Source organism: Mya arenaria, chromosome 5 (assembly GCF_026914265.1).
Source record: "Mya arenaria isolate MELC-2E11 chromosome 5, ASM2691426v1".
Taxonomy (NCBI): domain Eukaryota; kingdom Metazoa; phylum Mollusca; class Bivalvia; order Myida; family Myidae; genus Mya; species Mya arenaria.
In genome coordinates this window covers 32,343,096-32,484,948 of record NC_069126.1, presented here as the reverse complement: position 1 = coordinate 32,484,948, position 141,853 = coordinate 32,343,096, and the positions used below count along the sequence as shown (strand labels likewise).

General features: G+C 38.6%; 7 protein-coding genes across 15 annotated transcripts; 4 read left to right on the top strand and 3 right to left on the bottom strand.

Moving 5' to 3' along the window:
* Positions 1-8,812: 8,812 nt before the first annotated feature.
* On the top strand, positions 8,813-31,612 carry LOC128235386 (uncharacterized). 4 transcript variants are annotated; one of them, XM_052950197.1, is made up of 9 exons: positions 8,813-8,888; positions 9,577-9,660; positions 24,527-24,698; positions 25,018-25,186; positions 26,028-26,095; positions 27,648-27,720; positions 28,785-28,808; positions 30,868-31,050; positions 31,329-31,612. In XM_052950197.1, exons 1-9 carry the CDS (start codon positions 8,836-8,838, stop codon positions 31,412-31,414), a joined length of 912 nt encoding a protein of 303 aa, XP_052806157.1. In that variant the 5' UTR covers positions 8,813-8,835; the 3' UTR covers positions 31,415-31,612. The 4 variants fall into 4 exon arrangements, with proteins under 4 accessions (XP_052806157.1, XP_052806155.1, XP_052806156.1 ...); XM_052950195.1 differs by lacking the exons at positions 8,813-8,888; positions 9,577-9,660 and adding an exon at positions 12,510-13,107; XM_052950198.1 differs by lacking the exons at positions 8,813-8,888; positions 9,577-9,660 and adding an exon at positions 18,870-19,004.
* A 559-nt stretch (positions 31,613-32,171) lies between these two features.
* On the bottom strand, positions 32,172-35,848 carry LOC128236179 (homeobox protein MOX-2-like). Its single transcript, XM_052951069.1, has 3 exons — positions 34,977-35,848; positions 33,988-34,151; positions 32,172-32,497 (listed from the first exon to the last, which is right to left on the bottom strand). Exons 1-3 carry the CDS (start codon positions 35,461-35,463, stop codon positions 32,288-32,290), a joined length of 861 nt encoding a protein of 286 aa, XP_052807029.1. The 5' UTR covers positions 35,464-35,848; the 3' UTR covers positions 32,172-32,287.
* Positions 35,849-46,026: 10,178 nt separating this feature from the next.
* On the bottom strand, positions 46,027-62,187 carry LOC128235328 (homeobox protein MOX-2-like). Its single transcript, XM_052950142.1, has 3 exons — positions 61,408-62,187; positions 47,843-48,012; positions 46,027-47,036 (listed from the first exon to the last, which is right to left on the bottom strand). Exons 1-3 carry the CDS (start codon positions 61,991-61,993, stop codon positions 46,863-46,865), a joined length of 930 nt encoding a protein of 309 aa, XP_052806102.1. The 5' UTR covers positions 61,994-62,187; the 3' UTR covers positions 46,027-46,862.
* A 9,271-nt stretch (positions 62,188-71,458) lies between these two features.
* LOC128234414 (uncharacterized) lies at positions 71,459-87,746 on the bottom strand. 6 transcript variants are annotated; one of them, XM_052948646.1, is made up of 9 exons: positions 87,616-87,721; positions 82,498-82,689; positions 78,204-79,504; positions 77,766-77,891; positions 76,013-76,138; positions 75,781-75,882; positions 74,861-75,073; positions 74,133-74,298; positions 71,459-72,781 (listed from the first exon to the last, which is right to left on the bottom strand). In XM_052948646.1, exons 3-9 carry the CDS (start codon positions 79,477-79,479, stop codon positions 72,628-72,630), a joined length of 2,163 nt encoding a protein of 720 aa, XP_052804606.1. In that variant the 5' UTR covers positions 79,480-79,504; positions 82,498-82,689; positions 87,616-87,721; the 3' UTR covers positions 71,459-72,627. The 6 variants fall into 6 exon arrangements, with proteins under 6 accessions (XP_052804606.1, XP_052804603.1, XP_052804607.1 ...); XM_052948643.1 differs by having other exon boundaries at positions 82,498-82,670; positions 87,616-87,715; XM_052948647.1 differs by having other exon boundaries at positions 87,625-87,700.
* Positions 84,181-86,525, top strand: LOC128235622 (uncharacterized). The gene is made up of 3 exons (XM_052950428.1): positions 84,181-85,711; positions 86,294-86,408; positions 86,516-86,525. The coding sequence occupies exons 1-3, from the start codon at positions 84,181-84,183 to the stop codon at positions 86,523-86,525; spliced, it is 1,656 nt and encodes a 551-aa protein (XP_052806388.1).
* LOC128235621 (axoneme-associated protein mst101(2)-like) lies at positions 86,651-105,778 on the top strand. Its single transcript, XM_052950427.1, is given in 7 exon segments — positions 86,651-87,118; positions 95,745-96,082; positions 96,120-96,425; positions 96,456-101,207; positions 101,544-101,802; positions 104,062-104,130; positions 105,708-105,778. Coding segments are annotated over 6 exon segments (6,108 nt in total). The 5' UTR covers positions 86,651-86,667; the 3' UTR covers positions 104,064-104,130; positions 105,708-105,778.
* Positions 105,779-125,372: 19,594 nt separating this feature from the next.
* LOC128235620 (uncharacterized) lies at positions 125,373-134,440 on the top strand. Its single transcript, XM_052950426.1, has 5 exons — positions 125,373-125,471; positions 125,675-126,010; positions 132,507-132,842; positions 133,033-133,428; positions 134,312-134,440. Exons 1-5 carry the CDS (start codon positions 125,418-125,420, stop codon positions 134,438-134,440), a joined length of 1,251 nt encoding a protein of 416 aa, XP_052806386.1. The 5' UTR covers positions 125,373-125,417.
* Positions 134,441-141,853: the final 7,413 nt, after the last annotated feature.

The window sequence follows — 141,853 nt, the reverse complement described above, 5'->3', positions numbered from 1 at the left end:
CGCTACGCTTACTCCGCCCTTTCTTAATCATTAATATTTTACTTCATTTTTATCTTACCATTACATGACCAAATGCGGGGCTATGTAAGCTTACGGAGCCCCGCCTTCGGTCTTTTACTAGAGTTTGATTGAGAGTTCAGTTTCTTAAAACACTTCGGCACACCTTTTCACAATACGCCGTCTGACGGAGCACTGTCAAAACATTATTTTGGTCGAAGTGTTTAATGAAACTAATCACCTTATCAAAACCAGGTAATAAAACGAAGGTAGGGCTCTTTATTAAAGCGGCATAGAATGTCCATTGTTTCATTTAAAATGGTGAAGTAAAACAAAAGTAATCTTTGTTTTAGTGTTAATTTTAAGCAAAATGTTGCCTTACTGTGTAGCATACTTGACGTAATTTATCACGTGGTATACACACTGATACAAAAAAGATGCAATGACTAGAAAATCGATCGGCAAATATCTGACTTCTTAACAACTTGCACATATCTATAATTAAAATCAGTGCCAATTTTAATTATAAATGCGGTGTCAATTAATTTCAATAACCCCTTCAGGGTAAGTTTGTACATTCAAGCATCGTGGCCGTTATACATAAAGGAGTGTATCAAGCGTTATTCGAGATTATTATGTTTATAATTGTATTATATCAAATAATGTTTATGCAAAGAAATGGAAATACATTAAGAATTATAATTTAAAGATATAGTTATTTTAAATATATTTTTCAAGAAAAACTATACAGCGTGGATAGTGTTGCATGTATCACTGTGGTCTCAATCGAACCGGTTCGGAATGTCTTCTGCTTCCGATTGATCAATATCAGAATGTATTTAATATAAGTTACACAGTTCGACAAGCCGAATATGCCACAAAAAGACAAACACTTCCGCCCAGTATCAACTATGTGTATTTCGAAAAAGAAGTATGCATACATAGCTGGTCCGATATGTGTCACTGTGTTGTTGTTGATCACAGTCGGGTGGATGAATGGATTTAAAGAGAACACCCGAGTAGCAGACGTGTACCGCCGGGAGTTAAACCATTTCAAGTCTCTCGTATCTGAAGAGAATATACGACAAAATATAGTTAACACATGGCAAAACGTATCACGTGATGGCAATATGTTCGTTTATTCCGCGTACTTTGAACACGTTCCACAAACCAATGATAAATCTGTGGTTCGAATGCTTGGCCAATATGCAGATCCATGTGTCAAACCTAATAGCTGTCCACAGCGTAGTGACATCAAATGCTTGTTTTGGCGCAAAAAGGAAGTTGTAAAAGCTGTCATGGCAACGGATTTCATCATCAACCCAGATCATCATTGGACAAGGTTGTGCAACTTTAATTTATATTCATGTTTATTTTGCTAGAAAAAAACAAGTTATCTATTTCCGTTACTACCTTTTTTTAAGCAGTTTCCATGCGCGTAGCTGCCTATACGCGAGTACGCGGCTGAATCCACATGATTCATAAAAAAATAGCAATCTGCCGAGTTAAGGGTTTATTTGTTGATAAATGATCCTAAAACTGACATTTTTCAGTACTAAATAAAGCACCATAGAACGCCCAGAATACACCAGATTGAACCATTTTTTTTTCAAAAAAAATTCAGGGGGGGGGGCTGCCCCAGAACCCCCTACCACAATTATGATTCCACATGAATAGAGGCGTAGATACGCCCCTGGTTTCATTATTAATGGCTTTCCTTGTCGTTTATACAATCCCTTTTTATAAATTGACAACACAAAAGAGCATTATAACAGTAGCTACTGACCCTCGGACGTTGGCCATTGGTGCATCAAAGTATTTGTGTTCATAGATATATTCTGTTTCTTGAAGAAATCACGATATTTTCAATGATTTAAAGTCATTAACAGTCTTATAAAGTAAACAACATGCTTTAATCAATTCAAGAGGCAAAGAATATACGGTTATATTATTTATTACTCATGACAAATACATTGACAAACGCAGATGAAAATCTAAAATAATATTAATTGTTGATCCAAACCACTTAATTACTTCACCCATTTTACTACAATTATTTCGATTTATTATTTTACTTCTTTTGATAAATTTCAATCCGTTTCAATCTTTTCGAAGCTGAATAACTATTTAGCGCGAAATCGTTCCAGTGTAAAATGAAATAGCACGCCTGATTCTGGACATTACATCGAATCATGGAAAAAAAAATAAACGTAGAAGATTAGAGTTTCTAAAATTGATTATACTTCGAAGACATTCGTTGTGAAACCATCTGACACTAGATATAACTTAGGTTAAAATAGTAGCTTTATGCACCCTTAATTCTTTTCAGATACAAACCAGTCATAGTAACATGCCCATTGCTTGAAAAAGAATACCCTCGCGCCGTTTCATTGGTCAGTGTGAAGCAGTCGGAGTTGCCGCCCTTGAATCACGTGGTAATCTCGTACAACAGTTTACGTTCAAAACCAACAAGAAATTTTACCGCGTGCTTATCTCCCCTGTATGGAAAACAATCTCCCGAAGATTTGGTGCAATATTTTGAACTCAATATCCTTCTAGGTGCGGAATATTTCCACGTTTATAATTTCAACACGAACAATCCAGGGTTTGTTCTGATGGTTGATCACTATAGGAAGAAAGGTCTAGTTGAACTCATAGACTGGGCACTTCCTTCTGCGATGGTGGGTGACCATGCAGTTTGGTTATCTGCACAACTTACGATGCTGAACGATTGCATTTACAGAAACAGGGGAATCTCGAGGTTTGTAATTACTACCGATCTGGACGAGTTTCTCGTGCCACGAGTTGCCTCAACGTGGCATGATTTCCTATCACCATTTCCACGTGCGTGTGAATACCAAGTGCGAAGTGTGGTTATGACAGACGTGAATGCGACTTTTCTTCGTTCCAATGCCAATCAAATCAAGGAAAAAACCCTTTATGACCTTTCAGCGCTAAAGTATAGAATGCGAAAAGATTTTGTATTTCCGTATGAGAAAAGGACGAAATACATCGTACGACCAGAATGTATTCAAACAGCTGGTGTTCATTTTAGCTTTTCCATCAAGAAAACAGACAACGCAATTCTGGAACGAGTTTTTGTACCATTAAATATGTGCTTAGTAAATCACTATGTGAATGGAAACAGACAACTAGCAAAACTAGGCAAAAGCATTAACGACAAGAGTATTGAGCCATACGAAGAAAGGCTTTGGTTGAGAGCAAAAAAAGCACTGAGTTCCTTCAACTCGAGTTCACAGCTTGCAATTTAAATCATTTAAAATCGTAATTCAAAGTTAATCTGAATGCTGTAAGAATGTCAGGAATATAATTATGTAACTAGTGTGCTTACATTTAACGCATACTAATAATTTATATTCAATGATGAAAATATAGTATACGTTTTTGCAAATTGAAATGTTAGTCGAAATGACTTATTTATGACAAGAAATCAGTTCCATTCATTTTTATATTTATGACATTTCCCTGAACCATTTGACAAATTCCTGTACCTGTGAACTATTATGATTGGTTATATATATATTTGTTTTTATATATTTGCAAATGCAATCTCGGGTCCCTAAACATATTGTCTACATTTTGTTATTCTTGTTTATTTTCAATATAAAATCGCCGTTTTAACGGTTGTTGTAGTTGAAGATGGTGTAGTTGTTGATGATGATGATGATGATGATGATGATGATGATGATGATGGTGACGATGAAGATGTTGCTGTTGTTGTTGGTGGTGTTGTTGAAGTTGCTGATTTTTTTCCATTTTAAGTAATACTAGATTAACTTTAAGTATCATAGATTTCAGGTATAACGTCATACATTAAATTGTGTAGTCCATGGTCATTATTGTATCCATCATTTCTACTTAATTATTCATGAATTAGTATATACATGTATGCATCTGATTACAATTTCAATAAAGGCGTTTTCTCTCCTGTCTAGAAGCGTTTAACGATTTAACATCCACACCCATACACTCATGCAATAAATTATTCAAACAATAATGTTAGTATTCATATTAAATCTGAACTTATTGATACAACATTAAATTAGTCTTATCTGATTTTCATTTTCCTCATGTGAGTTCCTCGTGTTGTTTCCTAGATAAAGGACGCCAAGGTGAATAAATAAATAATTACCGTATGAAGAGTTATGGTTCTTGTTCACTGCACGTCTACTTAATATGATATATCTGTGGGATTCGATGTCAATATCGTAATTATTTTTTCAGTAATGCTCAGAAAATTAATTATGAAAATGAACAAACTCCAAAAATATCGCAGACAAAGTTAACCGTATGTAGCGATTGCATTCGATACCACATAGAATTTTGGTGTTACAATTCGGACAAAAAATAAGAATTGAAATGAACAAAGGGTGTTAACAAAGTGAAAAACAAAGTAGTCAAATTTATTGGGAGTTTTAACTGCAATTTCCTCTTTGTTGTCTAAATCGCTATGTCGACCTCTGTTATCTGAAGTCCTGGTTTTGTCGAACGTTTTTTTTTAAATAGGCAGTTTTACTGTATCTGTATTTTGAAGTAATTTTTAAATATCTCAAAATCTTTTGGAGTAATGCTCCGAACAAATTTGCGTGAAAAGCACGCAAATACGCACCCACATACACGCGCATAAACGCCTACCATACAAGGGTAGTGTATAGAATAGAATTTAAATTATACAATCAATATATGTTCGCGTAAAAGTTCTCCATAAAATGCTTTTAAGTAGAAGGTGTTTTTTTATATCTTAAAAACGAATTCTGATACTACTTCTACTACTTCTACTTCTACTACTACTGCTGCTGCTGCTGCTACTACTACTACTACTTCTACCACAACTATAACTACTTCTACTGCTACTGCTACTGCTACTACTGCTACTGCTACTGCTATTGCTACTACTACTGCTACTGCTGCTGCTGCTGCTGCTGCTGCTGCTACTGCTGCTACTACTGCTGCTGCTGCTGCTGCTGCTGCTGCTGCTGCTGCTACTACTACTACTACTACTACTACTACTACTACTACTACTACTACTATTACTACTACTATCACAACTTAGTAACTTGTGGCCACAACTTATTAAATCGTGGCCGCAACTGATTAACTTGTGGCCACTACTTAGTTTATCCAATCAAAACAGCTGTCTCATCTCTGACTCTTAATGCTTTTATCGGTGATAGTACGGTACTACGTATAGTTCGCCTGTACAAATAGGCCTTATTTATTCCTGATGGAAGCAATAGGAAGAAGAAAGAGGTTGGAATGATGTCGTGGTGGCGAGTCATGGCTATTGACATAGATGATAAACTCAAATTTAACGCTCAATTTATTCACCAAGCATCGTTGTCGCATAATTCTGTAACCATGGTTACGTGCAGCATGATCGATCACGTTGTCAACAAAGTCACAAATAGAACAAGAGTCACTGTACCCTCTTCGTCTTAACGTCAGCGATCCCAGTACTCTGTGCAAAGGACGTAAACTTATTTGAATTACTAGTATATGACTGTTCCTCAAAATGGTTACAATATTAGCTTAAGGAAGGTCTTCCTGATATAAGACTTTCCCTGTCTTCAATATTATACTTTTGCTGAGTACAAATAACGTTTTAGTACCAGGGGTGCTTACTGTGTTAAAAGCATAAAGCGACAAAGATTAAACGGCTGTTTTGATTGGCTAAACTAAGTTGTAGCCTCAAGTTACTAGGTTGGAGCCTCAAGTTACTAAGTGGTGGCCCCAAGTTACTAAGTCGTGGCCACAATTTACTAAGTCGAGGCCTCAAGTTACTAAGTGGTGGCCCCAAGTTACTAAGTCGTGGCCACAATTTACTAAGTCGTGGCCTCAAGTTAATAAGTCGTGGTCTCAAGTTACTAAGTCGTGGCCATAATTTACTAAGTCGTGGCCTGAAGTTACTAAGTCGTGGCCTCAAGTTAATAAGTTGTGGCCTCAAGTTATTAAGTCGTGGCCACAATTTACTAAGTGGTGGCCCCAAGTTACTAAGTCGTGGCCACAATTTACTAAGTCTAGGCCTCAAGTTAATAAGTCGTGATCTCAAGTTACTAGGTCGCGGCCTCAAGTTATTAAGTCGTGGTCACAATTTACTAAGTCGTGGCCTCAAGTTACTAAGTCGTGGCCACAATTTACTAAGTCGTGGCCACAATTTACTAAGTCTTGGCCACAATTTACTAAGTCGTGGCCTCAAGTTACTAAGTGGTGGCCCCAAGTTACTAAGTCGTGGCCTCAAGTTAATAAGTCGTGGCCTCAAGTTAATAAGTCGTGGCCTTAAGTTAATAAGTCGTAACCTCAAGTTAATAAGTCGTGGCCTCAAGTTACTAAGTCGTGGTCTCAAGTTAATAAGTCGTGGTCTAAAGTTACGAAGTCGTGGCCTCAAGTTAATAAGTCGTGGCCTCAAGTTACTAAGTCGTGGCCTCAAGTTAATAAGTCGTGGCATCAAGTTACTAAGTCGTGGTCTCAAGTTAATAAGTCGTGGTCTCAAGTTACGAAGTCGTGGCCTAAAGTTAATAAATCGTGGTCTCAAGTTACTATGTCGTGGCCTCAAGTTACAAAGTCGTGGCCTCAAGTTAATAAGTCGTGGCCTCAAGTTACAAAGTCGTGGCCTCAAGTTAATAAGTCGTGGCCTCAAGTTACTAATTCGTGGCCTCAAGTTAATAAGTCGTGGTCTCAAGTTAATAAGTCGTGGTCACAATTTACTAAGTCGTGGCCTGAAGTTACTAAGTCGTGGCCACAATTTACTAAGTCGTGGCCTCAAGTAAATAAGTCGTGGTCTCAAGTTATTAAGTCGCGGCCTCAAGTTACTAAGTCGTGGTCACAATTTACTAAGTCGTGGCCACAATTTACTAAGTGGTGGCCCCAAGTTACTAAGTCGTGGCCACAATTTACTAAGTCGTGGCCTCAAGTTAATAAGTCGTGGTCTCAAGTTATTAAGTCGCGGCCTCAAGTTACTAAGTCGTGGTCACAATTTACTAAGTCGTGGCCTCAAGTTACTAAGTCGTGGCCACAATTTACTAAGTCGTGGCCACAATTTACTAAGTCTTGGCCACAATTTATTAAGTCGTGGCCACAATTTACTAAGTCGTGGCCACAATATAAATAAGTTCCGGATGTCACCTCTATGCCACAGTAAAAAAGTCATGAAACGCAAGTATTAGCTTTATTGTAGGGCGTCAATATAGAGTTCTTGAGAACTTTGTTTAGACTATAATGATCGACCTTGAAGGTAATAAGCCAGTTTGCTTGTGGCTTGCAACTAAACACTACTTAAAATATAACAAATATCAACATTTGTAAAATATCATTATAAAAGTAATGTATAACAAACAAAAAGGACATAATGAAACATAAAATAACTCTTCATAATACTTTCATTCCACTAGTCAAAATTTCCTTCTTTATCTTTATAGTCAGCAATTGGTCACAAGTATCCCTAAATTCCTATATCGTCAGCTTATTTGTCGGCACTTTAGAATTGTGAATTTCACAGAAAGTCAGGCGGAAATCATTTTCAATGAAATTGATCGGTCGGACGAAGTGAACCACTGCCGAAGTGAACCAGGTCTTAGTGAACCATTTAGTCGGACGAAGTGAACCATCTATAAATTATATAGGGAATGTTAACATATTAATAATGTTTATTTTCCAGTTTGTCATTTCCTTCATTCACACTTGTTTAATAAGTGTAATTCACACCCTATTAAAGAAGTGCCCCTCTATACAATGTGTAGGTGGTTCACTTGGGTAAACAAATGGTTCACTTAAGCAGTGGTTCACTTGGGTGATGGTTCACTTCGTCCTGCCCCCGATGATATGCATGCGTTTATCTCATGTCCATTCCTTTGTTGCTCGACGGTGCCAATGCCACGGTGCTAAGTGATATATTGTAGAACCTGTATGTATTACCTATCGTTCAAAGTTGGAATTTTGATATGGAATATATCACAAGCGTTCGTAGCGAAATATAACGATAACAAACTTACAGTTTGAGCTATTTTTGACAACTTTAGATATTCGAATATATGTATAGATGGCATTCGCAACTCTCGATTCTTATGCTCTGAGTTACATTTACAACAATCGGGACATTGAAAACCATCGCGACAGTCGCGCCATTTTTCAACATCCACGACCTTCGAAACATTTGCGACAATCTAGGCATTTACGTCACTTGCAGCATTTATGAAATGTACAACATCCGAGATATTCCTGACATTTTCGTCAGTCGCAACATTCGCAACTTCCACGACAATCTCAACATCCCAAACAGTCGCAACATTAATGAAATTCACCATAGTCGCGACTTTCACGTATTTTGCAACATTTGCGACATTCCTGAAATTCACAGCATTCGCGACATTCACAAAGTTTCAATACTTACTATATTTATGACATTTGCGACATTCGCAACATTTTGCAATATTTAAGACTTTCGCAAAATTATCGGCATTCATTTAATTCACATATTAAATGATTTTCACGACATTTGCAATATTATCGTTATTTATGAAATTCTGAACATTGGCAACATTCTAAGCATTTTTATAACATTCGCAAAATTTATGAAATACACAACATTCGCAACATTAACGAATTTGCAAAATTGACCAGATTCGCAACCTTTACGTCATTGTCGATATTATCACCTCAATAGGAAGTTACTTCACTTCGGTTTAAATAACGTTATGTGACGTCATAATGTTCAGGACGTCAACGTCAAGACAACGGGCAGTGTAATATTCTTATCAGCTTACCAAACAACTTTTAATTACATTGGAACATTTAAAAAAGAAAATGTAATGCTGAAATAAGATGTACAATATTCCGCAAAACCCCACCGTGTATCCATTCACGGAAATGGCGGCGTAAGTAATCAATTCTTAAATGAATTGTATGTACATTTAAAGCAGTTTAAACTTTTTCACTTTTGAACGATTGCGAAGTTATTATAACATTACAGAAATCATTACAATTGACTAAGATACATCTTCCTTGCCTCGTTAAACCTTTATCAATTCAAAATATCATAAGTTTATGAATATTCAAAATATATTTTAATGTTTGCATTTTTGCCGAATTTCATGACCTATGCTTGACTGTTGGAAGTTTGACTTTAAAGTATTATCTTTTCTTTATTTCTTATTTCAAAAGTTGTTAATATATTTGTTATAATTATACGTATGTTTTTGCCACTATTAGGTTGTTTATCGTCAGAAAGTAGAGAGAATAAATAGATACGTCGGTCTATCAATCAATTAATCAATCTCTTCATCAATCAATCAATATTATTTTCACGGAAATATGCTCTTATAATCTTTCACAAAAAGGGAAACAACTGCTGTATAAAGTATGAAAAATACTATACGTGGTTGTTGTTAGTTTCAGTGCTGCGCGGAACAACGGACGCGCCATGATGATGGAACTTCTGTATTAAGTATGCGATCGACTTTATGTACTTCTCTTAAGTTTCAGAGCAACCATTGACGCGTCATGAGCATGGAACTGCTGTATGAAGTATGAGGAGGAATATAATAAACTTGTAGTTATTTTCAGCGCTGCACGGTGCTACGGAAGCGCCAGAAAGAAAAAGCTTTTGCAGAAGTATTCTGGCATCAACTTCAGTAAGGACTACTGCAGGTTAGTTCGGAGTTGTTGTTGTTTTTGTTGTTTTTGTTGTTTTTGTTGTTGTTGTTGTTGTTGTTTGATAGATTGGAGGGTCATAACGCTAAGGAAGCCAGTAGGTCCATTACATCAAACTTCCTAGAAGCGATTTTGTACCCACGAGGAATAATAAGCAGGAGTATTGCTTTAGTATTTCCTATGTGGACAATCGTTTCTAAGATTATTCATAAAATAGAAGTGGTGGGCAAATAATCGATTAATTATCGCCGCGAACTAAAAGTCAGCGATCGGCGACGACATTTTACCGGTAAGGACTAATCGAATCACTGGTGCCGTGAACTTTTAAGGCCGAATCTGCGTTCGTTAATTTCCGTTTATTATATTTTCTCTTTCCGCTCAAATAAGATTGCAATTTATATCAAAGTACATATGACTTAAGACAGGTACTTATCAAATTTAGGCAATATCATTTTATTCAGCACGTCAGATGTTTACTTCTTTGAAAGAATATTCTTAAGCCATGCAAAAAGTGTGATTTTATTCATCAGTACCTACTACTTGTAACTAGGTGCGAAATGACATCCGATTAATTAATCGGTCTGTCTGACCGATTAGTCGATAATGAAAATCCAGCCGAATGCACATCACTATGAAACTAGCCCCGCGCAGACAAATCGTCAATTTGCAATAACATAATTGGTCAGCCGATCATTTTTTCTGTCCTGTCGTTGCGAAACATGGACAATAATTAATTTTAAAATTTATCATTTACTACTGTGCAATACATACATATACAATAGCACGATTGTACTAAAATAAGTATTGTTTATCTTATTTGAGCGCATTAGTGGCAGTGTTTGGAATTCTTCGCTGATTTATTCACTCCAATCCTGCTGTGATATTTAAATTTAATCTGGTCTAAGACCAAACTAATGCTGCAAAAAAGTTGAGGTAAAGAATACAAACACCTGTCTGTGAATGCAAACACCTGTCTGCATTGTTTTTGATTCTTCATTTTCGTCAAATTTAGTTTCCATGAGCATTATTACGAAAAGGTTCATGCTTATGGTCCCGGGTAATAGATGCCCATATGTTCAACTGAGTTTAGTCCTACACCAACGCTAGTGAGCATTGCCATTGCTATAAATACGCACAATATGTTTCCATATTTGTTTGCAAAGTGCAGAACGTTTGTCATTTCGTGACATCATGCGATGAACTCTGTGTGTCATTTCGTGACATCATGCCATGAACTGTGTGTATCATTGCGTGTCGACGTCATGCGATGAACTATGTGTTTCATTTCGTGACGTCATGCTATGAACTGTGTGTCATTTCATGATGCCATGTGATGAACTATGTGTAGCATTGCGTGATGTCATGCGATGAACTATGTGTAGCATTGCGTGATGTCATACGATGAACTATATGTTTCATTTTGTGACGTCATGCGATGAACTATATGTTTCATTTCGTAACATCATGCGATGAATTATGTGTGTCATTTCGTAACGTCATGCGATGAATTACGTGTGTCATTTCGTAACGTCATGCGATAAACTCTGTGAGTCATTTCTTGACATCATGTGATGAACTATGTGTTTCATTCCGTAAAGTCATGCGATTAACTTCGTGTGCCATTTCGTGACATCATGCGATGAACTATGCGTGTCATTTCGTGACATCATGACATGAACTATGTGTTTCATTTCGTAAAGTCATGCGATTAACTTCGTGTGTCAGTTTGTAACGTCATGCGGTGATCCTGTGTGTCATTTTGTAACGTCATGCGATTAATTTTTGTGTGTCATTTCGTGAAATCATGCGATGAACTATATGTTTCATTTCGTGACGTCATGCGATGAACTATATGTTTCATTTCGTGACGTCATGTGATTTACTTCGTGTGTCAGTTTGTGACGTCATGCGATGAACTATATTTGTCATTTCGTGACGTCATGCGATGAACACTGTGTGGACACAGAATTAGATATAGTTATAGCATTATTGTTTTAGATATGCCAATGTTAACTTCTGCATTTTTAAGTCCTTTTGTTCTTCTTGAAGTTTTTTTGTTGCACCTAAATCCCACTATATGTATCTTGTGTAAAAGGTAATACATGTATAATTCTGTGATACCAAAATTATTATGAAAGTGAAGTGAGTGTTAGTTTCTGCGCTTGACAATTAACATACATGTGTTCGAGTTTACTTTAAAGTTCATATCTGTTTCGCATAAAAATGTGATTTGATTTGTGGGTCGCGTTCGATCTATCGCAGACTGTGAGAATGCTGTTTAAACATTGCTATCTTTGAACCCAGGCCCCGGGCCTTTCATGAAAGTCCTGTATCAGAGCTTTAGCATAATCAAACGCAGTCAGTTTTAGAAGAACATTTGCGAATTCATGAATATAACACATCTATAAAAATACCAGTTAAAGGTGAAAGGAATGGGCATTTTATTAAAGTTGAAAAAGTGCAGCTAAATGTCAAATGAAGGAAAACGTCATGCATTGATTTTGTAATTTGAAATATAATTTTCCATTTTATTCTTCCTACAAGGACATTCTAAAAGATTATTGTGAATAAATATTTATATACATTGAAGAATTTTGCCAAAGAAAGAAAGTGCAGCTGAATATAAATGCCATGCATTGATTTTGTATTACGAAATGCATTTTGTTAATAACTATTTAAAAGATTTGCGACCAGCTTAGTTGTGGGATTTATTTTGTTTGTGGGTTATTAATTGAAATGTGTCATTGTTAAACAGACTGAAAAATCATAAACGCATTCGATATGAGCAAAGTATTTTACATTGAATTGATAAGGCGATTATTGTAGTGAACGGGATAAATAGAAAAGATAAATAATACGGACGAACAAATACTCAGCCGGTTACAGAACATAAGTAATGAATCAGTTGTGACGGGGAATAATCGCTGGAGATTTAGCTAACAAAACGTAGCTTTCGGACGGGAATTAAAGTGTGCAAGGACATGGTTTATTCTCATGGTGAAAAGAAAGTAGTTATTGCTGTTTAGAACAACCAGTGTAAAGAATTAAAGGGGGTAAATTTGGACCGTTAATTCTTCTTTTTTTTTTTTAGTTGTTAAGTTTACATATACAATAAAAAAAACATCACCAAGGATGTCTTGTCAGTTTTATCAATTTTATTGAATAACTGTGAAGTGTTCAAAGAAGAGAAACCTAATTTCAAAATAAAATCACAAACATGGCGTTGGCAGGATGCACAACCACTACCACGGAAAAACTGCCTTTGCCGTCGGTCACAAAAATGACGTTATTTCCGTCGATAAACTCGCCACGAGTGACTTGTACAGGCGGAGCGCACGAGCAAAGCGACTCCGCGTCAAACTTTTCACAAAGTGTATGTGCCCAACCGACGTCACAGCTGGTGCGGTCCAGAAGTATGACGCATGGAATTTTGGGACCGAATCAGTACGTATTCATATATACTTGTGACATGGGTTTTACTTTTAAAATATATGGCTGCCTCTCGTTAAGGAAGCAGCGTTGGACCACACGAGGTTTCACAATCGTGAATTTAATGACAATTTTTTTCACATATTTTTTATTTACCTAGCAGTAAGGTTGTACTGATACTAGGCCGTGGCGGGAAGCAAATCCAATACCGTCAATATTGTTTTGATTTCTAGGAACAAAGGACGCTCATTTGAGCAACGTAATGTTGGAATCGTTACGGAGGAAACATAACAGGGGAAACGTACAAGGAGAATAATGTACGGGGGAAACATAGCAGGCGAAACGTAACTGAGGAAACGTAACAGGGGAAACGAACCAGAAGAATAATGTAACGGGGAATATGTAACAGGGGAAATGTAACAGGGGAAACATAACAGAGGAAACGTAACAGGGGAAACGTAACGGAAGAAAGGAAAGGCGGGAACATTACGGGGGAAACAAAACGAGGGAAACGTAACGGGAGAATCATAACGCTGGAACATATGGGGGAACGTACGGGAGAAATGTAACGGGGGAAACGTACGGGGGAAATGTAACGGGGAATCGCAAGGGGATACGTTACGGGGGAACGTAACTGGGAAAATGTAACGAAAGAAAAGAAACGAAGAAACGTATCGGAGGAAACTGAACGGGGAAAACATAATGGGGGATGTTACTTGGGAAACGTTAAGGTGGTAACGTTCGGGGAAAACGTAATGGGGGAAACGTACGGGAGAAACGTTACGGGGGAACGTAGCGGGGGAAATGTAACGAGGGTTAATGATATATATGTACGGGGGAAAGTAACGGGAGAAACGTAACGCTGGAACATACGCGGGGAAACGTACGGGAGAAGCGTAACGGGGGAAACGTAATGGGGGACGTAATTGGGTAAATGTAACGAGGTAAAAAAAACGGGGAAACGTATAGGAGGAAACTTTACGGGGGAAACATAACGGGTAATGTTACTTGGGAAACGTTAGGGTGGAAACGTTTGTGGGAAACGTTACGAGGAAAACATTACGGGGGATACGTAACGAGGTAAATGTACGGGGGAAAGTAACGGGAGAAACGTAACACTGGAAACATACGGTGGAAATGTTACTTTGGAAACGTTAGAGTGGAAACGTTCGGGGGAAACGCGACGGAGGAAAGTTCCATTAAAATATGTTAGAAATAATAATGATAGTAAGAGCTCTTTAATATTTGTTTACATTACAATTTAATTAGAAATCATGATGGTATATCAATGACTGTGTTGCATGTTCTTTAACAACGGCTTCATGACTGCATTGAATTAGTTTGATCTCTCTTTTTTCATTGTTTTCGTTAATATGTGCAGCAATGAGAGCACGCGTTTTTTTCTGTTAATCAACAGAAATTAATCGACGGGTATTAAAGTTGTCGGTAGTTATTGTCAAATCTCCCCAGAAGTATTTAGACAACCACTGGATATAGCTGGGTAATTATAAAGCATTGGACATTGCTGAATCGCGTATTGTCAAAGCTAATATGAGTTCCATGTTGATACATGTTGATCTGTTTTGGTAATGGTCAAAAACGTTGTCTTTGCACGCTTGTGACGAGTTTGGTACCGGCTGTGAAAATAAATATTTTAGCCAATAAAATGGCAAATAGGAAATCATTAAGTACGTATCTTAATCATTAAGAAATTCAATTTTCGCCGTAGTTTTATGGTCTGCATACTGTCACTCATCCGATACACACTCCCTTTGTCAATTTGCTTTGACGACTTGTGAGCCAATGAGGTTGTATTCTCAGCAAGATGACCTCAAGTAAAATCTAAATGAAAAGGAAGGGCTCTTTTTTTACGCTCACTCCACCAATTCTTAATCATTAAGATTTTACTTCTTTTAAGTTGGACATGTAGGTTGTACTCTTATGTAAGGAACTTTGGGCGATAGTTAGTTGTACCGGCTACTAGTATATATTTTCATGGCAGTCTATGTGTGAGTCCGTTGTAATACAAAGACAATATATTCGACATGTATTGTCATAGTAAGCGTGAGTAATTATTTCCCTGGATTCAATCATCACAATGACTTAGAGTACTGCCTACACTTAGCTTGGCTCACTCCACCCATTCTTAATCATTAAGATTTTACTTCTGTAATGCTAAAAATGTAGGTTAGATACATTTAAGCGATAGTTGATTTGTTTGAAGTACGTTGTACCGGCTATATATTTACATGGCAGTCTGTGTGAGTCCATGGAAATGCAAAGACAATATAAATCGACATGTATTGCCATATTGTCATATTAAACTTAAGTCATTTCACAAGATTCAAACATCACAATGATGGGGCTATTCATCACTTCCGTTGACAGTCGCTGGTTTTATTTAATTCCATTTCCATAAGTCACATAATCATTCAATATGTGTGTCGATATAGGTTAAACAAACGATCTTTCGTTTAAGCATCTAATTATCAGGCTCAGATAAAAATCCCATTGTCAACATTGCTCTTGGGTGATAAAACCAGAAATAATAATATTTCAGATTGCATTCACTCGATAAAATATCGATTGTCAAGTTCAAATATCAAATTTTGAAATCAAAATTGCAGATATTGTATTGTAATTATAAGGTCTTTGGACCAGAATTTAAGGTTAACAATGGATGTTTATTCATGTAGCAATTTCATTTTTGTCTAGGGTCTGGGGATCCGACCCCTGTTAATATTTCTTTGTAAATGTTTGTATAAAGAAAATGTTTCGCAGCCTTTTTGTCTGAAAAAGAATTAAATGAAATTAGTTTTTTTTTCTCTCTGGGACGTACAATGGATCCTTTTTTATTTATCCACATAATAATATATTCTATACAGCCACCACCTTCATAATAACTTTAACAAGATCTTTTTACCTGACACATATAATGTACAGGAACAGTAATGCTAATTTAAGTCAAATAGCATGGCTACAGAGTACATGCACCGACTCAGGCTCTCATTCGAAACTCTCAACTAACTCCGTTTTAATGTTTTAAAGCTGCACTCTCACAGATTTGCCGTTTGGACAACTTTTTTGATATTTTGTCTTTGAATTAGCCAATTTTTGCGTAAATATTAGCTAACATCTGATATAAGACTGCTGACAAAAGATCAAATGTCAGATTTTCATATTTCCATTCGAAAAATGTTTTATGGCTTAAAGCGTTACTAACGGTTTAAGAAAAATGCATAAATCATCAATTTTTGAACTTAAATATGAAGATCTGCGATCTGATTTTTTGTCAGCAGTCTTATATCAATATTGTCAATGCATTTTTGCATACATTGGCTCGTTCAAAGACAAAAAAATAAAAAAAAGTTGTCAAAAGGTTCAATCTGTGAGAGTGCAGCTTTAAAGCAATGTAAACATACCAAGAGAGACGGGACAAACCATTGTATTTAAAAATAAACCGGTGGTCAAGATTAATGCTTTTCTAATATGTTCGATTGTATACTCAAGGTTAACACAAACTAAACTAATATAACAATGTTTGGAAACGTTTCGCAAACAAATACCTATGTATACATTTCGTTATTGATACTGGATAAGCGATGTTAAGGCCACAGCATTAAGAGGTATTTATACACACCTCCATTAAAGGGTGTAATCAATGCTTTATCGTATTAAGAAAAAATTCATGCTGATAAATAATCTTAATCAATAGTAAATATTAAAGAGAGAGATTTCTCCATTAATTTGATAGTCATGTTATTGAGAAAGCTTTTTATTTCAATTGTTTAAATAGCTTTTTAAGAAAACAAATATGGACATTAATGTTAAAACTGTTAACATAAATTAAAAAGCAATGTTTTCAAGACCCCAAGCTTCGTTATTCAATGTTAAAAAACTACAAGGTACTTTTGACAAGACATATTATTTTTAATGACCTGACTCCGTTGAAAACATTTTTAATTCATGATGTATGGATTTCCCCCATACCTTAGACCTGCCTTTCTTGTAATCATGTCGTATACAGGGGCGGTGTCACTATTTGATGTTAGAGGGGGCGTAACTTTGGGTGTGTTACCTTTTAGCTTGCGCCCCTCTCTCAGAACCGATTTTTTTCTGTTTAAGGGTGTTAAGTTCCATAGGCAAAGATATTTCCAAGTTTTACGCTGAAAACTATCCATTTTTTCAATAAATTTTAACAATTTCTAGTCCAAAATAGTGATTTCTTGGCGTATTCCTTTTTTCTCCGCTTACTATAGATATAAAAAGTAAACTTTGACGATTTTAGGGGTGGGCCACCGGATGTGCCCCCCTCTGGATCCGCTAGTGGTATATGTGTAGTATTTATGCGTATTCTTCTTTATATTAGGTTTATTCAATGTACATACAGTCGAACCTCGTTGGCTCGAACTCCAAGGGACCGGCGAAAATACCTCGAGCCTCGATAAATTCAAGCCAAACGGGAATGCTTACCATTAGGTTAAAGGCGTCAGTCCTTTAAATCCAGTTCGAGCCAACGAGGAATTCGTGCCAAGCGAGTTCGAGCCAACGAGGAATTCGTGCCAAGCGAGTTCGAGCCAACGAGGAATTCGTGCCAAGCGAGTTCGAGCCAACGAGGAATTCGCGCCAAGCGAGTTCGAGCCAACGAGGAATTCGCGCCAAGCGAGTTCGAGCCAACCGGGTTCGACTGTATACTGTCGTTTCGGTCACACTGAATGACCCAAGATTGGAAATGAAATCTATCTTATATCTTATCTTATACTTATGGTTACATTCAATATGGCGTAAGTCCACTTTTTTTACTATATGTTTCATACAGACACTTTATCTGGCTTTACACTTTAAAACAGTCCCAACTTCGAAAACAAGTAGCTGGCTGCTGTAGAACAATCCAAGACAGAACATTTAATCACAAGAAAAACATAAGGTTGACAAATTCAGTGTCTCACAAAGTTGAAAAAAATACATGACCCTGAGGTGAAGACAAAATAAGGCTTCAAACAATCATTTTTCCAAGTTTTACACTGAAAACTATCCTTTTTTGCGATACAGTGTCAAATAATGTTAATCTCTATGCAAAAAAGCACCCGTTTCTTCTCTTTCATTCAACTTTCAATAAGATACTTGAACACAAGCACTCCCCAACTGGGGAGTCAACGGGAGGGGGGGTCAACGGGGAAAGGGGGTCAGCGGGGGGTGGTAGTCAACGGGGGGGGTCAACGAAGGGTCAACGGGGGTCAACGTGGTTGGGAGTCAACGGGAAGGGGGTCAACGGTGGGAGGGGGTCAACGGGGTGGGAGTCAACGGGGGGTCAACGGGGGAGGGGGTCAACGGCGGAGGGGGTCAACGGGGGTGGGAGTCAACGGGGTTGGGGTAAACGGGGGTAGATAACTGTGGTCTTGGTTAATTTCCGAGAACTACGGTTTCCTTCTGTTGTAAATTGTCAAAGCATCAATGCACTTGTATAATAATGAATTATTGAAAACAATTATGGTTTCTTTCAATATTTCATTGACGTGTGTATATTTTGTTTTTTAAGGAGCAATGTTTATTATACGTATTTTATCAAATGCATGGAAAAGCTTGTTTACTCAGGCGCTTATTTTCTCTGTGCATACATTGTCTCTGAAACTAGAAAATCAAAAATCGATACAATTGTCTTTGTTCCAATATTTAAATGATACCTTCCCGACAATGTTTGATAATACGAGCTTAGAAACATTAGAAATATGGAAATTGCGTCGGAGCTAATGGAATCAATCGGATAAATTGAATGCTGCGCTGTGAAAGCAGTCTTTCATTATCACCTTAGAAATGCACACGCCACGGTAATTCGCGGAATTAGCGTAGGAAATTAAATGAAGTTCCTTATTACTTAGTTTTAAAATGCCGCATATGCCAGGATCTTCTCAGTAAGTTTTATGATATTTGCTGTTATGAGAAATGTGATTATTCGCATATTTATAGAACCTTGACTTAAACAGTTATATGTGTTTAACATAATATTAAAGAATTTTACAAGAGTGAGTATTCAATATGGTTTTTATTGCAGCCACTAACCCAGTCTACGAAAGTAAACATGAGTTCGAAGCGCGTGTTGCCGAATAATTTCAATGAGGAAGGTTGTTGGTGTAGTAACTATTTCATCACATTCGTAGTTACGTTATAGGCAAATACAATGTTCAATAAGTAGCTTGCGAATTAATACCCCTGTCATTTATCCGCACGCTACTTATTGAGCGTGTAAGCTCAAAATTTGTTCGCTATTGTTCTGAAATTGGAGTAATGTTAAGACGAAAAAATGCTTTCTAAATACTACTAATAATAATGTCGTCATTTTTTGATAAAAAAACATTCACTCACCCATACAACAAGTTTGTCTTAAATATTCGATTAATCTTAAATGTATTAATAAAACCTTAACTATTTGTAATCTTATATACCTCTTTCGTTCCTCATGTTTAAAAAGTCGAGCTGATGTAAGCGTTCGATAGCAATGTACAATTATGAGGAAAGAGATAACAATTAATGCGCCACTGTGAGGCCGCGACGACCACCGTTAGCAAAACAAAAGCCATGAATGCGCCACTGTGAGGCCGCGACGACCATCTTAGTGAAACAAAGGCCATGCATTCGCCACTGTGAGGCCGCGACGACCACCGTTAGTAAAACAAAAGCCATGAATGCGCCACTGTGAGGACGCGACGACCATCTTAGTGAAACAAATGCCATGCATTCGCCACTGTGAGGACGCGACGACCACCTTAGTGAAACAAAGGCCATGAATGCGCCACTGTGAGGCCGCGACGGCCATCTTAGTGAAACAAAGGCCATGAATACGCCACTGTGAGGCCGCGACGACCACCGTTAGTGAAACAAAGGCCATGAATGCGCCACTGTGAGGCCGCGACGACCACCGTTAGTGAAACAAAGGCCATGAATGCGCCACTGTGAGGCCGCGACGGCCATCTTAGTGAAGCAAAAGCCATGAATGCGCCACTGTGAGGCCTCGACGGCCATCTTAGTGATACAAAGGCCGTGAATGCGCCACTTTGAGGCCGCGACGGCCATCTTAGTGATACAAAGGCTGTGAATGTGCCACTGTGAGGACGCGACGGCCATCTTAGTGAAGCAAAGGCCGTGAATGCGCCACTGTGAGGACGCGACGGCCATCTAAGTGAAACAAAGGCCGTGAATGCGCCACTGTGAGGCCGCGACGGCCATCTTAGTGAAGCATAGGCCGTGAATGCGCCACTGTGAGGACGCGACGACCACCGTTAGTAAAACAAAGGCCGTGAATGCGCCACTTTGAGGCCGCGACGGCCATCTTAGTGATACAAAGGCTGTGAATGCGCCACTGTGAGGACGCGACGGCCATCTTAGTGAAGCAAAGGCTGTGAATGCGCCACTGTGAGGACGCGACGGCCATCTTAGTGAAGCAAAGGCCGTGAATGCGCCACTGTGAGGACGCGACGGCCATCTTAGTGAAGCAAAGGCTGTGAATGCGCCACTGTGAGGCCGCGACGGCCATCTTAGTGAAGCAAAGGCCGTGAATACGCCACTGTGAGGACGCGACGACCACCGTTAGTAAAACAAAGGCCGTGAATGTGCAACGGTGAGGCCGCGACGGCCACCATTAGTGAAACAAAAGCCATGAATGTGCCACTGTGAGGCCGCGACGGCCATCTAAGTGAAACAAAGGCTGTGAATATGCCACTGTGAGGACGCGAAAACCTCCGTTAGTAAAACAAAGGCCGTGAATGTGCAACGGTGAGGCCGCGACGACCACCATTAGTGAAACAAAAGCCATGAATGCGCCACTTTGAGGACGCGACTACCATCTTAGTGAAGCAATGGCCATGAATGCGCCACTGTGAGGACGCGACGGCCATCTAAGTGAAACAAAGGCTGTGAATGTGCCACTGTGAGGACGCGAGGACCTCCGTTAGTAAAACAAAGGCCGTGAATGTGCAACGGTGAGGCCGCGACGACCACCATTAGTGAAACAAAAGCCATGAATGCGCCACTGTGAGGACGCGACAACCACCGTTAGTGAAACAAAGGCAGTGAATGCGCCACTGTGAGGACGCGACGGCCATCTAAGTGAAACAAAGGCCGTGAATGTGCCACTGTGAGGACGCGAGGACCTCCGTTAGTAAAACAAAGGCCGTGAATGTGCAACGGTGAGGCCGCGACGACCACCATTAGTGAAACAAAAGCCATGAATACGCCACTGTGAGGACGCGACGACCATCTTAGTGAAACAAAGGCCATGAATGCGCCACTGTGAGGGACGCGACGGCCACTGTTAGTGAAACAAAGGCCATGAATGCGCCACTGTGAGGCCGCGACGGCCATCTTAGTGAAGCAAAGGCTGTGAATGCACCACTGTGAGGCCGCGACGGTCATCTTAGTGAAGCAAAGGCCATGAATGCGCCACTGTGAGGACGCGACGACCATCTTAGTGAAACAAAGGCCGTGAATGCACCACTGTGAGGCCGCGACGGTCATCTTAGTGAAGCAAAGGCCATGAATGCGCCACTGTGAGGACGCGACGACCATCTTAGTGAAGCAAAGGCCGTGAATGCGCCACTGTGAGGCCGCGACGGCCACCGTTAGTAAAACAAATGCCATGAATGCGCCACTGTGAGGCCGCGACGGTCATCTTAGTGAAGCAAAGGCCATGCATTCGCCACTGTGAGGACGCGACGACCACCGTTAGTAAAACAAAGGCCATGAATGCGCCACTGTGAGGCCGCGACGGCCATCTTAGTGATACAAAGGCTGTGAATGCGCCACTGTGAGGACGCGACGGCCATCTTAGTGAAACAAAGGCTGTGATTGCGCCACTGTGAGGACGCGACGGCCATCTTAGTGAAGCAAAGGCTGTGAATACGCCACTGTGAGGACGCGACGACCATCTTAGTGAAGCAAAGGCCGTGAATGCGCCACTGTGAGGACGCGACGGCCATCTTAGTGAAGCAAAGGCTGTGAATACGCCACTGTGAGGACGCGACGGCCATCTTAGTGAAGCAAAGGCTGTGAATACGCCACTGTGAGGACGCGACGGCCATCTTAGTGAAGCAAAGGCTGTGAATGCGCCACTGTGAGGACGCGACGGCCATCTTAGTGAAGCAAAGGCTGTGAATACGCCACTGTGAGGACGCGACGGCCATCTTAGTGAAGCAAAGGCTGTGAATACGCCACTGTGAGGACGCGACGGCCATCTTAGTGATACAAAGGCCATGAATACGTTACTGTGAGGACGCGACGACCACCTTAGTGAAACAAAGGCCATGAATACGCCACTGTGAGGACGCGACGACCATCTTAGTGATACAAAGGCCATGAATGCGCCACTGTGAGGACGCGACGGCCATCTTAGTGAAACAAAGGCTGTGAATGCGCCACTGTGAGGACGCGACGACCATCTTAGTGATACAAAGGCCATGAATACGTTACTGTGAGGGACGCGACGACCACCTTAGTGAAACAAAGGCCATGAATACGCCACTGTGAGGACGCGACGGCCATCTTAGTGAAACAAAGGCCATGAATACGCCACTGTGAGGACGCGACGACCATCTTAGTGATACAAAGGCCATGAATACGCTACTGTGAGGGACGCGACGACCACCGTTAGTAAAACAAAAGCCATGAATGCGCCACTGTGAGGCCGCGACGGTCATCTTAGTGAAGCAAAGGCCATGCATTCGCCACTGTGAGGACGCGACGACCACCGTTAGTAAAACAAAAGCCGTGAATGCGCCACTGTGAGGCCGCGACGGCCATCTTAGTGATACAAAGGCTGTGAATGCGCCACTGTGAGGACGCGACGGCCATCTTAGTGAAACAAAGGCTGTGAATGCGCCACTGTGAGGACGCGACGGCCATCTTAGTGAAGCAAAGGCTGTGAATACGCTACTGTGAGGACGCGACGACCATCTTAGTGAAGCAAAGGCCGTGAATACGCTACTGTGAGGACGCGACGACCATCTTAGTGAAGCAAAGGCCGTGAATGCGCCACTGTGAGGACGCGACGGCCATCTTAGTGAAACAAAGGCTGTGAATGCGCCACTGTGAGGACGCGACGACCATCTTAGTGAAGCAAAGGCCGTAAATGCGCCACTGTGAGGCCGCGACGACCATCTTAGTGATACAAAGGCCATGCATTCGCCACTGTGAGGACGCGACGACCACCGTTAGTGAAACAAAGGCCATGAATGCGCCACTGTGAGGACGCGACGACCACCTAAGTGAAACAAAGGCCGTGAATGTGCCACTGTGAGGACGCGACAACCACCGTTAGTGAAACAAAGGCAGTGAATGCGCCACTGTGAGGACGCGACGGCCATCTAAGTGAAACAAAGGCCGTGAATGTGCCACTGTGAGGACGCGAGGACCTCCGTTAGTAAAACAAAGGCCGTGAATGCGCCACTGTGAGGACGCGACGGCCATCTTAGTGAAACAAAGGCTGTGAATGCGCCACTGTGAGGCCGCGACGGCCATCTTAGTGAAGCAAAGGCTGTGAATACGCCACTGTGAGGCCGCGACGGCCATCTAAGTGAAATAAAGGCTGTGAATGCGCCACTGTGAGGCCGCGACGGCCATCTAAGTAAAACAAAGGCTGTGAATGCGCCACTGTGAGGACGCGACGGCCATCTTAGTGAAACAAAGGCTGTGAATGCGCCACTGTGAGGCCGCGACGGCCATCTTAGTGATACAAAGGCCATGAATTCGCCACTGTGAGTGACGCGACGGCCATCTAAGTGAAACAAAGGCCATGAATGCGCCACTGTGAGGCCGCGACGACCACTGTTAGTGAAACAAAGGCCATGAATGCGCCACTGTGATGGACGCGCCGACCACTGTAAGTGAAACAAAGGCCATGAATGCGCCACTGTGAGGGATGCGACGACCACTGTTAGTGAAACAAAGGCAATGAATGCACCAATTTGAGGGACAAATGTTAAGCTACCTGCATGGCGCATTTTGAATTTGTAGTCAGAAAGCTGCGACTGACGTACGGCCTTTGAAGTGATCATGCACGGTCGCCTTCGGTCGTCCTTGCGGCGGTCGTGTTTTCCGACAAATACTGAGGCAGACGCATGGTAGCCGATAGGCCACCATAGGTCCGCCTTCAATTTGCTTTAGTGCGCCCGTGGAAATCGTGTCGCGCCGGCACATTGGCGCATTCATGGCCTATTTTACGGCGAACGTAGAAATAAAATAAACTCCGCGCTATAATCCTAGCTTAGCCGTAAGGCAAATATGACTGGGGTATAAGTATAACATCAAATACGCTACCAGGATTAGTAACAGCGGGATACCTCAAAAGGCAGTTCGCTACTGTAATAAGATATCCAGAATCGTTGTTTGCACTGGATACTCTTTTGAAACTGGGTACCAAGCATTTTTCTTATTACCTTTTCAGTCAGCTGTATCCCAGCTCTCAATGGGCGACAGAAAACAAATTGGAGTTCTCGGACAGGCGAACGGAAGTTCCGTCTAGCTCGCGCCCGGACTTCGTCATAACGTCTCTTGACACCCGAAAACACAACCCACAGTCCAAACAGATCTTCCATATCAAAAGGATAAATAAAAAGGTTGGTTGTGTTTTTCTTATAAATTGTTTTTTCATTCGTAAATGATTTTTCCAACTATCAAAGTTATTGATTGCATTATTGTGATTTCATCCTTGTAAAGGTTTTCTACAAAACACAATCGTATTGAATGTAATCTTCATAATGTGTTACTTTAGTCCGACTTTCGGGAACTGTGATAGTCATTTGTGAGGTCGGGGCTAATTATTTCATTGTGGAGTACGACAAGACAATCTATTCTCACTGTACATTTTCTCCATCTATTTGTATGTCTGCCTCTTATAACTAATGCATGTATAATAATTATTGTTTCCACTCAAAGCCCGTATGCAGTGTACAGTGGCTCGGTGCGGGTAAGGAGGCCGGAAGCCAGGCGCCTGGGGAAGCCACCAGGAGCGAGTATCGGACATCCTTCCAGCAGCGTCCGCTAGCAGAGCCGCGCCACATCGTTCATAAACAAGAAAAGGAGAATAAACCGATCGATGGCATCGGTAAGACCAAATGATAGAGCTAAGGATACAATACAGTCGAACCCTTTTGGCTCGAACTTTTAGGGACCTGCGAAATACTCGAGACTCGGAAAAGTCGAGCCAACCGGAAATGCTTGCATTCAGTTTAAAGAAATTCAGTTCGAGCTAGCGAGGAATTCACGCCAACCGAATTCGAGCCGACGGGGTTCGACTGTAGAATTACGTGACGTTTAGTTCGAGATCTGTTATCCGCAACAATCATCCATACATTTGCATCTTGGTCAGTTTGTCAATATATTAAAAAATGTCAAACCAATGTTTTCAATGTGTTCAAGTCCTGAATTAAGTTAAGGCTGACTAATGGTGTTTTGCGGCTTCCGCTTACGATTTGGTTTCCCGCTTGCAGTGAATGCGCTGCTAAGCAGTATAGGGATACAAATGAACCAATTCGTTACTCAGGACAGTATAAGTCATTACGGCCGGTACGCTTTGCATTGAGGGCGTGTAAGCACACACACTCGGGCCTTGCCAATACGGTGAGTGCTCCGACAATGTTGTTAGTTATATTTGGTTTATGGGGCAAAATGCACAGACATAATTTTACCCTGGTTAGAGCTACCTTGGTTCCTTAACGTATTCCCGTGTATACAGCACTGTCGTACAAAAAACTCATTAAACGTCCCTCCCGAAAGACGATTAGTATTTTGTAGTGTGGAGCTGGGAATCGAACCTGCGACCCCTGGAATGACAGTCAGGTGACGCTTTTCAGTCTGACATGCTATTCTCTTTATATTGTGCCATTCCGACGAAAATAATCGAGATTTACAAATCCAATGCAAAAGTTACATTATGTGTATTTCAGTTCCGATCAACATCACAAGTAAAACATTTGACGTTCGCTCAGAAATGATGTTGCCTGTTTGTGATTCGGTGAGTATATGTATAGTGTTGTGTAGGTTTGCTTAGAAAAGTGCCACCTTAAGATTTGTTTGATTACTCCGGCTAGTTAATGTTCTCTAGCCGTGTCAAATGTTATTTTTGCTATCAGCGTTGCACATTCAATTATGTGAGACCATCAAAGCGAACTGATCCCTTCAGAGAAACGTATACTCAACCCTGAAGGAAACGACTGGTCTTATATACAGTACATTCTCAATCCACACGGAGACCTGTATATGCCAATTTGCATATAATCAATTACAACGTACTACGAACGCACTTCCGCCTACAGCGGAGCGTTACACTATCTATACGTTTCAAAATAACATCCTACCTGAAACATACGAATTAATAGTAACTGCACCCACTACCCGTAATGTACACTTTCAATCACGTGGGTAGTGTGTGCAGTAATTGTTTTGTACCGTATTGTCAAGCTTAATGTCCAAGGCGTAACGTTTGTATATTGGAGAAGCGTTAAAATTTATCTACACGCCACCTATTGCATGCAACTACTGGTCAACGTTCTGATATGAACGTTTATGCATAAACAAACAAAAAACAAAGAAAAGAATCTTTAATATGTTACAGTACGGATTATTTGTATTTTAGTGAAAAGCATAGTCTTTGATTCTATTTGACTCGTATCATATCAGCACGGGAACCAAAAGCTAGAGCTCTCACTGTGCTCTAAGTAGCATGCAAATAATTTACAGCGATAACACCGTATACTCAATTTATTTATTGAACGAGTACAATAGTGTACCAAATTGTAACTATACACCAACTTCCCTCGCGATAACAAGGACATGGGTATTTCCATCGTCGGCAACCACGGCACTTTCTTCCGTTTCAGTAAATGATAATAACGAAGCACAGCACAGTAGTGTATCGGGGGTATCCGACAATGGGGTATTACATGCATTTAACAAGCTATTAAACATGTATACACTGTAAGCAACCGATATACTCCCAAGTCTACTGTGTACTTGCAATATCAAATAAATATAAATCATCGAGAGCCAAAATATTGTATTAGCCCATGTGCTTCATGAATAGGCACTTTTAGCAATAAATGGACATTTGCGAGATTGTTAGTTTAGTTTAAACATATTTATTTTACAATTGTGAAACAAGTTATTATAACATTATATTAATCACTCTCGTTGGCACGGCTTTACGCAAGAGTATGGTCTTGTGTTGTGGGGGAAATGGGAGCATCCTGAGGAGACCCACTTCTCCGGCTTGGTGACCACAAACCAAACTCTCATGCGAGATAATAATGAATTAACAATGATGAGAACTTTCACCTGCAATAGCTTTATCAATAATGTTTTTTCGATCATTTTATATAAGACGTGTTTTTGTAATAAGAACGCAATCATTAATCTTTCAAATCCTACTTCAATTATATGGGGAGACCAGGCACCAAACTTGACAATATTTACCAATGGCTCGATGACACGGCAATCTTGTTTGTAAAAAAATAACACTAGAAAGCTTTTCGTGTCCACTTGATAACTATTCTGTAACTCCATTCCAGACTGCGATACCATCGGCACATAACCCGCACCGCTACTTGCTCAGGAAGAGAAAAGTTCCCGCCCCTTTCACAGGTTGGTTTTAACGGCTTCTAGCTGCCGGGATCTAATAAATTGGATTTTCATATAAAGTAAAGAACACATTTGCGTTTAAGGAATTAAATTTCAAGAACTTAAATAATACATACTCCTCAAATAGCTAGTATATTTGTCTAGAACTCGCAAACAATTAATGGAAGACAGAAATACGCGTGGCGGGACGGTTTCTAGCGTTTTTTTGCAATTATTTTTCAATGCGAGCTGAAAAAAGATACATTTCAGGTTATGGGATTTTATAATAACAAAAATAAACTGTATCATCAGCAATACCTTCTTTTTAGATTTTTTTATACTTTGCTGTATACGTACTAAAATGAACAGAGATCTTTGTCTTCATTAAATATAAAATAAAACAGAAAACAGCTATTTCACATTAAACACCAAAACAAAAAGCATTGGTGCAGCTCCAAGTCTTCCATTTGCAAAAACATTTCATGCATCTGCAAGCTCATGGTAAAACACAGATAAACATAGACATTTATATTTTCAAAATTGTCAAAGTAAAAATCGCCGTTTTGACAACATACATGTATATTTCTGAGGCTGAGCCAAACATATACTTCAAACGTTAGTGCACCTGAACCCTTTGATTGATATCCTTAGCGCTACAGGAACGTGCCTCTGTTGGGTCTCGAGCCCGGTATCTTGTATGAGAGGCGCTTGGCAGGATCATAGATTGCCCACATTTTTCAAACACGTACGGAGACTAAGATTATGTTCTAAACATTTCCAAATATGACATAATAGCTTGTCTAAAAAAGGGTGTTAATGAGAAAATCTCACGTTTCACAGATTTTATCCGTGTCTTATAGAGTGGCGAGATGTTTATGGCATCATGGTCATTTAGGGGCAGATGATTATTAATATTGTTTTGTCATTGACGTCCGTTCGTCCATCTGTCTGTCTGTCTCAATAACCACTGGCCAGATTAGCACGTGTGATTCAGCGGCATGCTACCAAACCTAAATTAGTCTTTAACCTCCAAAAATCAATTTTCATCTCTTCATTTATTATGTTTATGTTACAATTACAATGTTTAGCGGACACCCACGCGGTCAATTGTGGTAAGATCTACATGTATGTAGCTTATATTTAGAACATGTATACTTTATGTAAATATAGGATCAGGTTCTGTTTATAAAGGTGGCAGTATCGGTTGGAAATTGTGAAATATTATTATATTTATAATAGTAGACATTATGCACCAGTCACTTGTAGCTACGACCCCCAGGTCCGGGGAATAGCGTAAAATCCCCGCCAAATGCCCCCGCACCTCAGGGACCTTAGATAAGGCCCATACCCAGCTATATTTGGCGCGAAGACAAAACCACCGCATTCACCCGGTACTGCGGGGCCACCGGGAAGGTAAAAACACGGCCCATTTCCCCGGCTATGCCCGGTATACCCCCGGACCCCTGGGGGCATGGTTACAATTGACTGGTGCATTACTGGTTTTGCAATTGAAGGTTCGTTCTTGTATTACTTGAAAGGGTTAGGTTTATGAGAGGTGGAAACCGTCTTGGATACCTTTTTCTTATGTTTATAATTTATTAAAAGATCATAACCTATACCGCCACCTATTGTTTTGTTACCGTCTTAGCGTATAAATTACATCTAGTGACAATAAATACGCATATACATTTTATAGGCTGTTGCATATTATTTTTTTTAATTTTAATGCATTATCATGTTTAATTCACTTGTATTCAAAAATCAAAGCAAAAACAATATATACGGTACAGACACAAAATATATAAGCGATATTTTGGCGCTTTTTGAACTGGGGAATTTTGGCTCCGAAGCTATTAATAAAAAAAATTGTTAATGTTTTATCTGTATCGGAACCTATGCTCTTTTGTTTTATCATTTAAGGGAAATGAAAAATGCATTAAAATAGAAAAATAAAAATATTGCATCAATCGATATTGTGCGCCTTTAAGTTGCTTTCATTTAATGAGTACAACGACAAAATAGTTCTCAATGATAAAAAATACCTCTCATACTGTCGCTAGACCATATATATATATACTCGCTGTATTCACATGTTTGTGAGCTAATGGCATGTCCTATCCAAAGTTAAAAATTAATACAGATGCTTTTCTTATCATTTCTCGCGAATTTGGAGTTTCGAAAGTAGACCACAAAACAGTTTAAAATGTTTTATATTCCGCCATCTTTTTCTTATTTATCTATTTTCCTTTCGAATAAACTAAACTCTTTCAAATATTTGAATATAATTATTGTATTTCGTTCTTTTAATCATAGACCTTTATACTGAATAAAAAACGATCAACTCATATATCGAATAATGTCTTTATTATTGTTGAATGACGCATGCTTAATTATTTTATATATTCATGAGTCAGCTGAATTTAGTCACGTTTACCAATGTCATTTTGTTTTCATTCTCATTTCTTTTATATTGTGCTGTCATAAACATGAATATTATAAATTCTTTAGTTAACTCTTAGAAGGATTTGTACAGATATATTCCCTAAGGTATTATTACAGTGATATATGTATTATATTATAGTCAGACGCTTTACAACCAGATATCCCAGGAAGTTTCCTTGTGCCTATATATTGAACGTTTATAAATATAAAAAAAACTAATGTATACGTCGTATCGAGACAAAATGGACATAGCGGGGCGAAAATACGCTTAGTGCAGGGCGAACATGTGCTCAATGGCGGGCGAAAATGCACTCAGTGCCGGGCGAAATTGCGCTCAGTGCCGGGCAAAAATTATCTTTGTGCCGGGGGAAAATGCACTCACTGGCGGGCGAAATTGCGCTCAGTGGCGGGCAATAATGCTCAAGGTGCCGACCGAGAATGCGCCGCATTGTTATTTTGCATTTTCGTCCGACCACATGTTGCATTTTCGACCTTTCTCAGCGAAAATAGATGGCAGTAATCATTTACCATAGTATTTACCTTCAACACAAAAGACAGCAACGTTAAAAGATGTACTGTATCATTAATAACCAATTTTGAAGTTCGGCTTCTTTCTATGCCCGTGTATTATGTGTATGGGTTATACTGATTTGTTAAAAAATACGTAAATGATAAGAAATTAAACCGTAGTTCATATATGAGCTGAGGGACTTTTATTTGTCTTTCCAGCCTGCGGTATAGTGTACCCGAACCTGTCCCGGCCCCCTGCACCACCCACCAAGTCAACCCCGGCGTCTGGTGCATCCACGCCCCTCCTTTGTGGGACGGACCGTATCAGCGTCAGCAGCCTGTCTGGGTACGCCTTCAGCCGCCGGAAGTTTATACAGCCGCCCTCGAATAACATCCAGCCAGGTAGTGTTAAGCCAGTTGGTGTCATTTTACGCCCGCCCAAATAGAGGCATTGTCATTACCATGATCGCTTTGACTGCGTAGGCGTCTGTAACCTTGGCCATAACCTCACATCATGGTTAATGCTACCATACCAACAAACGGTTTTGTTTCCATACATAAATTATAAAATTATGACAAGCCATTGTTTCACGCTAGTGTGTGTTTATGATTTATTTACGAGTGCTTAGAAGATATATATTTTCAAATAGTAATACTAATGGCAGTACGTATTGTTTCAGGGTTTGACGGCGGGGTACCAATGTGCGAGAGTACCAAGTTTGGTGATACTCTTCTGCCCTTCATGAAGGCAAAGTCCATCATTTAAGAGTGGTTTAAAACTGGACGTGTATTTCATTTCTTGATATTTAATGACCTGTTGATGTAAATACATATGTATTTATTTACCTTATTATTTATTTTGCGTTGAAGTGCTTTTAGTTTCTATGACTACAGCTCAAAGCTTTTTTTATTGAATTTGACTTCGTTTATTGTGATGACGCTGTCTAAATAAAGTTAAACTTTTGTTTCTTTCTGTTTTGGTTTAATCCATATACACTTATCATATTGATAATTACAGTGATTAAAAGAAAAACCGGCATCTGTAATTCCGGAATTTGGCCGTGTGGTTCAAAATCACGCAGTCCCTCGATAACATGGCGGATATACATGAATGGCTAACCCTGTTTGCTACTGGTATAAGAATATACTTAAAGCAGCTCACTCACAGAGTGAGTTTTGACAACTTTGTTCTTGAAATGTGTCAATATTTGCATAAACATTGAAAAACCAGTGATATAAGACTGCAGACAGAAGATCAGAAATAATGATTTATAGCTAAAATCGTTACTTACGATTTAAGAAAAATGCATAAAACATCAATTTTCGATCATAGATATGAAACCCTGCGAACTTATTTTTTGTCAGCAGTCACTATATCACTGGTTTCCATGTATTTTCGCAAAAAATAGCTCGTTCCCAGACAAAATTAATAAAAAATGTCGAAATGTTAAATCTGTGAGAGTGCAGCTTTAAAGGGTATTTGCATCCTGACATGTGGGGAGCGAAAATGATAAAACAAACAATTAAAGTAACAACCTTTTTATTTTAATTTCTGAATAATCACACAAGAAATACAAACGTTTCCGTTTAATTTTAAACCTAAATGTGAGATATAAACACTATTGTACCAAAAATTAAATCATAACTCCGAAACATAGTCCATGCACACATTTCTAATGACGTCATCATCAACTGTCCTCATGCTCGTTGCTTCCTGCTCATTCTCTGACGTCACTACCGGTGCCATTGACGTCACGGGTTTGATCTGACCGGAAACCTTATCCTTAACTACGTGAGTGCCCTTGACCCTCTTCCATTTCATTCGACGGTTTTGGAACCACACCTTAACCTATGAATAAAAAATAAGTAGATAAAGAATTCGGACAGTTATTGTGCATGTTTCCGAATATGCCAAGAATGTTTTTACAGCAATGGCATAATATGCATGTGCTGATGACACGTGATCGAACACATCAGAAAGAAACAGTTAATGCATGTTGAAGAACATGATACTTCAAAACAACAGTGAATGTGACAAATATTTACAGTATTGAAGAACAAATGTATGGCATCATTTTAATAATTGAAATGAGGTCATATTGAATAAACAGCCAAGCAAAGTCATATACTTTCAGGCAAAATAAAAATGAATGTTCAAGAGTGAATGTAATCGATAATTCAATAATTGAATAAAACGTGTATAAAGGAATTATTCATAATAAAATTCAGGAAAAAAAGATGGTTGTGGAGTATGAGTCTAAATAAAATTGATGAAACTTCGTGAAATATAGTCATAAAAAATAAAAATCTTACAAATATCAATCAATTTCAACTTGACTCTGATTTTTAGTTCTCACCTAAATATAACGTTTTCAAATTTGGAATTGGAAAACTAATAACGTGAGGTACAAAGTTCGATATAATTTCAACAAATTAATGAGTTGGCTACAGTGTTATGCCATAATGCAATCTTCTGTATACAAGTTTCTGAAAATATAAGAACTCTTTGATCAAGAAAAATATTCAGAATTCCTATTTCATCCAGAGTATTCTTATTAAAAGATATTCAAGGAGGAATACGTTCATTGTACTATTCAAATATAATGAAGTATTATACAGTAGATTATAGAATTTACAACTACTGGCACTTCATATATTTCCCCAATAACAAAGCTATCTGCATCTTGCCGAAATACATATATTGGTTCCATGCCTAATGCTTAACAGTATGCAAAAAAAGTGAACACTGCTTAAGATTTAATATAATCTTATAAAACTTTAATTGAAACTGGTCTATAATAATAAGACTTTCAAAACCCACACTTCACTACCATATATCATAATTGGACCTATCATAGCCTTAAATAAAACAAGCTTAATTAGACTAAGCCTGGCCGAGAACATTGCTTTTCTAGCTTGCCGAACTAGTCCTTTCTTAGTTTTAGAAAAGTTACCATAATAGTCAAAGTGTACCCAAATACTCGTATATGCAAAGTATTATACTATCTCTTGAAGATAGTTTATCGTGAGCGCGAATGATATTTCATAATAATGGTTGTCACAAATGCACTTGAGTTAGCATTCCAATAACACAACTCGAAAGTATTCCAATTATAGGGATTTTTTTTAAAGTTTTGATGAGGTAAAACACTTAATAAATACAAATCAATTCAGGCATACATGTCGGACGGATATCGACATTTTAAAAAACTATCGTAGAAGATAGACAAATGAGTACACAACGATAGAAATCAAATTAAATCTCAAAAATATGGAATGCACTTGGAATTGCACAGGCATGTACAAAAGTATCTGTATGTAACCAAAGTAATTCCATACCTGTCTCTCAGTTAGGTCAAGGGCGACGGCGATCTCGTACCTGCGCAGGCGCGTGAGGTAGTTGTGGAGGTTAAACTCCTTCTCGAGTTCCCGGATCTGGTGCTTCGTAAACGCCGTCCGCTCCTTCCGGGACTTCACTGATAGGTCTAGCTTGAACCCGCCACCTGAACGGCGAATTAACATGTATATTACAATCAAAGCTAAGGGGGGGGGGGGTACAGTTGCAGTAAAATCATCATCATCATCATCATCACCATCATCATTATCATCATCATCATCATCATCATCATCATCATCATCATCATCATCATCATCATCATCATCATCATCATCATCATCATTATCATCATCATGGTGTTGGTGATGGTTGTGGTGGTGGTGGTGGTGGTGCAATTATGAAGCAATTGTTATGGTAGTATGTTTAACGAAAAACAACATGTGTTGGAAGTAATGTTACCACTTACGTTGCCATGTAATCATGAATCGAAAACTTGAAACACAAAGTATACAAAGACAATGTCTAGAATGTGTCTAAGCTCTAATTGCGCGCAGAGTGGTATGTAATTGACTGTTAAATCGTACCTAATCTAATTTAGATTCCAGTCCTGTTTATTTCTGTTCAAGCTTCCTTGTTTTTTAAACAATTGGCCAGCTTAGGAATAGATTAAGTCACGATAAAATACAACAAGGTAAGGTAATTAAACAAATCAAACTACATGTGCATGGTGTATTCGTTCAGCGTCATTGTTATTGTTATACTGTAACATTTATAACATTGGGAACAGTTGTGACTGGAAATTATACATATAATAATAACCATATTCAATAATTTTGTTACCAACGATTTATAACTGTTTTTTTTACTAAATATATGTGGGGTTTTCATTATTTAAATAATGTATTCCAATTAAATCCATTTATTATTTATATATTCATTCATTGACTTCAACCTTTCTTGATTAAAAATATTCTATCAAACTATGTCTTACCACTTGCACTGCTATTGTGTTCTTTTTCATTGTCGTCTGCGTCTTCGAGCGAGTCGTCGTCAGCGGATAATTTATCGTCTGCCAATGTCGTCTGTGTGTTATATCCATAGTGGTTTCCATCACTATGGAAATATTTGTCCTTATAATTCAAAGAATTTGAAAACTGAGAATATTTTGAATCTTCATCTGGTGGGCAGGTATTTGAGTACTCGTCGATTAATCTCGATTTATCACTATGGGTCACAGGCGATGTTGAACAAGGCAGTAAATAATTCGAATGATATGAAGCTATATTCCAAACGTGGGCGTACGGCGGTGGGCAATCACAGGGGACATTGGGTGCAGGCCCTGCCCTAGTATCATACATGTGTCCCTCCAGGCCACCATTCCGAGAATATCCACCAGCAATACCGTAGTTTGGGTGAAAGATTGTCTGGAAATGATTTACACTGGATCCATTCATACCGAGGAGTTGATGATGATCCATTTGTCAGGTCTGTTTTACATAAGACTATTATAATTATATGTTCTCAATGTTAAATTGTTTTCCAAACATACACAAATTAACTCCTTCTCACAGGTGATTTATTCACAATAGCTGTAAAATCCATTTTGGAATATAAGTACAATTTAACTGCCAGCCGTAGAATCCTATCCGTTTAATTGCTTCACTTTGGACGTATAACCATGACATTGTAAGAATTAAACTTCTGAACAAATGGTCTTCAAATTGTTTTCAAAATGAAATACCATGACATTCACAAATTGTTAACTTCCGATAGTTGATTAATTGCTTCCAACGACCGCTTTGAAATTTCACCAAGTCATTTATCTAAGAAATAATTACTTTTAACTTCAAACACACAACTGGTATAAACATCAAAACTGAAAAATGCTTAATAAAGTGAAAAATTGCGTTAACAGACATTTCTCTATGCTTTACTGCGCATGTCAGTTTTCCAGACAGCCCGGACTACTTTTTTCCGGGAAAGATTTCTGATTGGCTGACACAGTGACGAGACTCCGCCTACCGCCACGCCTTCCAGTTGTAGTCCATTGGTTTGTCTGCTTTCAAGTAATTCCAAGAAGTGGACTTTGCTATTTCAATATTCAGTACTTCAAACTAAATCAACTTTTTTTTTCATTTTTGAATGTTAATGCAGATTTCAGAACCCCCTGTAATGTTATTGTTGTGGGTGGGTGTGTGGTGGGGGGATGTAGTCAATGTTTTGGTCGTGATCGATTATATTCCAATGTTTCCCATGTCATTTTAACAAAATTCTATCCAAATTTATCAAATAATAGCGTTCACAACAATGCGGTTATTATAAAAGGAAGTCGTTTGTTTACCATTTCTTAGACATATTTTGACGGAATTGTGACTTTTTCGTGTTTTTAGTAAATTATCACTTTCAGTTCACACAAATAAAAAAAAATGTGAAAATATTTTTTTTTTAGGAACGACACTCCCAAAAATAAAGACCACGAATTCACGTTCCAGTTAAACCATGAAAAAATCTAGTGGCAAACAAATCTGACGTTTCCTGAAAATGTGGCTCTCATTATAAAATATGAATGACAAGATGATTACATATTCAATACCATCAATCTAGGGATTATGATTAAAACATAGATGTTTACATCTTTTACCGAAGCACATCTTGTTATTTTCATTTGGAAAAGGATGGGTATTGTAATATTCCGAGTAATGAGATTCGTCTACTATTTCTCATCAAAATTGACATTTTAGCTTTCACATAAAGTACTTGAGCTAAGTTTAAATAAGTGTTGCCTATACGTTTATTATTATTTGTTTTATTGATAAGTTTCCTTAAGTTAATGCATACTTTGATAAGATTTACCTTTTGCGTTTCATCTTTATTAAGGATTGCTGGGATAAGAGTGAGGTTTGTGCACATAAACTAGTTTAAACCCCCAGTAAATTTACATTTTACTGACCGTTCCAAGGCAGTACCTAACAATTCTTGATAAACATACCTATTTTTATATATATATATAGTATGTATGCACTGTGCTGTTTGTGTCGTTTGTGCTGTTCTTCTTCTATGGTTCTTGTTTGTGATTTTGTGTTCTATGTCTTTGGCGTTTGCCCAGTGCCACTAAACCGGGTTTATGTTTAAACTTTATGCTACTGAGCTTGTTTCTGTAGCTTTTTGCATAAATATTGCTCCTTATTGGCCGATGTTCTTACAAAGATTTTACGGTATTGTTGTTTTTAACAAGTTTAATATGCAGCGTCTTTAATGCAACGTTTTATTTTTTGTATTGTCCAAGGTTATTTATACATGCCATCAATTTCCCGAGTCTATAAGACTGGCAATGCCAGCTGATCGCACCGATTAGCCAGTAATCTCCATAAGTTATGATATAAACAATTAACATCTAAATTAATGCGCATTTTGTCTTAATTCCTGACCCTCCGCTGTTCCCCCGGGAGGGATCATTATCATTAATATCAAATACAGTGTTGACTGCTACTCATAGCTACAATCAAGCAATCCGGACTGATTTGTCCGGACAGTAATGTTTTAATCGGACATTAATAGCTCTCCTTTGGTGAAGGATTGTGCCACGATAATCACCCCATCTTTGATCTGATGGAATGATAAATTAGGCTGGTATTTGTTGCTTCTTCTAAGATCTGACCAATTCAAAATAAATAACGCCCCATAATGCAACGCTGTTGTTTCTATCATTATGAACGGACTTCTAAAGAAAAGTTAAATATGTACACTCATTGTTAAAGCTGCACTCTCACAGATTTTCTGTTTTGACATCTTTTTATTTTTTGTCTTGGAATGAGCAAATTTTTAAGTAAATATCTGAAAACCAGTGATAAAAGACTGACGACAAATGATAAGATCACAGTTTTTCATATTTATGTTCTAAAATTAATGATTTATGGTCCAAGCGTTACTAACGCTGTAAGAAAAATGCATAAAACATCAATTTTTGATCATTAATACGAAAACCTGCGATCTGAAGTCAGCAGTCTTATATCACTGGTTTCCATGCATATTCGTTAAAAATGGCCTGTTCCAAGACAAATAAATACAAAGTTGTCAAACGTTCAATCTGTGAGAGGGCAGCTTTGAATAAAAGATACAAACAATTTGTAAAAGCCTAATTTACAATATGATGGAAATCTCTGTGTATAACGTTGTTATTCGATATTCGATCTTTGATCGTTGCACAGATGGAAAAAAAATTGGGCAATGCATTTTTGCAATAATTAACATTGTCTGACATTTCTGACATGTTGATGAATATAGAATACAATATCTCTAAATTCTAGAGACAAGACCAGAAAAAAAATGTTCTTATATGTTTATTATAAGAGAAAAGGGGCTTGAGTGGGTATGTCATCGGAATTTCGAACCCCTTCCCCTCCGCCTAAATCACACAGATCAATTAATCATGCTATTGTCTTTTCTGCAAACATTAAGAAATAAAAAATATTCATGAAAATGCACTGAGACACTAGTGTTTCTGTATATGCATAATATCTACTCTTAGATGGACAAGGTCCATCATCATAATTTTGGGGCACACTTCACGAGGGCTCAAATGTTTCGCTAATAACCTTTTTTCTAAAGCAAACTATTGATTACATTTGCAAATTGACAAATAAAAGAAATCAGGCCGAAACAATTCACAATGCCTCAAATGAGAAAGAAAATGAATGGAAATAAGCATCTTATCACAAAGAATAACTTATTTTTTAGTTCTTGTTATAGCATACGGTTTGTATTAAGTGCATTGTGCTTAATTTAATGTAAGGCATTATGGATTCTACAAATCACTTTGCAACTCTTAATTAATCCAGATAAATCAGGGCCTAACTTAAGTTTTTTTTCTTACGTTAAGTATCTCACCGGCTACATGATATAATAACTAAAAAATATCTGAAATTCTTTATTTTCATTGATTTTATTCCATAAACATTATGTTAAAAACACTTATACTTTTTCTTACCTATGACTTTGAAATGTTTAGGTTATCGATTTAAGATAAAAAAAATGAATTAAGTAGTTTTATGAAGACGGCCCCTGATTTACTACAGAGGGCTGGTACCTGGTATGAAAATATCAACGTTAAATAAATTTGAAACCATGTTAAGTTGCACAAACACAAAGAATACCACATATGGATTAGCAAAATATATGTTCTTTGCTAACCAGCTAAGGGAGGTTAAACATAACTAAGCACGTACATGTATTTCCTTTTATACCCGAGTTGCTGTTATTTCATGTTATTATACATCGTCGGCAACCACGGTACTTTCTTAGTTTTAACTTATATTAATCACTCTCGTTAGCACGATGTTGCGCGAAAGAGTGCTCTTGTGTTGTGGGGGAAACCGGAGTACCTGGAGGAAACCTACTTGTCCGGCTTGGTGACCACTAACCAAACTCTCATGCTCCAAGGCCGGGAATCGAACCCGGGTCGAATTGGTGAGAAGCGAGTTCGCTAACCACTGCGCCAACTGGACAACCAACCGGTACTTTCTTCCGTTATACTCGATACACAACAAAGCATGGCGTAGTGTGTATCGGGGGAATCCGACGATGGTAATTACACTAACAAATTTAGTTACATTTCTAATTCTATAACAGCACTCTAACAACTATAGGATGTTATATCATTCAGGTTAAATTGCTCCAGAAATTTGTATTTCTGTACTTTCTCCATTCATTGTATTGTATGTTATATGCTATGAACATTGTATGATGTTTTACGCAATAAATGTATCGTATCGATATGAAAATATCAAGTTATGTGATTGCTTAAACCGGAAATCGGAATGGCAATGTTTTTACAAAGTCATCTTTATTTCTCATCCAAATGTATAAGCTCTATCGAATCTGGAGGTGGTATGGCCTAACACCTGTCTGTGTCCGATATTTATATATGTTTTTCACGTGGAAAAACATTATTTCATGTGGTAGTCATTTTATGGAGAAAAAAACAACATTTTGATGCCATGGCAACGATCACTTTGATGTCTTGTGATTGTCTGTTGGACACATTGTTGAAAAGCGCATTTTTAGCTCATAAACCTTAACTCTGACAACGATTTACATTCTTTGGTTTAATTATATCCAACCGAAGACATCATGAATACTTGTGACGTTGTTTTTGTATTTTATCTTTATTTTCAAAAATGATCCTACCCGCCTACAAAATTATGTTTTGTTCTTAACGCCTACCATAACAAGTTATGGCATTTGAGACTCACGCTGACTCCTTTGTAAACATAATATGATTGTCAGTAGGAATCCTTCTCAGAAAAAGTCAGAGGGTTAATGAAGAATTCTTACTGAAACCTACGCTATCTCAGCTGAAATTTGAAATATGTTAACTTTAAATGTAATATTGTTGCATTTGAGAAATCACGTGACCTAACACCCTCAGTTGTCATGGAAATCGTGTCAAATGTTCTCAAGTTTGATTTACGTTCTTAAAACAGCGTTACACGGCAGCGAGCGCCCTTCTATCATTGCCTAGCATTTTACCATGCCCTACTGCAAAACACTGTGATTTTCTGCAAAAGTAATCACCGATTTGCTTTGAATTTGTGTTTGATTGTTTTACCAGACGACATTAGTGGGAAAGAAGCGGAAGGTTTTTGAGCCATTATACCCCAGCTGTTGAGAGACGCTTCAACGGAACTCACTCCTCGGAAATTGTCAGAAGACGTTGTCAGAAGATTTTTTTCCTCGTGAATTTTTGAAACCTGTCGTTTGCACTTATATCGTACATGTACGTCATTGGTTTACCTTTGAAGCAGTTATCAATCATTGAATCATCACTGGCAGTATCGTAATCATCATCATCATCATCATCATCATCATCATCATCATCATCATCATCATCATCATCATCATCATCATCATCATCATCATCATCATCATCATCATCATCATCATCATCATCATCACCACCACCACCACCACCACCTCCTCCACATACACCACCACCACCACCTCCTCCTCCAGCACAACCACCACCGTCATCCTCCTCCTCCTCATGATCATCATGATCATCATGATCATCATCATCATCATCATCATCATCATCATCATCATCATCATCATCATCATCATCATCATCATCATCATCATCATCATCATCATCATCACCACCACCACCACCACCACCACCACCACCATCATCATCATCATCATCATCATCATCATCATCATCATCATCATCATCATCATCATCATCATCAACACCACCACCTCCACATACACCACCACCACCACCACCTCCTCCAGCACAACCACCACCGTCCTCCTCCTTCTCCTCCTCGTCATGATCATTATCATTATCATCATCATCATCATCATCATCATCATCATCACCATCATCATCATCATTGAAACTATCATAATCCTCGTCGTTATGTGTAATTAAGAGTTAATTGTATTTAAACGAATGGCCAATAGCGCTCCCTGCTTGGTACCCCTTGCTGGGGATCACGCGATTCTGGCGGGCTTATCAGCGCTCTTGTCCGGCGTGGGCATTCTTCGCGCGCCAAGCAGCTGAGCAACTTGAATTTGTATGTAATGGATTATGGTTATTTTGGACTATTTTAAGTGATTGTTAGTGAAGATAAAGTGTATAATGGAGGAAGAAAACGTTCCTCAAAGCGGGTTTAACTTTGATACGTGGGCCACAGACATTAAACTATCGAGAAAAGTGATGCAAATCTTACGCCAAGAGGAGTTGGTAACTAAAGAAGCATTGACACTTGTTAGTGAATCGGATTTAAAAACCATAGGATTACCACTTGGCTCAATCAAAGTCCTTCTTCAGGAGGTAAAGTTGTGGAGAAGTGAAAACAGTCAACCCGAACTTCAGACAGAAGCTACGGTAGCAGCAGGCACGTCCAACGCGATCACACTAGACAGCGCTGGTAGGTTACTTGATAATTTACTAGCTACCGGCATTCCACAACTGGAGACTGCCCCTCCCCAAACGAACGCGGAAATCCTTTTCATGGATCCGCGATCAATCCTAACATTGAAGGCTCAGTCGCGAAAAGCTGCTCACATAACACAGTTTCTATCAGAAAAATCAAAACGACGCCGCCAAAACAGACGCAAGGAGTACGTTTTACGGTCCGATGCGGAGGAGACCTTGGTGTTGAAAACCGAGGATGAACATCCTTACCTTGGGATCTTGATTGAAGAGTGGGGTGCAGCCAACATGCGCCTACTAAATCATTTGCTAGTCACCAAGGAAATCGAACGAGGGGACATTGAGTTTTACCTCGCATACACAACACGGATATTCGAATTCTCTGCAAACTACGAGTGGAACAGTGTTCTTAATTATGACTTTCACTACCGCGAACTGCAAGCGGAACACCAATTCAAATGGGGTACGTTTTCCCCTCATATGGAAATGCAGCTCCTTATCCCAAGGCGCCCAAAGACAACCCCTACCGCTCCTCCGAACCAAAAAGAGGACTGCAGGATCTATAAAGTCAAAGGGACTTGTCCATTCGGCACCAAATGCCGGTACAGACACACCAAATCAACCGCACCGGAAGTTGAGCGAAAGGATTCTTCCGGCACAAAAAACCACCAACCCGATCTACGTCATTAATTTTTGACGCATGGAAACGAAATCTGCCATCCGATTATCCTGACCGTGAATTTCTGCTGTCGGGCATCAATCATGGATTTCACATTGTGAATACGGAGGAATTGTCGCATAGTGTTGAAATGGAAAATTATTCGTCGGCCACTAATATAAAAATGCGCGCGCAAACGGAAACCCAAATCAAGACGGAACTTGAAAACGGGCACTATAAAATTGTCGACGAAAAGCCGTTCATCATTTCAGCATTAGGGACAATTCCTAAGAAACAATCAAAGGTGAGATTAATTCATGATTGCAGTCGGCCACCAGGATTTGCCGTTAACGATTTCGCGCACCCAGAACATTTCAAATATCAATCTATCAAAGACGCAATTAAATTAATAACGCCAAACTGCTATATGGCCAAACTTGATTTGCAAAATGCTTATAGAAGTGTAAAAATTCACCCAACTAATTATAAAGCAACTGGACTAAAATGGAAGTTTAGTACTGATAAGAACTTTACATACATGGTAGACACAAGATTACCTTTCGGTGCATCGAAATCTCCTATGACATTTCATAGAATAACTCAGGCAGTGCGTGTGATCATGCAACAAAGGGGATATCAAACATTAATTGTCTACCTAGATGATTTTCTCATCGTCGGAAATACCTTCAAAGAATGTCAGCAAGCCCTTCATGAACTAATGCGTTTAGTGCGCGAATTAGGTTTTCAAATTAATTACAACAAGATCGAAGGCCCTTCACAGGACCTCACATTCCTTGGCCTTGTGCTGGACTCTGTTAACATGACAATACGCATACCCGAGACCAAAATTCATGAAACACAACTGTTGTTACAAACTATGTTAAGTTCAAAGAAAGTTACTAAACGCAGTATTCAACAAGTAGTCGGCAAACTTAATTGGTTATCATCTTGTATTTATGGTGGCAGATTTCACATGCGGAGACTTATAGACAGTGCAAATAAACTTCAGTATCCTTCGCACCGAAGACGAGTTACGCAGGACATGAAATCAGACATGTTGTGGTGGTTGGAGTTTATGAAAGCGTTCAACGGAACAATGAAGATTATTGACGATAGATCGGCCTTGTCAATTAGTATCGATGCTTGTAAGACAGCAAGTGGATCCTTTTATCGGGGAGATTTTATTTACATGCCATGGGCACCAAAGACTGCCTTGTTAGCTATAAATTACCTGGAAGTTTTATCCTTAGAAATAGCGGCCAGAAGATGGTCTCATCTATGGAAAAACAGATTAGTGTACATTCATTGTGATAACGTGGCAGCATGTGCAATAATTAATAAAGGCTCTTCTAAACATCCCACTGTTATGGATTCTCTACGGCGCGTGTTTTGGTTGAGCGCTTACTATAACTTTCGTATAAAAGCTGTGTTCTATCCGGGGAGATTTAATATTTTGGCTGACAATGTTTCTCGTTTGCATGAACATAATGGTGTTCAACGTTTATATCACAACATGGCCAAAGTCGGATTTTATCATTACAGGTACTACTAACGTTATCACGGAAGGTGAGCTTGATAAAGCTGCGCAGTTCTTCTACAGCAACGCGTATTCGGATAATACGAAAAGAACGTATACGTCACACAAAAACTCTTACATAAACTTTTGCACCCAGTTCGGATACCCTGCTATACCTGCATCCACACAAACATTGTGCCGTTATGCTGCGTTTCTCTCAAAATCGTTGAAGTTTAATTCTATAAAACAATATCTGAACATTGTTCGTATATTACACGCTGAATGGAATTTACCCAATCCATTGTCAAACAATTTTATACTTAATTGTACCTTGCAAGGTATTCGAAGACATCTTGGCGATGCAACGATCCATAAAAAGCCCATCACTCCAGCCATGTTACATCACATCCTAGCGCATCTCGACTTATCAAAATCACGTGATTCGACAGTATGGGCCGCCGTGCTCTGCATGTTTTATGGATTATTACGTAAAAGCAATGTGCTCACTACCAGGGGGGTGGCGTTCGACCCCAATAAACATCTTAGATGCTGTGATATAATATACCATCGATGGGGTGCCCTGCTACACATTCGCTGGAGTAAGACAATACAATTTGGGTCACGAACTTTTGATATACCTCTACCGCGCCTGAAAGGTCACCCGTTATGCCCCGTACAGGCCCTCTTCAATGCGGCACAGCACGTCATCACATCTGACATCAATGGACCCGCCTTTGTATACAGGCATAATGGACAAATTAGACCCCTCACAAGCGAACAATTTATTGACCGTGTTAAAGAATGCTTACGACTCGCAGGGATTGATACCTCAGATATTGCTAGTCACTCATTTAGACGTGGTGGTGCTACTTTCTGTTTTAAAATAGGACTTTCTCCAGATGCTATTAAATTGCTAGGCGACTGGCGATCCCATTGTTATCAAAACTACATCTCTAATGATGTCACAACGCGATATACCATTATTCAAAGTATGCAACGTGCAATCCAAAATGCCGAGCATCAAACATAGGTCACTCGGTACTGCTTCTTGGCAACTAATTCTGGTACTCTACCTACCCCTACTTATGGATTTGGGACTTAAGATAATTAGTATAGTACAGCTAGCTATACATTGCGCATGCCTTTTATATTCATCCTAATGTCATTTGCACGTTTTGCATTATGTGTTAAATATGTCATGTTTTGTATGTGCGCGCTTTTTACATGTTTTGAATACTTGTTTAATGTTACTTTTAATTATGCGCGCTTTATATATATTTGTAGTGGAGCTGTTAGTTAGTTTGTCGGAATAAAGCTCTCTTTCCCCCTTATCTTTGTTGGTCATTCGTTTAAGTGTAATTAAGAGTTAATTGTATTTAAACGAATGGCCAATAGCGCTCCCTGCTTGGTACCCCTTGCTGGGGATCACGCGATTCTGGCGGGCTTATCAGCGCTCTTGTCCGGCGTGGGCATTCTTCGCGCGCCAAGCAGCTGAGCAACTTGAATTTCCCTCCCTCCCGTCCCTGCGGAGGTCTAATTGGCTTATTGTCCTCAGAGCGGTAAGAGGGTCTGAGAGGCTTTCTTTTCATATGCTATTCAAGTACCTGTTTGTGGACTTAAGATAATTAGTATAGTACAGCTAGCTATACATTGCGCATGCCTTTTATATTCATCCTAATGTCATTTGCACGTTTTGCATTATGTGTTAAATATGTCATGTTTTGTATGTGCGCGCTTTTTACATGTTTTGAATACTTGTTTAATGTTACTTTTAATTATGCGCGCTTTATATATATTTGTAGTGGAGCTGTTAGTTAGTTTGTCGGAATAAAGCTCTCTTTCCCCCTTATCTTTGTTGGTCATTCGTTTAACAGGGCAATCGACAGTATAACCATTTAAAAGAAAAAGCACAACATCAAGTTCGATTATTTGCCATATTTATTCAACTATTTAAAACATAACAAAGATAGCAAAATTCTTCGAGTAATACTGTAAACAATAAAATAAATACAATGTCTGAGCATAATGACAACTTCTAAGAGATTGTATGCAAAGATAATTACTTTTACTAGACAAGCGATAAATTATTTTTTCTCGTAAAGTTTGAATGCGTATTGGGCTTGCTCTGTTTAAGATGCGGCAACGAGAGTTTTTTCTAAGTGAATGCTGCTAGGACTACAGCTTACATACTTTCCTAACTGTCCGCAAACCACACAGCTAAGCATTTGTCATTAAAAAAATCACGGCTATTTTTTCACGTAAAATGTCTCAATTTCATTTATATAAGAAACAAGATCCCTTCTCGTCTGCATTGCTTTTCTGTAACAGTTTTATCCAGTGCGTTGCCATCGTCATTTGATAGAATTGCGAAAATCCACATGTAGTACACATTTTCTGCACCATATTACAGAATCGGACTTCATCAACAATATGGCCACTTACGTCACTGAACTGACATAATTAATCACATGCTATATAGCTGACGTTAAGTGGTTAGGGAGTTTGAAGTCACCATTCAGTCAGGTGGTTAATGACGTCACAACCACGTTTCATACGGTAATGTAACATACATTAAATCTTGAAGTTAAATGCACAATGTGTTATTGACATTATTATGCACATAGCTCCTTTGTAACGACACCCGACTTTTATTGCCATTTGTAATTCCACAACGCATAATACATGATGTATCACCAGTATAAGACGGCAACGTAAGATCATTTGACTAGGTATATGACGTAGTAAGAAACGAAGACGCCTGGCGTCAGGTGTGTCCGGTGTCTGGTAAGACGCCGTGGTGCATTTCGTCTATGGTATCCGTGGAGGAGACGTTCGGTGCCATGATCGGTTTAACGTTGCCGTCCACCTTATCCTTGGCCAGCTTGGTCCCCTTCACGCGCTTCCACTTCATGCGCCGGTTCTGGAACCAGACCTTCACCTAGGACATGGTTGAGAATAAGTTTAAGTATTTTACATGAAATTATTATCAGGCAGAACAGTACATCAGTATAAGCAGTGTCCGTCTCCAGACTATGGGCAGAGCTGGGCAGACTTACTGTTATCCATCTCATCTTTTTTCTTGTCATTTTTGTACATTTTGATACATTTGTACTCAGTGATTTCTCTGCTATCATTTATAATTTTGTTAAACAAATAATGCTGTATTTTTTTGCAGATTTTGGGTTGTATCCGTATGACGATAGAGTTGTTGATACGAAACTATACCCCAAAGCTTTTTGCGCGAAATACGTAATTTCACGACGGATTCAGTTGAAATAAAGAGCTAAAACGAAAACTACAATCATTGAGTGGATAATGTGGTTTTGGTCATTTATTTCCCTTTCAAATAATACAAAAAAACATGGGATCAACAGGCAGCCACATTTAACATTATAATTAAAGGAGCTACCGCAGAACTGGGCTGTCATTCAATATTGGTCTGAATTGGATCTAAGAACGAAGTAGCAAATCGGATTATTTGTTATTAATAACTGACCAATAATGTGATTGAAGTTAATGATGCATGAACATACGATTAACTTAAGTTGCATATTAAATACCACCCATGGCGTATTTGTGGGCCGGATTGCTTAACCTCTCATATGTGTCATAATCGAGTTATTTACAGATCGCAAAAAACAACAACACCACAGTAGTTTCATCAATATTAGAAGTGGAAGATTATGGTTTATCGGAATGCAAAGACCCTTTACCAACAACCTAAATTGATTTAAAGTGTTTTACCTGTCTCTCGGTTAGGTCAAGGGCGACGGCGATCTCGTATCTGCGCAGGCGCGTGAGGTAGTTGTGGAGGTTGAACTCCTTCTCGAGTTCCCGGATCTGGTGCTTCGTGAACGCTGTCCGCTCCTTCCTGGGCTTCACTGATAGGTCTAGTTTGAACGGATCAGTGCCGTCTGAAATCATAATGGTATGGCGTTATTGTTTTATCATCGATCTCCGTGTACATGAAATACACACGAAATTAACCAAGGGCCATGTTTTAAGAGGCCTGAAGAAAGTACTCCAGGTGGACCCGATCCAACGACCTTTTGGGTAAGAGGTGGCGGACACCTATAACACTACTATATCACCATACCGATCATCGATTTTGCCATAGAACTGGTCACAATTTCCAGTATGGAATGTAAAGCAACCGTGTTAATATGTTTAGGGAAGGTACTTCAGACAGCGGAGAGTCGTTGCGACGTTGACAGGTCCGGCGAGACTTCCACTCGGTTATATCAGCTCCATGAGTTCAGATAAGGCTAACCATTGCTCACGTTACCTCACAGTAGCTAACGTTACGTAGTAAACTGTTATGTTTTGTATCATGGATGCATCGGTTCGCGTACCCTGCAAGCGGGGAACCAAGCCGCAAAAGTTTTACTGAAGACAAGGTTGTACTTTGTTATGTTTTCTCTAAAAATATTTGATGCATGGAGTGCCTCCGGACCCTCAGGAGTTAGATCCCCTGTACCAATCGCTTAACAAAACTATATGTTAAAATATGCAATCTTACTCCCAAATTAAATTTACAACAATTAATACAGATGTTTTGATATACCAAAAAGGATGAAGAAATGTCAAAACGATGATGCTTATGAAGGATTCCGAGTTTAATTTGAAAGGAAGGAGCAGGAAACACGGTATTTTTACTTTATGAGACAATAGTAGACCACAGTAAATATTTTAGCACTCACCAATCATATTTTTGCGTTTTCAGCCATTCAATATATGGTTACAATCTTGTTATCAATTATTAATATTTTCCCTAAATGCATTATTTAGCTAGTAGTTAAAGGTTTATCACTCAAAATTAATGTTTGTTATACATGTGTAATTTACTGATTTTAAATAAGGGTGCATTTCAAAGAAATGTTTTTTCTTGTCTTTATGCAAATCGTATTTTTTGCTAGTTGACTTTAACTGTTACGTTACTTGCATGTTGTTAACGTATTTTATACACATACAATGATGTCGCGATGCCTATTATGGAACGCCGCCCACCGTCTTTCGTAGTCACGAAAATATATTATTACCTTTCTTGTTATTACATTATGTATCACGTTCTTTATAAGTTAATTGTTAACATATTAATGTCATGTGCGAATTCGTTATATGTTGTGTCTTTGAACATAATTTGTGTTTGTTATGCACCAGTCAATTGTAACCACGCCCCCCCCCCCCCCAGGTGCGGGGAATAGCGGGGTCTTTGACTTTCGGTCCAGCTAACCCCGGGTAAAATCTCCGCCCTGCGGTGACGAACTGATGGTAAATCCCCGCCAAATGCCCCCGCACCCCAGGGAACCTAGGTTAGGCAAATTCCTAGTTATATTTTGCGCGAAGACATAATCACAGCATTCACCCGGCACTGCGGGGCCACCTAAAAGGTAAAAACACGGCCCATTTCTCCGGCTATCCCCGGTATACCCCCGGACCTGGTAGCCGTGGTTACAATTGACTGGTACATTATATTTTGCCGATGCATCGTTAAATCATGGAGAAAACTTTAAACATTATGTACATCGTTTATTATAGATTGTCCATAGGTTATTATAATGTGTTCGTAACATTATGTACATCGTTTATTATAGATTGTCCATAGGTTATTATAATGTGTTCGTAACATTATGCGGTGTACTATTTTGATAATGTGCCTTTTCTTTATATTTTGTGCAACTTATATGTTATGTAGTTAACTTTTTTATAATATCAATACTGTGTTATTATGTCGTGTAGTTGTTATAGACTGTGCAAGCTTTGCTATGTAGTGGTAACTTTGTAATAGTTAGATGACATGAAGTAGCATTTTAATGATTACAAATGTGCGGAGTGAGCATAACGAACGAGCCCTTCTTAATCGTTAAAATGTTACTTCAAGTCATCTTGCTAACTTAGAATACAACCTCATTGGCTGAAACATTGTCAACGCAAACTCTGTCACAGGGATTGTGTATTGAATGAGTGGCAGTAGGCGTTGTAGATATTATGGAGGGGTGTTACTCGGCCCCAATAATACATAATGGCGTCACCGTGACTGACCAACGTCGACAAACTTTGTGAAGCTGATAAAAACATAACAACAAACAAAATATATTCTTTGAAGAATCGGCTCCATGTATTTCACATCGATTTTATCGTCATCTAGACGCCTTCAGTTTTACCGATGCGCCTTTTCAGCCTTTTGAAGTAAATAATCGTTGAAAAAACACTCTTGAAATGCCCCTGATGTAACATTGCAAACGAAAGATGTAAAGAGAACTCTACGGAATATCGCTAATATTATTCATTCTCTTAAGTGTATAGAATTTGAATAAGGAAAGTGTATGATTGAAATAATAAATGGCAAGATGTTATATAAAACGGACACAGTAAATAATATAAAACATGTTTGTATTATGTTAAAGTATGCATAGTATGGTAAAATATGCACATAATATTATGAAGCATGATTATCATTATATAATAAGGTTTTCACATAACATGAAGATGTATCATGTATGCCTAGAGTATAAGCGTGTTGCACAAACTTTTTTTAAAGTATGCACATAAACAATATAAAGTTAGCACACAATATGATAAAGTATGCTCACAATCTAATAAAGTATGCACATACTATAATAAAGTTTGCACATAATATCATAAAGTATGATCTAAAGATAATAAAGTATGCACACAATATAATAAAATTTGCACATAATATGATAAAGTTTGCAAATAATATAATAAAGTATGCTCATTAATATAATAAAGTTTGCACATAATGTAATAAAGTCTACACATAATATAATAAAGTATGCTCTAAAGATAATAAAGTATGCACATAATATAATAAAGTTTGCACATAATATGATGAAGTTTGCAAATAATATAATAAAGTATGCTCATTAATATAATAAAGTATGCCCAACATATAATAAAGTATGCTCATTAATATAATAAAGTATGCTCATTAATATAATAAAGTATGCTCATTAATATAGTTATGTATGCACACAATATAACAAAGGCTGCCTGTAATATAATACAGCACTCACACAATATTAGTGAATACCAAACTGTATTTCAATTAATGCCGGAATACACACCATATGATAAAGTATGGATATTAAATAATAAAGTATGCATACATGCATACTATAATCATGTATGCAATACAACATAATAAAGTATGCATGTGATATAATAAAGTATGTACAGTATATTATAAATATGCACAATATATAATAACGTTTGCAAATAAAGTACATGATGTAATTAAGTATGCACAAAATATAAAAGTGTACACATAATATAATAAAGTTGCATGTAATATAATGAAGTATGCACATGATATAAAAAGTATGCACACAATTTTATAAAGTTTGTACATAATGATGTCTGGATAATGTAAAGCAATGGTATATTGGTGACCCGTAATCATTCAATGTTGTTGATTTGTCATAGAAACCTAGACAAAATCTACGTTAAACAAGTTCGCCCTCTTATTTATTTGGATGTTTGACGTTTTGGCGTGCCTATAGTAGCCGGGTAGTAATGCTAGATGTATCTTTGAGGTGCGTTGACGGACGGAATCTGTGGAAGTAATCTAGCCGCCTCCAATGTTTACAGAAATCTCGGCAGAATAACACTCCGTTTGTTTATTCTAGCAACAGCATACTCATTAGTTCGAAAGAAAAGACTAATTCTTCTCCTTAAAATATTTGTTTACAAGGAACTAAAATTCTTGCACTTTTTTGGACGTTTTTGAAATTTTAAAATATATTTTTCACTTAGAAAAGGTATAACTGCGTCAGACTTCTGACTAAAAAAGAAAAAAAAAACGTGTTCTAGGTTTAGGGATCAAATATAATGTTTTGTTCATACTTAAGTTTGAAATCGTTTCAATTACAACCATTATCTGATCAGATACGAATGACAAAAAAGTCATGGTGTCATTAGTTTTATAAATCGACTTTTAAGCTGCACTCTCACAGATTGAACGTTTTGACAACTTAAAACTTTATTTTTGTCTTGAAATGAGCAAATTTAGCGAAAATGGAAAACAGTAATATAAGACTACTGACAAAAAAGCAGATCGCAGGTTTTCATATTCATGTTCAAAAAATTGTTTTATGCATTTTGCTTAAAGCGTTAGTAACGATAATTTTCGAGGGGAAACAAGCAAATCTGCGATCTGATCTTTTGTCAGCAATCTTATATCACTGGTTGTTAGATATTTACGAATTTGGTTCATTTCAAGACGAAAAAAAAAAAAAAAATGTAAAAACGGTAAATCTGTGAGAGTGCAGCTTTAAGTTAAAAACGGTATCAGTGCTTATTATAGTGTTTGCACCTATTTATTGACCAATGAGAATGGTTCATTATGTTTGGGAATAGAATGGCTATCAAAGCTTCGTTAGTATGACTCTTTAAGTAAAATAAATTGAATGTAATTCAGTTTATGTACGAAAGACAATAAAATACGATTGAACTAAGTGTCATTGGCAAGAATTTGCGGGTTACTTCAACAGATACACAATTATTTAAATACTTGTGACTAGTTATCCGAAACGTTACCGTCAAGGACTAGCGGAACCAGGGCAGGGGGAGGGGGCACCCGGTCCATGTTTAGTTCAATATAGGAGCAGTGTGTGTATACCACATGATAAATTGCGTCATAAATGCTACGTCAGAATGCAATATTTTGTATTAAATGAATACTTTAACCAAAGATAACTTTACTATTTCTTTACCATTTTAAATGAAACAAAGGGCAGTCTATGTCGCTCAAAGAGTCCCACCATTGTTTTATCACCGGAGTTTGATAAGGTGATTAGTTTCCTCAAACACTTCGACAAACCAGTGTTTCCAAAATAATGTTTTGACAGTGCTCCGTCAGGCGGCCGTTTTGTGAAATTGTTTGTCGAAGGTTTTTAAGAGACTAAACTCTCAATAAAACTCAGGTAAAATACCGAAGGCGGGGCTCTATAAGCGGCGTAGACTCCGCTATGTTTCATTTAAAATTGCAAAGAAATAGTAAAGTAATCAAAGTTTTTATTCGAAGCAAATTGTTGCCTTCCGACGTAGCTTTTATGAAGCTTTTATGACGCATTTTTACTTGGTATACACACACTGTAGGAGGAAGTAAGGAAACTACGACCAAAGTGCACCATTTCAGATTAGAAATTGTAAAAAAGCTCAACCTTAAAGTGTATGATAATTTTATGAATAACGTTCTACAGAAAATAGGTTACGTCCTCGCTTCATCTATTTTCTGCATAACGCTTAAAGTATATACAATGAGAAGATGGCGTCTCCAAGAGTTTGGACACGGATTTCATAGAAAGAACGTTCTTTTAACTCGCAACAACAAACTAGTGCGATCCCGACTGGGAAGTGTCCGAATATTTTACGGACAGTTTGACAGTTCATTTGATGAGTAAAAATGCTGAAATAAGTTAATTAAGATGTGTGGAGGAAGTATAGACAGAACATTTCATACATGCAGAAATAATATGATGATATAGTTTTTCAAAACAGATCTCGTTTATGTTTTAAGCATTCCGTGCGTACATAGCGATTCCACATTGAAATTAGCACAAATACTCCTTTTTAGTATTAACTTCAAAGTAAAAAAACAAACATCGGCTGTTAATTTTCTTTACGAACTTGGGTGTAACTCAATTTCTGTAGAATATTCTCGAGGGTTAAGGGGATGAAAAAACAATCAGAATGCTGTTTTACAAAGCTAAAAAGATATCAGTGTGAACTGTTTGTTGTTGACCAACGGCCTTCCTTTGAAAATATAAGCTGGGTTAAGTCCAAAACATAAGCTCCAAATACCACCCGCGCGAGACCTTTTTTTCTGGCAAAAAACGTACAGAACACATTACAAAAATATTGTATTTCTAATTTTTGAATGATATTAATACGTGTATTTGTTCCAGACTTTTATTACACAATGCTATAACTAGTCGCAACTATAATAGCTGTGCTAGAAAACACTTAAGAAAAAATAAATTCATTATTTTATTGAATTTAAAACATAATTGCACATGTTACGTACGAAAGTTTTCCCGTATACATTAACGTAAATATATTAAAATCCCAGTCTGTTTTAGTTATGTAATAGTTTCTGTATGTTCATCCAAATTACCATTTTGCCAGGTATTTTTTAACTCTCATAATGATAAAAAAATTGCATTTATCGCAATTACAAAATGCAACAAAACCGAAAATATAATCTAAATTTAGCGCGCACGTCATTTCGAAATTTGCGTATCACGTGACTTTCTTAATGCTACTTTTAGATGTTTAAGATTGTTTTTACTCGCACTCGGGCCTTCGGCGAGTGCTCCGATATGGTTGTAAGACATATAAGGTTTTTGGAGCATAGTATACAGACAAAATGCAACCTTGGATAAAACTATCCTGCTTCTTTCACGTGCATTAGTGAATAGCAGTCACATGGGACCCCAATTTAACGTCTCTCCCGGATGTCATGTGTTGTTGTTTTTGAGTTTATAAAGGATTGCCCGCGCCCTATAATGGCTGCATTATGGCTTGACCCCGTCACATCCCCAAGTGTGACTTAAACAGAATTTTGAAGCCCAAAGGAGGAGTTTTACCCCCATCGGTTGATGGGATATTCGTCAAAGGAGTAATTTTGTATTCAGAATGCCGCGAAACCTGCGATGAATGAAATCTAGAGAGGTCCCACAGCTCTAAATATTGGATATGGTTTCATTTCTCTAGTCTTAAATACAGTTGTAAATTTGATATAACATTGTATCTTAAAAAACATTAAAGTGTAAGAATAGTATATTTTAAAGGATGGGCAAGACTCCGGTCAGTTCATTGACAAGAAAGTGTTGTGAGAACAGGACGTTTTGTCCACTATATATCTTTTTTTTAACTGACCACTTTGTTTTCGATGCCCGACTTATTGCCTCACTATTTAATTATTGAACTTTCTTCAAGACTAGAGAGGACGTTGGCATTTTTTGTTTCCCTATATGTGTTTTTTTAAATGTTCTTGTACATATATATAGAGGGTTACTATGCTTATCTTTTCTTTTTTTTCTTTTTTTTCTTTTTTTCCGGCCCGCGCCCGATCCCGGATGTCATTAATGCTGTGTAGCTTTATATAAAAATGAGTTTCATTTCTAACTAAGGAGTTATTGTTTAAATATATTTTCAAAACATAATAATCAAACTTACACTGTTATTTTCTTACAATATTTCAATTGAACGTTGTATGAAAAATAGTTTTCAACTGAAGGAAAGGGAGATAATAAGACAATTAGTATTAATTGGCGATTTTTCACAACATTGTTATTTTTTATTTGAAATGGCTTGAATCACATCTAGTTTAGAAACAGGAACTTAATTGTTTTGTATATGCAAGTATAAAACGGTGAATATGATAGATTTTGTAATTCGGTATATTTATTTGAATAACAAAATATGAATAACTACTTGACTAGCTTTTTAATTCTATTTTGAGACAGATTCTTAGTAATCTTATATTTTACAGGTCTAATAATTATTTTAACGTTCTATTTCAAACTTAAAAATATTAATGCTTTATCATTTTTAAACCGAGTTATATTTTATGGAAAATGAAATCACATAAAAGTTTTAATTAACTGGCAGAAAAGAACATTTTGAGAGTCACTATTCGTGTGAATGAGTAAATCATCTCCTAGTTAGACATTTGCAAATACCACCGTCATTGAAGAGAGGCTTTTAGCGCTTGACCTCATCTGGAGGTGTCACTTTGCGAAAAAATATTCCTTGAAGTGGTGTTTATATTTCAGAATCCGGTTCGTACCCAAACATATTCGCACACTGTGCACATGTGGGCACCACGCGTTAGTGAAAATAATACCGTCAGATTTCGGATGAGTGTGGGCAAATTGCGCCTTCCACCGGAAACTTCAAACAGCCGAAAAAAATCCGTATTTCACCCAGCCTGTCAATTATATTTCCCGATGAAAAGTTTAACGGTTTATATCAGCATGAAACACTGAAATCGGTTTCCAATTCTACTCCAATTAATCGGTAGGCGTTCAGTCGAGTGATTTAAGGGCCAGTGGCGGGTGGGCGTGACCAGGGCCCTGTGAGTTTGGTGTGTGAATAAACCATCAATGTTCTGGTCAGACGTTTCAGGGATTCCAGGAATACCGAACTTGAACGCGGAATTTGTGATGAGTCTGTGACTATCAGACGTTAAGAGGTCTCAATTTATGACTTTCTCTTTGATTTTCGACGAGTGGGATTTATAACAAATCGGGGTTTTTCTGTTTTAACTTTTACATTCCTACTTACGCCCTTATAAAGAATAAGAAAGTCACGACAATAATTACACATTTTCAGATTGGAAGTAGTTTATTGTAGTCACATTTTTTTCATAATTTTGGTATTGTAATTTTTAGTTTGGAATTATAATATTTTATTTTTTAAAGAATGATTGAGTTTGAAAATCCGGTGCCAGTGTGAGTAGTAGGTTTATTTGTAGTTAATACTACAGAGTACAACAGTACGTGTAACAACAATAAAACCTTCATCACAGATCGAAATTGTATGATACTTCATTAGAATAATGATAAATTATATCACAGAAAGTTAACATCAATAATATCATACTATTAAGTAACCATTCAGTTTAAAGAAACTCCCAAATTAGATCTATCACAATTAATACAACTGTCTAATATACCAAAAAGAATGAATAAATGTCGAAAACAATGGTTCTTTTGAAGGATACCGAGTTTAATTTGAAAGAAAATTGCAGAAAACATTTCTTCCTTATGAGACAATAGTAGATCACAGTAAATCTTTTAGCACTCACTAATAATTTTATATGTTTGCGTTTTCAGCTATAAAATACACGATTACAATCTTTTTATCAGTAATTAATATTTTAAAAAATATTTTTCCATAAATGCATTATTTAGTTAGAAGTATAAGTTTTATCACTCAAAAATTATGTTTTTATACATGTGTATGTGATGAGTTTGAATAACAGTGTCACACACAGTTTTGATGACATTTTCACAGTAAAACCCGTAAAGTTTTGCACATGTGCAATAGATTATTTCTAACGGCACGTAATTGGGTCAACGTTTATTGTAAATGTGTAATTTAATAATATTTAGTGTACCAAATCATTTGAAATTTATTACTTATATTATGAACTCTGATATGTTGAATTAGTATATTACATTTAATAAATACACTATTATTTGTATCACAAAAAAGTTTAAGGTACTATTTGGTTATCAAAATATCTTCGAAACCGCCTGACTCAAAATACAGTACATGTTCATTCATTATTATTTTGATATATTTCCGTTACAATATTATTGCATGGGTAAATTATACCTCGGGCATGCGTACATTTTAGAGTTATGGAGAAGGATAAATTTTAAGAAAACAATATTAATCGTTGTTAAGTCAAAAGAGACTCGCTCATGTTATTTTTGGAAATAAATTTCACCATTACCGATCTAAAAACACTTATTTTATAATAAATTTAATCTATGAAATTACAGAAACAATACAGTTATATAATAAAAAAGAATTTTGGTTTAAGTTTGGTGCAAACCCACGCCGATACAGTCGAAAAGAAAAGAAAACCCTAACCACTAGGCCAGCAGGGCTTATTTAAAAGTGATGGATATTTTGACGATTTGACAACACATTGATAACATCACGTGATAATGTCAATTTAAAAATAAGGCCAAGTGGCAACACACCCTTCAATCATTATACATTTTGAGCAAATATCACATTTGCTGAAGGGTTCCAGACTTTGGTATCTTATTTTTAACACTCCTTATGGTTTTCCACACTTCATTTCGTAATAAACAGTGCATTTAAAAACAAAACATGAGCGAGTCCCTTGAAAGACTCGTTTGCATCCGAACGCATACGTCCTCCGTGAATGAAATGTATACTGTTTATGATCAAATACTTGAGCCTTTAGACTACCAAATCAACAAGGTATTCTAAGTATTCACGGTCACCTTTACATGAAGAAAGACGATTATTAAAAAAATCTGGAGTTTTTTTTTACAGAAAAGCAACGTGCAAAACGTTGTTGCGTCGAGCATTTGTGTACCTACAAATATATCCATTCTTGTATCACAGCAGTATGCTAAAATGCATATTGAAATGAATTCTATGAAAGTTTGCTCAGACCACAAAACAGTTAAATTGAGAAAAAGACACGTAGCTTTAAAGTATTTTTTTGTTTCTTTGTGGCTACTGGGTTGGGTTTACTTTTATTTTACGACGCAACTAGATCTGGGAGTCGGCCCTAATGAGAGAAGCAGTCTTGTTGGTTGTTATTTAAAGGGCTTCAGAAGCACTGACACTCGGGACGCCATAATAACGACCCCCACGGAAGACGGGTTATTTAAGTGTGAGACGGGGATCGAACTGCGACCCCTGGGTGGTCAATCATGTATCTTACCACTATAGACGCATAGATAATGGATCCACCACTGAGTTTGGGCCTTCAAGCGGAGGGAATTAAATGTAATATATTTTCACTGTAATTAAAATTGTGTTGTTATTATTTTTTTCCAAATCTGCCGCAGTTTCCAACTCAATACGTCAATATCTCATACTTCATCATTTTTTAAAAAAAAATAATATTTTATTAGAAAATCTGACAGTAAGAAAAATCAAATCAGTCTGTTATCTTTTTATCGACAATAATTTCAATATTTTCTCAAGTATATATATATATTGTTGTTTTGTCTTTTTTCAAAATCACACGAAACAAACGTTCAAAATTTTCAAACATTTTTAGTCATGTGTAAGCATAATCATGTGCAGCAATTTCCAAAAATCGTTAGTTTTATATTTTCTGTTAGTATTGTTGTTTGCATTTGTTTCCTGCATTGCAGGGCGTTGCTTTAATTCAAAAAAGAAATGTCCGACTATTGCATAATGTGTGTTTTACATGTCCATAAAACTATCTGGATTTTTTTTTTAAAAAACACATATGCTTGAATACAAACGTCGCCAATACAGTACTATGAAAATATATCCATATATTACATCGAATTCAAAATTTCATACTTTAGATTTGAAGCGTAGTTGGCTAAATAAAAAAATAATATTTATGTTTCATATGCACGTGTGTGTTTGTGTGTGTGTGTGTGTGTTTGTGTGTGTGTGTGTGTGTGTGTGTGTGTGTGTGTGTGTGTGTGTGTGTGTGTGCTTGTGTGCGTGTGTGCGCGTGTGTGCGTGCGTGCGTGCGTGCGTGCGTGTGTGTGTCAACAAGAGTTAGCTGTTAAGAAAACGCCACGAATCAATTGCAATGTAATATTATAAACAATGTTTTGTACCTCGAGTTAATGTCAATGAGATTATTGTTTACGAAACAGTTTACTGAATCTCCTTAACATTATAAAAACTTTAATCGGACATTTATTATACTATTTCATTTTCTAAATGGTCGTCATTATTTAACCAAAACACCGATGTAGGATTTAAATTCGTGCACTAGCACTTATATAAACTTAAATTGATTAATGATCATTAAATAGTTGCGGAGGTGCCCACGCCATTATATATTAGGGCTCAGGTATTTCTGGACAAAAAAGCACATACATCAAATTGTGAAACTTGCTGAAACTTTTTCTATGTCAACGTTTGATATTTGAAATTGCCGTTAAAGTGATATGTGTCAGTGTGGACTCCGGCGGTTTAAGAGCATGGTTAGATTGAATACCAAGATCGGACCCCAATATCAAGAAAATACTTAAGTCAAATCTCAAACTCAATCTCAACTCATTTTACCATAAAACATCAAGTTTTATTGAAAACAAATTGCTTTTACACATTTTTCACCATTGAATATGTTGATTAAAACCTTTGGTTAAGATTCCAAGGTAAAAATATTCTACAGCCAAAACATGTATTTATTAATAAGTACAATTCAAAGCCTTTTAACAATTACTCATGTATATTTTTTGCTTTAGAATAAGTTTTCTTTCATATACTGTTAAAATCTTTAAATAACACATTCTCTGAGAAAAATACGTTTTCAAAATGTATTAAAACATGCAAGATTTTGAACAATACTGTATAATTATGTTTTAATGAGGTAAAATAAGTTGAGATTTGGCTGAAGTACGTTTGTGATTTTGGGGCCGGGTATATATTTTGGTGTTATAACAAAGCGATTCCCTTTATCTATTGTGGTTGCATGGTATATTAATCGAAAAGCAAATAATTTCGTAATTTACAAATAAAATATTAAAAGCGATTGATTATTCAATATATGTTGGGTAAAATGTTATCTTTTACCGTGAAACGTAAGTCAGAAAATTATTCTATGTCATTTCGCTATTTTCAGTAATTCTTGTGAATTCTATTTGAGTATCTGCATATATTTTCAACATAGACTTAAAACATATAGCATTTAATTTGAAATAAAAGTTAAAATATTACAGTTTGAAATTGTTGAATTTGAGAAAGAAAAAACTACAAATAGATAAATCATTCAAGATTGATGTTTGTGTACGACACACGTCCACTTTTCAACGATAAAATTCTAAAAACCATCAAAATGCACCGAATAAAATGATTCAGACCCGCTTACGTGATTGACAAGTTGCAATTCTGATCCCCCTCAAAACTGAAGGAAAACATAAACATTGCCTACACTTTCATGAAATGACGCAACTACAGAGATTTCATTTCTTGATATAGAAATTTAAGACAGTTTGCAATAAATTCTTGTATATTGTTTCCCAGTTAAAGACCAAGGAAAACGTACATGTAGATGTTTCAGTGGCTACAAACGCATATATACATGTAATGAAACAAATAGTGTCATTAAATAATTCGGTTTTTATTAAACTAATATGCTGTATGTGGAAACTGTGAAATATCATTTTTATTTTATTGAAAAATCGTTTTAACCGGAAAGTATATACTAAAAACAATCATGTATAATGAAGGTCATAATTTAGTAGCAAAGAGTAGTGCTACAACAATGTTGAGCTATCATTATATCATGATGACGGTGGTTGTGATGATGATGATGATGATGATGATGATGATGATGATGATGATGATGATGATGATGATGATTAATATCTTTATTATTATTATTATTATTATTATTATTATTATTATTATTATTATTATTATTATAGGTTATATTTATCACCTATGGTTATGTTGCTGCCGATTTTCCTATTATCTGAACGTGGCAGTATTAAGATTATGTATATAATTATTTAACAGAAAAGTATTCATACATGACCGGTACAGCCACCTATGTGAGTGAGTTGTCAAACTACCTTCATGTTTGCTGTCCATTTTGTCCACAGGTTCCATGGCGGTAAGGCAAGGAGACGCACTTCCGGCTGAAGAGTTACTCTGGCTGTCGGGGGAGGCGCATTGGCCCCGGTATCCTTCTGGGCTGCAGAGACCACCCATCGATCCAGGAGCCGCTCCGTGGGAGCCGCTCCCGAGCCCTGCGCTGGAGAAGGCTGACGTCGAACTGCCGATTCCTGGGAAACTGGAACCATAGTCCCTAGAAGTCACGTTATTAGGCACAGGAAAATTGTTTAAATTATTAAAAAATCCAGAATTTGAACCTAAATTGTTTAATCCTAAGGGTCTGTTTAGATTAAATCCATGAGAATAATGTCCATGCATGAGTCCCCAGTCGCTGTGGTAAGGAGGGTAGGAATACGGGGCCGCCCCCATCCCTACAGAACCCGCCGGGGCCGACGGCGTCCCCTGCATGCAATCAAAGGCGCTAGGCCGCTGGAAAAACCGGCCCATGCTGTAATTGTACGTACTGGTAGCGCACGTCTGTGCCGGTCCAGAATCCAAGTTCATGTTTGTCAAAGTCGTGGTGTCAGATACTGGCTCCTCCATATAAATATCCAGCCGATAAAATAGTACGAGATGGGAAAATCAGACACCCCACACCCTTTGAACAGATTTGCAGATTCTTTGGTAATCGGTCGTCTTACTGTAATAATCCAAAAATGACTAATTGGACTCAACGAGAAACTCAGGAGAACCTGTTACAGAAAAGCTAATATTCATAAATCTGGGAACGAGAAGTGTTTAAACATTTTATTTACACTCGTCTGTTAAAGAAATTTACGGAACGGAGTCTCCAATCAAACGAGCTGTCAAAACTTCAGTAACTTTGGGATTCTATTTCACGCGCTATATTCCTACGCGCTTTGGAAAACCGCATCACCGCACTCAGTCTGGGGAAACTTGGAACACACTTTCAGGAACAGAGGGAGGGTGTTTGTTTATCGTGGCGGACTGTGTGGGAATGTCTTGAATCACGGGTATGATGTTTTATTCAAAATAAAATCTCGCCCAAACAAGATTGTCGTGAGAAACAAAGCGAACAGTAGAGAAATAATTCATTAAATGAAATATAACAGGACGAATTAAAACGAAGTATAATTGTTTTAAACCCCGTTGAACCTGTTTCTGACTGTTATGTTTATAATGAATGCTACTTTTTCTAATTTAATCTCATTCTCTTGTAAATAAATATTCCAGAGGTGAACCAAGAAAAGGACTGTATTACACCACAAACATAATATCTTGGACGACACTCCCATATTCTCCCCCCACCCCTTGCACCAACGTACTGACTTCTCTGAATGAATTATAGCAGTAGGCAAGGGAACCCCCAATGTGTGTGCGCTGCATCATTGATATCCAACGAAATAATTTACTTGTGAAAGTCCATGAAAATAACAACTTCGAGTATGTTTTAACAAAAACAACATTTTTATCTATGTGAACGTATTTATAGATAAACGAGTTATATCATGCCTTACATGTGTAAGGCCCTGATTTCTCGAAACTTCTTAAGTTCAAGAGGCTAGTAGCTTATTTTGATAAGCAAAATTTCTTACATAAACTTGTTTTTTTAGAAATAAAAGTTAGTTTTAACATGATTATCTGATAAATAACCTACATAAAAAATCTAATAACTTTCAAAGATGTAAATATTACACAAATTTTAGAAGAAGAAAAAAGTGAGCTTAACATAATAATGTTATAACAGACTTAAGTGGTTTGGAGAAATCCGCCCCAGGTTTTGCAAAATTATGATTTAAAGTTCATTCCAAGATAACTATTTAGGCCCTTAATTGCGCACCTGTCCTCAAGTCCCACTGTGTGTATACAATCTGTTGTTTCCATGCATTCGCTACATTTAAATCGCATAATTATTGTTTATTTGTAATACTTATTATTATAACATAATTCCGAAGGTGTTAATATAATACAATGGGGCCTATAAATTTCGAATCAAGATACCATCATGCTGGTGATTACCCACCATTTCAACGGATCTATTACGATCGCATCAGCCCGACAGCGCGGATACAGCCGGAGCTGCGATTGTTACGACACTCGGATAAGATACCGCTCACGGCCGTCATGTTCCCGATACGCGGGTGTCAGATGAGGACTGATATCCGGCGACTGATGGCGCACAAGTGGTGTACCGGTAGTTTTTGCGGGACCCGTGAAATCAACATCTGTCCATGTACATTATATATGGTTGCATGTTCCAGGCTACGCCGAGTGATTGCATGTTTGTTTTCCCAACAATGACGTCTCTACGGTCCTGCTAATGCTGCCAATGTATATAAAAAGATAAGAACAGGATGAAGTCAATGCCAATAAGACAGTCATGCGCTGGTACTGTTTGATAACGATGCACTCTTACTCCCAAATAAGATTATCCTCAAATAATACAATTGTTTACATATACCAAAACGGATAAATAAACGTCGAAAACAATGTTTCTTATGAAGGATACCGAGTACTTTTTGAAAGAAATGTGCATAAAACACGATATTTATACCATGTCACGATAGTAAATCACAGTAAATCTTTTAACACTCACCAATCATTTACTATTTTGTCGTTTTCAGCTTTTAAATACACGGTTACAATCTTGTTACAAGTCATTAATACTTTCCATAAATATATTATTTAGTAAGAAGTTTAAGATGTATCACTCCAAAAAAAAATTTGTAATACATGTGTATGTATTGATTTTAAATAAGAATGTCACTTTAACTTTTGTGCCATGTTTTATCAGAACTTTTTATTGTTACATGTATATGCTTTCCGATAATTTATAGGTCTTCATTAGTAAAACAAGAGTGCCAAGATGGCCCTATATCGCTCACCTGATTGGAGAAAGGATTCTAAAGTTAATGATCAAACAAAATACTAGGCGCCGCCCGCCTGAATGCCACTGGTGAAACTAGGCGCAGCCCGCCTGAATTCCACTGGTGAAACTAGGCGCCGCCCGCCTGAATGCCACTGGTGAAACTAGGCGCCGCCCGCCTGAATTCCACTGGTGAAACTAGGCGCCGCCCGCCTGAATTCCACTGGTGAAACTAGGCGCCGCCCGCCTGAATGCCACTGGTGAAACTAGGCGCCGCCCGCCTGAATGCCACTGGTGAAACTAGGCGCCGCCCGCCTGAATGCCACTGGTGAAACTAGGCGCCGCCCGCCTGAATGCCACTGGTGAAACTAGGCGCCGCCCGCCTGAATGCCACTGGTGAAACTTTAAAACGTCCCGTTTTTTTAAACGGGCAAATAAAAGCATGAAAATATGTATTTGTTTAAAAAGTACCGAAGGGCAATAACTCGAACAGCACATTTTTACTGTGAATGAGTTCATAATGTTGAAGTATTCAATGATTATAAAACAATAAAATAATAGTAAAACATAACAAAACAAAAAGTATAAATAAATATATATGAAAAATCAAATATTTTGATAAAAGGTATTTTTATTTTTTTTTATTGGTTTTAATAATATAAAAATCATGAATCAACATAGGGTGAAAGAATTTGGTAGATAGCCTTAGGAAAATTACTGTGAAATTATGTTGAAATCGGGCCAGCGTTTTCTGAATTATTTTTTTTAACGGTTTTTCCTTTCTGTTTCCATGGCAACCAGAGTTCTGCATGGAACCACTTTTATTCCCAGGGAACCAATGAACATTCCTGCGAAATTTGGTTGAAATTGCTTAAGTGGTTAAAGAGGAGCAGATGTTTGAAGGAAATTGTTGACGACGGACGGACGGACGACGACGGACACTCATTCTATGACTATAGCTCACGCTGAGCACTGTTAATAAAAATGATCAAACAATAACAATTTGATACTTTACACTGCTATGTCATTTTAGCCCGCTCTCTAACCTAAGTGCCAGGTCATATTCGAAGCCAAACTTAATCTAAGGGGCATAATTGAACAAACTTGGTAGGGAACCATTCGCCATCTAACTCAAATAGAGAAAGCCCATATGGCTGTAGACACCTACACTCACATGTTTCTAGATTTAGTTTGCAATTGATGGAGGGTTTTGTTCCAAATCGGATCACTGTAGGTCTCCATATTCAATCTACTATGTTATTTCATCCCTATAACGTTCAACAAGTGAGTATGCGTTGTGGGGGACTTTCACGATAAAAAGTTGGTGGGAAGTGGGACGGCCTGAAACATAACAAGTTTTGAGGAACAATACTTTGTAAAAGAAGAAATAAATACATCCTTTGAAACAGGTGTTGGCGTACTACGGGGTCGATCAGTTGTTATGAAGAAAGTTGTTGTTTCGTTAGGATTTCTACGAAATTATAAAACGTTTCTTTCGTCAAAATGTTCAAGTATCCATTCAGCAATGTATTGTGGCTTTTTGTGATATTTTGTCAAATAAGAAAGGTATTTAAAAAAATAAAGCTTGTGACCTCAATTTAATTCATTTATTTTTTGATGTTTTTTCTCCCACCTCAGTTAAACAAAACATAGTATAATCGTATTCTATTTTTTTACATACGAGTATTTTTTTCTTTACCCGTGGGCAAGATAATGATTTCCAGCACGGCCCTCTACTTATCTTGGATGGGAGAAATAATTATCTCAACAACTACATTTATTTTGCGCAATACCATATATACACACCGTTTTACCTTTTGCGCACAATGTCATGTAAATATCAAATGTATTGTTCATCAAACATCAAACAGTGCATAACTTTATTTAAAACAGGGCTATGGGCGACCGCACGTGTAACGTTCCGTGGTTCAGATGGTAAAACACTTGACTGTCAATCAAGGGGTGGCAGATTCGTTCCCAACTCAGCACTTACCAATAAAAACGTCTTGCGAGCGGGGAATTAAACGGGCCGGGAGACCTGAATAACAGTGCTAAACACTGGCAAACTTTAAAGAACCATAGTAGCTATAACCAGGGCTACACCACCCTAGCTGCGCATGTGAGCTTGTTTCTGGCAGTGCATGAAAGGCCTTTTAGTTATAGTTATGTCCAAGGTTATAACTTTTCCAAGACGATAACGTTGGCAACGCCAGGGCTACGACCCAGAATTGAACAACATATCTGAAAACGCTCATGTGTGCTCCAAATCGTAATCGCTCTATTGAGTGGCATATGTCTCCTTGCAGAAGACAAACTCGTGATTATTTAAACGTGATAAAATGCAACTAGTTAAAGTTTTATGCCAAACAGGCTAACCCTGACCCTAGGGGCATAACCTATATACACACACTTGGTAGGAAGAACACGTCTTTATTTCACGCAACAGCCAAGGCCTTATTGTTAGGATATTGCAGACGGGTTTATCGCCTTTGTCAACCAACAGTCTATCCATATTCGTGCCTTCAACATCGTGTACTCATACATGAATGGGATGTCCAGGATTAGGAAACACGTTGGTATCAGACTTCCTTTCCCTTACAGTCAGTTAAAAGTATGTAAACGGCCAAATTTTAGCCTAAATATAGTTTAGGGGAAAACCAAACGTAAGGGGCAAACTTAGCTTAGGAGTCAAACCTAATCTTACTAACCTAACCTATGTGACAAACCTTACTTACGGGACAAACCTAACCTAAGGTACAAACCTAACCTTACCTACGGGACAAACCTAATCTAGGGGACAAACCTAACCTACGGCAAAAAAAAACCTACGGGACAAACCTTACCTACGTGACAAACCTAACCTACGGGACAAACCTAACCTACGGGACAAACCTAACCTACGGGACAAACCTTACCTACGGGACAAACCTAACCTACGGGACAAACCTAACCTACGGGACAAACCTTACCTACGGGACAAACCTAACCAACGGGACAAACCTAACCTACGGGACAAACCTAACATACGGGACAAACCTAACCAACGGGACAAACCTAACCTACGGGACAAACCTAACCTACGGGACAAACCTAACCAACGGGACAAACCTAACCTACGGGACAAACCTAACCTACGGGACAAACCTAACCTACGGGACAAACCTAACCTACGGGACAAACCTTACCTACGTGACAAACCTAATCTACGGGACAAACCTAACCTACGTGACAAACCTAACGGGACAAACCTAACCTACGGGACAAACCTAACCTACGGGACAAACCTAACCTACGGGACAAACCTTACCTACGTGACAAACCTAATCTACGGGACAAACCTTACCTACGTGACAAACCTAACGGGACAAACCTAACCTACGGGACAAACCTTACCTACGGGACAAACCTAACCTACGGGACAAACCTTACCTACGTGACAAACCTAATCTACGGGACAAACCTTACCTACGTGACAAACCTAACCTACAGGACAAACCTTACCTACGTGACAAACCTAACCTACGGGACAAACCTAACCTACGTGACAAACCTAACGGGACAAACCTAATCTACGTGACAAACCTAACCTACGGGACAAACCTAACCTACGTGACAAACCTAACCTACGTGACAAACCTAACGGGACAAACCTAACCTACGTGACAAACCTAACGGGACAAACCTAACGGTACAAACCTTACCTACGTGACAAACCTAACCTACGGGACAAACCTAACCTACGTGACAAACCTAACGGGACAAACCTAATCTACGTGACAAACCTAACCTACGGGACAAACCTAACCTACGTGACAAACCTAACCTACGTGACAAACCTAACGGGACAAACCTAACCTACGTGACAAACCTAACGGGACAAACCTAATCTACGGGACAAACCTTACATACGGGACAAACCTAATCTACGGGACAAACCTTACCTACGGGACAAACCTAATCTACGCTACGGGACAAACCTAATCTATGGGACAAACCTTACCTACGGGACAAACCTAATCTACGGGACAAACCTTACATACGGGACAAACCTAACGGGACAAACCTAATCTACGTGACAAACCTAACCTACGTGACAAACCTTACCTACGGGACAAACCTTACCTACGTGACAAACCTAACCTACGGGACAAACCTTACCTACGGGACAAACCTAACCTACGGGACAAACCTTACCTACGGGACAAACCTTACATACGGGACAAACCTAATCTACGGGACAAACCTTACCTACGGGGCAAACCTAATCTACGGGACAAACCTAACCTACGTGACAAACCTTACCTACGGGACAAACCTTACCTACGTGACAAACCTAACCTACGGGACAAACCTAACCTACGGGACAAACCTAATCTACGGGACAAACCTAACCTACGTGACAAACCTAATCTACGGGACAAACCTAATCTACGGGACAAACCTAACCTACGTGACAAACCTAATCTACGGGACAAACCTTACCTACGGGACAAACCTAATCTACGGGACAAACCTAACCTACGTGACAAACCTTACCTACGGGACAAACCTTACCTACGTGACAAACCTAACCTACGTGACAAACCTTACCTACGGGACAAACCTAACCTACGTGACAAACCTAATCTACGGGACAAACCTTACCTACGGGACAAACCTAACCTACGGGACAAACCTAACCTACGGGACAAACCTAACCTACGGGACAAACCTTACATACGGGACAAACCTAATCTACGGGACAAACCTTACATACGGGGCAAACCTAATCTACGGGACAAACCTTACATACGGGGCAAACCTAATCTACGGGACAAACCTTACATACGGGGCAAACCTAATCTACGGGACAAACCTTACCTACGGGACAAACCTAATCTACGCTACGGGACAAACCTAATCTATGGGACAAACCTTACCTACGGGACAAACCTAATCTACGGGACAAACCTAACCTACGGGACAAACCTAACGGGACAAACCTAATCTACGTGACAAACCTAACCTACGTGACAAACCTTACCTACGGGACAAACCTTACCTACGTGACAAACCTAACCTACGGGACAAACCTTACCTACGGGACAAACCTAACCTACGGGACAAACCTTACCTACGGGACAAACCTAACCTACGGGACAAACCCAAGCTTAACCTTAACTAATGAGCCAAACTAAACGTAAGGGGCAAACATAATGTAAGAGCCGAACCAAACCTTAGGGGCAAAGCTTACCTAAGGGGCATAGTTGCTCAAAAGGATTAGTCGACGCTGCATAATACAAAATTAGACACGTACTGAGAGCCAGATGTCTACAGAAGGGAGTTCTTGATATGAGCGGGTAGTGTTCCATGTTCCAGTATCTGTTCTTGGTAAGGTTATTATGCATTGAAGCTTAATAAGTGTGCAAGTGAAGTTTAGTAAAGTTCTTGTTTATTATAGGGACACCCCTTCCAATTAAGAGCCAGACCGCTGGATTTATGAGACACCTTGATTGATGAACATCTTAACTCACGAGTTCTATCCTACATAGGCAATTGGTACCCATTATTTAACTAGCTGCTGGGTCAGCAACTGGCCAAAACAAGACCGCCTAGTGATTCTCTGGGGCGATACTGCTGTATTGTAGCATGTTGGAAAGTGTGTTCGTCTACACACCCATAACGGGTCGGTAACCAGAAGGCGGGGTTTACCCGTGTTATTACTATCGTGCGGAAACATGCAATGCTTATTTATATACACCTTTGTTCTTGATAAAACGGAACTAAACAGCACTTTCCCCTCGCGATTGAGATGAAAGACTGGCATTGAAGCGCGTTTGTATTATGTTCCATGTATCTGTTTTAATAAGTTTATTTTTATTCATCATTAAATAGCGTAATTTTATTGTGTGTATATTGTACGTTTTCTATTGCTAGCAATGCTTCGACGATACTGTTGTCTAATAATTCCAATAGAAATAGTAGATTTAGCTGCTAAGTAACAAAATCACTCCAGTTTATACGACGTACCCTAACTAGAGAACTCGGTCATTGTGGGATAATTAAGAAATGAGATCTAAATTGCGCAATACTGAAGGGTAACTGGCGAATATGCCAAGAAAGCATGTTTAAAATGTTGATGGCCGGTCGTAAAAGTCATCAACCCAATTCGATCTATAATAAACGAGTTAATTAGCCAGCAACACGCTGGTTACATCAACATATTACCCGGTAATTCCAGACTCCCCAGGGGCTCAATTACGGCCCGGGGGTGAAGCGAGCTACCTAGGATAACTGTAGTAATTAATTTGTTTAGACCGATAACGGGATGTTTCAGTCATTTACAAATAATCAATTTCTGTTATCTTCGTAGATTCAAAGAATGACAGATATACTGTTAATGTGTGGACCCCACATTACCGTGAACCTTTCGTCGGAGTTTGCACCGTCTAAGTGATACGCATTGATGTCTTATATGAAAGTACTCGTCTTTTTGAACTCAATGTATCCTTAGAATATTGAATTCGTTAAAAGTAGAACCCAGTCGAAACCCAGTGGCTCGATACCGCTTAGCTCGATTACCTTTTTGGATTGAATTGGATATTAAGGACCGATTTTGTTTTATTCTTTGTAACCATTCCCGCTTGGCTCGATATTCGCGAGACTCGAGGAATTTTGGCCGGTCCCCTGGGATATCGAGCCTACGTATTTAGACTGTACAATGTAGAAATGTGTATCCTCCTGTATAAACAAACTAATGAAATCTAGAGGACATTCGTGTATCTATACAATGTTATCAAAAGTCCGTTGTTTTACATTATTTCGACAGGCTATGAAATACCACAACAATATAGCAGCGTTATGATTAAAACAACATACTATGCTGTAACTATGCCTTTAAAGCTAAATATTTACCACAAAATCACAAAACTGGCCTTGACAAAATAGACTGTCGGAGAACAAAAAATGCAGAGGATGCGAATTTCAACTTCATATTAAATCCATTTTACACTCTATATACCATCAAAATGTAAAGTCTTCAGAAAACTGCTAATGTAACTGTAACTAACCAATAGATGTACCGGTAGATGTTCAAGTGATAGAAGCTGCCCATAAGGCGTCCGCTAATTTTAAATATCACCTGTAAGGTTTGAGAAATACAAGCCTATTCCACTGGTTCTATGGAAATAACGCAATATAAATTCATTAAAATTCATCACATTTATATAACAGCAACAACAACATCAACAGAAAATACATAAAATTAAATACATTGTCATTAAATAAACAGTAATCAAATTCAAATTATATGTAATAAATAAAATTCTCTCATCACTGCAGCAAAAAATGTCAATTCATGAATAAACTAGATATAACTGGATGCAGATAACATCGCTTCATTAGAACACATGAGTGCCATAGAGTGAAAAAACAACAACACTCGTCTGTTTCCCATTGGAACAAGGGGCATAACTCAACAGTTACTAAAGCTAGAGTTATTAGCCTTGTGGTACTTCTACGTTGTTTTTTTTTTCTGGCAAAATATGTACCATGTTCCAGTTAAGTATCTTGAGTGATTTAAGGCAACAGTTGAAGGTTGAACAAAACCGACACTGCACAACAAAACTGACACTGACACTGCACAACAAAACTGACACTGACACTGCACAACAAAACTGACACTGACACTGCACAACAAAACTGACACCAAGGCTATCCCAATTCAATACTTTTTTCTTCATAAAAAACACCAAGCTAAAACTAATCTAAAACCATGAATGTTAAAATGAGATCACTAAATTATTTGCGCCAGAATTCATCAGAATTTTAAGTGCAAAATTTGTAAAAAAGGTGCTTACAAATAATGTGTAAAAAGATCACAGACAAAAATGCATATGAGAAAAAAACATCAAAATAGTACATGTGCAAAATATATTGACTGATAAAGATGTGTTTCCTAACAAAATGGAAAAAACAACAATAACAACTTTTCAATAAAATAAGTGTATATATATATGGCACATTAACTTAGTAAAACAATACAACAAGGCGTACATAAATCATGTAGAATATTGCACACTGGATTAAACAACAATTATTACAAGTAATCTTTAGACTAGAATGCTGTCTGTGAAATGCCGAAACTGCCAAATAAATGCTCACAGATTCAGATATATGTCTTGGGAAGCTGGGCTGAAAGTCTAACCAAGAGAAAGGGGGACAGGCACATGCCCCTCCTACACAACGCTAAAAACTATTTTGGGTCCCCATCCTGTTGCCAATAAAGTTTGAATCTGTTTCTTAACAGGACTTAAGAAGGAATTATGAAAAAGAGAATCCACATAACATATGTGCCTTCAGTGACATTCCTTCAGTGATGAATCTTGTAGAGATGGGAAGACAATCGAAGCAGAAGGGAGGGGGAGAGGCACATGTCCCCTCTCAATAATGCCAAGACCCCTTCTGGGGCCACTTCCTGTAGTCGCTTTAGTTCTAACAGGCACTCTCCATCTATGTCGGCAAAACTGGAAAACAGCAATGTTAAATACCATTCAATGACTGTAAACTGCTTAGCATTTTACATACACATAAGTAATTGCACACAGCAATGTGTATTTGTATTTCTTTTTATATCTCCAGTGATTGAACATATCATAGCCCACAAGCCCAGCATTGATATAATGCAATTTATTTTTCACTGTCAAAACAGCCATTTTACTGTTACATCTTACTAAATCTAACTTGCTGGTGTATCACATTGCTTACAACACATCAGGCCTGGTATTACAGGCTGATGGCCAGGCCTGAATTTTTTTAGGCCGGGGGTTTGGTCTCTTCCTACTGAATCAAAACCAGGTTTAACATAGTTTCCTAGTCATATCGACAGCCTAAGTTTCCAGTACTAGACAGACCAAATGCTCAAATAACACTAGGAGTAAATATGTAGACAATTACTGTTCTCAAAACTATATTTTATTTATTGACACCAAACACTACATCATGAATACCGGTAGTTGTTTAATTATATCATACAGCATAAATATCCGGACCTGGGAGGCCCCAAAAAGTCGGAATTCCGGCTCAGGCCGGAAAACACCAGGCCTGAACACATGTACCTTTCACAGCTTTTGAGTACTTTTCCAATTTAAAATTTACTTGGCTTGTTTACCACATAAATCATACAGTTAATATAAAAATAGCGCTGTACTAACCATGTGACTTCCCCATGCCAAACATACACACTATAAACTGAGAATCCATAATGCCCTATTTGTAAACGTGTCAACTCAGCTTTGACAGCATAAAAATCATGTAAAATGATGTATCATTGCCCTCATACTGATTCTTATTATTGACAGTTCTAGGCTTGTCTCGTGAAAATAATGTATTTTGTCAATTTTGGGACCATTTAGTGTTTAGCCCCTTTAAATGTATTTTGTCAATTTTGGAACCATTTAGTGTCTAGCCCCTTTAAATGTATTTTGTCAATTTTGGAACCATTTAGTGTCTAGCCCCTTTAAATGTATTTTGTCAATTTTGGAACCATTTAGTGTCTAGCCCCTTTAAATGTATTTTGTCAATTTTGGGACCATTTAGTGTCTAGCCCCTTTAAATGTATTTTGTCAATTTTGGAACCATTTAGTGTCTAGCCCCTTTAAATGTATTTTGTCAATTTTGGGACCATTTAGTGTCTAGCCCCTTTAAATGTATTTTGTCAATTTTGGGACCATTTAGTGTCTAGCCCCTTTAAATGTATTTTGTCAATTTTGGGACCACTTAGTGTCTAGCCCCTTTAAATGTATTTGTCAATTTTGGGACCACTTAGTGTCTAGCCCCTTTAAATCAATGTGTATGTATTCGTTGCAACAATCTTACCTATCTACACATTTCTCCAGTCCATTACTGATGAGCCATTGGGCTACTTCCTGTGTCGTCCAGCTGGCCATTCTTGGTGGGATTTCTTTTGCAGTGGGAGAGGTGTGTAGCAGGGGAACAGCCTCCCTCGATGTCAGTCTTTGTAGCCTCCTCAGTGTGCTTACTGCTGTAAATATATGTATACATTCATGACTGATCAGCCTTCATCTGAGGATGTCCAGTACTTTATATTAGAAAGGGAAAGTGAATAGACCACAATGTTATAAGTTTTGAAGAAAATAAATTTGAATATGTTATAACTTTTAACATTACTTAAATTTATTTTCTTCAAAACCTGAGGGCATACAAATAATGACAAACAGTAACAAGCGGTGAGGCGAAGCCATGCCCGTATATCATTTTTTATCACTAATAACGGACATAACTTGACAACTGTTAGGCGCACATTGTCACTGGTAATACATGTATATATACATAAAATTACATGTTATTATCAGTTATTAAGTTTGGGAAAACTTAAGTTTTTTGTTTGACTTTTTCCAACAGTCAAGTGGCATAACTTAATAATAATTAAAACAAGGGTAATGAGACTTTTTTTAAACTGTCAACAGGCATAATTTTACAAGTATTTAAGCCAGAGTTAATGACCCTGCTGTACATTGTCTCTGGCAACATGTAAACATTTGTACCTAGTCAAATTAAACAAATTCTAAATAGCATTGCCCTACCATTATCAGTTGTATCTCCATTCACCTCGATCCTGCCCCGGTCCCCCAACTCCCTTAGGAGGCGTGGCACCTGTCTGTCCAGTAATGAATCCATAAAGACATCAAAATACAGCCGGGTACCAACCAGGATGCCCAGCCAGCCATCAGGTACGTATTCCTGCTGCAGTCTCAACGGGATGAAGTCTTTACGGAGTCGGTACACATACTCAGCTTCTGACAGTCATAAAACACTTAAGTTCAGGGAAGTTTATACAAGGTTAAAATTTTGACTCACTTCAATAATTGACTTTTGTGAAAAATTATGCGAGTGCCTTGTATAGTTAAATGAGAACCGTGTTAATATAATGTTTGTATGGATACAGGAACTAGTATCAAATAAGAACACACTTGAGACTCAGCCACAACTTAGTTTATAATAAGTTTGTGTAGCTCGATTATGACATAAGCTGATAGCTCATACAATCACATTTTAGCCCACTTCCAGATAGAAACCAGCACTGCTGTCCATTTTGAGAGGATATGTGATTATCCCCCTGGTGAGGATCAGCTGACAACTTCTTAGGTGAGAGGCCGACATCTTTCCCACTGGAATGTAACAACTCTAACACTGCTTATCAAACATGGGTTCTGTAGGTAAAAGGACACCATTTACTGCTCGACCATATTCCCATGTAAGATTTTGCATGCGAACAACCATGCCAACAATGACACCTAGGCTATTTCATTACATAGACATTTTTCCTCAAAAATAAAACAGACAAGCTAAAATCCTGAAACCTTTGATAGATGAGAAAAGCCAACCATTCAACATATGTACCAAGGGAATAAATCTGTGGAATGCAAATTTTTATCAGCTTAGCCCCCAATGATTGCCTCCCTTCAATCCTACATGTACATACATGTAGCTCAGGAGTGACTACCTGTCCTACAGTTGGGGCTATCCTTGTACTTTTGTGACATACAGATCAGCACAACTGACGCCTTCTCTACTGCCAGGGCCATTGCCTCTAGGGTAGAACCACCTGAAAAAAATAAATTACTGACATATTAGGATAAATATGTATGAAATGAGTGTTATAAATAATAACACATGTATACACGATGTCGGATTGTCCCATTTCAATATTTACAAACATAAATACATGTACTCACTCATGTGTTCCACATCCATCCAGACCTTGTATCCGGCCTCTCTAAGACGATCTTTCACATGCAGCATGACAGGCTGGGAATCCCATTGGTAGCTGATCATGATGTGGGCCTGGTTTGGGGCGCGGTCTAAACAATCAATGGTCTACTTGTTATTATGATGTGTGCCTGGTTTGGGGCCCGGTCTAAACAATCAATGGTCTACTTGTTATTATGATGTGTGCCTGGTTTGGGGCCCGGTCTAAACAATCAATGGTCTACTTGTTATTATGATGTGTGCCTGGTTTTGGGCACGGTCTAAACAATCAATGGTCTACTTGTTATTATGATGTGGGCCTGGTTTGGGGCGCGGTCTAAACAATCAATGGTCTACTTGTTATTATGATGTGTGCCTGGTTTTGGGCACGGTCTAAACAATCAATGGTCTACTTGTTATTATGATGTGTGCCTGGTTTGGGGCGCGGTCTAAACAATCAATGGTCTACTTGTTATTATGATGTGTGCCTGGTTTCGGGCGTGGTCTAAACAATCAATGGTCTACTTGTTATTATGATGTGTGCCTGGTGTGGGGCGCGGTCTAAACAATCAATGGTCTACTTGTTATTATGATGTGTGCCTGGTTTGGGGCCCGGTCTAAAGAATCAATGGTCTACTTGTTATTATGATGTGTGCCTGGTTTTGGGCACGGTCTAAAGAATCAATGGTCTACTTGTTATTATGATGTGCGCCTGGTTTGGGGCGCGGTCTAAACAATCAATGGTCTACTTGTTATTATGATGTGTGCCTGGTTTTGGGCACGGTCTAAACAATCAATGGTCTACTTGTTATTATGATGTGTGCCTGGTTTCGGGCGTGGTCTAAACAATCAATGGTCTACTTGTTATTATGATGTGTGCCTGGTTTGGGGCCCGGTCTTCAGAATCAATGGTCTACTTGTTATTATGATGTGCGCCTGGTTTGGGGCATGGTCTTCAGAATCAATGGTCTACTTGTTATTATGATGTGTGCCTGGTTTGGGGCGCGGTCTAAAGAATCAATGGTCTACTTGTTATTATGATGTGGGCCTGGTTTGGGGCGCGGTCTAAAGAATCAATGGTCTACTTGTTATTATGATGTGTGCCTGGTTTTGGGCACGGTCTAAAGAACCAATGGTCTACTTGTTATTATGATGTGTGCCTGGTTTCGGGCGTGGTCTAAAGAATCAATGGTCTACTTGTTATTATGATGTGTGCCTGGTTTTGGGCACGGTCTAAAGAATCAATGGTCTACTTGTTATTATGATGTGTGCCTGGTTTCGGGCGTGGTCTAAAGAATCAATGGTCTACTTGTTATTATGATGTGTGCCTGGTTTCGGGCGTGGTCTAAAGAATCAATGGTCTACTTGTTATTATGATGTGCGCCTGGTTTGGGGCCCGGTCTTCAGAATCAATGGTCAGCTTGTTATCATGATGTGTGCCTGGTTCAGGCATCAGACTAAACAATGTCTAAACAATAACTAATTTAAATTTATGTGTACCTTGAATCATTTATTACGACCAACAGCTATTAAAGGCTTGTGACAAAAAAGCCTGATTTTGGCCTTATCAGTGTGATAGTCAAAATAATACTATGAATGTAATTTAGATAGATGGTTGCTGGAATAATTATAAACATCGTCTCCCAGATCGTTTAAAATTGCATATGGACTTGAAGTTTGACAATGTTTTCATTGATAAAATATATTCATTAAATTATTTCAGATGTAACCCACACTTACCAGCCGAGAGGGATGAAGATAGCCGGGAGCCAATACACGACTTGTGTTCGTTTTCTAGCTCCCAAACCACACCCCTGGCAGCATGGCTGATCTCCTCCTCATCAGCAAACTGATATTCCCGCAACCCTTATAAATATATAATCTCAGCTAGAAGGCAAAAATTAAAAACACTACATCTTGGTAATACTTGTATAACCCTTTTATCACGATAACTTGCTATAAATGTTCATACATAACTTATTAAAGCTAGAAATACAGCGTTTATTAAAAATATTATTGTCAACGGAAAGGTGATTGTGTTTCATATGAAAGGCTTTTGTGTTTTGGTCAACATCATATTTTACAAGGAGCAGCCAAATATGACCTTCTCGCACGGCTACGAGTATGACACTACCTCATTTTATCTCTAAAGAAAAGGTCAAGCTGAAAACAACATACTTTCCATGATGAGCATTTTTTCTTTCATCTTCACTTTATTGTAGTGGAGGAAACTAAGGCTCCAGAGCGTTGCTATGGTAACCTTCACCTCGTCCCTGTCTCCGCCCACCAGAATGCCTTCATACAGCTCCAATACTCCATTCCTAACCATTCTCAACTTGTTCTCATCATTTATGGCTAAATTGTTCACACCCCTTAGAATTTCAGCTGCATTCATCCCATATTTAGCAGACTTGTGTTCTGGATTCTTTAAAGCATCACTTAACACTTCAAAAATGAATTCAAAATTATCGTCCTCTGAACTGATCAGTTCGTTTTCCGCCTCACTTAAAATATAAGATAGAACTATAAGCGTCTTTATCCTGACCATAGGAACCTGGCTTTTTAAGTATTGTTGGAGAATATGAATGAGACCTTCATTTCTTAATCTCCATTTACTGTTTGGTAAATGTCTGGAAATATTGTGCAGAATTCCAAGCACTGTCTTCACAGTAAACAAACTCATGTCAACGGATTCATAATTAAGACTGCTCAAGCAATTCAAATTCGAAACAAAATAGGAAAAGCCATCGGAAGCAAGTGTATACTGACAGAAGTTCACATTGTGGTCACATGCAATCCAAATGATCATGAAAAACTTCTTCAGGACAGGCCAACTCTTTGTCATTGCAGTTCTTGTGTCTTCATTTTCAAATGCTTTTGCCATATTTTTGAAACCAAAATTGTCCACATAAGACATCATTTTTGACACAATATTGCATTGGATGAGATTTTGACACAGGTTTCGATTATTCCTGATCATTTTTGTTATTGTTGTCAGGGTCATAAGTAATTTTTCATTCTTAGCATCTACACATTGGCAAAGTTCTAACAATGTATTTAATTCTTGGGAATTGGCCTTTGAAGCTGACAATAATCCATCAGTGTTGCACCAAGAAGAAGTTTCTCCCTTTTTTCTTTCAACATTTTCATTTGATATCTTTTTATGTCCTGAACATTCTTTTTGCATGTTTAGAGAACTCATTTCCTCAGAAATATTCTCCATTGAGTATTGTTTCTTTCCATTTTCTTTCTCGGATAAGTCTTCTTCATTCAAATTCTTGGGAATTACATGTTGAAATTTAACAGATTCAACATCTAATTTGCGGTTACTGTCATCATTTGTTAGCCTTAAGATGGATGTATCACCCCCACAACTTGATGATGTTAGTCTTGGATCTTCCTTTGAAGGTTTGCGGGTCTCTCTTTTTTCACATTTACCGCCATGATTCCCCATTGACTCATTATGTATGCTGCATCATCTGCAAAACAAAAGGCTTTTCATAATAGCATTTTTAGTTTCATAAAGAGTTTTTTACTTTCCAATTTATTACAAAATACTATTAGGCTACTATAAATTAACTGCGCGACTTTCATGCCCCCCCCCCCCCTATTTTTTCACTGCCCCATAAATGACTCAAATAAAAATGTTGAACTTAGACCGATACTCAAATACAGAATCTAGTTACTATTTTCTGTATTTGAGTATAGGTCTGGTCCTGTCCGAGAACGCCGTTTCATGGTTCATATAAAACACATGTATATAGTCTCTTATGCAATAAGAAAGAGCATGAACACTTATTCAGCGGTGAAACAGTCATCTAAGAAAAAAAAAAAAAATGATGTCACCCCTCATCCCCATTAAATTAATTTATTGGCCTTACTCATGTTGAGCAGACTTTCAAGAAACATTTTTGTGGAAACTAGGCAATTATATGTACCTCAACATTAATCATTCATTCAAATACTAGCACAAGTGAAATACACAATAAATCGTAAATAATGGCTCAATCGGGGAACACAATACCAAAACTGATCAACATCACCAAGGCAACACATCCTAGTATCAATAAAATGTAAATTTGTTGAAGGAAATTAAGTTTTGAAAGCAATTTTTATGTATTAAATGGATATTATTTGGAAATTATTTTTTTTTAAAAAGGACCAAACTTTTGCAATTTAGTGGGAGACATGCCGAAATATTGGGGTGACGGCTGCTGCCCCTGCAGCCCCAAACAATAAGGGAAAGAAATGTAAGAATTGCAAAAATGTTGTCTAGTCTAAAATAATAGACGTGTTATACGGGATTTTTCTAATCCCTAACGTCTAAACGGGTTTGTGCAAAAACAGGGGGGGGTTTTAAAAATATTGAAATTGTATTTAGAGAAGTGTTTGAAATAGATAATGATGGTTTATGTACATATTTTAGCGTGTAAGTGCAAAGATATTTTGCACAAAACAAGCCTTATATGCATTAAAACACAGGATTTACCTTTCCAATAAAACGAAACTTGACTGACACAGACAACAATTATGCCAATCGTAACAACTCGGCCATCTCCGGCACGCTTCGAGATCATACATGCCATATTTCTGAGAGGCTTCCAAGGGGATTTTGGTCTGAATTCCAGGGGATTTTGATATTACACCAGGGGATTTTTACGCGGCGAAATTTTGAGCAATATCTGCATTTATAATATTAGAATAAATACAGAAATACACTCTTATTACAATAATTTTTGGACTTAGTCATCATAGTCCTTTATGGAATTTCACACTCATAATATTGTGGATGGTTTCCACTGTCAACCTTAAGCAAGTTTTTTAAAAAATAAATAGTTTTTTTTTTTTGTTTTTTTTTAATTCCAGGCGATACGGATCCCCCGGTGGGGGACCAGGGGATGGGTCAAAATTTTGGGGGATTTTTTCCCACACCGGGGGATATGGCATGTATGCGAGATAGACCCGGTAACATACATGTGATAATTTCTTGGGTCGATTCCGGGACACTGATAATGTCAACGCACACTAGGGGGGTCCGGGAGGCATGCTCCCCTGTTTTTTTTTAAATGGGGAACGTCTGTGGTGCATTCTAGAGCATATCTTGGGACTATTTTAGTCGTTTTTAACATCGGGAAAATGTACCTATTTTGACTGCCAAGACGTATTTTTTTACTTGACATGGTTTGTTTTTTTCTGCATTTTCTTGAAAAAATAAAACCACCAGATATTTTCCCAGGCTTTAAATGAAGCGCTAACCATGGACCTATAGGTCCGTGCGCTAACCAGGAGGATATGCAGTCTACTTTCGGTTTCATCAAAACAGGAAATAAACAACTATACAGGCACCTGTATAAAGCGATCACGTGACTTACCATGGTCACGTGATAAAAGCACTCTACATATCCACCTGTAAACCCCATATCATCAGTTTTATTTCGGCGTAAAAATACACAACGATAGTTCGAAAAAAAAGTTCAAAACACTAAAATTCCTTGTGGACGCGTTAGTTGTTTAAAGTTTTTTTTTAAAGTATAACAATGAATCGACTTAGAAATTTGGATGGAATATGGGATGTTTTCCGTGTTTTTTTACTCATTTTGTCACTTTCTTTGCACTTACCTTCAAGCTCGTTTGTCGATAAAATGTGTGACTCGTTAAGCACAACAATAGGCCAATAGATCAATTATCGGGTGATTGACGATGACCTCGACGACACACGTACCAATTAACGGATTAGTGTCAACATGTCCTGTGTTTTACGACCAGTGTCCCGGACAGGCAAAATAGCTGACTTACATTGGTAAACTAAGATAATCGATTCCTAGATTATTTTTTTCGCTTTTTTTATGACTTTCCGGGACAAACATGCACCCTCCGTGACTCCGTGACAGGGATACGATTTCCGGGACAATCCCGGACGTCCGGGACATTATCACATGTATGCCCGGTAAATACAATCGTAACAACTTGGCCATCTCCGAGGTGTCCGATCGTTGTAAAACTGTGAACCGCTGTCTTGCAGGTGCCATTCATGTATATATATCGTTATTTTTGACAGTATGAAATGAAAAAAAAACAAAAAAACTCATACTTATTTGTTGGATATTTATTTGTTTTGTACGGAATTAATATAAAATAACATTATCTGGTAATAATTCTTGTTTTTATGATATTTTATTGACGCAATATGCTTTGACCCTGAATTCCGATCAGAATAACTACCCACTTTTGGTACAAAACAAGTTGAATGTGAAGGATTTGCCATATCAAAAATCATAAAAAAGATCAATCAATGTACAATTATTTGGACTAAAATGTTGTCAATTAAACAATTAATATCAACCAAATTGTTTAAAAATCTAATATAAACTTTGTATAATACAAAGAAATATGTATTAGTTTTTCATGTAACAGGGACTACATGGAGCATGAGATAAAATAGCTTTTAGAAGTTCTGCATCGATTTTCTTACTTTCTGTATATATGCCTTTGTAGTTTGTATATAATAAGGTAGTCCATATAAACAGCCGCTTCAGAGTCTTTGATAATTTTTGTGTTGGCGACTCTTCGCGTCCATATACCACTTGTTGTTTTCCTAGCCAAGATCCCAGCGCTAAGTATATTTAGCGCAAAGATAACGCGCACCTGTTCCGGTTAAACTCCACTAATAAAATGCGCATTTGAAATCAGGTAGTCATCTTCAGTTAAGGGCATCAATATTTGATAAAAATGTGAACACATATAAATAAGGTTTTTTAAAAGCTTTAATAAAACAAATACATTTATATATATATATATATATATATATATATATATACTAATCAGGAAAACAGTCGAAAAAAAATCAACCTTATGAATAATGTATCAAGAATATCGATGTCCCAACAGGGGAGGTCACTGCGTAGGATAAATATACTAATAGTGGCTAACCCAATATGGCAGTGAAAAGTTGACAGAAGCCGATCAGCGTCAGTTTATCATGGAAAACTTAAGTTATAAATAAAAGGTATAAAAAAGGTTCCGGTTTCCGGTCAGCAGGAAAAAAATGAAGAGACCAATATTTTTAGTTTAATCTTTGATTATCTAGTGATAAAAGTTCCATCTAATCAAAAATTGTGTTGTTGGTAACAGTAGAGTATACTTTTGACGAGTTGTGAGGAAAATCAGGAAAATATGGCGACTCAAACTGTGAATAACAAAGGGTGTGCTCAGTGCGACCTCACGTTTAAGAAAAGCCAGAAGTCTATGAACTGCAGTGTATGCCTACATTGGTTTTGCTTAGATTGTAGCCACATTTCCAACAAGCTATATGAAACTCTCAAAAACGAACCTTCAACAAAGAATCTTCCGTTCAATTGTGATGGTTGTACCCGTGTCCTGCCCAAGCTAACGGAGTTTGGAAGGGCTCTACTTGATCAGAAACAGCAGATCCAGAATTGTGAGCAGAAAGTTGAAGATCTGAAAAAATCCATGGATGTTGCTATTTGTGATAGGGTTGAGTTGGCGATTAAGAGTTACAGAGAAAGGGAGGAGAGGAAGTGCAATGTAATCATTCACAATGTACCCGAACCTGACGCAGGTAGTGAAAACAAAAAAGAAGATGATGAAATTTGTATCAAGAAAATAATGGAGGTGATAGATTGTCAAGATGTTAACATTGTAAAGTCTGTCAGACTTGGAGCACCAGGTACCAAACCAAGACTGATCAAAGTTCAGTTGGATTCTGTCTCTGATAAGCACCATGTTCTAGGGGGAACAAGACTTTTGAGAACCAAAAGAGGGGAAGAATATGCGCATGCATGGAATAAAGTGTTTATCACACCAGATCAGTCTAAGGAGGAAAGGGAGAAAAGCATGATGCTAAAACGAGAGTTAGAAAGGAGGAGGACGAATGAAGGAAATAAGAATTTGGTGATTTTCAGAGGGGAGATAATTGAAAGGGGGGCGAACAGGAGAGCAAGTGGGATCACAAATCTCATTGCTCCAGCACCTCGTTTTCAACGTTAGACCGGACCAGGAGGATGGTGTAAATATGTTAAATGTTCAAACAGTTAAAAGTTTTGAAGTTAATGTTATTTCAGTTGTTAGTGATGAAAATTCGATAAATAGTTATCGATCAGTTGATAACTGTGATATTACAGTAAATAGTGGACAAATGACCAGTGGCTCCCGAGTTAATGAGTCAATTGACAGTGATATTGAGGTGAGTGATATTTCTAGTCCAGAATCATCAAAGTCTAGTCAAGAATTTGAAGAATCATTGATTAATGAACATCGAAAGACTGAAATTGTTTTAAATAAGTGTAAATGTTTATATACTAATGCAGATCAGTTGCAAAATAAGATGAGTGAGTTGCAGGTACAGGTTACATTGATTAATCCGGATTTTATATTTGTAAGTGAAGTTTTACCGAAGCTTAACCATGACAATGTGTCCTGCTCATCAGTAATTTATGCTCTTGATGGATATACAGCATTTCCAAGCACAGATGATGGTAGAGGTGTGTTAATTTATGCAAAATCTGAGCTTAATATTTCACCAAATGTAAACTTAAACTTGATGTACCATGATGCTTCTTGGATAGACTGGATTGTTGAAGATGAGACTGTTGTAATTGGATGTATCTATAGAAGCCCTTCTGAAACGGACAATTGCGACATAATTATTGAATTGCTACGGGAAGCAGCTAGAATTTCTGAGAATTTGCTTGTAACCGGAGACTTTAACATGAAAGACATTGAGTGGGAAACATATACAACCATTCACAGTGAATCTCACCATGAATATATGTTTATTGAATGCTTGAGGGATAATTTTCTATTCCAGCATGTACAACAATTTACAAGATGTAGGAATGATCAGCCTTTGAATTTGCTGGATCTAGTACTGTCCAAGGATGAAAATAACGTTACCAATTTTGAGCATTTACCATCTATTGGGTTAAGTGATCATGTGACTTTAGTATTTGATTTTTGCTGTAACTATAAAGAAGTTTACACTGGGAATATGTCTTACAGCTACAGAAGATGTAATTTGCCTGCATTTGTTCAAGATTGGGAGTCTGTCAACTGGAAAGAAACACTTTGTGATAGTGATGTCAATGAAATGTGGAGCTCCTTCTCCGAGAAGTATAAAGTTAGTGTTGATAAATATGTTCCAAAGTCTAAACCTAAAACAGGCTGTAAAACAAAGCCATTATGGATGTCTGGTGAAGTTCTGTCACATATTAAGAAAAAGCGTCATGCTTGGGACAAGTATTTGGCTACTAGAAGAAATGAAGACTATGAAGCGTATAAAATAGTGAGAAATAGGGCAAATGACTTTGTAAAGAATAGTAAGAGACAATATGAAAGAAATATATCCCAGAAAGCTAAGAGTGAGCCGAAACAATTCTGGCGATATGTGAAGTCTAAAACAAAATCAAGAAGCAATATTTCTAATCTCAAACGTGAAAATGGGGAATTTGTAAGAAATGATAAAGAAAAGGTGGATTTACTGAATGAATTTTTTACTACTGTGTTTACAAAGGAAAATATTGACACCATACCTGATATTGAGGATAAAGACGTGAATAGTGAACTCAGTTCTCTTACTGTTTCAGAAGAAGAAGTTTTGAAGCTTTTGAAAGACATTGACCCTAGTAAATCCATGGGCCCTGATTGTATACACCCATTCCTATTGAAAAGTATGCCAGATATTTTTGTTGAGCCATTAACTATAATATTTAACAAATCTGTAAATACAGGGAAAGTACCTTCAGATTGGAAAGATGCAAGAATTTCACCACTATTTAAGAAGGGAAAGAAAACTGACCCTGGAAACTATCGTCCTGTCAGTCTTACATCGGTTGTATGCAAACTTCTAGAGAAAATAGTTCGGCAACATATTATAAAGCATTTGAATGAAAATCAGTTACTGTCAAATGATCAATATGGTTTTAGATCAAAGCGGTCATGTGCTCTTCAACTTTTAAATGTAATGGAAGATTGGACAGAATTTGTTGAAAACCATCAGAGTTGGGATAGTGTGTATCTGGATCTAGCAAAGGCCTTTGATAAGGTTCCACACAAAAGACTGTTAAAGAAAGTATCTTCTCTTGGAATCAGGGGCAATTTGCTGATGTGGATAGATGATTTCCTAGCGAATCGACGACAATGTGTATCGGTCAAGGGATGTACATCAGATTGGAGAAATGTTGATAGCGGTGTGCCTCAGGGTAGTGTTTTAGGACCTGTACTTTTTATCATTTACGTGAATGATATCACAGAGGTAGTTAACTCAAGTATCAAGGTGTTTGCTGATGACACGAAAGTGTATGCCCCAACAACAGATTCCGACAACCTTCAGGATGACCTGAATTCATTGTGTGATTGGGCTAAAAAGTGGGAGCTTACATTCAATGTTGATAAGTGCAAAATTATACACTATGGGTATAATAATCCTGAAAAGAAGTATTTAATGAACAATATACCTTTGGAATCTGCTACAGAAGAGAGTGATTTAGGAGTATTGTTTGAAAGGGACTTGAAATTTCATAAACACATATCTACAAAGATAAACAAGGCAAACAGTATATTATCTATAATCAACAGAACTTTTGATTTCATGGATAGGTACACTTTCATGAAGTTGTATACAGCTATGGTCCGACCCCATCTTGAGTTTGCGAATGTGGTTTGGCACCCATATATGAGAAAAGATATTGAAAGTTTAGAAAGACTACAAAAGAGGGCTACAAAATTGATTCCATCTCTAAAAGATATGTCATATGAAGAAAGGCTCAAGCAGTTAAAATTACCCACTCTTGCTCATAGAAGAATGCGTGGAGACGCTATACAGACTTTTAAGATTGTAAAAGGTATCGATGATTGTGACTTTGAAAGATTCTTTTGCTACGCTTCATCAACAAGAGGGCATAACTTAAAGCTTGAAAAACCCAGATTTAGGACCACTTTCTGCCAGCACCAGTTTTCTCGTCGTGTTATACAAGTGTGGAATGACTTGCCTCAACATGTGATAGATGCTGAAGATGTAGAATCATTTAAAGTAAGGTTGGACCGCCACTGGCAAGGAGACATGCTGTACCAGTTTTGAGACCTGTATCAAAGTTGTCTATGGACAGCTGTAATTTAATCATATATACTCATAACTGTTACCAACAACCTTTACACGATAAGATTTTATGAGCTCCGAAGATAGATCGTGACGAAACAAGTTTAGACGAAGAGGGGTTTAAAAAGGGCACAAGTCCTTATACAGAACCCAAAATCATCCTACAGGTATCCTACAGGTAGTATATCATTTTATGTGTCCCTTTTATGTTTTCTTTTAACAATTCAGTGTAGTTGTAATGTAATAGTCTAATATTTTATTTTACACTGGTATAAATAAATCGACTTGTGGTGTTATAGGGAACACAATAAATATCCAAATGTTGAAAAACGTTCCCTAAACGCGCATTATTGTGGCTAATAATAAGGTGTCAGGGCTTTCAATGATGAAAATATGGACTCTACATTGCGAAAAAGCCAGAGATTTATAACAATATTGTTATTTTAAACTTTGCTAAAAATAAAGACTTCATATTACATTGCTCACAGCATTGTTAATTATAGCCTATGCCCTTATACGGCAGATAAAATTCATTTTATTGCTCGAAAATAATCAGCTTCAGCAACTTCTTCGGGTACCAAAGACGCTTGTCGAAATATATAAAGTTAAAACGTCATATGGAATACGGTCACATTGGTTATCAAGTAAAAACGGCATGTAGAATACGGTCACATTGAACAGAACCAGTTAAATCAAGAATGCTGGGTGTGTCATCCCCTCAACCATGGAATCCGGAATACAATTTTGAACCGGTATCCCAATTATTACTTAGAAGCATTATTGCAACGATATGCATCCTTCTAATATTGCTTGATTTTCGTCTGGGTATATGACGTTTTACATTATTTTTTTTAACAATATCTTTAATATGTAACAACTTATGTTTGAATAACGATAGGAACATGTGTACAGTAGTTTTTTTTCAACGGTTGGGTTCATGATAATTTCATATTCAAGGGAATTATTTAGAGCGTTTCTCAGATCTTTAAAAAAGAAAATACTATATTTCCAGATATTGTAAGCCAACGCTACTTAAATCCAGTGCATGAAATAACTCATGTATATTGCACGTTAATACCTTTATCCGGCGATAGTATGAATACATATATTATTAAATATATATTTATACATAAAATGAGCGAGTGCAGCGAATGAGAAAACTTGTGAATGCGACCGAAAGTGTGTGTGCGTGCGTGCGTGTGTGCGTGCGTGGTGCTTGCGTGTGTGCGTGCGTGCGTGCGTGTGTGTGTGTGCTGCACATATTATATATATATATATATATATATATATATATATATATATATATATATATATATATATATATATCTTCATCATCGTCAAATTCTATATGGTTTGGCTAACGTGGAGTGCATGTCCCAAGTCTCCGAATCTTCGACACCCTTCATCGAACCGCCGTGACTCACGTATATGCCAACGCGGTCTTTAACTAGTACAGCTTCATGTTGTTGGTTATGGATGTCTGAACCAGTCTGCACCATTCGGCAACACACACACTTATTATACATTTTGATTGATTGAATGCAATTCAGACTCAGCCTAGTCGCTTCTCCGAATGATGCATCCATTAAACCGACAATTAAAAGCTATATCGTTAAAGCGTTAGGCCAAATAAAAAAATAGGTGCGTTTCAGGTAACGCTGAATTTTTTTGAAGGTAGGTAGGTCGGAATATTTTTTTTATTATTTTTTTTTTTTTGATATATTGATTTCAGTAACTGTTGACTCAGAAAGTAACAAAAATAAAAGTCATCAATTTTCAGGTTTATCAGTATTTTTTTAAACATGTTCCATGCTTCAAAGGAAACATTCTTTATTTGTCTGGTTAAATACTTTGACAATGATGGTTGGATTTCAACTAAGTTATGGTACACCACTCTGCCATTATTTAAGACTTTCCAGGAACGGTTTTACTTTTCTTTATGCACCCTCTTGCTTTCAATCACCCTCTGTAGAATGCTAACCTCCATGTAACATAACTACATGAAGAGTGGGACAGCAAATTTACCATATAAGCCATCAGCCAAGGAAACCTCAATGCTGTCAAGAGGACCTGGGGGCTCAGGTTTGAAGAACAATTAAGTAACATGCAGGTTTAATTGCCAAAATTGCTCACTTAAGTCTGACATATCAATCCGAAAGTCAGTATCTGACACATTTGTATCTGACAAGAAAATATAGTTCAAGAATTGAAATACACCTGCCACACAACCGCAAACTACCCGTAACTCACCTTAGAGTTCGGACAATCTAAAAATTCGGACATCCATTATTATTTTCAAAAATAATTTATTTTTGGTACCTAATTTTCGGACATCCAAAGGACATCGATTGCAACTTTTAAAGTTACTAAGTCTCACGGACAAAAATTATTGATCTTTATCGTTACAATGCCTGGCTAGATTATCTAACCGTATACATCACTGTGATAATTAAGTTAGTTAGTTACTACCCATCCTAAACTATTTATTGCCTGTTGAAAAGGATGTGTGATATATTAAATGGAGGATTAAAGAAACAACAAGGGCAATCAAGAGATTAAGAAAACACAGACATGACATGTTCGTAAAACGATCCGCCAATAAACATTGAAACTTGTACCACACTTTTAATATAGACTTTATGAAGCAATAATCGTACAGTAATACTCATTGTAACATCAATAGAACAATAAAAATCAACACATTCAATGATACAGGTAACTATTTAATGTGATGAATTGAAGTTAGAAATGCAATACTTAAGTTATAATCGAAAAAAACAACACTCGGAAACATTAATCCTGCATAGCAATATCCATGCTCTCCATGAGATCCTCGTGGGTATAACTGAGAGTTATGTGACGTCACACAATGTGACTGTTTGATCTGAAGCAGATAAAAGGGGCGTCTTTGGGCGCTTCGTTCTTCTTGTTCTTCTGTGTCCGATCCTAGATACATTCGCCCTAACGACACAAACAAGGCCCAAGAACATTGTTCTCGGGTCAAAATTCCACACTACCTACAAACCGGGAGGACCGAGAACTACACGAGAACAAAATGGCGGAAAGTAAAGTTCATTCGGAACTCCTCGGCCATTTTTTCAAAAACAACCGAGGTTGTTTTCGATAAAATGGCCGAGGAGCTCCGAATGAGTAAAGTTAAGAACGATGCGTGCATGATTTACAGCGAACAACTCTACTACCGGTTCCCGATGTTAGGGCGTTTTGCGCGGGTTACACGTTCCGAATCGACTCGATTCTATCCTGGAACCAAGCGCCCAAAGACGCCCAAGGTGTTTATTCATTTCAATGCATGTATAAAATGGTGTTGAATGGGATTTTAATTAACTTGATGAAGGAGTTAAACTTATAGGCGTAATAACCATTGATAACTACGGATATATTAATAAGTGGTAAAATGAAGACATGAAGAAAAAAGGCAGGTTTACCATACATGTACATGTAGATAAAATGTCAAAATGGTTATTTTCTATGAATTCGGAGAGCGAAAAATTAATTATTTTAAGGTGTCCGAACTCTAAGGTGAAGTACGGTAAATACATTCAGAAATCCAACTCTAATATTGTCAACTTTACGTACATACATTTCGTAACAAATGCTTTTCGTGCCCAAATCACATTTTTTTTCAGGGAAAAATAGGTTATGGCCGGCGGGAAAAAATAGGGTCGGTCGGGTAACCTGAAACAGACCTATTTTTTTATTTGGCCTTAGTAACACTTTTAGCCATAACACATGAATTTTCGAACGGAAATGTGAAAATCTGCGATCTGATTTTTTGGCAGCAGTCTTATGTCACTTATATCTCTGGTTTTCAGACAATTACGCAAAATTGGCTCACTCCAAGACAAAAACAATATAAAAAGTTATCAAACGGTTAATCTGTAAGAGGGCAGCTTTAAGAAAAAAATGTAACCGTACTTGACCTCTTGATAAATAGGCCGAACATTATATCTTAGAGTAAAACAGAGACAAATACAATCGTTCGGACGTAATGAATTGTTATATATAATCATTTTTTCTACCTTAATATTCAGTTTATGAAGACAAAATGCACATTTTAAAATAGAAAGATACGCATGCGAACAAATTGGCGTATTAATTAAAACTGTCTTCTTAAAAGTGCTTTCTAGTGTCATGGTAACAAACAATCAATGAAGATGTTTACATTAAACTACAGTGGAAAACTGTCAAAAAAATACGTCCTTCGAAATTATACAGGAAATGTTTATTATTTAAGCAATTCAGGTCATAATTCTGAAATGATAGGGCGACGTGACAGGTTTTTCAAACTTGGCCGAGATATATAACAATGCCACATATACACGGCCTCTAAACGCCAGCTCCACCACTTTACGGTGGTGCAAAGAAAAAGAGCTGTCGACACTTCCGTGGTGGAGCTGTGCCCTATGTTTACATGAACAAACGTGAGTATGATTTATATTTTATTTGATAATTTCATTTAACGGACATACTTCGAAAATCGGAGAATGTGGTATCGTGTAAGAACACTTCTACTGTAGGCTGGTTACTATTTCAATTCAATATTGTGCAAACTGTGGTGTCAGGAGCTTTTCTCCCGAATCGGACTTGTGCATATTTTGAGATCTGATTGCATAGCAAGTACATTTCGGTGCGTACACACCCCGTAAGAACATTCTCACGCATGCAAACATAACTGTTATGTATAGTACCTATGCCGGAACACAACATAACTGATAAGCACTTCTTAAAAAGGATAAATGCACAAATTTATAAAAGTGGTGGCGTTGTTGCCCTAGTGGTGGCGCTATCGAGTATGTTTTGCGCTTGAAGTAATATAGAATGTAAACGCTTTTGGAATGTATACAAAAGTTGCTATGTTTATCATTTATTGAACTTTATGCTGGTTATGCATACTACTTGCGGAAACAAAACTCTACGTGAACTACCTTAACCTTACTGAAAATTATTTCGAAAATAAATGGCTAGGTGCTGTTAATATTAGCATATAACTATAAGTATCTATCATGTGGGTCCGGTTATGAGAGAGGTATTCCTGCATACCGGACGTGTGTTTCCGGTCATTTGACAAGTGCTGGAAAAACGCATCTTACACCCCCATGTAAGATTGAGTTATGCACCACAACGCGCTTCTTCTTATTTCTTTTATTGTATGGTCAATGAAAAGTACATTATTTCATTTCAATAAAGCGCAATCAATTATATAAGTATGCAATTAATTTAAATAGATAATAAATAATAGTAAAAACACGATTTAAATAGTTACTATTTGACATCAATAGTGATTTAAAATTACTGCGCTCTATGATGTCAGTAATAACGTTTAACGCGCTTTTTAGTAAAATGTACAATAGTGCGTTTTCTACCTCAATTCTTCCACAAATTGATAATTTTAGATATGCAAGAAAAAATATCAATCATGTTTTTCCGTCTTTCGGTCACGCTGCGTGGCCGGTAACTCGGCAAACCTCGTTACCGGCTTACGCGCGTGCACTCGGGTCGGATTTTCTATCCGTACCGGACACACATGATATATACTTATATTATATAATAATTAGTTATATGGTAAAATTAACAGCACCTAGCCGTTTGTTTTCGAAATAGTTTTCAGTAAGGTTAAGGTAGTTCGCGTAGAGTTTTGTTTCCGCAAGTAGTATGCATAACCAGCATAAAGTTCAATAAATGATAAACATAGCAACTTTTGTATTCATTCCAAAATCATTAACTTTTTATATTACTTCAAGCGCAAAACATACTCGATAGCGCCACCACTAGGGCAACAGCGCCACCATTTTTATAAATATGTGCATTTATCCTTTTTAAGAAGTGCTTATCAGTTTTGTTGTGTTCCGGCATAGGTACTATACATAACAGTTATGTTTGCATGCGTGAGAATGTTCTTACGGGGTGTGTAAGCATCGAAATGTACCTGCTATGCAATCAGATCTCAAAATATGCACAAGTCCGATTCGGGAGAAAAGCTCCTGACACCACAGTTTGCACAATATTGAATTGAAATAGTAACCAGCCTACAGTAGAAGTGTTCTTACACGGTACCACATTCTCCGATTTTCGAAATATGTCCGTTAAATGAAATTATCAAATAAAATACAAATCATACTAACGTTTGTTCATGTAAACATAGGGCACAGCTCCACCACGGAAGTGTCGACAGCTCTTTTTCTTTGCACCACCGTAAAGTGGTGGAGCTGGCGTTTAGAGGCCGTGATATAGTCCAAGATCGGTGACAATGGGACAAAAGATCCCCAATTACACAATTAAAATAAAACGTAAAAATGTGTTTTTAAATATGTGTTATTAAAAACAACAACATGAGTTCTGCATTCCCCTGCAGCTCTAATTTATTGACATGTTTTATGTAAATTAACCTTAATTTCCATAAACAATATGTATGCGTCACGTAGCTATGCCACTTTAAAGCGGTTTATAGTAAATATAGTTAGCATAATATCGCTCAACGTCAACGTAAGCTGTTAGCTTTAAAAAGGCACGCATGTATGCATATCCATTAATTAAAGTTTTGAAAAATTACGTCACTGCTGTTACTGTGAGGCCCGTCCAGCTACATAATATGTTTGTTGTCAAAATATAAACGTGGCCGATTTTTCCTTTCCGGCTTGTATATTTAGATATTCTGCATACGTAAATTGTCAGTAGGAATTTATTCCATATGCACACTGCCCGCGTCTGTTAACTGTTTGCGTTCTCAGAAGGTGTGAACGTACAAAGCGGGAAGAGGACATAACCCTCACACAGATAAATCCATAACGTTTTGAATAAAAGGTGGTTTACATAGGCGGGCTAAATCGCCCACCTCAGTTATTTTATATTGTTTCATCATTTTCCGTTTACAACACATCATGTGTATGAATATTTTATCTCATAACATTAATGATGAAATATACCACAAAATAAAACGGTAAAACAGCATAATACAATTGGAATTGTTTTCCTATACAACTGCACATATATACTTTGGTAGGTAACCATGTCCAGGCGTTTCAACGCGCTGGTTCTTTTGGTACGCCTTTATCTGGCAAATATAATTATATTAGTTTAAGGGGGTCAGCCAAGAGGTAAAAAAAATATGCAAATATAAGGTAGTCGATTATGACTTCCCGCGTGGTGGCTTATCAGCAGAAAGTGTGAACTTCGGATTACGTATCTGTAGTCTGTGGATTGTGACCCGTTGCCGAAGTAGTTATCACGTTTTACCAGTATATTTGAGATCGCAGCCACTGCCCTTCCGGACATATATCACGTCTGCGCGCTACAATTTACACTCAGTTTGAAAAAAAGAGCATTTTTTTAATGTCCCTTCTAGCAGTCCCTGATATCACGAAAAAAAACTTAAGTCAAATCTCAATCTCAGTCTCAACTCATTTTACCACATAGCATCAAAAGTTATTAAAACTATCATATGATTATACACATTTAAAAAGGCATTTTATCATATAATATGTTGATTTATGTCTATTGTCAAGATTTCAAAGGAATAATATTCTACAGCCAAAAATGTTATTGAGAAATTAATTTCTTTTTTTAAACAATTTCTCAAGAATATTTTTTGCTCTAGAATTAAGTTTCTTTGAAATATTGACGAAATATTTTTATCAATAAATTCTGAGAAAACTGTTTTCATAAAGTATAAAAACGTGCAAGATTTTAAATTATACTATGCCTTTTTGTGAAAAAAAAATGAGTCGAGATTGAGATTCGACTTGAGTATCTTTGTGATGTTGGGGCCAGGTGTTTGCAAAGTTCAGCATTTTCTCTATTGATATTGGTGTTTGCATTTTCAATGGACCAATCACAATCGAATGTTTTTTTTAATTATCTGATCATAAAATTTACGTAGATCGATTTTGAAGAATGCATCAGAATATATCAAATAAGTCAGAGTCTAATTTTGCCAATCTAAACTAAATACAGCGTTCGTCCGCTCTTCTACCGAAATGGACTGTAACGTATATAAAGGGGCCATCGACTGGTTGTTTATGTTAAATGGTCTTAAACATGGAAATGTTTCGAATACAATATATGCTACGTGGATGTAGATAATTAAATGGATACCAACCTATACAAACTACGATTAAACCAGATTAGATTTTATCATTTTCCCAAACAATTTGAGTAACTTACCCCCTTACCCGCGCATAACCTCTTGTTTTTAGATCTATTTATTTTCCAAATAACGACTATCATTAACCGTATTTATGATTAATTGTTTCCTTACTGTATCACGACCATACACTTCATGAGTATTTAAGCTTAGCGTTCCTCTCTCGTGCAGTTGTTTCTGTTTTTTAAATTGTAATAAGACCTTGATTATGTTTGCATAACTGGATTAATTTTCTCAAGCTAAAAGATGAAACTTGTCTGGCTGTTATTAGTTCTTGGTAATTGTACTTTACATCTTAACTTTTGTTTAAACAAAATTAAATATTGACATTTTACAAGGATTGTTTTATTGAGTATTCCTAGTTCTAAATAACAAATACCCACACGTGTAATCCCCTGGTACGCCATATGTATGGTTTGACTAATTCCTGTTTTTGCATTTTCAGTGTCAGTACCGCAGGACACTGACGCAGGCAACGGCACAGGAACAGGATCCGGGTCGGAAGCAGGTTCCGGAACGAACGCAGATACTGCAATAAATACGACGGCTTCTGGGCCTAGTGATCCAAACAGAGGCAAGCAAACTTCAGATGAAGGTTTTGATGGAGCTGCCAGCAATTCAAGTTCAGATACAGGTGAAGTGAATTCTGCTACAGCAGGATCTGGAGGAAATGCAGGTCCCGGTGACAGTTCAGGGTCAGCATCCGGCGCAGGTGGAGGATCCGGGGCGGGACCAGGTTCCAGGGCTGATTCAGGAACGGGAACAGGATCTGAGACAGGTGCGGTAACTAGCACAGGCGGGGGACGAGTAACTGGCTCAGGCGAAGGAACGGAAACTGGCGAGGGAGGGGGAGCAGGGAGTGGCACAGATCAAGGAGCAGGAACTGGCCAAGATCAGGGAGCTGGGACTGGCGCAGATCAAGGAGCAGGAACTGGCACAGGTGAAGGAGCTGGAACTGGCACAGATCAAGGAGCGGGAACTGGCACAGGTCAAGGAGCTGGAACTGGCACAGATCAAGGAGCAGGAACTGGCACAGGTGAAGGAGCTGGAACTGGCACAGATCAAGGGACAGGAACTGGCACCGGTGAAGGAGCTGGAACTGGCACAGGTCAAGGAGCAGGAACAGGCAAAGGTCAAGTAGCTGGAACTGGCACAGGTGAAGGAGCTGGAACTGGCACAGATCAAGGAGCTGGAACTGGCACAGGTGAAGGAGCTGGAACTGGCACAGATCAAGGAGCTGGAACTGGCACAGGTGAAGGAGCAGGAACTGGCACAGATCAAGGAGCAGGAACTGGCACAGGTGAAGGAGCTGGAACTGGCACAGGTGAAGGAGCAGGAACTGGCACAGGTGAAGGAGCTGGAACTGGCACAGGTCAAGGAGCAGGAACTGGCACAGGTGAAGGAGCTGGAACTGGCAGAGGTCAAGGAGCAGGAACTGGCACAGGTGAAGGAGCTGGAACTGGCACAGATCAAGGAGCTGGAACTGGCACAGATCAAGGAGCAGGAACTGGCACAGGTGAAGGACCTGGAACTGGCACAGATCAAGGAGCAGGAACTGGCACAGGTGAAGGAGCTGGAACTGGCACAGATCAAGGAGCTGGAACTGGCACAGATCAAGGAGCTGGAACTGGCACAGGTGAAGGTGCTGGAACTGGCACAGATCAAGGTGCAGGAACTGGCACAGGTGAAGGAGCAGGAACTGGCACAGATCAAGGAGCAGGAACTGGCACAGGTGAAGGAGCAGGAACTGGCACAGATCAAGGAGCTGGAACTGGCACTGGTGAAGGAGCAGGAACTGGCACAGATCAAGGAGCAGGAACTGGCACAGGTGAAGGAGCTGGAACTGGCACAGATCAAGGAGCAGGAACTGGCACAGGTGAAGGAGCTGGAACTGGCACAGGTGAAGGAGCAGGAACTGGCACAGGTGAAGGAGCAGGAACTGGCACAGATCAAGGAGCTGGAACTGGCACAGGTGAAGGAGCTGGAACTGGCACAGATCAAGGAGCTGGAACTGGCACAGGTGAAGGAGCTGGAACTGGAACAGATCAAGGAGCAGGAACTGGCACAGGTGAAGGAGCTGGAAGTGGCACAGATGAAGGAGCTGGAACTGGCACAGGTCAAGGAGCTGGAACTGGCACAAGTGAAGGAGCAGGAACTGGCTCAGATCAAGGAGCGGGAACTGGCACAGATCAAGGAGCTGGAACTGGCACAGGTGAAGGAGCAGGAACTGGCACAGGTGAAGGAGCAGGAACTGGCACAGATCAAGGAGCAGGAACTGGCACAGGTGAAGGAGCTGGAACTGGCACAGATCAAGGAGCTGGAACTGGCACAGATCAAGGAGCAGGAACTGGCACAGGTGAAGGAGCTGGAACTGGCACAGATCAAGGAGCTGGAACTGGCACAGATCAAGGAGCTGGAACTGGCACAGATCAAGGAGCTGGAACTGGCACAGATCAAGGAGCTGGAACTGGCACAGGTGAAGGAGCAGGAACTGGCTCAGATCAAGGAGCAGGAACTGGCACAGATCAAGGAGCAGGAACTGGCACAGGTGAAGGAGCGGGAACTGGCACAGATCAAGGAGCAGGAACTGGCACAGTTGAAGGAGCTGGAACTGGCACAGATCAAGGAGCAGGAACTGGCACAGGTGAAGGAGCAGGAACTGGCACAGGTGAAGGAGCTGGAACTGGCACAGATCAAGGAGCTGGAACTGGCACAGATCAAGGAGTTGGAACTGGCACAGATCAAGGGACAGGAACTGGCACAGGTGAAGGAGCTGGAACTGGCACAGATCAAGGAGCAGGAACTGGCACAGGTGAAGGAGCTGGAACTGGCACAGATCAAGGAGCAGGAACTGGCACAGGTGAAGGAGCTGGAACTGGCACAGGTGAAGGAGCTGGAACTGGCACAGATCAAGGAGCTGGAACTGGCACAGATCAAGGAGTTGGAACTGGCACAGATCAAGGGACAGGAACTGGCACAGGTGAAGGAGCAGGAACTGGCACAGGTGAAGGAGCTGGAACTGGCACAGATCAAGGAGCTGGAACTGGCACAGGTGAAGGAGCTGGAACTGGCACAGATCAAGGAGCAGGAACTGGCACAGGTGAAGGAGCTGGAACTGGCACAGGTGAAGGAGCTGGAACTGGCACAGATCAAGGAGTTGGAACTGGCACAGATCAAGGGACAGGAACTGGCACAGGTGAAGGAGCTGGAACTGGCACAGATCAAGGAGCTGGAACTGGCACAGATCAAGGAGCTGGAACTGGCACAGATCAAGGAGTTGGAACTGGCACAGATCAAGGAGCAGGAACTGGCACAGGTGAAGGAGCTGGAACTGGCACAGATCAAGGAGCTGGAACTGGCACAGATCAAGGAGCTGGAACTGGCACAGGTGAAGGTGCAGGAACTGGCTCAGATCAAGGAGCTGGAACTGGCACAGGTGAAGGAGCTGGAACTGGCACAGATCAAGGAGCTGGAACTGGCACAGATCAAGGAGCTGGAACTGGCACAGATCAAGGAGCTGGAACTGGCACAGATCAAGGAGCAGGAACTGGCACAGGTGAAGGAGCTGGAACTGGCACAGATCAAGGAGCTGGAACTGGCACAGGTGAAGGAGCTGGAACTGGCACAGATCAAGGAGCTGGAACTGGCACAGATCAAGGAGCTGGAACTGGCACAGATCAAGGAGCAGGAACTGGCACAGGTGAAGGAGCTGGAACTGGCACAGATCAAGGAGCAGGACCTGGCACAGGTGAAGGAGCTGGAACTGGCACAGGTGAAGGAGCTGGACCTGGCACAGATCAAGGAGCTGGAACTGGCACAGATCAAGGAGCTGGAATTGGCACAGATCAAGGAATTGGAACTGGCACAGATCAAGGAGCTGGAACTGGCACAGATCAAGGAGCTGGAACTGGCACAGGTGAAGGTGCAGGAACTGGCTCAGATCAAGTAGCAGGACCTGGCACAGGTGAAGGAGCTGGAACTGGCACAGGTGAAGGAGCTGGAACTGGCACAGATCAAGGAGCTGGAACTGGCACAGATCAAGGAGCTGGAATTAGCACAGATCAAGGAATTGGAACTGGCACAGATCAAGGAGCTGGAATTGGCACAGATCAAGGAATTGGAACTGGCACAGATCAAGGAGCTGGAACTGGCACAGATCAAGGAGCAGGACCTGGCACAGATCAAGGAGCTGGAACTGGCACAGGTGAAGGAGCTGGAACTGGCACAGATCAAGGAGCTGGAACTGTCACAGATCAAGGATCTGGAACTGGCACAGATCAAGGAATTGGAACTGGCACAGATCAAGGAGCTGGAACTGGCACAGATCAAGGAGCAGGAACTGGCACAGGTGAAGGACCTGGAACTGGCACAGGTCAAGGACCTGGAACAGGCACAGATCAAGGAGCTGGAACTGGCACAGATCAAGGAGCTGGAACCGGCACAGATCAAGGAATTGGAACTGGCACAGATCAAGGAGCAGGAACTGGCACAGGTGAAGGAGCTGGAACTGGCACAGATCAAGGAGCTGGAACTGGCACAGATCAAGGAGCTGGAACTGGCACAGGTGAAGGTGCAGGAACTGGCACAGATCAAGGAGCTGGAACTGGCACAGGTGAAGGAGCTGGAACTGGCACAGGTGAAGGAGCTGGAACTGGCACAGATCAAGGAGCTGGAACTGGCACAGATCAAGGAGCTGGAACTGGCACAGATCAAGGAGCTGGAACTGGCACAGATCAAGGAGTTGGAACTGGCACAGATCAAGGAGCAGGAACTGGCACAGGTGAAGGAGCTGGAACTGGCACAGATCAAGGAGCTGGAACTGGCACAGATCAAGGAGCTGGAACTGGCACAGATCAAGGAGTTGGAACTGGCACAGATCAAGGAGCTGGAACTGGCACAGATCAAGGAGCAGGACCTGGCACAGGTGAAGGAGCTGGAACTGGCACAGGTGAAGGAGCTGGAACTGGCACAGATCAAGGAGCTGGAACTGGCACAGATCAAGGAGCTGGAACTGGCACTGATCAAGGAATTGGAACTGGCACAGATCAAGGAGCTGGAACTGGCACAGATCAAGGAGCTGGAACTGGCACAGATCAAGGAGCTGGAACTGGCACAGATCAAGGAGCTGGAACTGGCACAGGTGAAGGAGCAGGAACTGGCACAGATCAAGGAGCTGGAACTGGCACAGATCAAGGAGCTGGAACTGGCACAGATCAAGGAATTGGAACTGGCACAGATCAAGGAGCTGGAACTGGCACAGATCAAGGAGCAGGACCTGGCACAGGTGAAGGAGCTGGAACTGGCACAGGTGAAGGAGCTGGAACTGGCACAGATCAAGGAGCTGGAACTGGCACAGATCAAGGAGCTGGAACTGGCACTGATCAAGGAATTGGAACTGGCACAGATCAAGGAGCTGGAACTGGCACAGATCAAGGAGCTGGAACTGGCACAGATCAAGGAGCTGGAACTGGCACAGATCAAGGAGCTGGAACTGGCACAGATCAAGGAGCTGGAACTGGCACAGATCAAGGAGCTGGAACTGGCACAGGTGAAGGAGCTGGAACTGGTACAGGTGAAGGAGCTGGAAGTGGCACAGATCAAGGAGCTGGAACTGGCACAGATCAAGGAGCTGGAACTGGCACAGATCAAGGAGCTGGAACTGGCACAGATCAAGGAGCTGGAACTGGCACAGATCAAGGAGTTGGAACTGGCACAGATCAAGGAGCAGGAACTGGCACAGGTGAAGGAGCTGGAACTGGCACAGATCAAGGAGCTGGAACTGGCACAGATCAAGGGGCAGGAACCGGCACAGGTCAAGGAGATGGAACTGGCACAGATCAAGGAGCTGGAACTGGCACAGATCAAGGAGTTGGAACTGGCACAGATCAAGGAGCAGGAACTGGCACAGGTGAAGGAGCTGGAACTGGTACAGGTGAAGGAGCTGGAAGTGGCACAGATCAAGGAGCTGGAACTGGCACAGATCAAGGAGCTGGAACTGGCACAGATCAAGGAGCTGGAACTGGCACAGATCAAGGAGCTGGAACTGGCACAGATCAAGGAGTTGGAACTGGCACAGATCAAGGAGCAGGAACTGGCACAGGTGAAGGAGCTGGAACTGGCACAGATCAAGGAGCTGGAACTGGCACAGATCAAGGGGCAGGAACCGGCACAGGTCAAGGAGATGGAACTGGCACAGGTGAAGGAGCTGGAACCGGCACAGGTCAAGGAGCTGGAACTGGCACAGATCAAGGAGCAGGAACCGGCACAGATCAAGGAGCGGGAACTGGCACAGACCAAGGAGCTGGAACTAGCACAGATCAAGGAGCAGGAACTGGAACAGGTGAAGGAGCTGGAACCGGCACAGATCAAGGAGCGGGAAATGGCACAACTCCAATCGATGGCGGTTCAGATTCTTCGTCTGGCTCTGATGGTTGCAGCCAATATAACTACCGCCAAGAAGGCGATCAAGTCATCTTTATCGGAATTGATGGAGCATGTGAACTGTAAGTTGTTATTATGTTGATGTATGTACTGATACTGTTCATTTTATTCAAAGGCCTAGTTTAAGCTTTCTGTAAGTTACCCCCCCCCCCCCCCATCACAAAAATAAATAAATAATAATAATAATAAAATATTGTGTACAGTACACAACCTCTGTGTATTGATCCTAATTTACTTGCATTGATCCCTCTTATCAGATCTCCAATCTGAGTATCCTGCTGTGCGGTTTTGGAGGTTTTGTTCTGTGAATGGACCTTAAATGGCCCCTACTGAAACACCAGAGCAATTAGCAGAAGATGCACAGCGGGCCCCAATTTCTCGAAACTTCTTAAGTCCCTTATAACAGGATTAAGCTAATCTCATTATTTTTGTTGTTCTATAAAATGTGTGGGAAATATAAAAATCTGCGATCTGATCTTTTGCCAGCAGTCTTATATCACTGGTTTGCAGATAATAACTCACAAATTGGCCCATTCCAAGATAATTTTCTTTTTTTAAAAGTTGTCAAAACGATATATCTGTGAGAGTGCAGCTTTCATAGTTAATGCAATGCAAAATTGACTCTAAGATTGGGTTCATCTTGCTGGTAGGTTTTGGTATAACGAAACCTTAAGAAAACTGCCTTAAAGATGTATATAGTTAATGGCCTATATAACACGTATCTGACGTATATATTAGAATACATAGAAAATAAAAAGATGACGCTGACAATATATAACACAGATTCATAGTTAAGACATCATTGTAAATACTAACAATGTGGAAATAACTATGCAAAGAGAGATAAAAAACAACAGAGAACGCACATTCAAACTCCATATTGATTGCGTTGTTCTTTATAAACAGTCATGCATTCATACGCCGCATTCGCCGCATATTGCCGGGGTAACATCTCAATAAAAAAATGTGCACCAAATCTCAAGAAAAGGTGTTTAGTCAACTTTCCGATCAATAACAAACATGGAATCGACATAAAAGTGGTCATATTTCAAAGGCATTAGTATATACATGTATTATAGCACGCCTCCAACATAAATGACGCAACACCATTGGTCCAGGACTGGTCACGCGGTGACCCTATATTTTTCCATATTGGGTCAATCGTACCAAAATGGCGTCTATTTTCCGATTCCGATGAATATTCCGTTGATAAATGAAACATTGTAACATGTAAACAGGTTGTCAAGGTGATATAAACGTTACGGGGTTAGAAGGTGACCCGATATGTGATATACAGGCCGCAGGAAACTATATTCGGGTTCGAGCTTCGCTCTTACCCGAAATGGTTTTCTGTGCCCCGTATATCCCATATCGGGTCACCTACTTATCACGTGACACTACCTGAGTTGAAATACTCCCGGAGTCCATTCTTTGACAACTGCTTTCAAGATGTATTTCAAAAACAATGCCATAGATACTAACTTACGTTGAATCTTCGCAAAAATGGAGTGTGCAAACTTTATGGAAACGTCTTAGGACAATCCGATTTTCCTGTGAAACATTATGCTTTAAAGACATTACTATAACAAAGCATATTGGCCAATTTATAATGCAACCATATCGTTGCGTCATTTCGTAGTTTTTCGACATACATGTGAACGACTGGATAATGATAACATGAAGTGGATATGCGTTTCCATACTTGAAACAAGCGCACGAGGATTTTATTTTCCTATCATTCAACAGTTACTGTAGCTCAACATAAGTCCTTAATAAACAATTCTAAACTATATTTTAGTTACCTGCAAAAGAATATTGCTTTAAAATGACAAGATTGTAACCGTATATTTAAAGGCTGAAAGCGCAACAATATTAGATGATTGATAAGTGCTAAACGATTAAGTGTAATCATCTATCTTCTCAATAGGTAGAAACACCTTGTTTTCTGCATCTTTCGTTCAAATTAAACTCGGTATCCTTCATACGAACCATTCATTATAGACAATTATCATTCGTTTTGGTAAATCAAAACAATTGTATTAATTGTTTTAAATCTTTTTTGGGCGTAAGAGTGCATCTTGAAGTTTTATATTGACAGATTGTCTAGGTTACTTGTTGTTGTTATTCCTCAACAATTGTTGTTGTTTTCCTGACTGGTACGTACATTCTGGTGCTAAATCCAAGACCTATCTGACTGTATATAGACTGACTGTATACTGTATATATATATATACAGTCAGATAGGTCTTGGATTATATATATATATATATGTATATATACTGTTGACGTTGTAGTAATTTCTTGCCATGTTTTTTGTACAGGACGATTGACCTATCGGTGGCTAGAGCTGCCAAGAGACGCGGTCCGGGCAAAGGTGGAAACGTCGAGAGGTGAGATGTTTACTAATCACTCACTAGCGGCTCCAATGGGGGGCACCCGGCGCCCCCAGCCCCTAAAAGTTTACTTTTTTATTTCAATATATGAGAAAAAGAGTAAAGTAATCGGTAAATCGATTTGCTTTGGGCACGAGGGGGAGGGGGGCGTACCACACACCTCCCCTACCAACACATAAAGCCGAATTAATTTCGAAAGGGGCACAAGTCGAAAGGCGACCATCTAACATCAAATCCTGATCCGCCCCGTCACTCTTTTTTATTTTTCTGCCATTTTACATTGAACACAACTTCGGATGTATATGGACGGTTTACAATTTCAGAAATCTGACAGAGATCGCGTTGTCATTTCAAGTAGTTAAACTTATTGACGTTACTCTTAATCTTAATTATTTATGCAACTTTACACTTCACTGACACTTATATTTAAACTTAGATATACGAAATATAAGTTATAGCTTTACAATTAATTAACATTTGTATTTATTTTAATATAATATACTTCTTTTTAATGGGAAATGGCCGAGGTGTTCCGAATGCTATAAAATGATGTTAGCATTTGCTGACACAATGTATAACTTCACAGCTCAAATACACTAGTGTTGGAGTTTTTCCTCTGAGTAGCGAGAGGGTGAGTGTTTAATCCCGACCGCGTCATACCGAATGACGTTAAAAATTGTACCGGGAGCGTTCTTGCCTAGCGATCGGCATTTAAATGGTATAACTGGGAAATTTTGACTACTTAGTGCTGGTTTGAACCGACAAAAGTTTTTGCATGTGTATCGGTGCTTAACACCGAGAACCCATTCGATTCGGAACTCTTCGGCCATTTTCTACGCAAACAACCCCGGATATCAATCGTAACAACTCGGCCAACTCCGGCAAGCTTCGTGATAGCTTCGTCAAATCCTGTTGGATACTGGCCGAGGTGTTCCGATTGCTTCGGATGAATGCCGGTACATCAGTAGGAGATGTTCGTAAAATTTTGAATTCTATTATGAATTAAATGTAGTGTTTAGCTTGTATTTGTAGATCTAAGTTTAAATTGATTGCAAGTGAAGTGTATTATTGCAAACATAATTATTATTACCAAGAGTTAAGTCACTACGTTTAAAGCTGCTTAATTGAAATTACTACGCGATCTACTTGCAGATTTGTTAAAGTATACAGATTTCTGACATTGTAAACCGTCCATATACGCCCGAGGTTGTTTGCGTAGAAAATGGCCGAGGAGTTCCGAATGTAAAGAACCAAATTGTAAGTTCGTAAAGGTAGGGTATCTCACCCGGGTCTCCTTGTATCTCACTCCGTCTACCTGTATGTGACTGCGTACTGCAGTCATTTCTAACTAAAGCAGATAATGGTATTTGAAAACACACAGGCACACTAAGTCCATTCGTAACAACTCGGCCATATCCGACAAGCTTCGAGATAGTCAATTCCTGTTGGATACTGGCCGAGGTGTTCCGATTAACACAAAGTCGTGATTGCCTCACGGCGAGGTCAACGATAATGCTGGCAATCATCGCTGAAAACCCTTCAACATTTAAACAAAATCCATGCGTTTCTTTCAGAAAACTCCACCATTGGAGTAAGGAAAACGCCGAGTTGTGTCCGCTCTGGCAGTTCTACACCACCCCGAGCGGTGTTGTCCACATCAAAACCACGCCCAGTTGTCACATGTAAGTAAACACGCTTGATCCTTATCTGAAAAATACCTCTTGTTTTATGATATGCTGTTTTTCTTAAATACAATTTAAATCACATCCTTTTAAAATCTACTGTATGGAAGGTCATGTACATGTCCTTATGGGCTGTTTGTTAAGGTATTATTATTCCAAAAATAATTCTTAAATGTTCCGGCGTGGGCTAGCTCCCCCGTGCAACCAGGATATTTTAAAACTTAACATTTTTCTGCAATTTCGTTTTCAAAGAGTAAAGTAATTATAATATAAGTGTTTTCAAATGTATTAGCGGAAAAACTCATTTTGGTGCCTAAACATGAGAGATTCCCTTTAGTTTCAGCCATCTGTTTAATGGTGTGCCCATATCTTGTGGTTTTCACCGTGTATCAGCCTCGTACCGTATTCGTGCTTATTAAAGTATATCATACAGTGTGTGTATACCACGTGATAAATTGCGTCATAAATGCTAAGTCGGAAGGCAATATTTTGCTTTGATTGAAGACTTCAAACAAAGATAACTTGTCCATATCTTTACCATTTTAAATGAATCATAGCGCAGTCTATGCCGCTTACGGAACCCCGCCTTCGGTCTTTTAATAAAGTATGATTGAGAGTTTAGTTTCTTAAAACACTTCGACAAATCTTGTCACAATACGGCCGTCTGACGGAGCACTGTCAAAACATTGTTTAAGAAACAGGTTTGTCGAAGTGTTTGATAAAACTAATCACCTTATCAAACTCCGGTAATAAAACGAAGGCGGGGCTCTTTCAGTGGCATAGACTGCCCTTTGTTTCATCTAAAATGGTGTAGTAAAAGAAAAGTTATCTCTGATATAACTCTTCATTTTAAGCAAAATGTTGCCTTCCGACGTAGCATATATGACATAATTCATCACGTGGTATATACACACTGTCATAATGGTGTTATAATTCCCCTCATTCACACAATTGTGATTTTTTTCCTCGTTTCAGCGTCATACATCCGCAAAAGGGAAATCGTAGACAGGGAAAAGGAAAAGGAAAAGGAAAATCGTAAGTGCTTGTAATAATTTTCTAAAGAATACAGATTTATAAAATGTGATGCAATATTTCATACATTGTAAATATTACTCTTCTAGTCTATTGAATATGGCTACAACTGTGCTCCAAAAACCACATTGTTATATAATGCGATTTGCAGAGTTCATGTTGAAATATACTAAACTCTATATATGGAGTATTATATATTATCAATATGGTCCACTGGACCATTTCTGGTTCTTTTCTGCCGATTGTTTTACATCAAGTAACTTACGCGCACAGTCTGTTTTTGTTATTTATTTATTTTGTAAATGTTACATATAGAACACAGTGCCGATTGTTCAGAACTTTGTTAAAGTTAACAACGTGGTTAACATTTAAATATGTATGGCTTTGCATTTAAAGCTGCACTCTCACAGATTTACCATTTTTACAACTTTTTTTATTTTTTGTCATGGAAAGAGCAACTGTTTGTGAAAATATCTTCAACCCGATTATATAAGATTGATGACAAAAAATCAGATCGTAGATTTTCATATTTCCGTTCGAAAATTAATGTTTTATGGCCTAAACGGTTTAAGAAAAATGCATAAAACATCATTTTTGGAACTTAAATACAAATATCTGCGATCTATTTTTTGTCAGCAGTCTTATTTAACTTGTTTTAATTGATTTCACAAAATTTGGCTCGTTCCAAGACAAAAAAATAAAAAAAGTTGTCAAAACGTTCAATCTGTGAGAGTGCAGCTTTAATGAATACACTTGCAATCTGGACTTCTTGTAACAAGCTGTGAGACAGATGTTTCACCTGTACTTGCTTTATTTTAATAACTAAACGAACACATCAATAACTATCTAACGTTTAAATTCATCAACAATGTCGTAGATCTCGTTGTTAACCTCTGCACTGTTCTCAACAATAATTAAGTCGCGTAGCTGCCTATACACGAGTACGCGGCTGAATCCACATGATTTTGACAAAAAATAAAACAATTAAGCCAAAGTTAACACTATTCATACTGGATTTTGTATCCTAAAACTGTCCCTCTTCCAGTTCTAAATAAAGCACCTCAGAGCCCCGAATGCACCAGATTGCACCAATGTTTTCTAAAAATCCAGGGGGGGGGGGCATGCCCCAGACCCCCCTAGCTCAATTATGAATCCACATGAATAGAGGGCCAGCTATGCCTCTGAACTTAACTTTATTGAGTTGAAGTTTATTGAAAACGTTGCAGCCAAGCCTTTGGACCTTTAACAACTATAAATGAACTTTCTAATACCACATACTCAATTACGATTCCAGTATTTCGGGTCCTGTGAAGGTCGTATACACAAAACAACGCGGGGCTAGCGGGAAAACGCGATAAAGCAGGCGCCTAAGTTCTTCTTTCGGTCTGTTCATGATGGCTGAGAATTATTTGACGAGGTTGTGTCATTATTGATAGACATTTAGACAATTCTTATACTTATTCTATCTAATTATATCTGATTTCAATGTTTTGTACTGTAAATGTTTAAATTCTAAGAACTGCCATCTTATACCATAAATATAAATGTAATTTGTATTTAATCCAAGGAAATTGTGAAAACCAACTAGAATGTGTTGCATTGGTCGTTGTCCATTTTATTAAGATTATTTTCAGAAATCCTCAATACATGTTCCTAATTAGCGCCTTCAAGTTTTCAGGGTGCTCAAATATTCACTTAAAGCTGCACTCTCACAGATTTGCCCTTTATAACAAATATTTTATTTCTTGTTTGAAAGAGCAAATTCTTGCGGCAAATATCTGCAAACTAATGTCAAAGTTTTGCTGACAAAAGATCAGACCGCAGATTTTCATATTTCCGTTCGAAAATTATTGTTCTATGCACGGTTTATGAAAAATGCATAAAACATCAATTTTTGAACTTAAATATCAAAATCTGCTATCTAATTTTTGTTACCAGTCTTATATAATTGTTATGCATTTCCGCAAAAATGGCTCGTTCCAAGACAAAAATAAAAAAAGTTGTCAAAACGTTCAATCAGTAAGAGTGCAGCTTAAGAAATCAAGTTTGTTGAACATCTTGTTGATTTGTTTTGTACAATACTCTCGTCTTTGATCGTGGTTGTAATAGAATAGGTTACAACAATAACAACTATGTTATTATACTTAAATGTTTAATTGTAATTGCTTTTATATGCACTGTTTAACTCATTTGTTCAATTTGTTAATATGTCATGTAATAAATTATTATACATAAGTGGTTTAATCATTCATTCAGCGCCGTGTCATGATAAAAATGTATTAAATTCCGCATGATGGATACTCCCTGCTACTTTTATACACACTTAAGGGCTGGCAATTCTTCATTTAACCTAAATTAAATATGTCCTACTTGTTGTTGATGTAATGTAAAAAAAAATCACTACATAACTACATTTATCAGTATAATGGCAAGCAGCCACATTCATAACTCTTGAAATATTACGACAAATACAGCATAATAATATACTAATACAACACTGTGTCCACATACCACTGGCGGATTCGGGGATGGAGGGCCTAAAATCGTCCCAAGTTTACTTTTTATTTCAATATTGAAAAAGAAAAGAAATATAATACGCCCAAAATGCACTGTGACGGACTTTAAATTGTAAACATTTTCCAAACCCCTCTGCCAACACTTTGCCAACCAATTAAATTTCGTTTCTGAGAAAGCGGCGCAACTAAAAGGGTACGCCCCTAAGTTAAGCACCATTCTATCGGCGAATCTTGGACCCGCCCATGCATACAGCAACTGTGCATAAAAAGAGCAAAAGATGACCTACTAATGGTTGGTAATAAATTGTTAAATGCTGAACTAGTAGGTGGTTGGATATTCGAATCCCCAACTACCAACAACTTCCCAACTATACCGTCATGTTTATTTTTCCTTTATACCCGACTTAAAAAATAAAAATGCTAGTATCTGGTATCTGAAACAGTCACGGTTCCATGCATTCCACTTGCTTTCCTCCGCAGCAAATGTTTTCGGTTCCTGGGACCACAACCTAAATTGTATCACATGAAAATCTTATATGTTATCTAAAGGTCCATATTTTGCTTCAGACACTCCACTCTGCCTGTCCATTTTTTCCACTTGTTATTCATCTCCTTCAATACAGATATCAATATATAATATCAAGTACTGGCCTTTAATTAACATTGTTATAAATCCTACCTGGTTGTAATAAAGGGTTAAATTATGTATGACGCGTTTTTTCATAATTATTATGCGTGACGAGAACTCCATTACTTTCATACATTTCATGTTACATAAATGTATAGTAATGACACCTACAATCAATTATTTACAGTAAAAACACTTTATTTTGCTCTTTATCTTGTCATCAATGCAAAAAATAGAAGATATCATAAATAGTAACGATGTAACAGTAGAAGATATTGATTATATCACAAATGAATGATCAAATATTTTTGTAGACAGTGCAAAATTGTCTTTAAACACAAAATACAAACAAAAATTAACAAATTAAAAAAGTTGTAAAGTTAAGTTATTCACCGTTGTATTAAATAAACGTCTACAAACATTTGCTGAGAATAAAGACCTTATAAATGAATTACAAGCTGGATTTCGCTCTAACTACGCAACAACCGATTATTTGTTTCTGCTGCACTGTTTAATACAAATATTAAGAGCTAAAAAGAAGAAATTATTATGTGCGTTTATTGACCTCAAAGCTGCATTTGTCTCTATCTGGCGTTCAGGTCTTTGGTCGAAACTTATTCCATATAACATTGGTGGTAAATTTCTAAAGGTCATTAAAAATATGTATAATTCCATTAAATCGTGTGTTAGGGTAATGGTGAGTCGTCTAACTATTTTGCAAGTAATATAGGGGTCAGACAAGAAGAAAATCTTTCTCCAATGTTATTTTCCCTGTTCCTTAACGACCTGCACGAATTCCTTAACACCAAGAGCTTAATGGCATCGAAATCGGTGAAAATCAGTTATTTTCATAAATGAAAATATTTATACTTTTGTATGCTGATGACACAGCAATTGTCTGTGAAACTGCAAATGATTTACAAGATTGTTTAAATGCATATCATGACTTCTGTCTTACATGGCATTTAAAAGTAAATATTGATAAAACAAAGATTGTAATATTCTCATCTGGTAGAATGACAAATCACACTTTCCAATTTGATAATATTGGCATAGAAACTGTGAAAGGTTACAATTATCTAGGAATATATTTTAGTCGTTCTGGATCATTTCTTTCTGCCAAAAACATATTGCAAACCAAGCTACAAAAGCAATGTATTGTCTGATAAAAGAGCTAAATCATTATACCTCCCAATAAATATACAAATTGACTTGTTTGATAAGCTAGTTAAACCAACACTTTTTTATGGATGTGAAATATGGGGTTTTGGAAATTTGGAGTTATTGGAAAAAGTACAACTTAAATTCTTGAAGCACATATAATGCATTCGATCCTCAACCCCAAACGCAGTGGTGTATGGTGAGACTGACTGGTGTATTTCCTTTACGAATTGACATAGAAATACGGATGATTTAATTTTGGGCACACCTAGTACAACCTTTGAAAATGAAATCGTCTACAAAACTTTACTATGCGATGTATGGTCTTTATGATGATCGTCAAAATAACGGCAGTCAAAATAAATAAATCTGGATAAATAATATTAAAACTATGTAAATAAAAACAGAAATGTATGGAATTTGATTATCAGAAACATTAACTAACTGTAGATGGTTAACACTCACAGTATCACAAAAGTTAAAAGATCTCTTTATTACTGACTGGTACAGTACATTAAACACATCCACAAGCTTCCGATTTTATAAAACAATTTGAAATTTGAAGTTTGAAATGGAAAAATATCTTTATAACACCTATGATATAAATACAAAAAGGTTTGCAAGATTACGAATGAGAAATCACAAATTACCATGTGAAACTGGTCGATGGAGTTATGTCCCATACGACAATAGAAAAAGCACGCGTTGCAATAGAACTTTAGGTGACGAATACCACTATATGATAGAATGTCCTGATTTTTTAAATCTGAGAAAAACGTTAATAAAACCTTAATTTTATGTTACACCAAGTTATGTTTAATTCCTGAACCTCTTTACAAGGTTTTATGAGACTATCAATATTTGTTAACAAACACATATTAAGAACTCGTTTATCAACTTAGTGTTAAAAACTGTTCTTTATGCAAACGTATATCACTCGTTTATTCGGCGTATTGAACTGGAGAATTCTCCCATGCTTTATACCTTAAAAGTACATACTCTTCCGGTGAATTTTGATAAATGGCATAATGTTGATTTTTCTGTTTTAAAATGATTAAACTTGACATAATTTTAATTCTGATTATTGATAATTGTAATTCAATTTATAATTTGAAACTCAATGTATCATTCCTTTCAGAAAACTTTAACCTCATTGTACACTTTCATATATGTATTCACTATGTGCCTGCATAAAGCCTCGTTTTACTTAGCACTTATAATATCCTCATGTTTGTAAACTCTGTTTGCATTGAGTGTATGAAATCAACTTTGAAGCTTTGCTCTAGACATATGATGACATAGGTTTACTTTTTAAAGAATTCATTCATATATATTATAGTGACAACGTTTGTTGCTGTTGATTTTTTGCTGAAATTGTGTTAGCTTGTTAACAGAGTTAACACCAATAAGTAAATTTCAGATATTCAGTGAGACAGACCTAGATCAAAGCCTAAACTTCGAACGCTTTTCGGTGAAGTATAGCACATTTTGCCACTTTCTTCCATAAAAGTGATGAACAATAGAGGTATAATTTCAACTATGGATGCTATTTTATTATTCAGATCTCACACCAATTACATTTAAAACGGTAGAGTTGAGAGGATGATGGTAGTTGGGGATTCGAACATTCGAATACTAGTTGATAGTTGGTTATTTGAATATTCAACTACCTGCTAGTTGCCAGTTGGGGATTCGAATAATCAATTACACGGTAGTCAGATGTTGATGTATATATATTAAGCTGTTAATTGCGAATAACTGATTGTGTCATGTTTTATGGTTGAAATGTGTACATGTAAAGGTATCACAGACCAAACGTAATTTAATGCACATGCACACAGATGTATTTCCGTGAACAACACTGTTTTATTTGAGTTTTTTTTCTACATTCGCCAATTAGATATTCTAACATTTCCAGTTGGTTATTCGTTTGTAGTTGGGGATTCAGATGTTGTCTATTCTTATGGTCTAAACGTGTACATGTGAGGAAAACACACAAACACATGTATCTTCATGACAAACACCATGCTCGTGCATTCGCCAGTAGGTTATTGTTAGTTGGTAATTCGCAAATATCCAACTATACCAACCAGATTCTTCAAATCTGTTTCTTTTAATCATAAAACAATACAAAATCTTCAAAATACAAATTTCCTACTTACAACTGGTTTGTAGTTGTATATTTGCGAATAATCAACTCGGCAACGGGCACTGTTGGAATAACCAACTGGCTAATGTACGAAAAACAGTGTGTGTAACAAAGTCACATATGTGTACATGGGTAAACAGACAACAATAGTGATATTTCCTTACATTAACATTTTTTGACTATAGAACAAGGCACAATCTGAATCCCCAACTGCTAACTGGTTGTTAGTCTAATATTCGTCTAATATACACCAACTGGAAATGGTTGAATAACCGATTGGCGAATATACGAATAATAGCGAATTAAACCAGCGTTTGTTAGGAAGATACAAATATGTACATAAATAAAATTAGAATATCTGTTTGATTTCTTTTCATGTCTACAATTTTAATATTAAACAAGACAAAATCTGAATCCCCAATTACTAACTCGTTGGTAGTTGGATAATCGAGAATAACCAACGGGCAATTTTAGAATTACACTCCGGTTAGTGCACAAAGTTAGTGATGTTAACAGTGTTTGTCACGAAAATACATAGACACCATATGAATCCTTAACTAACAAATGGGTAAAAATATCAACTGTTTTTGAAGCTGGTATCAATACGGACACAATGTATTTGATATTAAAGTAAATGTCGATAACCACATGCTAGATAGCGAAATAACACTTGAAGATATTGAACGTGCTGTTAGAATTTCTTTAAAAATAACAATGCATCTGGCGATGATAAGATAATAAATGAATACCTGAAACCTTCTTTTAATAATATGATGATTGTGTATCTTCAGCTATCTAATATTGTCTTAAAAACTGCTTCTATACCAGAAAACTGGACAATTGGTGTTATTAACCCAGTGTATAAAAATAAGGGTGATATGTGTGATCCCTCTAATTATCGCCCAATAACACAACTTAGTTGCTTTGGCAAGCTATTTACTACAGCTTTGAATAGTAGATTATAAAAATTCATTGAAAAGTACGATATGTTAGGCTAATTTCAAACTGGTTTTAGACCGGCACATTCGACAGTCGATAACATTTTTGTTTAAGAAATGCTTCTGGAACACCTGTGCACATCTCGCAAAATTGTTATGTGCCCATATTGACCTGCAAGGTGCCTTTGATACTATTAATATAAACATGATATGGTTTAATTACATGGACATAAGATACAAGGAAACCTTTTAAATGTTGTTAGGAATATGTACATACAAGCAAAAATCTGTGTAAAAGTAAACGGAACAAAGTTGGACTATTTTCCATATTGTGTTGGCGTCCGCCAAGGAGAAGGTTTATCTCCTTTGCTTTTTCATTCTTTGTTAATGATTTGCATCAATATTTTCTAAATAGCTTGGTTGTAAATGGTATTGTTATTGATAAACATGAACATGATTACAGATTAATTGATTTTTTTTCAATTTATGTGTACTCCTTTATGGTGACGATACTGTTATACAGTCTGAATCTGCTATAGATTTACATAATATACTATATCTGTATGAAAACACATGTTGTCCACTTTATCTATTCATAGTATGACAGTCTTTCCAGCTCACCTCTACATAGGATTCCATCTTTCAACAGAACTTTGGAATGCCACAGGTTGTCAGCTACATCTCTACAAATAACCGCATGATTACAAGGTTTCAACTCTACTCTCTACATAATACTGCAAAATGAAAAACCTTGTTCACTTCATCTCTACACAGAACTGCAAAATGACACAAGTTGTCCATTTCATCTTTACACAGTACTACGGATGACACAACTTGTCAACTTCATCTCTACACAGAATTGCAGAATTAATGATTTATCCATAGCATCTCTACACCGGACTATTGAAGTCCACAAGTTCTCCTCATTTCTACACATAACTGCGTTATCGCTTACAATTAATTGCAGAATGACACAGCTTGCAGCTACAAGTCTAGACAGGACTACAGAAGGACAAAATTTGTCCACTTCATATCTATACAGAACTGCATCAACAAATGTCTACTTCATGTCTACACGGGACTCCAGGATGACACTATTTGTCTACTTCATCTCTACACTGGTCTGCATAGTGGCACAAGTTTTCCACTTCATCTCTTCACAGAATTTCAGGATGACGCAAGTTGTCCACTTCATCTCTACACAGAACTGCAGATTGACACAAGTTGTCCACTTCATCTCCACACAAAAATTTCAGAATGACTCAAGTTGTCCACTTCATCTCTACACAGAACTGCAGAATGACACAAGTTGTCCACTTCGTCTCTCAACAGAAATGTACAATAACACAAGTCGTCCACATCACCTCTACACAGAACTGAAAAATGACATGATTTGACTCATGGTCTTCACTTTATCTCTACACAGAACTGCAGAAAGACACAAAATGTCCACTCTATCTCTTCACAGAACCGCAGAATAATACAAGTTCCCAACTTCATTACTTATGTTAAAAACTACATAAACAAGCTCAGTAGCAAAACGCTCATATCTACACAGAAGTTTTAGAACGACTGAAGTTGTCCACTTCAATTCTACATAGAACTTCATAATCACACAATGTGTCCACTTCATCTATACACCAAACTGCAGAAGAATACAAGTTGTCCACTTCATCTCTACTCAGATTTTCCGATTAACTCAAGTTATGCTCTTCCTCTCTACACAGAACTGCAGAATGACACAAATTGTCAACTTCATCTCTATACAGATTTCCAGAATGACACAATTTGTCCTATTTATCTCTCCACATATCTATAGAATGACCCAAGTTTTTCACTTCATCTGTACACAGATCTATAGAATGACACATTTTGTCCATTCCATTTATTCATAGAAGTGCAGAATCAAACAATGCAAAATCACACAAGTTGTTCTCTTCATCTCTACAGATCTCTGCGAAATGACACAAAATGTCCACTTCATCTCTACAAAGAACTGCATTTGAAACAAATTGTCGCCGTCATCTCTTCACAGGTCTGCAAAATGACACAAGCTGTCCACTTCATATCTACAGAGAACTTCAGAATGACACAAGTAGTCCACTTTAGCTCAGGTATCGCAGGTATACAGAATGACACAATATGACAACTTCGACTCTACACAGATCTGCAGAATGACACGAGCTTACCTATTCATCTCTATACAGATCTGCAGAATGACACAAGTTGTCCACTTCATCTCTATACAGAACTGCAGAATGTCACAGGTTGTCCACTTCATCTCTTCACACAACTGCAGGATGACACTGGTTGTCTACTTCCTCTATACACATCACTACAAAATGACTCATGGTGTCAACTTCAACTCTACACAGACCTTCAGAATGACTCAATTTGTCCACTTCATCTCTACACAGAACTGTAGATGGACACGATTTGTCCACTTCATCTCTAAACAAGTCTGCAAAATGACACAAGTTTTCCTTTTCATTTCTACAAAGAACTGCAGAATGACACAAAAAGTCCACTTCATCTCAGAACTACAGGACTACAAAATGACTCAAAGTGTACACTTAATCCCTACGCAGAACTGCAGAATGACACTTATTGACTACTTCATCTCTACACAAGTTGTCACTTTAGCTCCACACAGAATTGCATATTGACGCAAATTGTCCACTTAATCTCTCCACAGAACTGCAGAATGACACAAGTTGTCACTTTATCTCTTCACAGAACTTTAGAATGACAAAGTTCGTTTACTTCATCTCTACACAGATCTACAGAATGACAAAAAATGACTGCTTCATCTCTTAACAGACCTTCAGAATGACACAAAATGCCCACTTCATCTGTACACAGAAATGCACTATGACACAAGTTGTTCACTTCATCTTATCACAGGTCTTCAAATGACACAAGTTGTCCACTTCATCTCTACACAGAATTGCAGAATGACACAATTTGGCCATTTCATGTCTACACGGAACTGCAGAATGACACAAGTTGTCCACTTCATCTCTACACAGAACTGCAGAATGACACAAGTTGTCCACTTTATGTCTCCACGGAACTGCAGAATGACACACTTTGTCCACTCTATCCCCACATAGAACTAAAGAATGACATAATTTGTCCACTTCATCTCTACACAGAACTGCAGAAAACCCCAAACAATCGCTCATTTGCTCATAAGGTGCGATACATACATTTAAAATGTAAATTGGTTTCGGTGATCCAAGTTACCATTTCCTACCTGCTTTTGAAAGAACACAGTGAGTTTGTAGCCAAACAATCGCTCCTTATTCATGAGGTTCGTGTTTGATAATGAACTCAGTAGAATTCCATAGATCATATGCGAAATATATTTACGAGTATTCAGACCTGACTGGTGGTTAAGGTACATGATGTTGATACCAGACATCCATTCGTAACTGATCGGACTATGCGGCTGATGCACTAGATACTTGCGCCAGTATATCCCTTCGTGTATCTTGATCATAAGTTCGGCGTTATGTCCATAAAATGCCAGTGTGGCCCCGTTGAAATGTTCCGATAGGCCCAATACTACTCCTCGCTAGGACTTTCTACAGTAGATACCGCCTGGGAGGGCTCAAAATAAGGGTGCTGGCAGAGTAGTGGTGGGTAACACTTTTGGAAATAGGTTCTGCGAACATAGTATCCATTTCCTTCTCCTTTGTCAATGGGTAACCTGCCCTATGCCAGTCACAAGTCTGCTTGAAAAATAAACAGGGAGTGACCACAGTTCATGACAAAAATTCTTTAAAACTAATTTCATATTGATTTTATTTTTTAAAAGATTTATGTTTGTGTTTCATGAATCAAACATGTTGTACAAGTGTGTGTGTATTGTTATGTTTCAATTTGTCATACGTACTTCTACTTTGTTATCTGTCTTCTTCTTCTTTTAAATTAATCTGAAAGTGAAATTATAAGCATTTTAGCATAAGTTGTACAAGTATATGAGCAATGATAAATTGTTATTCAACGACCGAGTGTAACAAAATTAAAACACCATGAAAATCGTCTTTTCAAATGCTTCAAATTGGAGTTATCATTTCACTTTCATGAGAAAAGTTTTGTAAAAATAGTTAAAACAAAATCGGTCTTTTGCTTTTTAATTTAAAGTTCTCTAATTTTAAGTTCTTGTCACACTTGTGTTATTCAATCATTCATTCATTCATTCATTCATTCATTCATTCATTCATTCATTCATTCATTCATTCATTAACACATTTCGGAGTGTTATAAAAGTTTGGGCGTTACATATAATGAAAAATAGTATATAAGTTAACACGAAAAGATAACAACAGTATAAATGAAACGAACACAAGGTTATACCTTCACCCTTTCTGATGACGCTAATAATAACACTGTGAAATGGGATGGCAAAGTATCAGACAAAAAGATCTTCAAATGGGTCTTTGTTGAAAAATTAACCTCCCCAGAAAGAATCGAACATGCACACGAGAACAGATTCGGACGGCATGCAGTATGTAAACCACTAAAGCAGTGGGTATTAATATTAATATGAATCACTACAGACACAAATTCATTAGTCCAAAGGTTTAACATAAACCCCGCTCAATGACACAGGACAAAAGCAAAAACAGAAGAGCGATACAAAAACTCACAAACCAGAAACACGAAACAACAACACAAACTCCACAAAAAATCAGCATATAAAAATAAATGACTAAGGGTGTTTAGCAAGGATTTTTACTGGGGGGGGGGGGGGTCGAGTTTATGTGCACAATAACACAAAGCCGACAAGACAACAAAAATCTATACTTAACCACAAATTCATTGTTTTCTATGGGTAAACAATACTAAATGTCAACCTAACGGAACCATTTGAGCAATTATTTTGCAAACACAAAACAGAGTCTGTTCTTAGTCAAGGTTGAGACAAGGGTGAGAATGAGTGCTATGGGACCGGCTAACTGGGTTTAGGTGTCATTTTTGTAGACCGTTCCTTAGCGGTCATCCCAACCAGAATTGATAAAGCATTTGTGTATATTAATATTTATGTAAAGCGTATGCAGTGTATAATTTGTAAAGCAATTAATCAAAATAAACCGACCGCAATAATAATTGTCATTTATCAGAACAGTTTAGATTTAGACTTTTCTAAATGTATTCGCCGCGATTCGAAAGTAATTTAACATTCATGTAATGAGATTTATAGATAAGCTGTGTTTTTATGTCTGAAGTATGACTGGTAAAATATAAATGATTTCAAATTTGAATGTCATATTTTTTATTGTCATCATTAATGCAAACGCATGATATTTCAAATTACCATATACGTGCACATGACGGCTGTACTTAGTTTTAAGCATTAGCTTATGAGTTTGCATTAGGAGCACCTCTGCCATTTTCCATCGTTAACTACCTCGGGTGTATGCTGATACATCAGTTAAAGTAGATTGCAAAATGTTTAGTAATATAATAAATCAAGTGTAGTGTTTTACGTTTATTTTGTATGACTAAGTTTAAATTAGTTGCCAGTTAATTGTATTATTGCATGAATAGTTTATAAGATTCCGAAGAGTAATGTCATCAAGTTGAACTGTTAAGTTGAAATTGCTTTGCGATCTAATTGCAGCGTAGTTAAATGTTAAGATTTCTGTCACTGTAAACTGTCCATATACATCCGAGGTTGGTTTCGATGAAAAATGGCAGAGTAGTTCCGAATGATGAGTTTGGTGTCTTATCACGATACACTCTCTGCTCTGTCTATCAAATGCTAGCTTTGTGTCATATAATTCCGTGCATAACACTCAGACATAGAATTCATTGTATTTTGGTTTTGAAAAAAAAATCGGTTGAAATGTTTCGAACTACGTTTCGAAATAAAGTAATACCATTTCGAAATAACGAAATAACAGTTCGTAACGGAAAACGGATTTCGTTATAACTAAAAAAATCGTTACCACGGATTATCTTTTAATCAAACAAACAAATAGTTCCTTTTTTCGAAGTTATAAAATAATATATTGTTATAACAAAATAAGTATTTCGGTTTAAGATTATGATTTCGTTAAAACAAAGTAGTTTCGAATTTCAAAATAACTACTTGTGAACATTGCAAAAATGTGAGTTTCATCATTCTGTTCATAATTTTGATGTCTGTACCAGCAATTAAAAGTATCGGTAGATACTATGTATGTTCCCAATACAAGGCGATGCCCAATACTGTAACATGACAAACATACAACGTCAAAAGATTAAAAATTTGGTCACAGATATTTTTTTCTATTGTAGGTCAAAAATCGATGGTAACGCTTTAAGTCGTAAAACATTAGTTAATAAAATATGAAAATCTGCGATCTTATAATTGTCAGCAGTCTTTTATCACTGGTTTGCAGATATTAACGCATCTTTTTTTAAATTGTGTTCATTTCAAGACAAAAAATAAAAACAAGTTTTAAAAACAGTAAATCTGTGAGAGTGCAGCTTTAAAGATGATAAAATAGCGAAAAAAAAAATTATCGAAAAATGACATAAACTTGGCATCGATGCCTTGAAACTTACTAACTGAAGTACCACATAGTTTACAATTTATTTAAGTTTAGCAGTTATATCGTATTTTTCCATTAAAAAAGATAACTGGGTATGTCTACCAGGTAGAATTCATTCCTTATGCGTGATTGGCTAGTCGGTGTTATCACGTGATATTACCGAGGTAGGTGTTTAGCTTGATTATGTCACCGGTTTAGAATAAGCCTTAATAGCTCAGTCAGTAAGACACTGGATTTCAATTTTGGCGACGCGGGTTCGAACCCGGTCTCCGACACAATTTGTTTTTTACATTTTGGTACTTTTTTTTTACAATTATGATATCAAAGCGTAACACATTCTATAAGATAATTGTCCTGAGATGCGTTACAGAAAAAAAATATTTTGGTGCCAATCTGTGACACAGTCCCTTTAAGAGCACATTGTCATAATATGCAGTTAGAATACACATAGCCTATTAGGTAGTGAAGCTTTCCATGCATAAAAAATATATTGTGAAACTATTTAGTTTATGTACACATCCCCCTCCCGCCCCTAAGAAATGACCTAGACCATATGGTAAAGTGTATTCTGTCAGACACAATGAAAACTAATAGCTAGAGACATTATTATTTAGTAGTAGTAGTAGTAGTAGTAGCAGTAGCAGTAGCAGTAGCAGTAGCAGTAGCAGTAGCAGTAGCAGCAGCAGCAGTAGCAGTAGCAGCACAGTAGTAGTAGTAGTAGTAGTTAAAATCCATCAAATGTTTACTGAGAACAACCTGAAACGGAATAGTGCAACATGTTGTATAGAGAAATATCAAAGATGTGTAACATTATACAGGTGTTTCATGGGCATGGGCATCGGTGTCGGGGATGAACATTCTGAACTGTTTCGGCCTCGGGACAACGGTTCAGAAGTCATCCACTCCACCTCGGGACAACAGCCTTGACTGTAACACAAATGCCCATGCAGCAACTGTTTTATTACCTTATTACATATATTATTTTTGTTCAAACGCGAAAAAGACAAAAACTTTTGTTAAGGGAATATATCGAAGTTTCACAACAAACATCAATATCACAAATTGTTGAGATCAATCTCCATGAATCTCGGAAACATCTTCAAATCGTGGCATTGTTTGTTTACGTCCGATATTGATTTGTTTACGTCTGGTAATGATCTTGATCGTATAGACGATTGAACTTCTTCAGAAATCTCCGTGAACCAATTAAAATTACAAAACCAATATTTACGAGTTTAAACGATATGCAGTTTATTTTAGAATCTAGGTAAAACCCATGACGTACATATGACGTAGCCTCACGCGCGGGTAACAGTTCATACTGTTTATCGGTCAACAGTTCAAAACATTGTAATGTTGATAACTATTTGTAAAACAGTCCAAATAGTTAATTACATTCATATAGGGCATCGGGTAATACAGTTATATGTTATATCTTTTTATGGTGGTTTCCAGAAATTCATTTAATTAAGTCCATATATGGACACAAATTCTTAAAATTAGTTTTTCTACGGTTTGGGGCAGAAAAATAAGATTATCAAAAAAATCATTATATTACATGATAAGTGCAGATCACATATATAAGGAACAAATATTGAATAATGCGGAGGATTAAGTATAGAAGGGTGTTCTGTATAAGGACACACATTTATAACATGCCCGTTATTATCATTGAAGAATTAGATGTACAATTCAAGGGACGATCCATTTCGTAAGATTTCGTCACATAAAGTCGTGTATATAAAAAACTTAGGTATGGTCGTATCTCATAAAAAATGTTAAAACCGTTATAAAAAATATGTACACGAAACTTATGGTAGTACTGACAATTGCTATGCATAGGTGTAGCGAACCCATAACTTTTTTAGTACATGTTGTCCGATGAAGCCGATGTATAAACTGGTATAGCTGACCAGTCACATACAATTAGTTAGTCCAACTGTGAGCCTTAGTTTGACATTATATACACATTTTGTATCTACCCTTAATCATGTTTCCTTCTGCAAAACCTCATATACTCATATACCTCACATTTGAATGGCTGTTTTTATGACTGACCGAGCCTAAAAGTAACTGTCCATTTTAAAGTATTGTATACCCTTAACCATGTTTCCTTCTGCAAAACCTCATATACTCATATACCTCACATTTGAAGGTTTACGTTAAAGTCCTTTATCTGTTGCTGCGTTCTACGATTTTTGACTTAATTTTTATAGTGCTTTACACTGCCGTACTGTTGGAAAATAGTTATGTTGTGTTCACTTGACAGTGTGCTGCTTATTTATAAGTTTTATTTTCAGTGCTTGGTTTATATTTTGTTCATCTCGCAGACATATATTCATCTTGTTATGCCGATAAACTTTTCTTACCAACGTCAACTGATTCCAATTTTCGTAGTATGTATGAACATATCGTTGGTTAAAATAGGTTGCTTTACATAACAAATCAAAGTAAATGCACCAAACAACATTGTCGGTATATATGTTAAATGTCGTTATATTCAAGTTTCGTTACAGACGAGTTTCTATGTTCGTGAAAGTAAGCTTTCACTCGTTTATATAGTCCACTTACATTGATATTGATATAAGTACTTTCATGTTGGCATGTATTTTAATATTGCTTACTGTTGGGCTTGTTGCAAGCTGCTCCGAACTTGGAGAATTCGATTTTTGCGGAAGCAAATCCATGAATCCTAAGTATTTTCATTGAGATCTTATACTTGTCAACACGTATATTATTATTCATTCAAGTTACTGTAAGCTATGTGTTACTTTCTAATTGTCACCCATTTTGTTTCAACCTTACAATATTATTTTTTTATCCTCTATTCATTTACGTTGAAAGCACTCTTTCCTCGACAATCGCAACTTCAGCGCCTTCAGTGCTTTGATTAATTATACACTAAGTCTTATTATTATTATTATTATTATTATTATGCGCTGAAAATAACCAAATAAAAAACTCCGACAATGTGCGCGAAAATAATTAAAATCTCTAAGCGCGATATCAATTTAAGTTACTATGCACGTACTCAGCATCTATCCTACAGATTCTATAATATCCCGCCTCCAACATAAAAGACGCAACGCCATTGGTCCAGGACTGGTCAAGCGGTGACCCAATATTTTTTCACCAAATTTAAATCGTACCAAAATGGCGTCCATCTTTCGATTCCGATGACGGTATTCCGTTGAATATATGAAACATTTAGACATGTAAACAAGTTGTCGACGTGATATATACGTTACAGGATTAGAAGGTTATCCGATATGAGATAGCCCCGTAACTTTTATTATCAGTAACAATGAGTATAGCCTTCATTTAGCCGTCGAAGACACGGTTCATTTGCAGCCATGTTATTTGCCAATGTACTTAAGAAACTACGTGATATTCCCCAGATATAGGACAAACACGAACATGCATATCCAAAAACGGGTTATCAGTAACTGTCACGCATAAGACATTTGCAAAATAACCATTCGGCGAAAATAATTACAAGAAAATAAACAGACGATGGAGTTGAACAGTTTAAAGCTAATGCAGTTGATGCTAATATTACAAACGACGACGAAAAGTTGATGCACATTGTTAGATTTTGATACAAAGCATTTACCATGATTGTTTTGTACTACTTCTGCTACTGTTGGCTGTTTATTGGATGTTAATGAAGAAACCAAGTGACAGGGAAATCCCTGGACCAAAGGGCTTTCCTATTGTTGGAATGGGCTTCTAAATCACTCCAGACAACTTACTTCAAAAGTTGCACGAATATGCAGACGTATATGGAGATTACTACTTACTCAGTATTTTCAATTCAAAATTTTTGCTCCTAAACAGTGAACAAGCAATCCGCTATGTCACCACAGCAGACGAACTAAAAATGCATACAAACGATCGATCACCAACTTATTATGGAGAGGAGTTTTTGTACAAAAATAAACTCGTTTACAACAAAGTAATCCGTGCAAAACAGCGAGTCATCGAACGCTACATTATGCATCAAAGGGTAATTACTTATCTATTCATAGCTGCATCTAAATATACGTGTTATGAATACTATTTTAACAGTCTGCAGTTTTGGACAAGTGAGAAAATATTATAGTGCGATGATGGCTCAGTACTGGGGAACGTTTCAGGGACGATCGTCCAGGCATTACGCGCTTTTCCTTAGGGGAAATTTTAGTTACTCGGTTGATGTTTGCTGATCCTGATTCCATAATTACTGAAGGATACTAGTATGTGTCAACGAGAATTGTTTTTTCGGGTGGTCGTATTTGATCCGATTACTGAGATGCCCGCTGGCCGCGATGAGCTGAAAGGATAAGGTGTAACAAACAGGGTTTAGGCCACCTCGCCTATATAAAAAGTCATTCCGTATTTTTACCAAGGCGGATCCGTTGTTTTGAGGTAACACACTTGACTATCAATCCAGGGGTCGCAGATTCGATCCCCCGTCGCATCACTAAAAAAAAACTAATCGTCTTCCGGGAGGGACGTTAAATGGGAGTCCTGTGTGCCATGCTATACACTGGTGCACGTTAAAGAACCAGGGTAGCTCGAACCAGGGTTACATTCTCAGAATGTAACCCTGGTTCGAGCTACCCTGGTTCTTTAACGATTCGTGGCAGCTCTGATGATGATGTCCGATGTGTTGCCCGTACTGGCGAACCTGTCCCTTGCGCTGCAGGTATGTAACATCAGCGCAATGAACAATGAAAACATCTGTTTTTATTAAAATGAGAATTTATTCAAAATATATTTTACCTTGATACAAAAGCTAGTATATAAACATGTTTTATCTTCAAATAAATGAAGTAAAAATGCATTGATAGTTGAGCACCTGTAATATATATTCACTGTCATGGATGCACTTTTTGATTCACATTTCAGACGAAGGACGCTGTCTACAGCACGGTCGGAACTCTTGTGATGGGTGCCATCACTACGGTCCGGTCTATGAAGGAGCACCCAGAACTTAACTTCAGAGAGCTTCCCGTTACAATAGGACAACTGTCAGACCAGCCGTTTCGCTTCAAGAAACCTAGCGCGAACGACGTTTCCGAATTTAAGAGTAACGTCTTTGACAAGTTCATCGACGCCGTTGTCAACAATCTGGAGAGCAGATTTCCCCACATCCCCGTGCTGGAGGCATTCTCTATGTTTAACCCCACTACAGTACCGGAAGACCAGGCGGAGCGGAACGACCACTGCAAGGACGAACTACAGGTAATTAGAGGAATGGAAATCTACCAGAGTTGTAGTGTTAATTAATATAGTTTACGTATATCATTTTTAGGTAGGTGTTTAGCTTGATTATGTCACCGGTTTAGAATAAGCCTTAATAGCTCAGTCAGTAAGACACTGGATTTCAATTTTGGCGACGCGGGTTCGAACCCGGTCTCCGACACAATTTGTTTTTTACATTTTGGTACTTTTTTTTTACAATTATGATATCAAAGCGTAACACATTCTATAAGATAATTGTCCTGAGATGCGTTACAGAAAAAAAAAATTTTTGGTGCCAATCTGTGACACAGTCCCTTTAAGAGCACATTGTCATAATATGCAGTTAGAATACACATAGCCTATTAGGTAGTGAAGCTTTCCATGCATAAAAAATATATTGTGAAACTATTTAGTTTATGTACACATCCCCCTCCCGCCCCTAAGAAATGACCTAGACCATATGGTAAAGTGTATTCTGTCAGACACAATGAAAACTAATAGCTAGAGACATTATTATTTAGTAGTAGTAGTAGTAGCAGTAGCAGTAGCAGTAGCAGTAGCAGTAGCAGTAGCAGCAGCAGCAGTAGCAGTAGCAGCACAGTAGTAGTAGTAGTAGTAGTTAAAATCCATCAAATGTTTACTGAGAACAACCTGAAACGGAATAGTGCAACATGTTGTTTAGAGAAATATCAAAGATGTGTAACATTATACAGGTGTTTCATGGGCATGGGCATCGGTGTCGGGGATGAACATTCTGAACTGTTTCGGCCTCGGGACAACGGTTCAGAAGTCATCCACTCCACCTCGGGACAACAGCCTTGACTGTAACACAAATGCCCATGCAGCAACTGTTTTATTACCTTATTACATATATTATTTTTGTTCAAACGCGAAAAAGACAAAACCTTTTGTTAAGGGAATATATCGAAGTTTCACAACAAACATCAATATCACAAATTGTTGAGATCAATCTCCATGAATCTCGGAAACATCTTCAAATCGTGGCATTGTTTGTTTACGTCCGATATTGATTTGTTTACGTCTGGTAATGATCTTGATCGTATAGACGATTGAACTTCTTCAGAATTCTCCGTGAACCAATTAAAATTACAAAACCAATATTTACGAGTTTAAACGATATGCAGTTTATTTTAGAATCTAGGTAAAACCCATGACGTACATATGACGTAGCCTCACGCGCGGGTAACAGTTCATACTGTTTATCGGTCAACAGTTCAAAACATTGTAATGTTGATAACTATTTGTAAAACAGTCCAAATAGTTAATTACATTCATATAGGGCATCGGGTAATACAGTTATATGTTATATCTTTTTATGGTGGTTTCCAGAAATTCATTTAATTAAGTCCATATATGGACACAAATTCTTAAAATTAGTTTTTCTACGGTTTGGGGCAGAAAAATAAGATTATCAAAAAAATCATTATATTACATGATAAGTGCAGATCACATATATAAGGAACAAATATTGAATAATGCGGAGGATTAAGTATAGAAGGGTGTTCTGTATAAGGACACACATTTATAACATGCCCGTTATTATCATTGAAGAATTAGATGTACAATTCAAGGGACGATCCATTTCGTAAGATTTCGTCACATAAAGTCGTGTATATAAAAAACTTAGGTATGGTCGTATCTCATAAAAAATGTTAAAACCGTTATAAAAAATATGTACACGAAACTTATGGTAGTACTGACAATTGCTATGCATAGGTGTAGCGAACCCATAACTTTTTTAGTACATGTTGTCCGATGAAGCCGATGTATAAACTGGTATAGCTGACCAGTCACATACAATTAGTTAGTCCAACTGTGAGCCTTAGTTTGACATTATATACACATTTTGTATCTACCCTTAATCATGTTTCCTTCTGCAAAACCTCATATACTCATATACCTCACATTTGAATGGCTGTTTTTATGACTGACCGAGCCTAAAAGTAACTGTCCATTTTAAAGTATTGTATACCCTTAACCATGTTTCCTTCTGCAAAACCTCATATACTCATATACCTCACATTTGAAGGTTTACGTTAAAGTCCTTTATCTGTTGCTGCGTTCTACGATTTTTGACTTAATTTTTATAGTGCTTTACACTGCCGTACTGTTGGAAAATAGTTATGTTGTGTTCACTTGACAGTGTGCTGCTTATTTATAAGTTTTATTTTCAGTGCTTGGTTTATATTTTGTTCATCTCGCAGACATATATTCATCTTGTTATGCCGATAAACTTTTCTTACCAACGTCAACTGATTCCAATTTTCGTAGTATGTATGAACATATCGTTGGTTAAAATAGGTTGCTTTACATAACAAATCAAAGTAAATGCACCAAACAACATTGTCGGTATATATGTTAAATGTCGTTATATTCAAGTTTCGTTACAGACGAGTTTCTATGTTTGTGAAAGTAAGCTTTCACTCGTTTATATAGTCCACTTACATTGATATTGATATAAGTACTTTCATGTTGGCATGTATTTTAATATTGCTTACTGTTGGGCTTGTTGGAAGCTGCTCCGAACTTGGAGAATTCGATTTTTGCGGAAGCAAATCCATGAATCCTAAGTATTTTCATTGAGATCTTATACTTGTCAACACGTATATTATTATTCATTCAAGTTACTGTAAGCTATGTGTTACTTTCTAATTGTCACCCATTTTGTTTCAACCTTACAATATTATTTTTTTATCCTCTATTCATTTACGTTGAAAGCACTCTTTCCTCGACAATCGCAACTTCAGCGCCTTCAGTGCTTTGATTAATTATACACTAAGTCTTATTATTATTATTATTATTATTATTATTATTATTATTATTATTATTATTATTATTATTATCATGTTAACTTTGTAGTTCAATACCGGAGAAGAAAAGTTATAAAATGCGCTCGAAATACAACATTTCGGACTTGAATTGTTAAAAACCTCATGGGGGAGTACCCCTGTCAGCCTATTAAACAATATACATTTAAGTTTCGGTGGAGACGCGCATGACTATTTTTTTGCCCCCTCAAACGTCAATTCCTGGATCCGCACCTGATCATCATCATTATCATGAGCAGCAGCAGCAGCAGCAAAAACATTTTCATAAGAAACACGATAGTAAATGCCAGCATATGTCTTAGCATAAATTATCGTTTTAAACTAACCAAGATGAACAACGACAATATTATTTGATAACTTGATACATTTTTATTGCAAAATTTACATGTCATATATAAATATATCAACTTATATCTTATCACGTAATTCGTGCGGTTTTCACTTCATCCTCATGATTAGAAATCATATGGTGAACCTCTAACGCTTCTTTCAAACTTGACCTTGAACCTTGGGCGCTCAAACATGATCTTGGATACATTTTAGGCTTCAGAGGTCGTCCCTGTAGTTTCCATTCTTGTAATGAATACTGATATCAGAATTAGTTGTTACGAAGTTCGCTTTGAGCATTGCCATTTACGAACATGGTTTAGTATGAGCAGAATTATTTAAGTATATATCAACATTGTTGATATACCGATCATAAAACACATTTTGGTTACATATATCTATTTTAAAAAATTCTAAGGGAAACATTAAAATTGCATTCGGAACACTCTCATGAAAAAGTTCGAGCTTGCCGGAGATGAAGGAGTAAAATTAAAATACAAGCAAACCTAAAATATTTCAAACGTGTAGAAGCAGATTTTAGCATAGTCTTTGAAAGCTAGGAAATATTTTCATATAATTTATGTCAAAAAAGTTATTTAAAATTTAACGTCACTTACATGTGTAATTACATTGGTTGTGACCCGTGGTGACCCATGTGAGAACCCCTTTAAGTCACGTGATTCCTCACCCTGATATTTGAATTTGATAAACACACCAAGCGTAACACTTTGATACTACATGCGGAATAAAACCGTTAAGGGAACTGAATTTAAGGAAAATGTACTATTTTTAGCTAAGATTCTTCTGTACACAAAACTGCATGAACAAATAGATTCAATAGACTCTTTGGTAAAAGCAAGTATATTAATCACAGAATGTGGACTTATTCATAACAAGGTGTCATGTAACTTTTAAAAGCGAAATATGGCTCCGGGTATTAAACGACTAAAGTTCCCAGTTACATGTAACATCAAAAGAAATATACTGGAATCACCATTTGACAAATTAAAACATTGGATAATATATGATTTTTATTCAATTCATTACCCTTTTTTTGTATTCACCAGGATTAATAATTGGACGAATTTGAGAACTACATGTAATAACTAACCATCTCGAAACGCTAAGCTGGACATTACCGCCGAACCATTTAATGACTTGATAAACATGTGCTTAAAGTGGAACATAATATCGCTCCGAATCGTTCAGCCAGTGTACTCATAACTATTATGTTCAGACTTTGTACTTGCTCTGAAATATTTTCATAATTATTTTGTCAACCAAAGTACCGCTGGTTATTTGTCACAAAGGATACATTTACAAACGTAATCATTATTTAATAGGAATATTTGCAGTAAACCTATTTTTTGCGCTGAAAATAACCAAATAAAAAACTCCGACAATGTGCGAAAATAGTTAAAATCTCTAAGCGCGATATCAATTTAAGTTACTATGCACGTACTCAGCATCTATCCTACAGATTCTATAATATCCCGCCTCCAACATAAAAGACGCAACGCCATTGGTCCAGGACTGGTCAAGCGGTGACCCAATATTTTTTCACCAAATTTAAATCGTACCAAAATGGCGTCCATCTTTCGATTCCGATGACGGTATTCCGTTGAATATATGAAACATTTAGACATGTAAACAAGTTGTCGACGTGATATATACGTTACAGGATTAGAAGGTTATCCGATATGAGATAGCCCCGTAACTTTTATTATCAGTAACAATGAGTATAGCCTTCATTTAGCCGTCGAAGACACGGTTCATTTGCAGCCATGTTATTTGCCAATGTACTTAAGAAACTACGTGATATTCCCCAGATATAGGACAAACACGAACATGCATATCCAAAAACGGGTTATCAGTAACTGTCACGCATAAGACATTTGCAAAATAACCATTCGGCGAAAATAATTACAAGAAAATAAACAGACGATGGAGTTGAACAGTTTAAAGCTAATGCAGTTGATGCTAATATTACAAACGACGACGAAAAGTTGATGCACATTGTTAGATTTTGATACAAAGCATTTACCATGATTGTTTTGTACTACTTCTGCTACTGTTGGCTGTTTATTGGATGTTAATGAAGAAACCAAGTGACAGGGAAATCCCTGGACCAAAGGGCTTTCCTATTGTTGGAATGGGCTTCTAAATCACTCCAGACAACTTACTTCAAAAGTTGCACGAATATGCAGACGTATATGGAGATTACTACTTACTCAGTATTTTCAATTCAAAATTTTTGCTCCTAAACAGTGAACAAGCAATCCGCTATGTCACCACAGCAGACGAACTAAAAATGCATACAAACGATCGATCACCAACTTATTATGGAGAGGAGTTTTTGTACAAAAATAAACTCGTTTACAACAAAGTAATCCGTGCAAAACAGCGAGTCATCGAACGCTACATTATGCATCAAAGGGTAATTACTTATCTATTCATAGCTGCATCTAAATATACGTGTTATGAATACTATTTTAACAGTCTGCAGTTTTGGACAAGTGAGAAAATATTATAGTGCGATGATGGCTCAGTACTGGGGAATGTTTCAGGGACGATCGTCCAGGCATTACGCGCTTTTCCTTAGGGGAAATTTTAGTTACTCGGTTGATGTTTGCTGATCCTGATTCCATAATTACTGAAGGATACTAGTATGTGTCAACGAGAATTGTTTTTTCGGGTGGTCGTATTTGATCCGATTACTGAGATGCCCGCTGGCCGCGATGAGCTGAAAGGATAAGGTGTAACAAACAGGGTTTAGGCCACCTCGCCTATATAAAAAGTCATTCCGTATTTTTACCAAGGCGGATCCGTTGTTTTGAGGTAACACACTTGACTATCAATCCAGGGGTTGCAGATTCGATCCCCCGTCGCATCACTAAAAAAAACTAATCGTCTTCCGGGAGGGACGTTAAATGGGAGTCCTGTGTGCCATGCTATACACTGGTGCACGTTAAAGAACCAGGGTAGCTCGAACCAGGGTTACATTCTCAGAATGTAACCCTGGTTCGAGCTACCCTGGTTCTTTAACGATTCGTGGCAGCTCTGATGATGATGTCCGATGTGTTGCCCGTACTGGCGAACCTGTCCCTTGCGCTGCAGGTATGTAACATCAGCGCAATGAACAATGAAAACATCTGTTTTTATTAAAATGAGAATTTATTCAAAATATATTTTACCTTGATACAAAAGCTAGTATATAAACATGTTTTATCTTCAAATAAATGAAGTAAAAATGCATTGATAGTTGAGCACCTGTAATATATATTCACTGTCATGGATGCACTTTTTGATTCACATTTCAGACGAAGGACGCTGTCTACAGCACGGTCGGAACTCTTGTGATGGGTGCCATCACTACGGTCCGGTCTATGAAGGAGCACCAAGAACTTAACTTCAGAGAGCTTCCCGTTACAATAGGACAACTGTCAGACCAGCCGTTTCGCTTCAAGAAACCTAGCGCGAACGACGTTTCCGAATTTAAGAGTAACGTCTTTGACAAGTTCATCGACGCCGTTGTCAACAATCTGGAGAGCAGATTTCCCCACATCCCCGTGCTGGAGGCATTCTCTATGTTTAACCCCACTACAGTACCGGAAGACCAGGCGGAGCGGAACGACTACTGCAAGGACGAACTACAGGTAATTAGAGGAATGGAAATCTACCAGAGTTGTAGTGTTAATTAATATAGTTTACGTATATCATTTTTACATTATTTTTCTTTAACACGTGAAAACAAACACCCTCTTCTTAAAGATGCGATTTTTTAACAAGAGTTGCACAAATTTAGTTCAATAAAAAAATAACTCAAACATTATTTCTAATTTGCAGATGCTGGTTGAGCGGTTTACCGCAGTTCTCCCAGATGCCACCGAGGCCGCCTCCGAGTACAGCGTCCTCAAGAACACCATTCATCAAGACCTCGGGCTCCAGAAAACGTCGACAACCGTGCTAATGGAGAAGGTCGCCGGCCCGCTGAAGGAGGCGATGCCCAACCTTCGTCTGTTGGCAGCAGTGGGTCTACTGCTCCCAACATCGACCGCAGATTGCGAGCGCGGTTTCTCCACACTGAAACGGGTAAAGACGGCACAGCGAAACCGGCTGCAAAATGAAGCGCTAAACGCAGTGTTACGCGTTTCTATGGAAGGCCCTAGTGTAGCGGACTTCTCGAAGATGGAGGCAGAGAAGATGGTGTCCGAGTGGGCGAGAGAGAAACGCCGCCTCCTAGTTTGATTGCCATGCTATGTTGTCGAATGTAATTGAGTCATGTGAAGCTATATTTTGTGTTGCTTATTATTAAACTTTGATTATTTTATCGTTCTTTTCATTTATTTAGAAAATAAATAAATCTCACATTCCCATTAAGTTATTCAAAATTATTAGCTGTTGCAGCTTCATATACACCCACGAGCCGTCGCTTTGCTCCGAGCTTTTTTGTGTTTCAGCATGCAGACAGCGTGTTTTACACATTTTACTGTGACGTCAACGGTGTCAATATAAATAATACCCACACTAAACGAAACATGAGTCGATCGATATCGTCGGTATTGTATTGTCGGAATACCTGAGAAATACCAATAATAAATGAAAAAAACAACACAATTACACCTTTTCCCAAATATTTTTCGGACTTGTTTTTGTAATTCTAAATCAAAGGAACATAGCTGTAAACTTGTTTAAAATGCACGAAATTGCACCATTTTGATTACGAAAAAAAAAATCGACGTTTTCGCACCCTCCCCTCCCGACATGCCTTATGAAATTCCTGGCGGAAACCCTGTTCTGTCTGTGCAATATGGTCCACAAAACTAAAATGACTAACAATCTTAACAGAGCACTCGCCAAATGGGCAAGGCCCGAGTGCGAGTATAAATAAGCTTACACACCCATTACCAAGGCCTCTGTTGAAGGATGTTGTTGTCTCGGGTCCCAATAGTGGGACGATCTTTGACTCGTCATATGCTTTCAAACGGAGGTGAAACTGAAACCGGCCGTGACATCTTGCTGTTATTTCGCCTCTACTGTATTTGTATGAACTTACACACTTGATTTTTACGGAGCTAATTATCAATAAGATTAAAGACACTAAAATTGCGATAACATATTTCAGGCCACGCGGACACCCGGGCAACCACGAGGAGTTATCGACTCTCTGTTAGATGACCAGGAATTGGAGCAGGAGGGTGGTGGAGAGGTCCTGCTCACAGATAAACGCATAATTTCCCTCATTATCATATGATGTTGATGTTTTAACAGATTTTTGTAGCGTACGTATAGCATATTTCAATAGCCCGATTAAAAAAAGCAACAATTATCATCCCATCTAGAGTCCGTCATTTTACCTAATCGCGTGACATGCGAATAAAAATAAGACAGGCATGCGTTAATATACTAGTTAAATAACAATGAATTTAACGCGCGCAAAGAGAGAGAGGATAATTGATTAATTCAATGTATGGTCGTAATATGTTTCACCGAGTGAACACTAAAAGTTACAGTTAGGCCAAAAAAAAAATGTCTTGTTTCTGGTCACATGCCTAAAAAAAAACAGGGTCGGTAGGTAGGTGTTTTTTTTTTTTTTTTTTTTTTTTTTATTCAAACCTTTGGAATGAAATAGTATAGCGTTTGAAAAATGATGAAATATTGTCTGCCAATACAACACCATCAAATATGGCTTAAAGGAAACTGGACACAAGTTTATAACCATATTTATGTATTTATTAGTTTAACAGAACAACAACAGCACTATTACATGACAAGAAGCAACAAGTCCAAGACTAGAATTTGAAATAATCTCAAGAAACAATTGTCATTCTTTGTCAGAAAACAAATATAAACATGGATGGAAGAAACCGTAATACTGGGTATTTAAACATCACAGAGACAAAATCTAACTAAGTGTAATGTCAATGGTTCTTCATACAGAAAATTAATTTTAATCCTTTAAAACATTAAAAACGAAGGTCCAAAAATGAAACGTTTTAATATGACGTTCGGTATTTGAGAGAGACGAAGTATTTAAATCCATTCACTCAGCATAATGATTCACGCTTCGTCGGCATTATTTTGCCTTAATTCGTCCGATTCAAATAAACCTTGTATATGTGTATAGATACATGTAGTCTTTTGAATTACGAAAATGTCGGTGCCAAAACTGTCATTCTCGGTCGAGGCATTATTTGTTTTACGATGGCCCTTTTACGATATCTAAACAACCATACAACTTACCGAACATTTAGCTTCAAGTCGGACATTTTCTCGCTCGCCATGTAAATCGATGAAAAGACTTTTTATTGTTGTTTGCGAATGGGCAACTTTAATGACACTACAACCGTCGAAGTGCGAACATTTGTCTATTTTTATGGCTATCAAATGCGTAACAGACGTCGTCTGCGCAGGGCCAGCCATCTTCGACACGGCCGTATAAAAAACACGTCACGAATATAATATTACTGTCGGATAGCGCGGTTTACTCTTCGGCGCCGGGACCGGGAATCCCGGCTCACTTTACGCTAATTATAAAAAACGGTCTTTACGCTATAAAAAAAAAAACGGTCGGGGGGTAAAAAGTAGGGTCGGTCGGGTGACCAGAAACAAGACATTTTTTTTATTTGGCCTTAACGACTGGCATAGACATTTAACTCATTTTATTGGGGAAATGTGCCAAACAATGTGTGCATGTAGCGCCATTTCGGAAATGACGTCGTTGATATTGTGTCCCATTTTAGTGCGCGCTGGTGTTTGATATCACTAAAAGAACGTTGATATTGTGTCCCATTTTAGTGCGCGCTGGTGTTTGATATCACTAAAAGAACGGGTGAAATTTTACTGATAAATCTCTATAAATAACTGGAAAGCATATTCTGATAAAGTAGAAGATTCTACCACGGACCTATAATTTCGTAGTCTACATATGAAATAAACAGTGGACATGTCTGAAAATAGTTGGAGTTTGTTAAATACACATCTTCAACGATACATATATACAAAGCATTACAAATTTAATTTAACTATCATTTTTTCTCCCACACAAAGATGTTGTTTTATATAACATTTCTTTCTGGTCGGATATACATTGTAACATATTTACATGTATAAACGACTTCAATGTCAAAAACATTTTTATATTAAAAAAATATATAATCTTGTATTCCCCATAGTTTGCAAATACATTCAAAACTTAAGAAAACGAAAAGATCATGTACGGCTACTGACTAAACATAGATCTGCATCAATTTTGGTAAATATACGTCACTACGACAAACAATACATACATTGTTGTTTCTTAATTTTAATAAACTTTAAACATTAAAATTAAACACGTATGCCATACTCCCATACAGGTTCACTCTTCTATATTAGCTCATATAATATACATAATACAATCATAATAAATGCCACTGAACAAGATGAGAAGATGAAACAAGATGAAATCACACTTTGTTTCAGAACAAAACTTAAACAATTTCTCGAGCGCGTTATCATATGATCGTAAAGTGCCCTTAGCAAGGCAATATCTCAACTTGCTAATACTATACTGTGACCAGTTTTTTGCTATAAGTTCTTCCCGCCATACACTCTCCAGGCGACTATTTGCCATTTCCGGTTCCGGCACGGCTCCGGAAGTGCCCCCATTGATCGAAAAACTCTTGGGTTGTTCGGTAACTTTAGAGGTGGGAAAATTGACATACGAGCCAACCGTTGATACCATGTTTGTGTCTTCCACTGCGGAGCTATTATGGTCGCATACGCTTTTTGCGTTTGAACTATGTCTAACATTCGTGGTATAAGACAAAACGGGGCGTTTACAAAGTTGTTTTCGCACCCCCAGTTGCCCTACGATAGGGCGTCCACTGCTTCTGACAACGGATCCCAGTACCGACGTCAACGCGAAAGGGTTCAAAAGCGGGAAACGAGGTCCCCACGTTAACCGTATGGGAGGGCCCAGGTGACAGCCGGTGACGTAAAGTGACGTCATGTCGGTCTGAAGTAAGAACGTAGTCGCCATGCGAGCCGCCGTCTAAGAACAACGCGCCCGGTCCCAGCCTTCTACGTCAACGCGAAAGGGTTCAAAAGCGGGAAACGAGGTCCCCACGTTAACCGTATGGGAGGGCCCAGGTGACAGCCGGTGACGTAAAGTGACGTCATATCGGTCTGAAGTAAGAACGTAGTCGCCATGCGAGCCGCCGTCTAAGAACAACGCGCGCGGTCCCAGCCTTCTACGTCAACGCGAAAGGGTTCAAAAGCGGGAAACGAGGTCCCCACGTTAACCGTATGGGAGGGCCCAGGTGACAGCCGGTGACGTAAAGTGACGTCATGTCGGTCAGAAGTAAGAACGTAGTCGCCATGCGAGCCGCCGTCTAAGAACAACGCGCCCGGTCCCAGCCTTCTACGTCAACGCGAAAGGGTTCAAAAGCGGGAAACGAGGTCCCCACGTTAACCGTATGGGAGGGCCCAGGTGACAGCCGGTGACGTAAAGTGACGTCATATCGGTCTGAAGTAAGAACGTAGTCGCCATGCGAGCCGCCGTCTAAGAACAACGCGCGCGGTCCCAGCCTTCTACGTCAACGCGAAAGGGTTCAAAAGCGGGAAACGAGGTCCCCACGTTAACCGTATGGGAGGGCCCAGGTGACAGCCGGTGACGTAAAGTGACGTCATGTCGGTCTGAAGTAAGAACGTAGTCGCCATGCGAGCCGCCGTCTAAGAACAACGCGCCCGGTCCCAGCCTTCTACGTCAACGCGAAAGGGTTCAAAAGCGGGAAACGAGGTCCCCACGTTAACCGTATGGGAGGGCCCAGGTGACAGCCGGTGACGTAAAGTGACGTCATATCGGTCTGAAGTAAGAACGTAGTCGCCATGCGAGCCGCCGTCTAAGAACAACGCGCGCGGTCCCAGCCTTCTACGTCAACGCGAAAGGGTTCAAAAGCGGGAAACGAGGTCCCCACGTTAACCGTATGGGAGGGCCCAGGTGACAGCCGGTGACGTAAAGTGACGTCATATCGGTCTGAAGTAAGAACGTAGTCGCCATGCGAGCCGCCGTCTAAGAACAACGCGCGCGGTCCCAGCCTTCTACGTCAACGCGAAAGGGTTCAAAAGCGGGAAACGAGGTCCCCACGTTAACCGTATGGGAGGGCCCAGGTGACAGCCGGTGACGTAAAGTGACGTCATGTCGGTCAGAAGTAAGAACGTAGTCGCCATGCGAGCCGCCGTCTAAGAACAACGCGCCCGGTCCCAGCCTTCTACGTCAACGCGAAAGTGTTCAAAAGCGGGAAACGAGGTCCCCACGTTAACCGTATGGGAGGGCCCAGGTGACAGCCGGTGACGTAAAGTGACGTCATATCGGTCTGAAGTAAGAACGTAGTCGCCATGCGAGCCGCCGTCTAAGAACAACGCGCGCGGTCCCAGCCTTCTACGTCAACGCGAAAGGGTTCAAAAGCGGGAAACGAGGTCCCCACGTTAACCGTATGGGAGGGCCCAGGTGACAGCCGGTGACGTAAAGTGACGTCATGTCGGTCTGAAGTAAGAACGTAGTCGCCATGCGAGCCGCCGTCTAAGAACAACGCGCCCGGTCCCAGCCTTCTACGTCAACGCGAAAAGGGTTCAAAAGCGGGAAACGAGGTCCCCACGTTAACCGTATGGGAGGGCCCAGGTGACAGCCGGTGACGTAAAGTGACGTCATATCGGTCTGAAGTAAGAACGTAGTCGCCATGCGAGCCGCCGTCTAAGAACAACGCGCGCGGTCCCAGCCTTCTACGTCAACGCGAAAGGGTTCAAAAGCGGGAAACGAGGTCCCCACGTTAACCGTATGGGAGGGCCCAGGTGACAGCCGGTGACGTAAAGTGACGTCATGTCGGTCTGAAGTAAGAACGTAGTCGCCATGCGAGCCGCCGTCTAAGAACAACGCGCCCGGTCCCAGCCTTCTACGTCAACGCGAAAGGGTTCAAAAGCGGGAAACGAGGTCCCCACGTTAACCGTATGGGAGGGCCCAGGTGACAGCCGGTGACGTAAAGTGACGTCATATCGGTCTGAAGTAAGAACGTAGTCGCCATGCGAGCCGCCGTCTAAGAACAACGCGCGCGGTCCCAGCCTTCTACGTCAACGCGAAAGTGTTCAAAAGCGGGAAACGAGGTCCCCACGTTAACCGTATGGGAGGGCCCAGGTGACAGCCGGTGACGTAAAGTGACGTCATGTCGGTCTGAAGTAAGAACGTAGTCGCCATGCGAGCCGCCGTCTAAGAACAACGCGCCCGGTCCCAGCCTTCTACGTCAACGCGAAAGGGTTCAAAAGCGGGAAACGAGGTCCCCACGTTAACCGTATGGGAGGGCCCAGGTGACAGCCGGTGACGTAAAGTGACGTCATATCGGTCTGAAGTAAGAACGTAGTCGCCATGCGAGCCGCCGTCTAAGAACAACGCGCGCGGTCCCAGCCTTCTACGTCAACGCGAAAGTGTTCAAAAGCGGGAAACGAGGTCCCCACGTTAACCGTATGGGAGGGCCCAGGTGACAGCCGGTGACGTAAAGTGACGTCATGTCGGTCAGAAGTAAGAACGTAGTCGCCATGCGAGCCGCCGTCTAAGAACAACGCGCCCGGTCCCAGCCTTCTACGTCAACGCGAAAGGGTTCAAAAGCGGGAAACGAGGTCCCCACGTTAACCGTATGGGAGGGCCCAGGTGACAGCCGGTGACGTAAAGTGACGTCATATCGGTCTGAAGTAAGAACGTAGTCGCCATGCGAGCCGCCGTCTAAGAACAACGCGCGCGGTCCCAGCCTTCTACGTCAACGCGAAAGGGTTCAAAAGCGGGAAACGAGGTCCCCACGTTAACCGTATGGGAGGGCCCAGGTGACAGCCGGTGACGTAAAGTGACGTCATGTCGGTCTGAAGTAAGAACGTAGTCGCCATGCGAGCCGCCGTCTAAGAACAACGCGCCCGGTCCCAGCCTTCTACGTCAACGCGAAAGGGTTCAAAAGCGGGAAACGAGGTCCCCACGTTAACCGTATGGGAGGGCCCAGGTGACAGCCGGTGACGTAAAGTGACGTCATATCGGTCTGAAGTAAGAACGTAGTCGCCATGCGAGCCGCCGTCTAAGAACAACGCGCGCGGTCCCAGCCTTCTACGTCAACGCGAAAGTGTTCAAAAGCGGGAAACGAGGTCCCCACGTTAACCGTATGGGAGGGCCCAGGTGACAGCCGGTGACGTAAAGTGACGTCATGTCGGTCAGAAGTAAGAACGTAGTCGCCATGCGAGCCGCCGTCTAAGAACAACGCGCCCGGTCCCAGCCTTCTACGTCAACGCGAAAGGGTTCAAAAGCGGGAAACGAGGTCCCCACGTTAACCGTATGGGAGGGCCCAGGTGACAGCCGGTGACGTAAAGTGACGTCATATCGGTCTGAAGTAAGAACGTAGTCGCCATGCGAGCCGCCGTCTAAGAACAACGCGCGCGGTCCCAGCCTTCTACGTCAACGCGAAAGGGTTCAAAAGCGGGAAACGAGGTCCCCACGTTAACCGTATGGGAGGGCCCAGGTGACAGCCGGTGACGTAAAGTGACGTCATGTCGGTCTGAAGTAAGAACGTAGTCGCCATGCGGGCCGCCGTCTAAGAACAACGCGCCCGGTCCCAGCCTTCTACGTCAACGCGAAAGGGTTCAAAAGCGGGAAACGAGGTCCCCACGTTAACCGTATGGGAGGGCCCAGGTGACAGCCGGTGACGTAAAGTGACGTCATATCGGTCTGAAGTAAGAACGTAGTCGCCATGCGAGCCGCCGTCTAAGAACAACGCGCGCGGTCCCAGCCTTCTACGTCAACGCGAAAGTGTTCAAAAGCGGGAAACGAGGTCCCCACGTTAACCGTATGGGAGGGCCCAGGTGACAGCCGGTGACGTAAAGTGACGTCATGTCGGTCTGAAGTAAGAACGTAGTCGCCATGCGAGCCGCCGTCTAAGAACAACGCGCCCGGTCCCAGCCTTCTACGTCAACGCGAAAGGGTTCAAAAGCGGGAAACGAGGTCCCCACGTTAACCGTATGGGAGGGCCCAGGTGACAGCCGGTGACGTAAAGTGACGTCATATCGGTCTGAAGTAAGAACGTAGTCGCCATGCGAGCCGCCGTCTAAGAACAACGCGCGCGGTCCCAGCCTTCTACGTCAACGCGAAAGTGTTCAAAAGCGGGAAACGAGGTCCCCACGTTAACCGTATGGGAGGGCCCAGGTGACAGCCGGTGACGTAAAGTGACGTCATGTCGGTCAGAAGTAAGAACGTAGTCGCCATGCGAGCCGCCGTCTAAGAACAACGCGCCCGGTCCCAGCCTTCTACGTCAACGCGAAAGGGTTCAAAAGCGGGAAACGAGGTCCCCACGTTAACCGTATGGGAGGGCCCAGGTGACAGCCGGTGACGTAAAGTGACGTCATATCGGTCTGAAGTAAGAACGTAGTCGCCATGCGAGCCGCCGTCTAAGAACAACGCGCGCGGTCCCAGCCTTCTACGTCAACGCGAAAGGGTTCAAAAGCGGGAAACGAGGTCCCCACGTTAACCGTATGGGAGGGCCCAGGTGACAGCCGGTGACGTAAAGTGACGTCATGTCGGTCTGAAGTAAGAACGTAGTCGCCATGCGAGCCGCCGTCTAAGAACAACGCGCCCGGTCCCAGCCTTCTACGTCAACGC

What these genes read in the sequence shown, in the direction of transcription:
- LOC128235386 (XM_052950195.1), top strand. Translation starts at nt 12,881, where the DNA reads ATGGCGTTGGCAGGATGCACAACCACTACCACGGAAAAACTGCCTTTG. An exon ending in GGAATTTTGGGACCGAATCA is followed by an intron (nt 13,108 to 24,526) that starts GTACGTATTCAT and finishes TTACCTTTTCAG; the next exon opens with TCAGCTGTATCCCAGCTCTC. An exon ending in TAAACCGATCGATGGCATCG is followed by an intron (nt 25,187 to 26,027) that starts GTAAGACCAAAT and finishes TGTGTATTTCAG; the next exon opens with TTCCGATCAACATCACAAGT.
- LOC128236179 (XM_052951069.1), bottom strand. Translation starts at nt 35,463, where the DNA reads ATGGATCATCATCAACTCCTCGGTATGAATGGATCCAGTGTAAATCAT. An exon ending in ACACAATAGCAGTGCAAGTG is followed by an intron (nt 34,152 to 34,976) that starts GTAAGACATAGT and finishes TTCGCCGTTCAG; the next exon opens with GTGGCGGGTTCAAGCTAGAC. An exon ending in TTGACCTAACTGAGAGACAG is followed by an intron (nt 32,498 to 33,987) that starts GTATGGAATTAC and finishes TTTTATTCATAG; the next exon opens with GTTAAGGTGTGGTTCCAAAA.
- LOC128235328 (XM_052950142.1), bottom strand. Translation starts at nt 61,993, where the DNA reads ATGGAGGAGCCAGTATCTGACACCACGACTTTGACAAACATGAACTTG. An exon ending in AATGGACAGCAAACATGAAG is followed by an intron (nt 48,013 to 61,407) that starts GTAGTTTGACAA and finishes TTATGATTTCAG; the next exon opens with ACGGCACTGATCCGTTCAAA. An exon ending in TTGACCTAACCGAGAGACAG is followed by an intron (nt 47,037 to 47,842) that starts GTAAAACACTTT and finishes ACCATGTCCTAG; the next exon opens with GTGAAGGTCTGGTTCCAGAA.
- LOC128234414 (XM_052948645.1), bottom strand. Translation starts at nt 79,479, where the DNA reads ATGGGGAATCATGGCGGTAAATGTGAAAAAAGAGAGACCCGCAAACCT. An exon ending in AAAAATGCTCATCATGGAAA is followed by an intron (nt 77,892 to 78,203) that starts GTATGTTGTTTT and finishes TATATTTATAAG; the next exon opens with GGTTGCGGGAATATCAGTTT. An exon ending in ATCTTCATCCCTCTCGGCTG is followed by an intron (nt 76,139 to 77,765) that starts GTAAGTGTGGGT and finishes TTGATTGTTTAG; the next exon opens with ACCGCGCCCCAAACCAGGCC.
- LOC128235622 (XM_052950428.1), top strand. Translation starts at nt 84,181, where the DNA reads ATGACCAGTGGCTCCCGAGTTAATGAGTCAATTGACAGTGATATTGAG. An exon ending in ACACCCATTCCTATTGAAAA is followed by an intron (nt 85,712 to 86,293) that starts GTATGCCAGATA and finishes ATGATATCACAG; the next exon opens with AGGTAGTTAACTCAAGTATC.
- LOC128235620 (XM_052950426.1), top strand. Translation starts at nt 125,418, where the DNA reads ATGATGATGTCCGATGTGTTGCCCGTACTGGCGAACCTGTCCCTTGCG. An exon ending in ACTGCAAGGACGAACTACAG is followed by an intron (nt 126,011 to 132,506) that starts GTAATTAGAGGA and finishes TTCACATTTCAG; the next exon opens with ACGAAGGACGCTGTCTACAG. An exon ending in ACTGCAAGGACGAACTACAG is followed by an intron (nt 132,843 to 133,032) that starts GTAATTAGAGGA and finishes TCTAATTTGCAG; the next exon opens with ATGCTGGTTGAGCGGTTTAC.